General features: G+C 39.3%; 6 protein-coding genes and 2 pseudogenes across 6 annotated transcripts; 5 read left to right on the top strand and 3 right to left on the bottom strand.

Annotated features, from left to right (window-relative positions):
- Nucleotides 1-37,983: 37,983 nt before the first annotated feature.
- On the bottom strand, nucleotides 37,984-38,577 carry LOC140925947 (uncharacterized). The gene has a single exon (XM_073375769.1). The coding sequence runs from the start codon at nucleotides 38,575-38,577 to the stop codon at nucleotides 37,984-37,986; it is 594 nt and encodes a 197-aa protein (XP_073231870.1).
- Nucleotides 38,578-48,491: 9,914 nt separating this feature from the next.
- Nucleotides 48,492-49,229, top strand: LOC140925946 (uncharacterized; annotated as a pseudogene).
- A 3,031-nt stretch (nucleotides 49,230-52,260) lies between these two features.
- Nucleotides 52,261-65,974, top strand: LOC140925945 (interferon-gamma-inducible GTPase 10-like). Its single transcript, XM_073375768.1, has 2 exons — nucleotides 52,261-52,469; nucleotides 64,990-65,974. The coding sequence occupies exons 1-2, from the start codon at nucleotides 52,261-52,263 to the stop codon at nucleotides 65,972-65,974; spliced, it is 1,194 nt and encodes a 397-aa protein (XP_073231869.1).
- On the top strand, nucleotides 57,389-57,974 carry LOC140928067 (uncharacterized; annotated as a pseudogene).
- Nucleotides 65,975-72,383: 6,409 nt separating the features above from the next.
- LOC140926794 (M-phase phosphoprotein 6-like) lies at nucleotides 72,384-79,606 on the bottom strand. Its single transcript, XM_073376485.1, has 5 exons — nucleotides 79,461-79,606; nucleotides 79,262-79,371; nucleotides 75,495-75,588; nucleotides 74,840-74,934; nucleotides 72,384-72,693 (listed from the first exon to the last, which is right to left on the bottom strand). Exons 1-5 carry the CDS (start codon nucleotides 79,578-79,580, stop codon nucleotides 72,543-72,545), a joined length of 570 nt encoding a protein of 189 aa, XP_073232586.1. The 5' UTR covers nucleotides 79,581-79,606; the 3' UTR covers nucleotides 72,384-72,542.
- Nucleotides 79,607-80,501: 895 nt separating this feature from the next.
- On the top strand, nucleotides 80,502-83,312 carry LOC140926793 (cilia- and flagella-associated protein 90-like). The gene is made up of 4 exons (XM_073376484.1): nucleotides 80,502-80,704; nucleotides 81,139-81,276; nucleotides 81,641-81,751; nucleotides 83,136-83,312. The coding sequence occupies exons 1-4, from the start codon at nucleotides 80,594-80,596 to the stop codon at nucleotides 83,280-83,282; spliced, it is 507 nt and encodes a 168-aa protein (XP_073232585.1). The 5' UTR covers nucleotides 80,502-80,593; the 3' UTR covers nucleotides 83,283-83,312.
- Nucleotides 83,313-91,111: 7,799 nt separating this feature from the next.
- LOC140928187 (beta-1,3-galactosyltransferase 5-like) lies at nucleotides 91,112-92,987 on the top strand. The gene has a single exon (XM_073377900.1). It carries the CDS (start codon nucleotides 91,577-91,579, stop codon nucleotides 92,693-92,695), a length of 1,119 nt encoding a protein of 372 aa, XP_073234001.1. The 5' UTR covers nucleotides 91,112-91,576; the 3' UTR covers nucleotides 92,696-92,987.
- Nucleotides 92,988-103,248: 10,261 nt separating this feature from the next.
- On the bottom strand, nucleotides 103,249-110,460 carry LOC140928186 (schlafen family member 13-like). The gene is made up of 4 exons (XM_073377899.1): nucleotides 109,569-110,460; nucleotides 108,390-108,494; nucleotides 106,932-107,682; nucleotides 103,249-106,000 (listed from the first exon to the last, which is right to left on the bottom strand). The coding sequence occupies exons 1-4, from the start codon at nucleotides 110,407-110,409 to the stop codon at nucleotides 104,983-104,985; spliced, it is 2,715 nt and encodes a 904-aa protein (XP_073234000.1). The 5' UTR covers nucleotides 110,410-110,460; the 3' UTR covers nucleotides 103,249-104,982.
- Nucleotides 110,461-144,179: the final 33,719 nt, after the last annotated feature.

The following is a 144,179-nucleotide window of genomic DNA, read 5'->3' as shown; positions in this document are numbered from 1 at the left end:
CTCGGAAATTCTTTGCGTTTGACAGGTTTACTTTACAAATTCTTGCCAACAAATCTGCGGGTGTGTAAACCAACCTTTTACACTCTTTATACATCACATCTGAGGTGAAACAGTACTATTTATCATACAGACCTCGGACAGAATGCCGTATTTCACAATTTTCCAAGACAAATTGCGCTTAGTCAATATTCAGGACAATCAATCGTGGGCTTTTAGCGAAACCGTTCAAAAAATTTACAAAATTACCCATACTCTGACATAGATTGGACTTGTTCCTGAAATATGCTTTAGTACTTTGGCATTAAGCTCTTGGCCTTCCTGTAGTTTTATGGGTAAAATATTTGAACCAATGCTCTTCACAAACTCAAAGCTAAATATAACAGAAATTCAAGGTTACAATCCACTTACATGTAAAAATAAACATATTCACAACAAACACCCTTGTTTACCAGTGGTATTTGTTAGAGAAATTAATGGCGATAGGATGGGTGTGGTGTTAAATTCAAAATAAAATATATGTTTGCCAATACTCTGCAGTCTGGTACTAGTACATCTAACTGGGCATTTTAAAACAACAATGAATATTACCTCATGAATATTACCTATTATTTCAACAAACATTTTATTGTACACACAGACTTTCTGATTGTGGTATTTGATATTTCCATTGCAACATCACTAGAATACCTCAGTTTTTTAAAAAAAGCACTCCCTTTGCAGCAAAATATTTCTTCACCATTTATTTTAAATCTTTATTATTATGATTATTATTCTTATTGTTATTATTATTATAAAAATACACACATTTTATTATTATTATTATTATTATTATTATTATTATTACATGTATTATTATTAAAGTCTTAATGCTCACCTCACATTATTACCACTTGAGTTTTTTAGAACACATTCAAAAAGATTCTCTATCTCCTGCCTCAAAGTTGCCGCACTCCAATCTTTAACCACTGGCCACGCATCTATGTAGAGGTTTTTCCGGATCAAATCTGCCTTTACTTCCCCACGCGGAACCTTCTCCCATTCAGGACAATCGAGAAGACAGACGTCTTTGTAAAACACACTTGGTTCAGCCGCATCCCGTGTTAATCTTTGGTTTCTCTGAGGGCGGTATGGCTGAAATCGCCCATTGTGGGACCGTGATCTCCCTCCTCGTCTTCCTGAATCTCTTACGGTCCTTCCGTAATTTGAAGTCGCTGAAAAGTTATTCGCAGCAGCCCTGATAGATGCCACTGTCGACGGCAAAATCGCTTGCACGGTGGCGCTTGTGGATGCGCGTGGTATTCGGAAGGCCCGGTTCAGTTCAGAAGTCACTGATACCTCGTTTCTGGTGTCAGCATTTGATGCTGCGGTTTGAACTGCATTTTCTTGTCGCGGCAAGTTGCTCAAGTTGTTGATGACCGCGTTGACGATTTCTTGTACAGAACTAGCAGGCTGCATGTTGCCAGCCATTGTTTGCAGCTTGTGGAAATTCTCACCTAGAAGTTCCCGCGCGGTGAAATTCTCTAAGAATTCTAAGAATAGCACTTTCTGTGATGCCATATAAGGATATGCCCTATTACATCCGGTTGAAGCGCTAATCAGTTTCCGCTTCCTCTCGACTAGTTTTTTTTTTTTCGATGTTAATTTTTCCGCTTCACTGCACTTTTGTATTGGCCATATTTTTCCAGCAATTTTTAAACCTAAAACCACAATTTTTTTATTATCGTGGACCATTATTGTTTTTTGGAGCAAAATTTCATTTGCTCGACCACACACTTTTAATCTCACCGTTTATTTCTCCAAGTCAGTCATCTTTTTTTTTAGGTTTATTTTTTTAGGTTTATTCTTTTATTTTTAAATCTAAAACCACATTTTTTTATTATCCTGGACCATTATTTTTTGTTTTAAAGCAGCATTTTGCTTATTCGAGCACATGTTTTTAATATCACTATTTATTTCTCCAGGTAAGTCACTTCTTTTTTTTTAGGTTTATTTTTGTCCGCAACGAAACGCCATAGTTATCGATGAGCCAAAAATGAGCGAAATCAGTGAAAGATTCCGGCAATTCTACTTTTTTACAAAAAGATGAACTCTGCTAGTTAAAAACAGCAGAAAAGCAGAGTTTCTGCATTCATTTTCCGTGGAACAAAATGCAAAATTGTTACCTTTTTTGTCTATATTTGTGGTTTAGGTTAAAAGGTATGAAAAGGTACCTTTTTTGAAAAAGAAGTCAGGTATTTTCAGCTTTCGAGTGAATGATATTTTAACGTCAATATTGTCCACTCTTCATCCATTTCTCACTTTACCAAACGATGATTTAAAGCGCGAAAGAGGTACCTTTTTGTCGCTTTCAAGTGATCTCACAAAAGGCACAAAAAGGTACCTTTTTTGCAGTTGGAAAGATTCCGGCAATTTTACTTTTTTACAAAAAGGTCAACTCTGCTAGTTAAAAACACCACAAAAACTAAGTTTCTGCATATTTCACTTTCCATAGAACAAAATGCAAAATTGTTACCTTTTTGTCTAATGCTTGTCGTTTAGGTTAAAAGTTAAGAAAAGGTACCTTTTTGGAAAAAGAAGTCAGGTATTTTCAGCTTTCGAGTGAATTTTTTTTTTGCGTCAATATTGTCCGCTCTTCATCCATTTCCCACTTTACCAAACGATGTTTTAAAGCGCGAAAGAGGTACCTTTTTTTCGGTTCAAGGCGATCTCATGAAAGGCACAAAAAGGTACCTTTTTTGCAGTTGGAAGCGATGTTCTCAAAAGCGCGAAAAAGGTACCTTTTTGGCAGTTGGAAGTGATGATCTCAAAAGCGAGAGAAAAAGGTACCTTTAATAGTGTTTTCAAGACATGGAAAGCCATTTAGAATCCTACTGATTGACAGATGTCAACTGTTTGGTGTCATTTTTATGAATTTTTAGTCTGAATTTACTAATCCACTAGTCAAGAGATAAATATTCCCTGTTTATTTGCCAAGTTTGAAACCAATTGCTGAGCTTGACACTGTAACACGTACAGTGTCAGGTCGCAGTTTTAAAATCTATCCCCCTTGCTTGATTTTGGCATGGGTGTGAGCCATCTTGCTCAGTGTTGGAGTGAAGATGGAAGCATTGTCGCTGGTTCAGTGGTTATCAATGAATGACAGGTGTCATTTATAAGTAACCTGAAGAGAAGCCGGGCCAGTGTCTTGTGCATCTAAAATGCTTTTTTGTTTTCTCGCTAAAATGCTTTACCTTAATGCTCCATTTTTTCGCTCCAAAAGCACCTGAAGTTAAATTAATTATATAATTTATATCATAGCAAACAAACTGAAGTCTCTAATTTAATAACCCTGGAGTGAAAAACATCACCCAGGAAACAAGACAGTTATATTAAAATGACCCGCTCGGAACCCGCTTAGTTTAGACTTAAAGGAAAATGAACACCTTTGCTTTACATGTAGGACTTCTTTCAGGTTAAAGTATTTGCTCCATGCTTAAAATTGCGCTTGCTGAGCTTCTAAAGTACCAGAAGTTGTTACTAACATTTTCAGGAGCCATTTTGTCCATTTTGCTGGTGACTAGTATTTTCGGATTTCTTCTATTTTGTCGCTTTTGATCTTGGCTTAAAGAAGCGAGCTAAATTTTCTTGCTCCGCTGATTCCCCTTGTAGATCATTTCATTTTTAACAGGATCACCTAGAATCCCGTAAAAAAAGTCTGTGCATCGTTCATTGAAGCTCACTGAGGTGCCAACGGATGACATATGTCAATCAGTAGGATTTCGAATGGCTTTCCAAAAGCTTGAAAACAGTATTTTATATTTTTAAAAAAGGTACCTTTTTTAAACTTTTAACAACATCACTTCCAATTGCAAAAAAGGTACTTCTTTCGCACTTTTGAGAGCATCGCTTCCAACTGCAAAAAAGCTACCTTTTTGTGCCTTTCAGGAGATCGCTTGAAAGCGACAAAAAGGTACCTTTTTCGCGCTTTAAATCATCGTTTGGTAAAGTGAGAAATGGATGAAAAGTGGGCAATATTGTCGTAAAAATATTTTCACTCGAAAGCTTAAAATACCCGCCTTTTTTTTCTAAAAACGTACCTTTTTTAACTTTTCACCTAATCGACTAGCATTAACAAAAAAGGTAACAATTTTGCATTTTTTTCTACGAAAAATGAATGCATAAAGTTAATTTTTCTGCTCTTTTCAAGTTGCAGATTTGATCTTTTTGTAAAAAAGTAGAATTGCCGGAACCTTTCACTGATTGTCTTCCGCGCTTTAAGTGTCATTGTCTGAGAAAGTGTTCCAGGGGCCAAAAGTTGTGGTCAACCGATTTGGCTGAAACTTGGCACAGAAGTTGGGTGTGATATTTCAAAAGTCACTTTGGCTCACTTCTCTGACTTTTAGTTTTGGAGTTACAGGGGGGTCTCATTTTTTGCCCTTTGAGCACCAAAAATCCAGCATTTTGAAAGTGTGATAAGACCCCACTGGTACATTGTGCTGGCAAATGAATTTGACCATGAACTCTACTATATATAATGGAGCTTTCAGTTCAGGCATGTAACTTTGTCCTCAAGGTATTGGACAAAGAGGAGCCTGGGGCTCTGAGAGTTTGGTCAAAATTGATGTTAAAATTACAATCCAAAATAGCCATTTTTCAAAATTTCACTATATTCACCTGCCTTCTTGCATAACGTCCATACCTATACCACTGTTTACTTTAGTCACCCAATTATCAAAATCAGTTGAGAAAAATTTGCTTATTATGGTTTATTGAATTTTTGGAACAAACACTTCATGCCCCTCTAAGGTGATGCAAAACGGGAATTTGAGCATAATTCAGGCCATAAACGAACCAAATTGTTGACAAGAAGCCCTAATTGTGTATTTGGTAAATGAAAATGAATTGTCAAAGCTAAATCAGTTCGTTGTTTAGAAATACACCGATTCTTACCTTTAAATTGATATAAAACGAGCCTCTGATTAGCACAAAAAACACATAATTTAGCAAAACAAAGGTGATTTTATTCTTTGAAAACCTAGCAACCACCATGGGAACACAAATGATGATGTTCTGGCGTAGATATAACGACCTTTCTACAAGATGCTTAAATTTTTCTTTGATTTATATTCAGTTTCGCGTCATATTTCTAAGCATTACTCCAAGCATGTGAAGTCTCCATATTTTGTCAGGCCCATCTTTTTTTATATTTTTACCAGATAAATTTAGCTTATCAAAAGGTTCGTTAAGATATAATCTTCGTCTGACCTTGTAATAGCCTGAATAGTTGTTGTAAATACCCATCAGCAAAGGAGCATGACCATACTTACATAGATTATACAAACATATACGAGAATCAGTGAGCGGTATAGAGGTGAACTGTGATTTTCCGAGTCCTTTAGAGCTGAAAAAAAGAAACCATCGATCCACAGTTAGGAGAGCTGGATAACAAAAAGCTTTTGTTGCTTTTTTAAGGAAAATAACCCAAACAAAGCCTTGCACTGAGATGATGCAATTGTTATTATATCAAATTCACTACCCGCCATTTTGGACTTGGAGAGTGTGAGGATTGGACCGAGTTCCAGTCCCATCCTTCCCCTGTTTCGCGGGAATATTTTTGTGTGTTACATCAGGTGTGTTCAAGTTCTAGAAGGTGATCTGTTTCAGGATGATTTTACGATGGCATTTTATTCCTTTGGTGGGTTGAATGACCAAAGCGGTGTCAAGTCGTGGGCTGTGCAAGAAACAGGAATGCTTCCTTTGTTGTCTTGCGATAGCGGCATGACTGCATGGTTCAAGCACAGGTAGAAGGGTTCAAGTGTATCCGGAGAAGAAGAGGAAGACCTGGTGATGCCAAAGCTACAGGTGATTCAAAAGATCAGTTAGGGATCAAACACGCGCACAAATGGCTCTTATCGCGGTTTACGGGACTCCTTTACTTGAAGAGAGACGATGATATATGAGTTACGATATTGTTGTCTCAAATTGTTTGTTTATGGTTGATTGATTCCCTTGTTAATTTCCTGTGTCCTTACGAAGAGCACTAAACATTCAACAAACTCATCGCAGCAATATCTTTATCAAAAGAAACAACAACAATAATAGGAATAACTTGAAGGCTGTTTTTTGTCTGCTCGAGCTGTTTTTTTACATTCAGCTTGTCACGTGGACACGCTTATAAAATTTGTTGAATGTTTCGTGCTCTTCCCAAGGGACTTGTCAGAAATTAGCAGGCAGGGGGGGAGGGGAGGTGGGAATTTTACATTTGGGTTCGGAAATGAGGTGACCCATCCCTGCAATGGGAATGAAATTTGCTAACCCTCCCCTTGAGCTTGACCTAAAATATCATGACCCTTCCCCTCTTGTATAAATGATAAAATCTAATTCTTGCAATACACTAGAGTGAGTTAGTATTATGAAAACTCAAAATATATTTCGAATGTGTTCTTTGTAATGCTATATACATACATTTTAGATGACAGCAATAAGAGTCCGACTCTGATTATGACAGCTGATCACTCGACTCTCCTATTTCTCCCAAGTTTCTTTTTTACTAAATAAAGAACTTCCTTTTTCTTCAGTGGGTGAACCTCTATATGATCACGGGCATACATTTGCATGACCCTCCCCCTTTTAACGGCCCATTTTTCATGACCCCTCCCTTTTCTGAGTCTCAAAAAGTTGTGACCCTCCCTCTGTTTCCATCCCCCATCCCCTCCTGCTAATTTCTGACAAGTTCCTAAGGACCCAGAAAATTAACATGGGAATCAATCAACCATAAACAAACAATCTGATACGACAATATCGTAAATTATATATCATCGTCTTTCTTCAAGCAAAAGAGTTCCGTAAACCGTGATAAGAGCCATTTGTGCACGTGTATGATCCCTAACTGATCTTTTGAATCACCTGTAGCTTTGGCATCACCAGGTCTTCCTCTTCTTCTCCGGATACACTTGAACCCTTCTACTTTTGCTTTAACCATGCAGTCATGCCGCTATCGCAAGACAACAAAGGAAGCATTCCTGTTTCTTGCACAGCCCACGACGTGACACTGTACTGGTCATTTACCCCTCCAAAGTGCCATCGAAAAATTATACTGAAACCGATCGCTTTCTAGAATTTCGTACACACCAGGACCCAGTCATTCAAAGGCCAATTAGCGCTTAAACTGGGGTTAAATTTAACCCATGTTTGTTTTTCTTTTGTTTAAAAGCATTTTCTCTGCTATTTTTAGAGCTTCCAATCATCAACTTGTAGACAAAAAGAATTAAAACTGAAATGCTTTTGAAGCTTTCAAATCTGAATTCAAATCTCGCACTAACCCTGGGTTATCTTAACCCTGCTTTGAACAACTTGGCCCTGATGAAAAACACAACAAATTCCCGCGAAAAGGAGAAGGATTTAATGGGAACTCCGTCCAGTCCCCACACTCCAAAATTGCAGGCCAGCTAACTTGATGTAATAACAATTGCATCATCTCAATGCAAGGATTTGTTTGGGTTGTTTTCTTTATAAAAGCAAAACAAGCTTTTTTTTGTCCAGCTCTCCTAACTGTGGATGGATGCTTTCATTTTTTCATCTCTAAAGGACTCGGAAAATGACAGTTCACCTCGATACCGCTCACTGAAGCTCGTATATGTTTGTATAATCTACGTATGTATGGTCATACTCCTTTGCTGATGGGTATTTACAACAACTATTCAGGCTACTACAAGGTCAGACGAAGAATATATGTTAGCGAACCTTTTGATAAGCTAAATTTATCTGGTAAGAATATTAAAAAAATGGGCCTGGCAAAGTATGGAGACTTGGAGTAATGCTTAGAAATATGACGTGAAACCACAGGTGGCCCAAGCGTAATATGGGCTACCTGTGGCGTAATATGAGAGCTTGTATGGGAAAAATAGAGTTTGAAACTTAGATGAAATAAACGTCAGGTCAGGTGATGTAAAAGTACTCAAATCGAGCTGAAACTTCGTAACAATGACTCCAGGTAACAATATATATTTACACTTATTCATAACTTTTATCGCTTTTACTTCATTTACTTCATCTAAGTTTGAAAGTCTATTTTTCACATACAAACTCTCATATTATGCCACAGGTGGCCCATATTACGCTTGGGTCACCTGTGGTGAAACTGAATATAAAAAAAAATTTAGGCATCTTGTAAAAAGATCGTTATATCAACGTCAGAACATCATCATTTGCGTTCCCATGGTGGTTGCTAGGTTTTCAAAGAATAAAATCACCTTTGTTTTGCTAAATCGTGTGTTTTTTGTGATAATCAGAGGCCCGTTTTACACCAATTTAAAGATAAGAAACAGTGTATTTCTAAACAACGAAACTGATTTGGCTTTGACAATTCATTCTCACTTACCAAATACCAAATACCAAATTGTTAACAAGGGTTTCTTGTTAACAATTTGGTTTGTTTATGACCTGAATTATGGTCAAAATTCCATTTTGCATCGCCTTAGAGGGGCATGAAGTGTTTGTTCCAAAAATTCAATAAACCATAATAGGCCAAATTTTTCTCAACTGATTTTGATAATTGGATGACTAAAGTAAACAGTGGTATAGGTATGGAAGTTATGCAAGAAGGCAGGTGAATATAGTGAAATTTTGAAAAATGGCTATTTTGGGTTGTAATTTTAACATCAATTTTGACCAAACTCTCAGAGCCCCAGGCTCCTCTCTGTGCAATACCTTGAGGACAAAGTTACATGCATGAACTGAAAGCTCTATTATAGTAGAGTTCATGGTCAAATTCATTTGGCAGCACAATGTACCAGTGGGGTCTCATCACACTTTCAAAATACCCCTTGGAAGGCTGGATTTTTGGTGCTCAAAGGGCAAAAAGTAAGACCCCCCCTGTAACTCCAAAACTAAAAGTCAGAGAAGTGAGCCAAAGTGGCTTTTGAAATATCTCATCACACCCAACTTCTGTGCCAAGTTTCAGCCAAATCGGTTGACCACAACTTTTGGACCCTGAAACACTTTCTCAGGTAATAGAGACCTTTAGCATCAGGTAAACCGCAAACCGCAAACCGCAAACCGCAGTTACGCGTTTGCAGTTTCGCGTTGCCGAGATTTCAAACTTTAGCAAGGCGTTCAGTTCAGTTCAGTTCACTTCATTTTTATTTAGCCAAAATACAATACAATACAAGAATACATATAGGAATTTTAAGGTTGCAAGGGAGCCCATAAGAAACCAGAAGGCTTTATGAAGCCTGGGCTCCCCAGTCTAAAAGAGATAAGCAAAATAAAATGATACTCGCGGAGTGATACGCTAAAAATAGGAACCAAACAGAGACTGAGTTAAGTTATGAATTCAGAAACAAGATAGAAAAAAAAATTTAACTCTGGATTGGAACAGAATACTTTCCTTTGTTAGTACGGCAATTCAAGAGAGACTTCTAGCCTAGGTGTCGTCCTAAACGATAGTGGATCAACTCATAGACGCTGCTATTGTCCATTAAATATACAAAACAGAAGTCATAAAGTGCTGTCAGCCTTTTGAATACGCCTCAATGTGGCAGATACAAGCTATTGGGGCAGTTTACAACATACTGAGTAACATCAGGAGCGTTCAAATATCCTGAAACGGCATCAGATGTAAAACACTTTGTGTCCATGATTTGAACTACGTGTTCATTGTTTAGGGTCGCCATGTTGTTTTCATCAAGTCGAAGTGCATCACTTTAATCGCCCAAAACTCAGCAATAATTCATTGATTCGAGATCAAAAATCCAACAAACACATCGCAAACGGATACAAAAAGCTAGTTCATACCTTTAAACGCGAGGCTGTACAATTTTTTGTGGCAAAAAACCTTGCCGTAAATCACTTACCGCTGGAAGCCCTTCCTGCGGTTCAGACGTGAACTGCAAACACAGGCGGCCCAAACTCACGTTGCGAGGGAAGGGTGTAATGTAATTTACATAACATATGTGACGTGCCGGTGTCGCGTTACAGGCGACCGTTGAAAATATAAGAGACTTTGTATGGGAAATATATTACTGAGATCTGCGAACGCCAAATAACGCTAAACCTTACTTTTTCTTAAATGAAATGAATAAAAAAGTCTTACCTGCAATCTATTCCGCTGCGGTTTGGTGTCTGTTTGTCGTTTTACTGTTTTTTTGGCTTTATTGCGTAACCACTGTTACTCCTTTCATAGAACGAAGTGCACTTCGTTCTATGAAAGGAGTACATTACACCCTTCCCTCGCAACGTGAGTTTGGGCCGCCTGTGCTGCAAACTGCAAACGTGACCGCAAGGCCGTGGTCACGTGACATTTTGCGGTTTGCCGTTTGCCGTTTCCCACGAAAAACCTGATGCTAAGGGCGCTTTCCATTTAGGAAAAAAAACCCGGACATTTCGGTGGTAGCAAAAGTGGAATTTCCGATTGATAAAAAGTTCTTCCATTTGGTCGTAAACCCCGGTACGTGGCGGTGCCCGACCGTGGACCTGGAACTGGTACAAAGTACGAGAAACGTAAATGGAACACGACATTCCGTTCGGAAATTCCAACCGGGAAAACGGGACCACCTTTTTAGATTTTCCACTTTTTCTGGGAATTTTCCAGTGGGACGAACCGACGAAACGTGTTCCATTTACCGCCGAACCGGAAATTCCGGAAACTTTGACTAAATGGAAAGCACCCTAAAGGTCCCTATTGACACTTAAAACATCGTTTGGTCAAGTGAGAAAGGGATGAAGAGAGGACAATATTGACGTCAAAATGTCATTCACTCGAAAGCTGAAAATAACTGACTTCTTTTTGAAAAAGGCACCTTTTCTTAACTGTTAACCTAAATAAAGCGACAAGCATAGACAAAAAAGAGGGTCGGAAAGGGGTGGGGGGGGGGGGGGGTCGTGCACGGTTCACGGGAATTAAAATCTACAGTTCACGGTTAACGGGAATTAAAACAGGCCTTTCACGGATCACGCGTTTGATTTTATTTGTCGCCCATATAGTATTGCAAAACTGAGGTGTCGACTATTTAGAATTATGCATACACAAGAAATAATTGTTTTTCACGCCCTAAAATACTAAATTTACAATAATTCACAACTGCATGCTTACTCTACACAAGCAGAACTGGCCTATACTTCATTATTTGTAATTAAGCCTTTAGTGTAGAGCGTATGTGCAAGAACAATATATTTATTGCATAGGCCTTGATACCATCTAATACTTTTTCTAAACGGCATAATTTTATATCAATGCTTGGATCCGAGGCCTCGTTTTTCAGCTTCCTCCCTGAGGCCCGCGTGTTCTAACACGTGCATTACAAATGCCTGCAAAGAGCAGTGCTTTCCCGATAAAGGAATACGATACGTACACGCACTTTGCTGCCAACAAACGCAATCATTTTTAATTTTTCTGCTTTTTTTAACTAGCAGCGTTGACCTTTTGTAAAAAAGTAGAATTGCCGAAATCTTTCGCTGATTCACGAGCCTTAAGATTACGTTGTTTAAATGGAAGATTTAATCACACCCCCACCTAGGAAAAATTAACGTTTCATGGAATTAACGGAAATTTCAAAATCTCGTGTTAATTTTGGTCGCGTTAATGAATTTATGTTAACGTTCCCGGTCTTAATTAATTTCCGCGACCTTAATTTCTATTATTATTCATTCAAAAATATTTCCCCTATTCTGATTGGCTAAAAGCACACGTTTAATTCACCATAACCAGTTTCTGATGACCAAATTTGGAAGAATTTTGTGTTTAGCGAGGAAATGACGTCAAAAATGCAGCGTTCTTGCAGGTTAATGCACCGTTAACCGAGAAGACCTGGGGCCGAGGTTGAGTTGTCTTGGTTGTGAACTTGAAAAATGGTGGACATTTCACTCGTTTGAAGAGTAAGAACTAGGCGAAAAAATAGCTAAAAACATGGCAAGAACAGCAAGAAGACAACTCGAAGGGCGACATCTTCTATTTAAAGAATATTTGCGGAGCTGAACAACCCTAAATGTGCACTATCGAAGATGAACTTAAACATTGATGGAGGCAAGCATGTTTTAGCCATGTTTTTAAACTACGAATTATTTTGAATAAATAATAAAACAATTATTGAATCCGGCTTTCGTATCATATGAAGAATTATGGAGATCTCGGAAGGTGTTATCCCTCTTCGATCTCCATAATTCTTCATAAGATACTCAGCCTCATTCATTAATTGTTAATTGATTTGACCCCAAATTCTCAATACACATCTGACGTTCGTGATAATGTTCCCTCTGGATTGATTCTTCTCATGGCTTCACGTAGTCTGGTTTGTTGAAGATCAATCCCTCTTCATAAAGTAAGAACTATTGTAGCTTACATATGATTTTTACAACCATTGAAAAAGAAAGAGTATAATAGAAATATAAACAGAAATCGCTTAGAGTTAAATGAAAACTAAATACAAACTCTATTTTCAACTTGAAATCTTTTGTTAGAAAGTGAAAGTACTGAAACAAAGACTTAGCCAGGTCAGCAAAACAGCTCTTATGGTTTCAACGGAACGAAGCGCAGACTAATTGCAAGTTTTCACCTTGAACAAAAACCCGTTCTATTCCAAAAATTGTAAGAGAGTAAAACTTTTCATATCCAAAATTCGACTGTTCCCTGTATTTAGCAATTTAATGAAATATATTCTTCGCAAATAGATATAGCTATTAAATGCCAATTAAAACGAGGTGCACCTGTGCGAAAGGCGTTACTATGAACAGGTGTCGTCCGGTTGTAAAATCAGGAAAAATAAACTAAAGTTAAATAACCATTATTCAGAAACTAATTATTCCTTTAAAAGTCAACGTTGTAGTAAAATTTGTACAGTTGAAAAGAGTAACGGCGAATTAGTTTTGTTTGTTTGTTTGTTAAGGAACAATAGGGAACTTAAGAACCACGACGACGACTTTGTCGACGACGACCGGAAGTGAGATACCGTGCACTGCGCAAGCGCAGTTAACAAATTTCGTCGTCGTGGTGTCGTCGACGACGCCAAACACAGTAGAATCACGTCGTCCTGCAATCCACAAGCTTCGGCAGGTATAACTCCCTGTTTTTAAGCAATTTTTCAAGGGCTTTGTATTTTTTTACCTCGCAAATCCAGGTATCCTTTCATTTTTCTCCTAACAAGCGATGTTGATTGAAAATTTGACTGATGAATTGTGTTTACTTCGAAGACAACACTGAGCTGTGCAGGCCGAGCGAGCGAACTCGTAAGTGACAAATTTATTTGTACGTATTTAGGTCAGGCAGATCATATGTCTTTAATATAGAGGAAATGAACTTCATATGGAAAACAGCTATCGCATCGGAATGTCTCTTTTTCCAAATCTAAACTTTGACAGACACTCGGACTCGGTCATGTCATTCAGGTTGAAAGTTGAATAACCTTCGTACGGAAAGCAGAGATTTTTCCATTCGAAAAGGTCAGACAACACTAAAAATTCTTCATCGTCAATGAAAGTAGACGTACAGCTTATAAAATAAGATCTTGCATCGTCTTAAAAGACGCCTTTGCGAAAAAACTTTGTTGCGAACGAACATCACAGTCTACATGTTTGTTTACATTCAGTGTTGTCGTCGTCGACCTACCGATCGACTGCATCTTAAGAGCGGATGTCAGTAAATATCGACCAGAGGTCTACAAAAGTGAAAAATCGAAAATTCTCAAAAAAATTCACAAGTAGCACTAGGTAAGCTATTAACATAAGTGTAATTTTTACTTCGATCCGATAATTATTTTCCACGTACGGGGGGTTATTGGTTTCGCGGCTCTGGGACCGGGTTTTCCAGGCCCGAGACCATGTGTCGCAAAAAAATCGTTTTAAAAGTCAAATCCATTCGGACAACAAATAACTTATACAGAAGAGTACTTAATTGCACACATTCTAAGTGGTGATTTACTCAGTTTGAACGAAAGTGTAATATTTTGGAGATTTTTCATTATTTTCAATATTTTGAACGTTTTCGTTCAAGGAAAAAATGGCAAATTTCAAAGCCCAAAATCGTCGACTGGTACCTCGATTTCAGTAACGAGTCTTATACCACGTTAAAGAGCGTTATCTCTTCTATCAAAATCTGTTTTCAAAACTACGGGCAACTTAAAAGAAAATGTTTGAGGCCAAAAAATACTAGTAGTACTTTTCTGAAATTTGAGCTTTCCAGACTCAGCGGGTCGATGCTAAAAACTCAGAAAAATGCAATAAGAAATCAGTTTGAGCAACAGTGATTTAACGTTATCAGCTATCAGAAACTAACACGCGTTTATCGAGCGATCTGATAAAATTTAAAGCCGTTTTCCAACAAGAAAAGCAGAGTTTAGCCATCTTCTGTTACCAAACGTACGAGTGACGTAAGGTTGTCAAAGGGCAAAGCACAATAATAAACTTCAAAAAGCACAACGTTTCTGCGTCCAGGAATTAGACTTTAGCGGACAGAACATTACCTACGAGTGTATGTTTCATACCTTAGCATGGGTTTCCTAGATACTGGAAATAAAAAACATCAAGGACAGCATCGGCAAGAGCATCTTCGGCTGCTCTCAAACGACGGAGATTGCGTTACTTTTCACAGATTGACCGCTTACCACCTGTTTTTGGGCTCGCATTTCGACGGAACGCTTGCCTCGAGAGGCGCGCGGCACGGATCTGAACTCTTCTTCACGAGACATTGAGCTGAATTTATCGGAAATATGCCACCACCACCAGCAACATGAGCTTTTTTCGGGTATTTGTCGTTTTTTATGCGAAAAGTTCGGGTAAGCAGATTCTCGCAAAAACCATTTGGCTTAAAAAATGTGTTTAAAAGCCCACCCTGGATTTGAAGCAAAAAGTATTTCCTCGAAATAAGCTAAAAATACCCAATTCACTCGGTGAAAAAATGGATGATTATGGAAGGATTATCGAATTCTTGCCTAACCTGAGGGATTTCCAGTGATGTAGGATTAGGGCTAGGATAAAAGCCCATAACCTGCTCCTGTCGTTGTGAATTTCCTCAAGATCAAAAATTTCAGTAAGAACCGAAAACAACAGCTTAAAGGAGGTGCACACACCTTGAACTAGCCAGGAAAAAGGGGCTTCTGATTGAGCTAAACTGTCATTGATGCACGGTGCAATTAGGTAGACCTGTTACTATCCCCCGCGCAACCACATGGGGAGTACTTTGAAGCGGTCCTGTCGGGGACTTTCGGGGGTAGGGGGCGGGGCACATCGAAAATAACTTCTCTTTGTTTTTGTGAAGTACATCATTTCTCGCACGGTCGACAAGGTGACGGCGGACTCCGTACCTTTGGAAAGGCCCTTTTGAAACATGTCCTGGCAACATACAGGGCATCACGAAATTAACGTCAACACCTTGAATCAACTCCATGAACAGGGAGAGGCGATAAGTCCCATCCAGGAGCCCATAACCCGGAGCGTGCAACTGCCATAAATTCGTGTAACGGCGTTTTTACAAGTGAGTTTATTTTTAGATAAGCTTTTCCCGCGAAAAATGCTGTTGTCGCTTGGACCTTTTCACAGTCGGCTGTTTCGGAGATGATTTCGATTTCCCTTTGCGTGAATTATGCGTTGTCGCCGATGAAGTAGACGTCCCGGTCTTTACGTTTTGCAGATCTTCCTCTGGACTGCTAGTTTCCGTGTAAATACTGAAATTGTCGCTTGAAGTACTGTCAGAAGAATCCTCTGAAGATTCCTCAAGTGCGTCCGCCATGCTTTTTTTTTCAATGTGAAGGAGTTGTCCTGGTTACGTATTAAACGTTTATTATTGATGACGCACTTGCTTGTGATTGGCTTTTCGAAAGCAATTCGCGGGAAAGGCTTATCTAAAAATAAACCTAAAAAAAAACGCCGTTGCATAAGCGCAGTATGGAAGTTAGACGCCCCGGGTTATGGGCTCCTGTCCCATCTTAAAAGATGCTTGATGTCTAGACGTGAATAGTCTGTCCACAGTCATTTTTCATTTTGTATTTCGGGACCATTTGACAGCGTACCAGTGAACCGGAATGCAGTAACGAGCCCTAACCCCACCCCATTGCCCTTGCGGTCAATAAATCATCGCGTGTTTCATTTTTTTTATGTGCGTTCGAGAACCTCCAAAGGGAATATTGAGGGTCTTTGTACAGTTTCAGTTTATTTTACCGACAAAAAAGAACAAAACAAAGCAAAAGACAAGTATACAGAAACACGCAGAAGAAAAAAAAGAACAAAACAAAGCAAAAGACAAGTATACAGAAACACGCAGAAGCAATGTGGTGAGGAAGCCCAAAAAGAAACCATAAGGCTTAGGTCATCCCCTTTTCGTTCGTTTAGCGTCGAATAGGTTTCCTGCTTTTGGGCGGGTCGGTCGGTGGGGTGAAAAAAAAAATCACAAGAAATCTGAGAACGGGAGGCCTGAAACACCAGCATCATTGTAGTGGAGACTGAAAACAACAAGACATGGTCACCAAATCGACACAAACTCAATATGGCGGAAAATTTGATGGTCAATTTCATAAAAAAAGGCCCAAAAAGGGTAAAAAGCAAAGAGGATACACCACCGAACGTTTTATGCCGCGAAATGATGTTATAATGCTAATTTTTTAGATTAAAAGAATTAATCTAAGTCCAAAAAAAATAAACCTTGTCGTTTCTTTTTCTTGCTTTTTTAAAGAATGCCACAAAACTGGGTCTTTTGGACGACACTAAACGAAGAAAAAATTAATATAGGTATTAAGCTCCCTTAAAGTATAAAAGTATAAGTTTGCAAGGACAGGATCGAACGTATACTGAGAAACTAAATGATAAAAATTTGATCAAAATTAAATGAAAGGCTAAGAGCCTAAACGCTGTCTGATAACGAAACGGTAAACAAGAAGTGCTGCCTCTCATTTAAAAGAGACGTGAAATACTGGGTGGACCACATCCTGAACTCCCGCGAAAACCACAAGTGAGGAACGCTCAGGGCTAAGGAGACTAAACAGGGGCGTAGCTACTTGTACGCACGGTTTTTCACGTTGAGGAAAAAAATAGAATGAAATAAACATAACTAAAAAAAAAAATCGGTTTCCAGAGAAGCGACGACATTAATTGGAGAACCGAATCTTGGATGATTTATTTATATAGCAAGCTTGATGATGTAAAGCGTGAACGCGTTGTTTTCTCCACGACCTGTCTTCAGAGTAGACGAAGTAGGGCACAATTACGTCAATGTGTGGTGCTTTTGTCGGTCAAAAATTATGTGACAAAAAGGGGTAAAAAGAGTCATTTGTAAACTAAAGTCGGAGGTACTACAAGCTTGATTTTTAATAGCTGAATTAATGATAAACGGTTGACGTCAATGAACATAACAAGCCGACAGAATTGAAGAATTTTAGAGGTTGTGTCATTTCATAAACAGCAAAAATGCTTTTGCTTACAACCGTTAACCCCACCTTTAATAAAGGCACCTTAAAAAAATGTTGAGATTTGGGGTGGGGGGGGGGGGAGGGGGGAAGAAGATGTAGAAAAAGTTGGGCGTACCTCCGGAAAAATCCTGACTACGCACCTGCTAAAGCCTGAAACTGAACATCAGGAGCCTTGGCGAAACGTCCTCAGTTATCACCTGTCCGGGGTCGTACTTTCAAGGAAACGCTGATCAAGAATCACTCATGACGGAGTGAAAACTCCTCGTAGGAGTGACAACAGTGGTAAGCGGTCGTGCTGTGAAATGTAACGCAATCTTTGCCGTTTACGATCTTTCGGCGCTTGGATTTGAAACGTTGTTGTTCAGGGGCGGATGTAGGGGGAGGGTACAGGGGGGTGCGCACCCCCCCCCCCCCCCCACCGAGATGATCTGTGGTTTTCTAATACAACTGGTATTCTGCAAAAAAAAAAACTATGTCGTTTATTGGTGTTGAAGTAGAGCAAGAGACGAGTGCACCCCCTCCTAAAAAAAATCCTGGATCCGCCCCTGTTGTTTGGTATGTTCTTCCGTGTGGATACTTGACATTTCCAATATATGGAAACACCATGCTAAGGTACGAACAACAGACATCCATAACATTGTTTTGTACGCTAAAATCTGATTTCATGGACGTAAAACGTTTTGAATTTTAAGACTTTTTAATATTAGTGCGTTGCCCTCCATTTGACAACTTCACGTGACTGGTGCACTTGGCAGGAGTTGACAGCTTAAATCTGCCTTTCTTGATAGCAAACGGCATTAATTTATATCAGATCTCTGTATAAACACGTCTTGGTTTCTGAAAGCTGATAACATGAAACCACTATTGCTCAAACTGATTTCTTACTGTATTTTTCCACGTTTTTAGCATCGGCCCCGCCGCGTCTGGAAAGCTCAAATTTCAGAAAAGTACTACTAGTATTTTTTGGCCTCAAACATTTTCTTTTAAGTTGCCCGTAGTTTTGAAAACAGATTTTGAAAGAAGAGACAACGCTCTTTAACGTGGTATAAGACTCGTTACTGAAATCGGGGTACCAGTCGACGATTTTGGGCTTTGAAATTTGTCATTTTTTCATTGAACGAAAACGTTCAAAATATTGAAAATAATGAAAATTTCCAAAATATTACTGTTTCGTTCAAACTGAGTAAATCACCACTTAGAATGTGTGCAATTAAGTACTCTTCTGAATAAGTTATTTGTTGTCCACATTACAATGGATTTGAATTTTAAAACGATTTTTTTTGTGACACATGGTCTCGGGCCTGGAAAACCCGGTCCGAGAGCCGCGAAACCAATACCCCCCCGTACGTGGAAAATAATTATCGGATCGAAGTAAAAATTACATTTATGTTAATAGCTTACCTAGTGCTACTTTGTGAATTTTTTTGAGAATTTTCGATTTTTCACTTTTGTAGACCTCTGGTCGATATTTACTGACATCCGCTCTTAAGTTTCCTTTTTCGCGCCGAAACTGACGTTCTCGTTCCAGTCGTTTCCCAGTCAACAGACGTTGTCGTCGTGAACTTCGTTGTCGTTCTTAAGTTCCCTCATGTTGGCTTTTCTACGATTATTACTTAGCGAACACAAAGCAATTGAATCTAAAAAATCTCAATGCAAATTCAGTGTGAATTACTAAAACAACGTCAAAGCGAATATTTGAAAGCTAGATATGAAGTTCGAGACAAACAAAGAATACATGGAAAATCTCTCCTTACACATTATGCTGATCCATACTTGAAAATTCCTTTTCAAACCCATTCCTTTTTCAGACTTGATGACGACGACGATGAGGCAGCCCCAGTTGACGCACAATGTTGTTGCTTCAAGTATCCAGAGTCGGCGAAGTATGTCCATCGAAGCTATCCTAGAATAGAATTTTGTATAATACACCCATGTCTCTATCACTTCGTTGCAAGTTATCCTAGGGAGGCAGAGTTGAAGATGAAGTGCTGTGACGCGGTTTTCTTGTTCTTCCGGAACATTCATTACTCTGAGCATGCTGCTTTGGAACTGGCCAGGAAAACCAGATCGCTTGAAAAGAAAGTCTTCTTCGTTCAGACAAAGATCGATGAGGTTGTCTTTGCTGAAAAACGAAAACGATCATTTGATCATGATGAATCTGCCCTCCTTGAACGCATCCGCACTGACACTGTCAGATTCCTCGAGTCGGGAAATCTAGAGGGCTTGTTAAGCAACCCGAAAGATCTATTTCTGATCAGCAGCTATTCTCCTGATAAGTGGGATTTCCCTCGACTGGAAGAAGCTATTGTAGAATTGCATGAGCAGCTGGATATCCGTCGACTCGGAGACTCTTTTCTAGGCTTTCATAAAGCAAATTCCATTTCAGGTACACGCACTAACGTTATTTTGATCCGGGTTACTTAGGGAAGGTACGTTTTTTCTTGGGGGGGGGGGGGGGGGGGTGGGGAGGGCTGGGGAATTTTGGTATTTTTTCCAAAAGAAAGTGTTGGCCCTCCCTCACGTTTTGATTAAAAAACTCCTGACACCCACTTTTAGGTGACTGACAAAAGTGTGACCCTGTCCTCACTACCACATGGTATGCTCCATGCCATAGAAACCTCAGAGCATTTTGCTTGTAAACGCAAACTGTTTGAATATGAATAAATCTCGATATTGAATATGTGCGCGCTGAAACAAGAAAATGCGAACGATCAGTGTGGGATCCCGGCTTTACTTTTTTTATATCGATGAAGTTTGAATATGGAAGTATAAATTTCGAGGAATTAAAAAGTTTTGAACGTAGAAGGGAAAATACACGCGTTTATTTCTCCGACAAGCCAGCATTACCGATTGTTATTAAATTTAAACAGGTTTGTTTGTTTGTTTAGCCTGCAGTGGTTCGTAAAAATATTTTCTGCTGTAGGAAAATAAATTTTCTGCCATATAATTGAAGCATCATTGTTAACTTACCTATAAAGTCAAACATCATCTCTCTTGTCGGCCGTTCCATCTTCTGCTTCAGAACCCTGGATTGTCAGTTATTACACCAGCGCTAAAATATTAAATTATTAAACCAGCGCATAGCTCAATTTCCGCTATATGAAGTATTACACAAATCCTCTTGTCGTACGATCATTGCACGTTTTCGACTGCGGTCAGTATTATGGGTATAGATTCGCAAGGAATCAATCGGGGAAAGTGTTCATGTGGTGAATGCGTGGAGTTTGTGAGAGGCAGTGGAGTACTTTGTGGCTATTGTGAGTGCGTCCCAGTGCGTCACGAGAAAGTGACAGATCCAAATTCCAGCACTACAACAGGGTCGTAACCAGGTATATGGGATCAGGGATCACAGTCCCGGGATCGGGATCATAGACCCGGGATCCCGGGACACAAGTCATGGGATCAGGATCAGCCATTTTTTGTGTGTGTCTTTGAGGGATCAGGTATCGAGCTTTTCAGATACTTCATTATTAATGAGAAACTAGAATACTTCGATCAGCAAGGAAAAAGACCTCTTTTCAGGTCTATTGAAAAAGCTTAAACCTCGCTTTATAATATTTTTGCGCTTCCGTCATGCAATCAGCAGTTTTAAAGCTTACCTTACTCGTATTTCATGGTTGACGTCCAGTGGTTTTACTGAAAACAAGGGTTTGGCTGGGGTGCTCAGTCTCGCAGGCTCATAAAACCTGGTCACATATTGCATTTACTCGCACATTTGCGGTTTCCGCTGTGTCGGACTCTCGAAGAAGAGCAAGATAGGCAAGTCAAGGAAAAGAAGTCGAGAACTACTTATATACGGTATGAAAATCTAACCAACTATTTTGCAATTTTTACCACACTCTTGCCATATTTTTCTGTTCAGATCATGGTTGTAAAATGCTGTGCGCAAATTGAAGGCCACTGTTGTTTATATTTCCAGATCACGTTCCTATTCCTGGTCACCAGCGAGAGAACAGAGAGAACGGTCACAAGCGATCAGCGAGCCGAACGCGATCTTCAAGCCGGTCAGTTAAGTGTTCTACTAATTCCTCTATTCAGCTTGATAAATTATTCGACATTAGATTCTCATAGAAACACTGTAATTTCTCACGCGGTTATGGCTTCAAAAACCGTGACAAGGTTTTCACTATTGCAATGCGCAACTGTCAGAAGGAGTAAATAGAGTAATAGAGAACAATGCATCAGATACATTGTCCTTGACAGATCTTAAAGGACATTTTTATTAACGAAGATCTCGGAAATCTCAGTCGAAAAGATCTCGTTCGCCGAATCGTCATCACAGACATGAAATGATACAACGACCAAGGTAAAGCTTATTCGTTATTTGTAAATCTGATACCCTGTGTTATATGATGAGGTGATCGGTGCATGTAAATGTCACGCGGGCGAGTACATTACCACATTGTCACTAAGTGTCAGCAAGTATATCACTGAGTACTATCGCAGATATCAAGCAAGCGAATAAGCGAAAATATTGTGGGCAGTGGGAGAAATGAAACGCTAAATGCACATCCTCGACCTTTAGATCAGTGTTTAGATACTGTTCATCCTAGTAACCAAAGTATTTTAAACGTGCTTTACTTCTGTCCAGTTTTTTCGAAGCCCTTGACCATCACTTTCATGCTAACAATCTATACCATGCTGCAGGAAGGTCACATTGACGATATGACAGCCAAATGGCTATCCCTAACGCCTAATCCTCCGCGTATCCCTATTTTCTACACACTTACAAAGATTCACAAACCGACGCCTGTCAGTAGACCTATAATATCAGGGTGCGATGGCCCCACGGAGCGAATATCTGCATTTGTAGATCGACTCATTCAGCCAATAGCACAGAAACAACACTCGTATCTAAAAGATACGACAGACTTAATGAATTTTATTGAGAGCACAAAATTGCCTAAAAATACAGCCCTAGTGTCTATGGACGTTACTAGTCTCTACACCAACATACCACACGAAGAGGGCGTAACCACCGTATGTCACGCATACGAAGATTTTTATGGGGACAAAGCCCCTATACCCACCAAGTACCTTAGAGAAATGCTCTACCTTATATTAACAGAAAACTTGTTCCAATTCTGCGGTAGCAACTACCTACAGACCCATGGAACAGCTATGGGAACAAAGATGGCCGCTGCTTTTGCAAACATCTTCATGGCCAGAATAGAAAGACAAATACTGAGTCAGAGTTGCATCAAACCGCTTTTTTGGAAAAGGTATATTGACGATGTGTTTTCGCTATGGAACACAAGACTAGACAAAATAGAGAGTTTTGTGAAAAAGGCAAATAACTTTCACTCTACGATAAAATTCACGGCTAAGATGTCAGAAACAGAGATCACGTTCTTGGACACAAGAGTGTACAAAGGAGTAAGATTTGACAAGGAATCAATCCTAGACGTGCAAACACATTACAAACCAACAGAAACATTCCAGTACACGAACTTCTACTCGTGTCACCCACCAGGCGTGAAAAAAGGCTTCATCAAAGGGGAAGCGCTCAGGCTTCTAAGGACTAATTTCTCGCAGATCACATTTGAGAGGAATAGCAGAAATTTTCACAACCGCCTGTTAGAAAGAGGCTACCCTGCCGCTATTTTAAGAAAGTACCTCTCTGAGGTAAAATTTGCCGACAGGAAAACAGCCCTACAACAGAGAAACAAATCCGCACACAAAAAAACTTCTACCTTTTCTTACACAATATCACCCGGCTTTACCTAGCCTGAAGAAAATACTTATGGGGAAGTGGCACCTTATACAAAACCAGTAACGACTAAGAGAAATCTTTAAAGAGCCTCCCCTCATATCTTATCGCAAGGGAAAATCTCTTAAGGACCTACTAGTTAGAGGGAAGCTCTGAAGGTCATACTATACTTCCAATGCGATTTAGTGCAGGAGTCGTGTGATGCCCGTCGCTTATTTTTAACCTTCTTCATAACTGAAAATTCGATGGTATAAGTGTCGTGCCTTATATAGATTCTTTTGCCATATATTTAGATTCAGTCCTTTTATTCATTTCTTACGTGACGTTAACTTGAAGCCGTCCAAACGTGGAGATTTAGTTTTTTATTTAATTGTCGTCTATATCTCGTCTACTTTTATCGCATTGTTTTATAGAGACATGTTTTCTATTGCTCATAGCATCATACGAGTTTTACATTTCTCAACGAAGAAAATTTTGAAAAAGTCAGCTAATCCGGTAATGTGTAATGGACCGAGCATTTTTCAGAAGCAAGCAGAGAATTCAAATAATTCCTTAATACATCATGGAAGACAAGATGAGAACGTGATTCAGAATGAACAAATAAACATCTACTTAAGGTAAATACACCTAGTTCTTATTAATGAATGATAATCGACGTCGGGGAAACATAACTTGACCACATCTCTCTATGGGATCATAAAATTTACGTGGGATCAGGGATCAAATTTTGCTACATTTTGGGATCAGGGATCAAAATTTGGAGCTAAACATTGGGATCAGCGATGAAAAAATATACCTGGTTACGACCCTGCTACAAGCACTACACAAGATGGGCAAACTACCCAACCAAGAAACAACCTCTGGAATGATGTCTCACTTGGATGGATCCCAGATCCAAAAGGCGATTATACTCGCTTTTTCAATTCCCTTTTGGGCGACATGTCCATTCAAAGAAAACTTCCGTCTGGAATTTATCAAGGAAAGAAAGCGCCAGTGGAGTATTAAACGAGTATTATTACACGAGTACTCCGAGAAAATTATGTGCCATGGAATAATATACATGTAGAAACCCAGTAACCTTGTAAAACTAGTACCTGCACCGAAATAAAAGAAACAAGTTGAAAAGAAAAAACTTAGTCTGTTAAAGAAAAATGGAAAATAACATCACAAATATTCCCATTAAAAATTCTGGAAAAGGTGTGTGACCCTCCCCTTGAATAGCTGAAAAAGAGGGTATGGCCCTCCCCCTTTAGTGCTCACTTTCACTGATGACCCTCCCCTCTAAGGCCCCAGCCCTCCCCCCCCCCCCCCCAAGAAAAAACGTACCTTCCCTTACTGTATTTCATAAAGGCATTATGACTTAAGGAGGGGATGCGGCACCCAGCGGGGGAATGGGGTTAGAGGTATTGTTTTTCTCCCCATCATAGATTGTATATAGGGCTGGCTAAATAAAGCCTGTTGTGTAGGCTAACAGAAAATTTTTCTGAAATTCGGTTTTGATCTTTGGATCATTTATCTTTTGAGAATTGCCGTTAAGGTGTGAAATAGGGTATAGAATACCCTTCCCTTATGAAACAGGGCAAGTAAATAGGGAATATTGCATGGCCGCTTGGAGACAAGAAATTTCTCTTCGAAAAGAAATTTCGTATCTCCAAGCGGCCATGTAATGTCATTTTTTATATAATCACCAATGAAATGCCATTAATGATTAATAATTTCTTTGCTGTAAAAGGCGCGATTTATTATGTAGCCATAACAACGGAGATCTTTTCATGTTATTTTCACGCGTGAAGATGTATCGTGTTTTCGCGCGAAAGCTCACCTGGTATTTCATTCGTGTTTATATTATAAAATAAGGTATACAGTTTGAATCGAAATTTTGAAAGCATTTCAAGAAGCTTGCCTGCGTTGCGGCCGGCCCACGCACTCGTCTAAACCATTTGTACAGCAGGTTTAGAGCGTCTGCGACGCAAGCAACAAGAAGCATGCCCCACTCAATATATATTCCAGAAGTACCTCCCACTGAGTGGAACATCCAGGCGTATTTATAAAGTAAAATCAAGAGAGAATGAGCAAGTTAAACATTTGTGTTCAAGCGTGAAGCTGAAAATCATAAGATTTTAATATGAGAAATATTGAATTCCTTTTTCGATAATTTAACAGACAGTACTTGCCTCCTTTTCCTCATTGAATTCAGCTCTTGTATATGACATGAAAAATTATGCAGATCTCGGAGGCTGTAATCTATCTCGGCCGTTAACACTCTCCTCGATCTGCATTCCTGATACGATACGAACGCCGAATTCAATAATTGTTTAAAATCTTACCCTCTTTACTGTCGGTGGCTTGTTCCGTTAAATTCCGAAAATAAGTCTACCTGGATTTATGAAAACAGGGTTAGCAAACATTTTGTAATTTCTCTCAACTTCCCCTGTCTTAGCTTTTGTTTACTGTGTTGGTTGCGTACGTCGTTTTGGTTGTTTTGTGGTTACGGATTTGTGTAAAAGAAGCTGTAGACGGAATTTCGCGACTTTCTATCTACCCCCCCCCCCCCCCCCCCACACACACACACACACACACACACACACACACTCCTCTCTCCCTCTATCCCTGTTTTTTTTTACGCCCCTACTCACAATTCTTTGTCTAACACAGGCGACAGGTATCTGAAATCAGTGCGCGCGTGGTTCGCTGCCGGTGTAAAGCTCTGAGGTGGGACAAAGTTAATACGATTCGCAGAGTCTGCATCGTCCAATATCGTGTTGTATTCTCGTTTCATTTGGCTTAACGGATCAATCACCCTTATCCGGGCTGAGAAAGATAAGATATTGTTCGCTTTTCTAAGATGACCACTAAGTCTTTGGCCTCAGGAATAGGCTTTTAGGAGTCAAATGAATTAAGCGAGAGCAAATTTCAGGTGAACTTTGACCCGGGCCTGCTTCTCATCAGGGTCTGTGCTGGTCCGCCGACCGTGTGACTGTACATCCGGGAACTTGAATAAGACGAGTGCTGAGAAAAGTCAAGGGGTGTTTATCTGCCAATAGGCTGAGTTTTTCCGAGTTATTTGATGATATTTCCCTTGTGTTAAACGTGAGAAGGTTATGCGCGGATAATCGTATCAGTGCCGCGAAAGTGTATGATTGTGTGATTTCCGCACGGTGTTGACAGGCGGAACTCAGGTGTGTGATCGCGTGGTTGAGCTGTTGCACCAAAATATTCTGTGTGAGCCATAAAAACTTTCTCTTCGGTGTTTAGCACAGCTGATTGTGCGTTGGAAAACCAATTGTCGACTCAGGAAAATTGGATCTAGGTCTAGTTTCAGCGGGCTCTTGGCTTTGACCCATTTACGCCAGTTTTTGCAGATTAGAAGGTGATAATTTGTGTACTGTGTTTCAATCACTTTGTTGTCTATTCCATGCGAAATCCTGTCGTTGTAGTGTTTGCTGACTATTTAAGTTGATATGTAAGCCTTAACCAGGCACTTTTTGGCTGCAGTTCACTCAACTTAAAAATTTCTAGACTGAAATGACACTGGTTTGAAACTTTACGGAGTCAGATTAATGAATAAATGTTTTAAAATTTGCGTCATTTCAAATTTTGACTCGTTGAAATGCTTCCAGGGATCTCTAACTTACTACCCGGCGTCAGATAAACACTTTTAATCGGCCTTTGAATGATTGCCAAGTAGTAGAATGAGTTGACTTTTCTGCTAACCCGGTTTTCAAAAATCCATGTATAAGTAGTCTCACTCGCCGCCGCTCCCCCGCCCCTTCCACCCCAACCATGTTATACTGTATGGGACATGCCGAAATGGTAAATGACTTTTGGGAGTGAAGCACGAGTCGAACTGTGAAGTCGATGAGGCGAACTAAGTGACAACTAGACGAATAGGAGCAATTCATGACGAGACGATGTCAGGTCGACGAGACGAACCAAGAGATCGTCCTATCATGATTCCTTGGACGAATTCAGTATACAACTAGAAAAACCTGCAAAAAAAGCGACGATTTGAACGACCACATTAGTTTCGGATCTGACTTCATAGTAAAGGTTTCCAGCCCAGTTACGGAGATCCGAATCGCAGAAGGCAAAATCGTCGGTAACGGGCTAGCGAATGTCACATTGACAGATACATGCACACTAACTTTACGAAGGTAGTATAACCAGGGGTTTGAGCTCAGCAGTGAAGGCAAGCTGAACCGGTTGCCCAAGAAACAGGCTGCCCTAACAAAGGACTATGATTCGCACTGTGAATCCTATCAAGTTATGTGGTTGAAAGAAAATAAATCCAAGGTAAAGACTTCGAATCATCGGGGCTTTGCTATAACCGGACGTAGCTGGAGAGTGGGCGGTGGTTTTTATCTGAACAACCTAAATTGCATGTCGTAATCTTCTTGTTTGCAGAAGCCGCAGCCCCACGGGAAGAATTTCTCTCGATGTTTCAGACGATGCTGAGCGACAAAAAAAGGAGGGAGATCGATCTTAAAGAACAGTTACGGGTGAGTGAAAACGAAAGAAGACATGTCAAAGACAAAGGAAAAGGATAAAAACATTACAGTGATCGGAGACATAAGATGGCTCTGATAAAAAAAGTTCTAATGCTAAAGGAATTCATCGATCACTCTTTCAGAACCTGGGTACCGGCTTTCGGAAGAAATTCAGTAAGTGATGAAAATTTGGGGGTGAGGGAATTGGGACGCATTACAGAACCGACCCTCACTCTTCAGGAGCGCACTAAATGTTTTGAATTGTTTGCAACTGTGGGGAAAAACAAGTTTTTCTTAAAAACCAGTCAGCGGTGAATGTTTACCTCTGGTGGTGTATGTGACTTGTACAAAGACATGCTGCTAACCAATTGTGTAAAAGGACAGCAAATATAAGTTATGACCATGCAATAATTAGTTTCAGGCTGTATTGCTACAGTCGAATCTTTATGTGCGACCAGCTCTCGTACGCGTTTACAGTTGGAACTCTCGTAAACGACTAACTCCTGTTTAAGCGACCGCGACCACTGTTTGAATAATGGAGTATACAAAAAGGAAGACTACACTGTATTAACAAAACATTTTCGTTCGTGGAGAGCTTCCAAATGCACGATACAGAGTCAGACTAAGTGTTTTGTTCTGTTTGAATAAAAACCTTTATGAATTAAAATATACAAGACAGTCCATGTCAGCAACACCTTGCCTTGAGGCGCGTAATAATAAAACGTCCATTGAAAACCACCTTCCAGAGAACCTCAACGGCTGGAATGCTAAAACCCAAGACTTTCAACACTTCTTTCTAAACCTCCAACTGATTTGGAAACACATAACTTGAAATCATGATGTCGCGAGAATAGTGAAAATCATTTATTACTTTTACCGCTGATTTTTATCTTAAAATGATCGGTGGGCATATGTAAGATCAGAAACGTTCACCTTTGTTCACCTTTTTTTTAGCTTTAACGCAATTCATTTGAAATTTTGCAACAATGTAGAACTCACCATTCCATTTGGGTGGAGGTGGGGGTGGATGACGTCACAAAGTTCCCGCCAAATTTTGTTTTTAGTATTATAGGATATCTAATAATGGTTTCTAAAGGAAATAACCACAAGGATGTCAGAAGTGAAAATTATTTTGAAATATGCCTATCCACTCAAAAGATGTAGCGCTTTGAAATTTGAATTTCCCTTCATTTTGTGCTATTAAAATGATGCAGCCCATTGCGTGGCAATGAATGGGCAAATATTCGTTATGTCCGTGATGCCATAAATTTCTGCTTTTATTTTCGTTCGGCCCCATGACCCTCAACCTTGAAGTTTCCGCAAAGAACAGTAAAAAATTTGATTTCACGGACTTCCCAATGACACTTGCTTTAGGATCTCTCTGCAAACCATATCGCTCAAGGGGGCTTGTCTGGGAATTCAAACAGCGGCTTACAAAGACGTTTGACTTCGATGCAGTGATGCCTGTGCACGAGTTCTGTAACAAGCGTTCCCTTTATGTTTTCCCAGATCCTTGCGGTGCTAATTATAATGAACTTTTACTTTACGTGCTGGTCTTTCCACTCTTTGCGTTCCTTCTTTTAAGCTATCACACGGAGTAACTCGGAGTGGCGCAGTCTGGACAGAACAAGGGTTATGTGATGTTATCCACAATAGCTTCTAATTAGCAAATACGTTGAAATGATCTCAGCAGACAAACGCAAGAAGCTGTTCACTTTTTGAAGAAATCTTTTAGAAGTCATTTGGAAATTGAATGTCACTTTCAATTTTTGTAGAAAATGGAAGAACGCGATGAAAATTCCCAAAGGCAGTTAAGGGAAATGGAACGACGCGAAGAAAACTCTAAAGGGCAGTTAAGGGAGCTGCAGCAACGAGAAGAAAACCTTCAAAGGCAGTTGATGGAGATGCAGCAACGTGAAGAAAACTCACAAAGGCAGTTGAGGGAGATGCAGCAACGCGAAGAAAACTCACAAAGGCAGTTGGTGGAGATGCAGCAACGCGAAGAAACATCTCAAAGGCAGCTAAGACAAAATAGACAGCTGTTGGAGAATTGCCAAGGACAAGTTATAGCGCTACGGTCGAGTCTTTTAACAGCTCAGCGGACAATAAACGAACTGCGTCACCAGGAACCATGTGAATGGGTAATTCCGCGGAATGAAATTCAAATTACAGACAAATGCCTTGGGAGGGGAGGCTGGGGGAGTGTTTATGAAGGAACGTATTGCGGCTGCACTGTAGCAGTTAAGCAAATACATGATCTGATTGTCTCCCCTCATAACATACGTCTTTTTGAGAGAGAAATGAATATTGCATCCAAATGTCACTACCCTCACTTGCTTCAGTTTATCGGCGCTACTAATGATGAGGGAAACCCTCTGTTTGTGACCGAGCTCATGGAAAAGAGTCTGCGAGATTTGTTGAAGCAGCGGCAACTCTCCGAAAGAGAAATAGCGGTCATTTCTCTGGATGTAGCTTGTGGACTTAACTACCTTCATCAGAAGAAACCAGCACCCATCATTCACCGGGATGTGAGCAGTGCAAATGTGTTGCTATGGCGACAGGGTGACCAGTGGAGAGGGAAAGTGTCAGATTATGGCACTGCTAATTTCATGCAGCAGACCATGACAAAGGGTCCTGGAGCTGCGATTTACAGCGCTCCTGAGGCATTTACACCAAACCAAACGGTCAAGGTGAGTCTTGAACAATGATGTCGGTAGAAATTATTTAAGGTTCGGAAGTGGAGTTCATTTCAGTGGTGTGTTACCACCCCAACCCAATTTTAATAGATATTATTAAACTTAGGGAGCTCTGGATTACATCCATCCAGTATATGATGACATTCCGATAGAGGATGATTTTTCACAAGGTTGTCACGTGAATTCCTCTTCGTGAAACAGCTTTTCCCGCGGCGCGGTATGCTCGTGAAAAGATGAACTTGCCCGTTTTGTAATCCTTGTGTAAGAGAATCCGAGTTAAGGTGGCTCGGATCCATTTAGGTATCTGGGAAACTACCCACCTACCCCTCCCCTAACTCAACATTTTGCCCTAAGTGAGAAAAAAAGTGTTAATGTTGACTTAGGAGAGGGGTGGGTGGGCAGTTTCAGAGAAACCTAAATTGATCCTTGGCTTGACCCCGTATTTTTGTAGGCTTCCTCTATCTTTGAACTTCTTTTTGCCTAAACAGCTTGATATTTATTGTAAATAAATTAAAACACAAAAATTTGAGAACTGTAATATAATATTACTATTGAATATTACGTTATGATGACATCACAAGTCAGTTTTAGCTCTAAATCGAATTTGAGCCCTCATCCCCATTTTCTCTGGAGAGGCTCCATACTAGGTGTACCTTCTTCTGTACAAATCACACTCCCTTCAAAACTATTTTCTCTGACTTTCCCTACAACAATCAAACAAACGTTAGAACGACACAAGATATATACGCCATCAGAACACTGACCTATGAACTTGAAAAAAAATAGCCCAGCAAAAAATAGTCTAATAACAAAAAAATTCCAAAAGTAATTGTAATATAAAACATTTCAAAAATGTCACTATTATGTTTCTGTTATGTATATGTTGCTGTTAATAGGTCGACATCTACAGCTTTGGTGTTCTTCTTTGTGAGATGTACATCCGGGAACAACCAAATCCTGAATGCCGTGAAGAACAAGTCGTGCTTGTACCAAACGAATTGCTCAGTGACCTGGTTCGGCGATGCCTAGAGGCAGATCCTGACACGAGACCAACCATGCAAGAGATTATCGATGAACTGAAAGACTTCAATGACACACTTATCCGCAACATTTAAATGGGTTTGATTAATGTGTAGAGTATGTGTCTTCTCAGATTCTGTCAAATTGCTTTCATATTATTTGGATTGAAGAAGACATGACAATTACTTTACTCCTGAGTCATTTTTTCTGAAACCTTTAGGAACAGTAAGTTACTATTTGTACGAATTGTGACCTTATCAGAATTGAAGCTTTTGTTGTGAGAAAAAAAAATTCAACTCTGTACTAAAACCACCGAAATGTACAATTTTAGCTTATTTTAAAAATCCATGACGACAGCCAAATAAAATGACGTCACTTCCCCAGCAATTCATATCCAGAATATCCAAATCATTTCGTAGACTTCATCAAAGGCTGTCCAGCAAAAGTTTAATCTTTGCCAATAGAGAGGAGACGTCCTTACGTCACGTTGCCATGGTAGCTAAATTTTTGGATGACAACAAACCTACAAAGTCACTTGAAAGTCTATTCGCACTATTTCAAACTTCACCGATCTTATTCAATTTCATTTAATTGCGCAAATCTTGGCGCAATCTTCGTTGGGACCGTATCTATTGTTATCTAAGTTTAGAAAAAGAAAGCGACAATTTTTGTGTTGTGTTCACCTACTCCATAAAGCGGGCTCGTGAAATTAAGAAGTTTCATGTCGTAGTGGTGTAACGATGGCAAAGAAATGTGCAAAATAGCATGATTCACGTGCAAAGTTGTTATTTGTTAATATAAATATACTATTTTTTGCCGTTCTCCTTGCCGTAGCCGTCGTCGTTGGTTTGTTGTCGTCCAGAAATAGTGACGTGACGTCACACTTCTCCTCTCTATCATAACAACATAGCAAAAGCCCTGGTGAGGGGAGGTAGGATTAACTGTCCCCCTCTGGACCAAGGGGGTGATACTGACTGCCGCGTGCGTCGGAAGATTAACTGGTTCCTTTAAATTATTTATAACGAGTAAACGTTAACCAGCTTTAGAGGAATCGATTGACTTCATAATATGAAATAACATTAAGCACCAAAAAACGGCTGCTCTGTTTGCAGATCTAGAGATCACAAACATGGCTGGAGGATTTCAAACACTTAGCGAGTCCAAATAATGTTGATTTTATACTTTTAAAACGTTTTAAATTTTGAAATGCTTTAACGTAATAACATTTTATGTCTTTTTGGATTTCACAATAAAAGGATAAAAAGGTAAAAATGTTCGCCCCCCTCTAGCTCGCATCTACCGCTTTCAATGGCGGAGAAGCCGAGCAATTTCTCGCTAAACTAGCAGTGACGCTGTCCCAGAAGAAGTAGATGGACTATGGCAGTGTAATTAAATTGGCTGAGAGCAAGACATCTTTAAACTCAGTGTCATGTGTAAGAGGCCAGTACACATATGACCAAAAAAGAGTGATTCAAATCGCAAATGTGATTGGAAAAATAATAGAGTAGACACATTTTATTTTTTTAAGCATTGTATAGAACATTTTTAACCCAAGCCTAGGGCTTTTTATATATACACTTTTAATATAGATTCTTAACAACTAATTTGTAGTAACTTTGATCAATTCTTGTATACCGTATTCTGTACTTTGTAAAGAATACGCTGTGTCTGTTTTCAAATAATTATTTTACTAAGTCTTCGGCCGGCTCCCCAAAAATTCACCATCAAGTTTGCTCCGCACCGAATACTCACTGAGTTAAAAAACTTGTTAACACCGAGTGTACTCAATATTGCGTCGTCTGGAGTCGAGGATCTAAGTCGTAGAATGATGCAGATTCAAAGAGAAAATAGTAACATTGTTTGCTGTAGAGGCTATTTTTTATTTAGTTTGATGGCTCTGTATAGGATTGCAAATGCTATGTCTGCCATGCTTTTCAAAATATTGTCGAGGACTGCATATGTGGTAACACCTGACAGTGGACAGTCAATGGGGCCATTTATACGAGGAAAAATAAGAAGCGTCTTACATAAGACGCGGCTTAAATAAGACGCGAACTTTCGGTATAAGCGGAACATTTCGTCTAAAATAAGAGGCGTCTTATTTTTCCTCGTATAAATGGCCCTATTATCCACTCACTAGGAGATGAATATTGTTGACTGATAGTCCGAGATGGCGAACCAATCAGATTGCCATTAAGCTGAGTTTTGTGAAACGGCACTAAGTCCGCTAAGATTTACCATCATGAATTTGTACACATAGAAGTTTTTGTTCGTGGGCTACTATAATGACTGTTTCTCGGCGAAAGGTTTCGTTATATTCATTTTTTTGTTCAATGTTTTCAGGGCCAGATTCTCGAGCGAAAAAATTAACTCGTTTCCCTGGGAAAAAAATCGGAACCAGACGTTATGGGCCAGTTATTTAAACAGAGTTTAGCTTGTGTTTAACAAAACCGCGTTCTACGCCATTTTTAGTTTGCCCAACGCTTTTACCCACTTAACACTATTTATCTTGATAAGTTTCATGAAAGCATAAGGCGTAGACTGGAACAGCACTTATTTTCTTAAAATTATCCACTAAGGAAGAGATCTGGAGGTCGAAAGATTTGCCACACCGCGGCCTAAGTTAGACTTCGTTTAAATAACCGACCCTATGTGTTCATATTATAGCTTAATTGAAATCTTGTCTAGCCCTTAGCACACTGTGTTTAATCAAATTTCTATTCTATAACGATACTAGAAAATGTACTCGTTTGGATATATTAATATTAGTATAATTTATATGTGTTGTAGTTAATTTTTTATCTCACGTAATTTTTATTTTTCCTTTGTTTCACACTTTGTTAGCATACATTATCATACCCAAAAACAAAAGAAAAACAAAAATAACCTTACATAAAAAATTAACTACAACATATGCAATATAATAAAGTACTAATGTAGTGCATAGCACCATTCTTAGTAAATTGTTCGCACCTCTATTATGTAGTTTAAGGCCTGGGACTAAGGGGTTTACCTGTGGAAAATGAATTATTGACTATAACTTCGGCATAAATCATAGCGCTGAATTAAAATTTGGCACACATAAAGAACTCATCGTCCTTAACATATTAAAATATAAATATTGTGTTGAAAGTCACGTGATATGTCACGTGACCATTTTGCTAAAAATCGTAAATTATTGACCAATTGGTGGCCGGTTTAAGAAAAGAAATCGAGCAATAATTTTTTCTAATTCATGTTATATGTTTCTAACACTTCACGTTTAGAATGGCTGTCCATTGCACTTCAATAAAAAATTATGAGGGAAAACGTCATTTTTAATGCCCAAATGTAATCTTAAATTATTTAAACCTGCAATATTAAACTTCGCGCACAATCACTCCAAACGTAGCAAGTTAGGTACGTTTATCCTCTTTCAGAAATGCCAATTTGTTTATCCCAACAAAGTAAATTCGTCACCAATTCGCCAATTTCCTTTATTTTTAATTTTTGGTCACGTGACCATAATTGAACGTTAAGGCACAAGAAAACCTCAAGATTTACTTTTGGGAAAAAGTTTATTTTGTTCTAGGTCTCCTAACAAGAGATATTGCAAATCATTCATAAGCTCAGAACACACCTTTGACCCAGGCCTTAAACCACTTGAGTAAGCAAGGGCTGTGGAGCCTTGAGATTCTGTGATCAAAATAGACATAGGTAAACACTACATAATTATTTTCTTTAAGGATGTATGCTGTGTTTTTTATTGCATGTATTTCAAAATGTTCTGGATAAAGTATTTTTTAGTCATTTTATAGCTAAAAACACATGCGGCAAAATGTATTAAGACTAGCAGAAGTATAACTACAATAACTAGCTAGCTTGCAGTAAAAACAGTGTGTATCTAGTTACAGTCATGCAAATATGGCCTTTATTACCTAGTATTTACTTTGTTACGTAATTTTAACACTGGAACGCAAAGATATGCATTGTTAACTTTTTAATTGTTTTATATAATATCTTTACTAATTTACTGATGTAATCAAGTTGCTTTTTTGTTTAAAAATAAAGGACTTTAATAAAACTCAAGTGCCCAGTTGTTCGAAGGCCGGTTAGCGCTAACAACATCAAATATAGTAGACAAAAAGAACAAAACTGAAAACACTTTTTAGGTTTTTCATATTTGACCTGAAATTTCGCACTAACCCATGGGTTATCTTAACCCAGCTTTGAAAAACCCGGCCAAGGCTCACAAAGTCGTTTTCTTTCTGAGGTGTTCTGTACTTTCGAAACCTCCAATTTTTTCCCAATTTGTATAGATACTCCAAGTCCTCATCGATATTTAGAGCAGCGGGTGTTAATCAAGATCTCACATCGCGACAAAGTGTCAACCTCAGAGAAACAAATTGGGTTACAACTGCTTCTTGAATGTATCATTCGCTGAACAAGTTGCCTCACCCTTTCCCGGAGTCCCACTACAAGGGCTTTTTCAGCCAGCACAAGAGATCATGAGGACAGAGCGGAAGTCTAGGGGCGTTGGCCGGGATATCTTGAATGAAAAAAAGTTATTTTTTGAAACTATGAGGACCATAGTTTCCGGTGAAATTGACTTCTGGAACACACTTTAGAATCTCGTTGAATAGTGCCTTTAAAAGACACAGAATAGGAGGAAGTACAGGTATCGAAAAGAGGAAGAAGAATAGATTGTGAATACCTCTGAAATCACTTTTGGATATAAGCATATAGTAAGCAAATTTGAGCGTCGATTTTTTTTTACCAAATATTATCATATATTAATGACTTGGGGACACCTTTCATGAGTTAATGAATGAGACATGTTTTGCTCCTACATGAGCTGCCTTCAAGAGTTGAACTACAGGCTACAGTCGCAACAGCATGGTTAGTTAATATAAGTTCAGACCACTGATTTGGAAAAGGAGTTGGCAAGTTTTAATTGTAAAAACATTAAAAAAAAAAACAAAAAGCAAGGTTGCAAGTAGAGTGTAAAGGCACGCAATTCCTTCTATTCTGAAAACAATAGAGTACACTACCTCTACAGAAAATACTTATTTTACATAGGAGAATGAAGGGTGGGGGGAGGGGCGCTAATTCGAACATTTACGGGTACAATGATGTTAGCGTAATTCATTATAAAAAAAAGAATAAATATTAAAGGAAGATGAAGAATTTAGTTTTCAATTCTATAGTTCCTTTTTGATTTAATAAGTGGTTCTCAATAAACCAATCAGAACTGTTTGAATTGTTGTTAGCCTGAAGTACATTATCGCTGCTTAGTTTACTGAACTTTAATCCAGTAGTTGTCGCTAGTCGTTAGGTTCAGACGACAAAATTTTTATGAGCCGAACCTAATTCGAATTAATTAAGGCCGACGCCTGAATTGATTCAGACGCCGATCTTAATACCAGGCGAACTAAATCAAAAGGAGAAAAATGCTCATTTCGGTCAAACTACTTGTAAAAATACGTTATTATAATTTATGCATTAGGTTCGGTACATGAAAAGATCGGCGTCTGAACCCGGCCCAACTTGCGAAAAAGATTTTTAGCCCAAGAATTAACGATATGTTAATAAGCAATAAATTAGAAAACGCATCATATTTGAGAAAAACATGCACAGAGGCTGGGTAAAATAAGTGGCAATTTTCAATTATAAAATTTTCTGTTAAGCTTAATATTTGCCTGTTGGATTCTCCCTCTCTTCTAACCTCTCCGCACGCGAGTACTCTCCGAGCAAGCCCTTCTGAGAGTCGTTCACACTCTTCACACCGGTCAGAGTGTCATTCACATCTAGTTTTACAAGCTTCTTGTACTACATGTTTCTAAAATTATGATTATATCAAATAATCGATTAGAAATAATATTTAGAGTTGTGACTTAAATAATAAAAGCCGTATATGAGATAATTTAAGTCCACAGCAATAAAATGTTAAATGATTTTTTTTTCAGAAAAGCGGCGTCTGCTAAAATTCTTACAGTCTTCTAGTGATCAATATAACTGCCCTTCTTGACCAGTGAGGAGAGGACAATCGGCAAGACTTTTAAACATAGATATTTACTGTTTACAAGTAGCCTTATGACTCCTGGAGGAAGATCATAAGGTTATATAAACCCTATATTAAGATCTCCCCTTACAGATAACCCATCCAGCCCAGGAAAGGTTGGCCACACCACCGGGGTTACATCACCTTCCCTTTTCGAACAGTGGTTAAATAAATAAATAAATTTGCTAGAACTTGATGTGTCAATGGTGCCAGTTCTTAAACACTGACAACATTAAATATCTCTTCTTTGTTAATCCAAGTTAGTGTGGGTTCTTTTACGTACGATTAAGAGCCATTATGCCTCTGGGTACGATAAAACCAGATAGGTGAAAGTGCTGCGAGACGGTACCTAACTTTTTTCGTCGTTATGTCTTTTTATTTATTACAATTTGATGGCAAATAAATCTAAAGGTACACACAAACAAAGCCATAAGGATAATCTGTAAAAGAGTGGAACACTCTATGCGAGACAGATCACCATGTAGCTAATCTAAATAAATAAATATGTAATAACAATCAGAAAAATATTAAATCAAATATAAAAACGTTAAAAACTGTCTTCATTCCTGACTTAAAAACTGCAAGACTAGGAGATAATCTAATATCTAAGGGTATCGAATTCCACATTTCAACAATTCTATTAAAATAAGTGTATTTAAAGTTAAGTCGTTCTAGCAAAATTCGTCTTCAAGGAATAGTCATCAACATGTCTAAACCTGTACGGACCATCCTGAGAATAGAAGTTCACAAACGGAGATACATCCACGTTCAAGTATCCTTTTAAAGCCGTATACAAAAATGTGACATCAAAAAGATAGCGTCTCTTTTCAAGCGAAAGCAAATCAAGACATTTTAGGCGCTCGTCATGGGTAAAATTCCTTTTTCCGAGAATAAATTTTGTTCCCCTCCTCTGTATGTGCTCAAGCTTGTCAATGTTTCTTGCGGTGTATGGTGACCACACAACTGATCCATATTCCACTTGCGATCTCACTAACGTGCAGTACAGCACCTTCAGGGTTTCGGTGTCCTTGCAACCTCTGCAAGTTCTTCTAAGCAGGCCTAAGATTCTACTAGCTTTATTTGTAATGGCATCAACTTGAGAGTTCCAAGAAAGATGATGGTTAGTAAGCAAACCAAGGTCGCGGAACTTATAAACTTCCTCTAAGACCGATCCGTTTAGGTTGAAGCTAGTTCTGAATGGTTGTTTCTTCTGGGTAATGCGCATCAACTCGCATTTCTTAACATTGAAGGTCATCCTGTTCTGTTGACTCCAAGTGCACAAACTATCTACAATCGGCGACAAAATTGTTTAGACATTGTACTTAAATAGGGTAACTTCGGAGAACAAAAGAATCCGCACCCCTCCCCTGTCCCCTCCATTCAAAGTTGGGGTCTTTGTTGTTTTCTATAGGTAGCTAGAACAAGGGCACAACATATATTTCCTCCTTTTGAAGTTAATAAAACGTAAAAAAGCCCAGTTTTGGGCGAAGTGTCTCAACTCATTTTGTCGCCGATCGGCGACAAAATTGTTGAGACATTGTACTTAAATAGGGTAACTTCGGAGAACAAAAGAATCCGCACCCCTCCCCTGTCCCCTCCATTCAAAGTTGGGGTTTTTGTTGTTTTCTATAGGTAGCTAGAACAAGGGCACAACATTGCACGGAGGGGGTGGGGGGAAAGCTATATTTCCTCCTTTTGAAGTTAACAAAACGTAAAAAAGCCCAGTTTTGGGCGAAGTGTCTCAACTCATTTTGTCGCCGATTGTAGATCATCTTGAAAAATCATTAGATCATTTGGACAGTTTACCACCCTAAACGCCTTGCAGCCATCTGCATATAGTGCCACAGAACTTTCTTGACTGACCACCTCAGGTACCCTGGGTTTCCAGAGGATATTTTTTTCCTTTCGATACTGATGCGCGAACCGCCGTGGAGAAAAAAATAACTCGGCAGTTTTGTCGAACCGTACTACGGTTTATTTCATCTCAGGTATTTTGAGAACGGACCTCTGGAGCCAGGTAACCTCAGGCAGATCACTGATGAAAATAACAAAAAACAGGGGACCCAAAATGGATCCCTGCGGCACGCCAGATGTGATATTCAGCCAGCTAGAACATTTGCCATCAACCACAACTCTTTGCTTACGATTCGATGAATAGTCACCACACCAGGCTAGCAGCGACCCTAATATTCCAATATTATGTCAATACAAAGGCAGGACTTTATTCTCAGTTATCTTAGTTACTACCCTGCATGTAGGTACGGCCGGGGCTCGAACCCGCGACCTCCCGCTCGGCAGATCGGCGCTCTCCCACTCAGTCTGGAAATTATTTTCTTTAGGCTTGAGTTTATCACAGATCATTGGCGATTAACCAGAAGCCTGAAGGCTCTAGTTAGGTCCATGGAACGTGCCAGTCATTTCTATTTCCTCGAAAAGAAAAAAAGGAATGGTATTTAGTAATCCCTGAGGTACGCCCCATCTTGAATTTCAACCAACCCTTTACTTCAGCTAGCTGATCAAATATTCCCATTGCAATTTTCTACGACGGTTCATCATGGCTGCGAAATTGACCAAAATGGAACCATGGGTACCAAAGAAGCATTACGATGATGCACATTCATATTCAGGAGAAACTTGAGAATTCTGCGGGAGAAGTCAAGGTAAAGACTGCAATTGTTGGCAGTTCTGGATCCGGAAAATCTACTTTTATCAACAGAATACGAAGATGAGAACAAATGGAAGCATTTCTATATATTTTTTTTTCACGGGAAGGTTTTTTTGAAAAGGTACTCTTAGTCTTGGCAGACGTAATTGATTGTCAACTTTTTCCAAATGAAATTAATGGCGATTGTGTCTCTTGTTGAAACGCTACTGCTCGTAAATAAGTCCAATAAAGGCATTGAATGTGACAATGTTTGAGTACAGCAGTTTTCTGCAGCCTCATCAAAATCTGCCAGACTATCTCTATTTTAATGTAAAGGCGATTTCCCATTTTTACATTGTCAGTGAAAGTTCCACTTTATTCGCAGAGGAACTCCTTTGTTTCTCCTTCACCAGGAAGTTTGAAGGAAAAACGAAAGGGGAAGGAGCATCGCAAATTATATAAATTATTTGTTATTTGTATAGTATTTATTAGCGAGTTGTCAAAACCAACACAATTTTGACATCAAACCGTGAAAAAAATTAGCATTTTTGAGTCAATAAGCTCGAATACAAAATGTGATTGTACACTAACAGCACTGTTGTCTCAACCAATTTCGGATTTCCGGGAAAACAGACGTATGAAAACTCGGGCAACTGAGGTCTTAAGAAAACAAAGGGATCTTTTTTATTTATGTTCTTCTGATGAGTTGATGAGTACGTTCCATTTCTCTTGCAATTGGTGTTCGGGGAAGTATTTAGTAATTCTTCCAAAGAAAGTTGAAGTTGCAATTGGATCGGAAGTAACCGCAGTTTTACAAATGAGTGAAACACACACTTCCGCGACTACTAGGGTTGCTTCGAGGAAATAACCCTCACCTGCTTTACTTCTACAAAGACATTTCATTGGGCGCAGTCCATTTGAAATAAATCACGGTCTACTTAAAATCACATAGAATGGAACATATATTTCTGATATCACATAATTCATTAGTAACAAGAACGTACTTACAGTGGCAGTCAGTCTCGCTTGCTTGGAGATTAAATCGAGAAATGAGGAGGCGATTAATTCTACACAAAACATGATTTACTCGCTAAAGGTTCTTTACTTCCTACTTTATCGACGTCCATACTTTTTACTTGTTTCTGAATTAATTTAGTACGCGTGTTAGCGACGACCGGAAATACGTCTGCGGTCGAAAATATACGAAAATTCAAGGGCCTCGATTTCAGAGAAATTACATCATTGCCAGAGATCGAAAACGTGATTTACATGCCACGTCATTTCAATCCTCGCCGAAACTAAACCGCATGCTCATCACAAGACTCATTTGCATACAATGAAAGTTTCCTACACCCGACCATCGTAGTTTTGCTAATTAAGATTCTTATATTTTTTTTTTTCGACTACTCAGTAGTGTTCACTTGTTCCAAATTGATCAACACTTTCAAGCTACATAATTCGTGGACCGACTCGCTTCGGAAAAGCTCGAAATTTAATCTTTCCTAAACATGCGTGGCTTCGATCACGCAACGATTCTTAGTCCCAGTTTCCATGGTCTCCTCAAGGAACGCCTGGCACAATGACCCCCGATTTGTACATAAGATTCGACGAAAAACCTCGGGGGGTACTTCCAGAAAAATTGGTTGGGGTGTGGGGCACGCTTCCTGAAACTCCTACCCTATTTCAAACCTGATCAAAAATTTGATACCCTATTTCAGACCTGAAGCCTTGGAGCCCGGCACGTGACAAGCTGTTACAGTATTACAGTACGTACACGGTTGGCGTAAACATAGACTTTCAAAAACCCTCCGCTCGCCAAAAGGTCGACTTGTAGAAAGTCTAGCGTAAACATTAAGAGGCCGTGCGCCTAAGAAACGACCGATGATTTCCAGCTAAAAAATAAAATCGGCCGATTTTTTTCTCCCAAGTAGAGGTTACCGAATACTATTCAAAAATGAATTTCTTTTGTTTCAGTTTCGTTTTAAACCAAAAATATGGAGCCCCAAACTTTTTCCGTCTGATAGCAGCAAAATCAGGCCGAAAATAAGCCCTCGCAAAAAACGGTTCAGAAATCACTACCGCAAATATTGCATACTAAATTAGAAAGAGCGTTGAAGCTGATTTTAAAATATTCATTTAAGTCCAACGCTGTTGAAAGCAATCAAAGTGATTAATCAGACATTGGAGGGATATACATTACGATTCTGTTAAAACATTTTTCGGCCAAAGTATAATGACATTGTACAAAGCGTTCAAAGTTACCGTGTTTACCGTTACCTTGCTACTTGGGTGAAACACTTCTCTGTTGCCAATACGGCCGTGGATAGCGTGGTAAACGCCACTTTTATCCTTGCTAGGCGTTCAGAGACCATCTTAAGCAGAAGGACGTAGAATTAAAAGAGAAAGGAAGATGAAAAATAGGCAGAAGAAGAAAATAACTCGAAATTACCATCTGCTGACGAAACTTGAATCTGGAAAATGTCGTCGCGTGACAGCGGCCATTGACGTCATTTGTCTAAACTGCGGCGGAATCTAAACGAATGCGCAAAACAGGAAAACACTTTTTCTCAGCCAGAAAGCGTTTAGTGGAACACTGTAATGTTATTTTTTCACAAGCGATGGTGACTTAAAAAGAAAAAATTCCCGAACCGCCACACTGTTTTGGCCTCAGCGTGATCTGAGCGTTGTGGGGTCACGAGTCGACGCTTCTGGCCAGCGGTCTGTTGAAAGAAATCTGACTCAATTGTTTTTTCGGGCGAGAATCATTCATGTCAATGTCCGATGTCTGCCTCCAAGGAAAGAGAAAAAGAGAGATGTTAGAGTACTGTCGCTCCCGAGAAGGAGGAACACCTTGCTCGCGAAAACTGAGTTCGTTACGCCCAAGAATTACGTCCTGGTTTTTTTTTTTTTTTTTTTTTCTCAAAGGACTAGTACAAGGCGCTATGAAATGTAGCTAACAGATTCAATTCTTAGCACACTGATTAGCCCCGCGTTTAGTATTTTCTTGGACATCAAAATATCGGGGTTGACGCTATTCGGTTGAATGGCGGACTGACGGAATGATGGAACGGAATGGCGGAATACACGGAATATATGGAATACTCTAAAACGCAGAATAAGAGACAAATCGTTTAAAAAGGATATACATGTATGCAGTCGACTCCAATAACTCGAACACTCACTACTGACTCGAACCCTCGAGCTAACTCGTAATTAGTAATACTAATTTTAGTTTCTCTTCAGATCATTTCCATATAATTTTACCCTCAATAGCTCGAACCATGTTTTAAGCGCGGGACAAGTGAAAAAATTGACTTACCGTAATGATTCGATTTTAGTAGCGCCCTGTGGTACTTATTTACTTTTGGTGCCTCAAGGGAGGACGCTTATTCGGCACAGGGCGCTTATTTCTTTTTTGAGAAACAACCAAATGTTCAAAAAAAAAACTTTAATATTTTCGAGGGTGGAAGCGGAATCATGAATCATGAATCATAGTTACAAAACTTGTAGGAATCATGACTCTTTGTTTTTGAAACTGGAGAATCATGAATCTTTGTCCTTCGGCTCGGGAATCATGAATAACGAGTCTCTGAGAAAAGCGCAACAAAATAGACGTATGAATCAATTGCGTTCGATCCAGGGAATGCAGGATATGGTGTTTCCGAGAGTCCAATTTTCAATTCGTGCATTCGGGGCTGATACACTGTAGTCGGCTTGTTTCTCCAGTGACACTGGTGCTTAATGTTCAGTAACAAAAAACTCCATACCTGGGCAAAACGAATGATGATACAGAGAATCTATATAATTCTGGACGAAAACAGAAGTTTGAACACCAAAAAAAATACGCAAAACAAGACCCTCTGAGAATTCATTTAATGAATAGGTCATCAAAAGCTCGGGGGGGAGGACTCCGCATATGAAAGGGGTGGGGATGCTCGTCATCTCGCTTAGGGGTGTAAATTTCGGATTTTGGTCTCACTTAGGGTATTCTGGGCAAAACGCCATCATATTTAGCCATGAAGGTCTCGCTTAGGGTTGCACGCGAAAAATATATAAAAAATATATATTGTCTTTGTTTTAACAGATCAGTCTCCCTTAGGGGTTTAATTCAAAATTTCCGACGAGCATCCCCACCCCTTTCATATGCGGAGTTCCCCCCCCCCCCCCCCCCAGGATCAAAAGTCTTCGTGAGTCATGAATCTGGAAGAAAATTCTTGTAGGAATCATAAATCATTGAGGTAAAAACGATAGAAATCATGAATATCAAGATTCAAATGATTCCGCTTCTACCCCCGAATATTTCCTAAAAAAAGAATAATATTTGAAACTGTAACGGTAACAAATACTTACGGTGAATGCTCAGTTAACGTGAGAGACTTACCTTGAAACTTGTTGGGCATTTGCCGATGGAACTTTCCTTCCTTATATTCGGCTTTCTTAAAAAAGCTCACAGTGAGAACACCTCTTCAACAGCATGGAGGGGGAAATGGGGCTTACGGTATTGCGGTATTAAGCTTTTTTTCCAGCGGTATTTCGGTAATTTGGATTTTAAAGTGCGGTATTGCGGTATCATTTAGCCCTGCGGTATGCGGTTTTTCATCCTTTTAGTTAACGGTGTTCGGTAAAAGAAGATCTTCACAGTATTGCGGTACTGTTAATTGCGCTCTATTGTTTAATGCACGTCAGTATTTTTAAGACTTTAGATTAAGACCCTGTTTACATGGAGTGGGGGACCCCGGTCTAGTGAGGTCGGTTTTTTTTGTTTTGTCTCCCCCAGAACGTGAAAACAAAAGAAACCAACCCCATTAGACCGGGGTCCCCCACTCCATGTAAACAGGTCCTAATGGTAAATGATTACCATTACACAATTTCTGACAGATAATCTATAATGAAATTGGTAGGGCACCCTTTTCGATCATTGCACCGATCAATTCGAGGTCGTCTCACGTTTCCTCGCAATTGCAGAGGTTGATTGCTGGTGCCTAAATGCTTGAGATAAACAAACACGCGAGATGGATACAAGTTTATGTAAGCGCGACCGAAAATAAATGCGGTATCAGTATTTCGTCGATTTTTGACACGGTATTTCGGTATTTACCGATTTTTCTTACGGTATTGCGGTATTGGGTACCCCCCAATGTCCCCCTAGCATGGCGTTGCTCTCCAACTTCGTCACCTTCTTTAGGTCCGCTGACCCCTACACGCGCTGACCCGTAACGTCCGTTGGAATGTATGTAACGAAATACATGCAGCCCACATTCAAAGCACTTGGAGTGAGGCTGAATTCATCGTCATTAACGGGAACAACATAAACCTGTTTCACTTCAAGATTTCTGGTGATAGAAAGATTGTTTTTTTTTTAACTTATATTTCATGCATTTGTTTGGATTCCAAAACGGCTAAAAAACCATACCCTTTGGCGCCGCGCTTACCTTTATAGCCTGTATAAGGGAGTACCCCCCAGGACGAAAAACACGTTGCAGATTACGAGTCTCGCTGCTTACGCAAGCGAGACTCAAGCGAGACTAATTATAGCTTTGAAACTCACGCGAAAATTTTTGAAATTGCTATCTCGGACGAGTTTGCGCAGTCATTTCGGCAACAGACCAATTTTAAAATTAAACAAGACGTTGTGGAGCGTACACTTCGGCGTCGTGGTTGTGGAATTAATTGTAATTGCGTAGGAATAGTAAGAAATGATATATGATAAGGTATCAATTTGTGAAATAATGGGAATTGTCAGGATATTCTGAAAAGAGCAATAACCAAGAGGCCTACTTGCCAAAAACTAGCATTTCGGGGCAAAATTTAAGAGAGTGTCTCTGTAAGAGCGGTCCGGTCGATTTTGCTTGAGGCACAGATTTAGCTCATTTCTTGTGGGTTGTAAGACATTCATGTACCTATCCTAAAGCCACAATCCGTTTGATCGGATCTCTTTATTTTTCAGAGTTTTACTGAAATTAAATTTCACTCGAGCGAAGGCCTGTCGTGACACTTTTCAAGACTTTAATTTGAGACAACTTTGGAGGACAATTTACAAAAAAGTACGGGACTCAGCAAAAATCAAATACCACAGACATGTATAACAACTCTATCTTATCCATCGAGGCGACTTTCGTGAACAACACGTTTCAATCAAGCAAACAGGAAGACTTGAACGACACCTTATCGGTTCGCTTAAGTTACACACGCGAAAACCGATCAAATTCAAGGTACATTTTTGAAAAATTGAGGCGTTCTTAACTGATCCAATTAATATAGCTAGGAAGTAGGTGCCATAGAAAAGGTAACTACAGAAAAAAACTTTGCGGCCCGACCTTTACTAAAACTTTATAACTCCGTGAACTTACCCAATTTTCGGCAATCTCCAAGTTTTGCCGCCATTTTGAGGGACTTGTCAACATGAAGCGCAGCAGATATAAATCGAGCAGGTAGATCTAAAACCGTCAGAAATACATACGAAAGCATTCAAATGAACTTCACTTTCAATTCAAGGGGCAAAATTTGAAATTGTTCGTTAAACCTACCATTCCTACATCCCCATGCGACCATTTCTTCCAACAATTCAAACACTACAACTAGTGTTCCAATTTCCCTCGTCCATTCTACCGTCAGAAATAACCTGTGCCACCCAAGCTTCGACTTGAAGGTGAAGTACGAATCAAACAAAATAACTGTTTCATCTTCGAGGCCAAATCACGCTGGTATTTTGATTTTCTGATCGACAAGAATGGTGATCAGGAAGTGATCGCCATGTTTACCTCATAAACGTGACCGCTGTCCAGCCGCTGGGTGAAAACAGTACGGCGCGGGATGGTATGGGTGGCGGACTTATCGTCATAAGATATTCGAATACATGCTAAAAAAGCTTTAGGACTCTCAGTCTAAACAGTGAAGGTATGCTTCGTGGTACAGACAACTTTTATTTCATTCTCATAACTTTTCCCTTTAAATTAGAACTGGTATTAATTAATAGAGTTATTTAAATATTTTTAACCGAGGTACCCATATGACCTTTTTGCTTGTACTCAGTGGTATAAAATAAGGTTTCTTTTCTTCCAGAATCTTTTATTTATGCGTTATTGCACTGAATGAACACTATACTTAGAAGGTTTGTTCTAAATCATTTTTGCTGTTCCCAAGAATGTATGCAAAATCATTGCTTTATACAAAGCTGACTCTAAAATATGATTTTCCGTAACAGTAGCCAATGTCACTTACGTAAGGCGTTAATAAAACTAGCAATGTACAATTTTTAGCGTTTTCCACTTATAACCCTGACATACAATTGTCAAGTGAACTATGTTAGTTTCAGCTCATTCCTTGATTCGATGTGACCTTTTATCACTAAACCCTATTCTTTTCTTTTGCAATTTTCCGGTACTTTTTTTTTCATACGACAACGACAAAGAGTTTTATAAGTAAACCAATTTTTTGGTGTACCAAAAGGCCGGCTAAATAAGCTCCTCCCCCTGCTCCTAATTTTTTGGGTTGCCTTCGCCCATGCCTCTGCACGACTCCCTGTCGGCTAAAAAGGAAATTTGAAAGACTGTTATGCAGGACACATTTTCTTTTTCATTTCCATTTACCCTCTACAATTTTTTATAAGTATGTAAAGATATAAAAAAACACAAAGGTTTTTACAAGTAATAGATATACTTTGTTCTGGCAAAATGGTGGCTAAGAACGGCTGAATATATACTTACTTGGAAATAAAATGATGCTGTTTGGTTTCCCGTTAAAACATTACGTAAGAGTGACGCGTGTCTGTTCAAATTGTGACAAAACCACGCCACAAAGTCAAAGCAAAAGAGAAAAAAGTGTAATTTTCATAACCAACTTACAATCTCTCCATTATAGACAGCTACAAGGGCCATTGGGTCACTGCTTGATGGTGTAATTATCCTTCCACTGAGCACTGGCATTCATGGGTCATTTCCTTTATTTTTGACATTAGAACAGCTTTGAAATCTCTACTCCGGTGAATTAAGGAATGGGTCCTCGTTACATGCGGGGTTTTATGACTTGATCTTGTTTTTTTCCAGTATCTTCCTTTATTTTAATCTTAGACCGCTTTGTTTAAGACCAGAACCACTTTGGACCTTAAACACTCCTTTTTTTTTAGATCACGTGACCAGCCACGTCCATAATTATGCAAGTTTTGGACTTTGCAGATTACACCAGTTTAATGAATGTGACCACAATCGTTTTTCCTTCCATAATATTTCATTTACAGTCAAATAAGCTAAATTAATCGGGGATTTGTGAAATGATCCATTCCTTCGTAATTATTAGATATTTTTCTCTAGTCCCAGTCTCCCTCTTAACAAGAAACGTTATAGTTTACAAAACGTAGATAATTTAAGAAAACCCCGATTAATTCCATAAACTTTGTGTCAATAGTCATTCACAAAAAGTGAATTAAATTACAAGTCTTATTTATAAGGTGGTGTAAATTTGGATTGAAATAAAATGTCAAAAATGGGTGTGACAAGTCACGTGACATAGGTAAAACATTAGTAACAATGAAAAATGAATGCTTATGGGGAGTAGATATTGAATTTAAAATATTAATGCGAAAGGTAAAATACCCACTAAAACAGACCACCCCCCTCCAAATTTGCAGTGCACAATTCACCGGAGTAGATTTAAGCTGGGTTTAAAAATTCTCATCCCTTACCCTTTCAGAAGACAACAGTACCAATGTTATCGAGAGACAGGGTAGCGAACCTTTCCAGTCAAATTTAAGTGAAGGATGGGCACTTCATAAGCCAAAAGGTGGCGCTGTTCGCTTCTCAGAGAAAGTAAGGCAGTATCTCACCTCCAAGTTTGAAATTGGTGAGCAATCTGGAAGGCAAGAGGATCTGCGACAAGTCTCGCAAGATATGAGGAAAGCGAAGGGGGAAAACGGGAAGCGCCTGTTTTCCCGGGAAGAGTGGCTAACCAAAGCCGAAATACAAGGATTTTTCTTTCGTTTGTCCTCCTCGAGATGGAGACGGGCAGGTTCGTCTCCGAGTACCGCGGTTGACGATAAATCTGACGAGGAATTAATTGACGAGGAAGAAGTGAATCAAATGACCACCGTCGAATCAGTTGTAACAGAAATTGGCTTAACGCATCCGATTGTCAATGACATTTATGACTTGTGTGACTAATTGAACTATTTTACTGTTTTCATGCTTAAGGAAATCTGCACTTTCTTCGAGCCCCCATTTAAATGGGTGTCGTGCAGAGGCATAGGCGAAGGCAACGCAAAAAATTAGGAGCAGTGGGAGGAGCTTATTTAGCCGGCCTTTTGCATGTATTTGTATATACAATGTGATAAGCGTGGTACACCAAAAAAATCGGTTTACTTATAAAACTCTTTGTCGTTGTCGTATGAAAAAAAACTACAGGAAAATTGCAAATGAAAAGAATAGGGTTTATCGATAAAAGGTCACATCGAATCGAGGAATGAGCTGAAACTAACATAGTTCACTTGACAATTGTATGTCAGGCTTATAAGTGGAAAACGCTAAAAATTGTACATTGCTAGTTTTATTAACACCTTACGTAAGTGACATTGGCTACTGTTACGGAAAATCATATTTTAGAGTCAGCTTTGTATAAAGCAATGATTTTGCATACATTCTTGGGAACAGCAAAAATGATTTAGAACAAACCTTCTAAGTATAGTGTTCATTCAGTGCAATAACGCATAAATAAAAGATTCTGGAAGAAAAGAAACCTTATTTTATACCACTGAGGACAAGCAAAAAGGTCATATGCGTACCTCGGTTAAAAATATTTAAATAACTCTATTAATTAATACCAGTTCTAATTTAAAGGAAAAAGTTATAAGAATAAAATAAAAGTTGTCTGTACCATGAAGCATGCCTTCACTGTTTAGACTGAGAGTCCTAAAGCTTTTTTAGCATGTATTCGAATATCCTATGACGATAAGTCCGCCACCCACACCACCCCGCGCCGTACTGTTTTCACCCAGCGACTGGTCAGCGGTCACGTTTATGAGGTAAACATGGCGATCACTTCCTGATCACCATTCTTGTCGATCAGAAAATCAAAATACCAGCGTGATATGACCTCGAAGATGAAACAGTTACGTTGTTTGATTCGTACTTCACATACGAGTCGAAGCTTGGGTGGCACAGGTTATTTCTGACGGTAGAATGGACGAGGGAAATTCGAACACTAGTTGTAGTGTTTGAATTGTTGGAAGAAATTTGAGCCTAAGTCAGCGGATTTGCATCATTCAGTTACTGAAATCATAAAATATGTTGAAAGGCTACTACTATTCGCCTGTTTACTATTTTCTATAACCTTATGTGAAACGTTCCAATCGAGATAAACCTTGTACATGCCCTAATTAATTATTCATAAAAATCCAAAAACGTAGAGGTCACGCAACACATGACAGCAATTTTACTACGTAACACTCAACAAAGACAAAACGTCTTCGTGCAGCATTTTGTGACTTTAAATTCATCATAAGACATTTCGAAAGGAGCGATCACTCGTGAAATGTTTTTTAACACTTTCGTGTCTCTGCGACGCCATGTAATATCCTCCACTTATTCCTCGAGTAAATAAAAGACTAAACTCAGTGATCTCAAGATATCTCGAAGTAATTCCGGTGTCATTTCGTGAAATGGCCGAAACCAGCCGGAAAGTCACGAACTAGGGCGCCCAATCTTGTCTCGATACTAGTGCATAATTTCATAGTTATTTTTCATGGCAAACAAGAACGCACTTACAGAGACATACACATCTCGCCTGCTTGGAGATTAGAGCGACAAATGAAGAGGCGATTAATTCTACAAGAAACATGATTTACTCGCTAAAGGTTTTTTACTTCCTACTTTATGGACGTCGATACTTTTTATTTGTTTCTGAATTGATTTAGTACGCGAGTTAGCGACGACCAAAAATACCTCTCCGGAAGCAGGCAAGACGCGTGTATAAATAGACGAAAATTCTGGCCTCGATTCCAGAGAAATTACATCATTATCAGATTTCGAAAGCGTGATTTACATGGCACGTCATTTCAATCATAGCCGAAAATAAATCACATGCTCATCACAAGACTCATTTGCATACAGTGAAAGTTTACAACTGACCCGACCATCGCAATTTTGCTAATTAAGATTCTTATTTTTTCGACCACTCAGTAGTGTTCACTTGCTCCAAAGTAATCAACGCTTTCAAGCGATAGAATTCGTGGACCGACACGTTTCGGAAAAGCTCTTAATTTAATCTTTCCTAAGCTTTCATCGCAAAACATGCCTGGCTTCCATCACGCAACGATTCTTAGTCCCAGTTTCCACGGTCTCCGCAAAGAACGCCTGGCACAATGGCCTGCCTTCCGCGTCGTAAATTCAACAAAAAACTCCGGGGGGTACTTCCAGAAAAATTGGGAGGGGGTGTGCAGCATGCTTCCTGAAACCCTTACCCTGTTTCAGACCAAAATCTGTGATTTCCCTACCCTATTTCAGACCTGATCAAAAATTGGATACCCTATTTCAGACCAGAAGCCCTGGAGCCCGGCGCGTGACCGGAGCGTGTGACAAGCTGTTACGGCATGTAGACGGTAGTTCGGCGTAAACGTTAAAAGGGAAATGGTCTTATCGCCAAATGATGAAGAAGTAGCTAATTCTTCTTAAAAACATACCCAATTAAAGACTAGAGTGCACAAACCATACCCTATTTCAGACCAAAACAGCTAAAAACAACATACTCTTTGGCGCGGCACATACCTACATAGTCTATATAAGGGGCTAACCCCCGGAGCGAAAAACGCGTTGCAGATTATGAGTCTCGCTGATTACTCAAGCGAGACTAATTACCTTGGGTCGCAGTGGCGCAATCGGCTACTCCCTCAACTTAGAGTCTCCTCTGATCTGAAGGGTCGCACAGGTGAGTCGGTTCAAGCCCCGGGCGAGCCAAAATAATAAATCTTTTTTCCTCGAATAAATTAAAGAATAAATCAAAGAAATCGAAGTGATCTCGAGATATCTCGGACTAATTCGGCTTTCATTTCGTCAAATACCCGAACAAAACTGAAAACCTACAGACTTTGCGTGCCCAATCTTGCCCAAAAAAAGTCAACTTTGATACATTCCTGAGCGTCGCGAATCCTTTACCTGGCGCTCCGCCGAAGTAATTAAAATTCCTATATGGCTGCGAGGCTTGGGGGAATAAAACAAAAGAAATCATCTTGATGCTCAGCAATGAATAATGCATTTCTGTCTTCAGCTAGCTCATCAAATATTCCCATAGCAATTTTTTAATTTCATCATGGCTGCGGAATTGACCAAAATGGAACCATGGGTGCCGCAGAAGCATTACCATGATGCATGCTCATATGTCATGAAAAACGGTGTTTCGAAAATCAAGAACTTCTTTGAGGAGAAACTGAAGAATTATGCGGGAGAAGTCAAGGTCAAGACTGCAATCGTTGGCAGTTCTGGATCCGGAAAATCTACTTTTATCAACAGAATACGAAGGTGAGAACAAATGGAAGCATTTCTATATATTTTTTCACGGGAGGGTTTTCGTAAAAAGGTGCTCTTAGTCTTAGCAGACTTAAATTGATTTCCAGCTTTTTCCAAACGAAATTAATGGCGATTGTGTCTCTTGTTGAAACGCTACTGCTCGTAAATAAGTCCAATAAAGGCATTGAATGTGACAATGTTTAAGTAAAGCAGTTTTCTGCAGCCCCATTAAAATCTGCCAGACTATCTCTATTTTAATGTGAAGGCGATTTCCCATTTTTACATTGTCAGTGAAAGTTCCACTTTATTCGCAGAGGAACTCCTTTGTTTCTCCTTCACCAGGAAGTTTGAAGGAAAAACGAAAGGGGAAGGAGCATCGCAAATTATATAAATTATTTGTTATTTGTATAGTATTTATTAGCGAGTTGTCAAAACCAAGACAAGTTTGACATCAAACCGTGAAAAAAATAACCATTTCTGAGTCAATAACCTCGAATACAAAATGTGATTGTACACTAACAGCACTGTTGTCTCAACCAATTTCGGATTTCCGAGAAAACAGACGTATGAAAACTCGGGCAGATGAGGTCTTAACAAAACAAAGGGATCTTGCTTATTATGTTCTTCTGATGATTACGTTCCATTTGCAATTGGTGTTCGGGGAAGCATTTATTAATTTTTTCCAAAGAAAGTTGAAGTTGCAAGTGGAAAAAGCTTCAAATTTAAGATCACAAAAAATGGAACAGATATTTCTTATATCGCATAATTTATTAATAAATAAAAACTCGCTTAAAAATTTTTGAAATTGCTATCTCGCGCGAGTTTGCTCCTATCGGTTTTATTCAGTCATGAATTTTTGATTCAATCTCGAGTCAATCGGTCGCAGTAATTTTGGTAATAGAACAAGTTTAAAATGAAATTAAAATTCCTATTTGGCTGCGAGGCTTGGGGGAATAAATTAAAAGAAATCATCTTGATGCTCAGCAATGAATAATGCATTTCTTTTGTTTTATTCCCCCATGGGGCCAAGTATGAATTTTAATCAGATGACGAAATTGGTCTATTTAATGTCCATCTTTGTCAATCATCAAGCCATAACCTAATATAATGCTTCTTCGTTAGTACCTTATTGTATCTTTTCACAAACTTAATCCTCGGACGTACACGCAAAGTCACACCCAAACTGTGGTACAAAGGGGGGGAACCCCTCCCCTGAATTGTTGACATGTTGCAGTATTTCAAAACGATTTTGCCTTCAGTAGCTTTCACTGGAAAGCCTTTGATTTTCAACAAGACGAGGTATGTTTCATGGGTGGTGGTACTGCTGTCACCATCTTGGCCGAAATTTTCCATTTTATCAAGAATTAGAAATCAGGTAACAACGGTAAAAATTTATAATTTTTTTTGTGCTTGACATGTAAATAACACACAAGTAAACTTATGACTTCATATCTCGTAACCATGGAAACTTGCCATCACTAAACATGCGACGAGTGCCAAGCGAGCATTGTTGTATTTGTTATTAAGATTAGGGTTACGTAATGTGTCAACGTGAATATCTAATAAGCAAGATATTTAAGTTACTTCTTGTCTTATTAAAGAGAGCTTATGTCCCTCTTATTGCTGTCTCTCACAAGTGTTTCATGGTGTCAGGAATATTGTAGCGAACCTACGTGTTTTACTTTTTACTTGCGATACCGGGAGACGAAGGGGCAGGTGCATCGCCGAATTCGTCTGCACATACGTCGAATGTTAGGGGTGTTTTATTTGCTTTACCGCTGCCACCACCGCTTGATATTCAAGTTTCGAACGCAGCAAAAAAGTGGAAGGAGTTTGAGCAAGCTTGGAAGAATTACTCGATTGCCATGGAGTTGCACCAGGAACCCGAAGCCGCACAAGTTGCTACATTACTTACCGTAGTTGGAGCTGAAGCACGGAAAGTTTTCGCTACGTTTACGGAATGGGCGAGCGACACCGACCAAAACAAGATTCAGCCTGTGTTACAAAAGTTTGCAGCGTACTGTCAGCCACTTAAAAATGTGCCTTTTGAAAGATATAAGTTTTATTCTAGATTGCAAGAATCGGGAAAGTCTTACGATCACTATCGGACAGCTCTTCGAAAGTTAGCGTAAAGGTGCGAGTTCGAATCGATTACCCCCAATCAGATTTTACGTGACAAGCTTGTATTTGGAATTCGCGATTCAAGGTTCGTAAGAGGCTTCTTCGTGAGAAGAATTTGTCATTGGAGAAAACTGATGAGATTTTTCGTTCTCACGAGACCATGGTACAGCAGATGAGGGTTGTCAGAGATGCAGGTTTAAGCGTTGCAGATCCCGGAAGCGTGAATGCTGTGTCTACAAAGCCTAAAAGAGGGAAACATAGGCGCGGTCGTGGTTCGAGAAATGCTAACACGCGGGGAAATAGTTGTGAATTTTGCGGACGTGAGCATGACTTAGCGAAGCGTGAGAACTGTCCAGCTTTTGGAAGGAGCTGCAATAAGTGTGGCAAGAAAAATCATTTCGCGAACCTATGTTTTGGACACGCGCCCAAACCCACGACTCGCACGCATCCTGTGTATTGTTTCGAAGATGAGCTTTCGGACGAAGTTTTTAGAGTGGAAGAAATTTCGGCTGTAACGTTGGATGATTCTCAACTGGTAACGCTGAGGTTGGAATCTGGAAATTATCTTCGTTTTCAGCCCCATACCGGAGCTCAGTGCAATGTTGTCCCTTTGCATCTATTCAAGAAAGCCACTAACGATGTTGGTTTGTGTAATGTGACCCCTGTCCATACGTCGATCATTTCGTATGGTGTACTTCAATTCCTATCCTCGTGAAAGTTCGTTTGCGTGTATGGTGTGACGATTTCAGATGCCTGCTTGACTGCAATTTGGTTGTGAAGTTTATACACATGATGTTCCGGCCAGTTCCTCGGTCTCCGCTGACCAGCTGATTAAGAGCTTTCCTCGTGTCTTCGCTGATGGCGTGGGTGCACTTGCGGGCGAATATCACATGTTGCTGGATGAGTCGGCTAGACCAGTTCAACATCCTCTTCGCAGAGTTCCAGTTGCGATCCGGGAAAGTCTTAGAGAGACCCTGGAAGATTTAGAGAAGCGTGAAATTATTGCTCGAGTGACAACGCCCACCCCTTGGATCAGCTCGATGGTTGTCGTACCAAAGAAGAATGGCAAATTACGCATATGTTGGATCCGAAGGATCTTAATCGTGCTTTGCAGCGGGAAAACTATCCTATGCCTACAATTGAAGAAGTAGCTTCCCGTCTTCACGGAGCTAGAGTTTTCCCGTTGCTTGATATCTCCAACGGGTTCTGGCACATTGTTCTTGATGAGGAGTCTTCGTTTTGTATTACCGTTTGGGAGATACCGCTGGAAAAGGATGCCGTTCGGGATCAGATCTGCACCTGAAGTGTTTCAGCGTAAAATGCATGAGTTGATTGAAGGGTTAAGGGGTGTTGAGGTCATCGCGGATGATTTTGTTTTTGTCGGTTATGGTGAATCGTGACAGACTACAAATAAGGACCATGACAGGAATCTTCTATCGTTTCTTTAGAGATGTGATGAGCGCGGAGTTCATTGGAACAGCGACAAGTTGCAGCTTACAATGAAAGAAGTCCCTTTTATTGGTCATGTGGCTACCGGTGAAGGTCTTCGCGCAGATCCATCTAAAGTTCGGGCAATTCCCCGCCGGAAAATGTAGCTGGCGTACAGCGAATCCTTGGTACGTCTCAGTACCTTAGTAAGTTTCTGCCGCGTTTGTCCGATGTTACAAAGCCACTGAGGGATCTTACCCTCCAAGATGCTAAGTGGATCTGGGACGAGCTGCAACAGAGTGCTTTGAGCGCCTCAAGCAAGCAGTTTCTGCTACGCCTGTGCTTCGTTATTACAATCTGAAAGATGTTACCATTCAATGCGACGCAACTCAGCGTGGTCTTGGTGCGGCGTTACTACAAGGTGGGCAGCCTGTGGCATATGCGTCGCGCGCGTTGACTGACACGGGAGTAAATTACGCCCAGGCATAGAAGGAGTTTTTGGCGATTGTCTTCGCGTGTGAGAAGTTTGATGCGTAAATTTATGGCCGTCATTGTGTTCGAGTGCAGACAGATCACAAGCCCCTCGAGTCCATTTTCCGGAAAGAACTTTGTACAGTCCCTAAGCGTCTACAGAGGAAGCTGCTCAGGCTGCAAAAGTACAGTCTGGATATTACTTACCTGAAAGGAGAGAAGATGTTGATTGCAGACACTTTAAGCCGTGCCTATTTGCCTGACGTCAATTCCTGTATTTTGTTCGGGAGCTTGAAGAGGTTGATCACAGAGCTAACTTACCTGTAAGTGACGAGCGTTGGCAACAGTTAACCCATGTTTCGGCCGATGATCCCGTTCTGAAGCAGTTGCGCACTGTCATTCAATGTGGCTGGCTTGAGAGGAAGTCCGACGTTCCCATGTGTCTTCGACCCTATTTTGATCTGCGTGATGAGCTGGTTGTTCTAGATAGCTTAATTTTCAAGGGCCCGCGTTTGGTTGTTCTAGCTTGTATGCGCAAGGAATTAATGTCCGTGGCTTATGCGACCCATATTGGTATCGAACGTTGTTTGCGGCGGGTTCCAAAATGCCTCTTTTGGCTATGATGGCGTCCGATGTCAAAGATTATGTTTCCAAGTGTGACGTCTGTTTGGCTCATCGTACGTCCCAAACTAAGGAACCGTTCCTTCAACACGAAGTATTTGCGAGACCATGGGCCAAGTTAGCCGCTAACCTGTGTGAACTGCATGGGCGTACCCTTTTGGTTGTTTCTGATTACTTTAGCAACTACATCGAAGTGGCGCGTCTTTGCTCTACCACAACGCAAGCTGTTGTTCGCCATTTGAAGACTATGTTTGCGCGTTTTGGGATTCCTGAGATCCTGGTGACAGCTAATGGGCCGCAGTTCTCTTCTAAGGAGTTTCAAGTGTTCGCAAAGAGTTGGTCTTTCAATCATGTTACTACATCGCCTCGCTACGCTCAGTCAAATGGCAAGGCTGAGAACGCTGTGCGGACAGTGAAACGTCTGTTTGAGAAATGCAGAGAAACCGGTGTGTCAGAATTTTAAGCTCTACCTGACTGGCGAAATACACCTTCTGAAGGAATGGATACCAGTCCTGCGCAACCCTGATGGGTCGTCGATGTCGTACACTTTTGCCAATGTCGGAGTCTCTGTTAAGACCAAGTTATCCACTACGTGGTGATGTGCGTGCGTTGACCGGAAGGAAATGGCGCCAAAAGAATTATTACGATCGGCATGTGAAGCCTTTAACGCCCATCAACCTTGGTGAGACTGTGCGTGTGAGGCTTCCTGGTGAGAAAGTTTGGTCACCTGCTGAGTGCGTGGGTTTTGCTGGTCCGCGCAGTTACCTTGTAGAGACTGGTGATGCTGTTTACCGTCGTAACCGCCGTGACCTGCTGAGCACAGGAGAACCTCCTGTTACTGACTGTTACTGTGCCCTCTTCTGTGCCGCCAACTAATCTTCGACGATCGCAGAGAGAAAGAAGGCCCCCGAAAAGATTTCAAGACTTTGCTGTAAACTAACGCCGAGTTTTTTAGTGTTTTGGTATACAAGTTAGGGATAAATCGAGCTGTTTGTTTATGTATTCTATTCGCGTTGTTCTCTTTTGTAAGAGGGAAGGTGTGACGAGTGCAAAGCGTGCATTGTTGGATTTGTTATTAAGATTAGGGTTACGCAATGTGTCAACGTGAATATTTAATAAGCAAGATATTTAGGTTACTTCTTGTCTTATTAAAGAGAGCTTATTTCCCTCGTATTGCTGTCTCTCACAAGTGTTTCAAAAGCTGTCTCAAAACTCAATTTTTGAAGCAAGGACCAGCTTACAAAAAGGAAGGACCGGATCCTAATAAAGGATCTAATCAGCAATAAGTGAAAATATAAAACAAAAGAAGCAAGACTGATTTTACAGTCCGGAATATATATATATATTCTTACCAATATTTGTGAAGGTACGGCCTTCCTTCTTTAGGGTCTTACATACAATAGGGAATTTAAGAACCACGACGACGACCGGAAGTGAGTTACAGTGTACTGCGCAAGCGTTGTGTCGTTGACGACGCCAAACAAAGTAGAATCACGTCGTCCTGCAATCCACAACCTTCGGCAGGTATAAATCGACTGTTTTAAGCGATTTTTGAAGTCCTTTGCATTTTCTTATCCTCGTAAATCCAAGTATCGTTCCTTTTTTTCTCCTAACAAGTGATGTTGATTGAAAATTCGACTAATGAATTGTTTTTACTTCGAAGAATGACAACAGCTGTGAAGGCCGAGCGAGCGAACTCGTAGGTGATATATTTATTTGTACGTATTTTAGGCAAGGCAAATCATGATATATCTTTAATATAGAGGAAATAAACTTTATATGGAAAACAGTTATCTTATCAGAATGTCTCTTTTTCCAAATCTAAACTCTGACAGACACTCGGACCCGGTCATCTCATTCAGGTTAAATAATCTTCGTACGGAAAGCAGGTGTTTTTCCCCTCGTAAAGGTCAGACAATACAAAAAATTCTTCACCGTCAAGGAAATTAAACGTACGGTTTAAAAAATAAGATCTTGCATTGTTTTAAAAGACGCCATTGCGAAAAACTTTGTTGCGACCGAACATCAGAGTTTTACATTTGTGTTTACATTCAGTGTCGTCATCGTCGACCTACCGTCCGACTGCATCTCAAGTTTCCTTTTTTCCCGCCGAAACCTACGTTCTCGTTCCAGTCTTTTCCCAGTCAACAGACGTCGACGTCGTGAACTTCGTCGTGGTTCTTAAGTTCCCTAATGATGAGATCAAGCCAGGACGTTACAATTTGAAATAAAGAGTAGCGTGCAATATGATACTATAATAACACGTGAAAATTTAATGAGAAAAATGTGAACATTAAAAGTTTTTTTGAAAACAAAAACCGTTGAAGTAGTGAAATGAAAGAAGTTTCAAATGTAAAAATAGTATAAATAAATGATTACAAACAAAGGAAATAAAGAATGTATCACATTTCATCTTTCTTATTCATACCTACTGGTTCAAGAGTTTTTCCTCTCTCGATGTGGTATGCTTCTCTAGCTTTTCGTACACTGTCTTTATTAAATTTAATGAGCTCTAGTGGAATAAGTGCGATGTCGTTAGCAGAGTGATCATTAGTAAGAAAGTGTTCTGAAGCTGTGGTGGGTTTAGAGATATTAGATGGGTAGCCTGCGAGCAAGCTCTCCTATTTAGAACGCGCCAGCGAGGGGCCGAGGAAAGGAGAGCTTGCAACGATCACTCATAAATTTTCATTTCCACCCCGGAAACCCCGGGACTCCGCAAAGCGTGAAAACGGTCATCGCAAACGGCCCGCCGATTAGAAAAGTGACAAACGCCTGTCTAGTTTAGACAGCCGAGGGCGCGTAGAAATATTTATTTATAAATCGCTTTCGCAACAGCATCAAAGCGATATTTTTAATCACTGATATTCTTTTTTTTTCCACGGGGACATCGAACTTCAACGTGTCCGCTCGGATGAGAACTCAATACTTTGATTCTCGTTTCGTTTTCTTTTGAAAAGTCGTCCATACTGCTGTGTAAAAGACTACTCCCCGTGGAAAAACATTATATTTCTCCGTTCCGGAACTGGAGAATAGCGTTTTCCCGGACTTGGTTCCGTTAAGTTGTACTCCAGTTGCTACCAACTCTTTCTCCTGTCCTCCTTTACGGTCAAGCTACACAGCTACACTGTCAAGTACATGTTTCTGAATTTTTCAACCCAGTGGAATTCTATCGGACGAAGAAACCGACGTTGGAAGGCAGCACTTGAACTGGGCGCTTGAATCTCTCTTCACTTTCACTCTTCTAGTTTTCAGAACTAAAAAGGCCAAGCTGGCGCCCCCTTCGTCTGTGTGACAAGTTTGGTTATCAGGGGGATCAGATTGGTACCGAGAACTTGTTTCAGCCCTCAAAGCAAACGAGAGGGCTCGTTTGATTTAGTTCTCTTAAAGAGAATATTGCGAGCCGAGGATAAGTCGGACCGAGTTTATAGTAACCTGCGTAGACGGCTCCGCCGTTAAATCTCACTCGACTATAATACAACGGCTCCGCCGCCAAATCTCACTCGACTACTACACAATACCGCCAGCTACGCAGGCTACTACTAGAAAATCACTGAGGTTACTACTACGTCTATAAGCTACAATGGGTGCAGCTTTAAAGACGTTATAGCAATGGGGGGATGAAATAAGGATGTGAAAGTGTTTACGAATAATGGATGAGATGGAACGAAGGGCTGGGTTGTAGGTGATAACGAAGGGAGCACGTTCTGGTTTGTCCATAGCCTATTCCAAGCTCTGAGATAGTCGGGTCCTCTGAATTGAGAAAGCGCAAACACGAAAATAAAATGGGAGGAAACTGGGGAGAGAAGGGGCGGCGGAGCCTGTAATCATTTCTTGAAACAACCCATTCCGGTATACCAGATCCTGGTATACCCTCTGATTGGTCAGAGTTGACAGATTATATCAACACTCTCAAAGCGGGTAGTTATTGTCACTCAGAGAAATGTCGTGCAGTGTCCACGCTCGTGAAATACAATGTTGAGGAATCCACCATAACTTCTGTGTTGAATGAATGTTTACAAAATTTCCTGCACATAGGGGCGCCGAAGAAGAAACAGAAAACCTGCCTTGTGAACTTGGCGCGTGGAAAATAACAAGGTAACAAGGTAACAAGGTGGTAAATAAATAACAGAACAGTCGCAAGAAGGAGTTATCTACGCGCTCGAGTCCAGACTCACATTATCTTTAGATCTCTTTAGAAGAACAAGCTGGAGTAAAAATCATTGCATAAGAACAGTCTTGACTGACTCACAACGTAGTTCTTCATATTTTAAGTAGCTTCAGCTTAAGCTGCAATCCATTGTTCGAAATTTGGATCTGTGAATCACTATCCGTGAGAACTTAACTTCTTACAAAAACACTAAAGCGTGACAAAACATTGTAGTAAACCATCACGTTCACAGACAAAAGAAAATCGCTTTCAGTTATTCAGAACAAGGAGGATTTAAAAGAAAATTAAACGGAGCGATTCTAGAAATACCCGGCCATTTTTTTCATGGCATAAATCTGTACAACCTAAAACCCTCATCTAACCGCATATAAGAACTGTATGTTTAAAAAAAAACTCAAAGAAAATGCTCTTGCACAAGAGAGCAAATCATCAATCATACCGACCAGAAACAATATCAATGTACATCTCACGACCTCTCTGCATGAAACAAGCAGCAAAAATCACATAGTTTGCTCAGTCAAAATGATATGTGGACCCCTCCAGAGCATAATCTGCCCGTAGGAGAAAATATTCATTGCAATAAGCAGCATTTTGGCACGAGGTGAAAGTCGTTTGTTGCCTACCGACTCGCTTTTTACACTCCAGACTGCACACGCTCGCATGAGGGATTAGCGCCATGTGAAATAATCTCGCGAGAAATTTGAGAAAGATTCCAACTCATTCACATTTCAACAGTTTGACAGCTGAAATCTAATCATCTCAAACGTGCCAAAAGTGGGCGGAAGAGGGTCGTAAAAGAAATGATTACAGGCTCTCTCTCCCTTCCTTTTTCCTTTTTCTTTTGCGTCTTCCCCACTATCTGAGAGTCTGGAACAGGCTAGTTTGTCCAGTGTGGAAGTGTCATGGGACGTAAGTGCTTTTGTCCGTGTGATATTTTTAAATCGCTGTGTTTCCCGTTGAAGGAAATAGCGGTTTTAGCAACGTTAGTAAAGATAGTCAATAAACTCATTGGTGCGGAGTGTAAAGGTCTCGTTGGCTAAACAAATGCGACGGAGTCTGAGAGCTCGACATCATTGTGTGTAAGACCCTGAAGAAGGAAGGCCGTGCCTTCCGAAATATTGGTAAAAAAATATATACATATATATATTTGTCTGGATTTGATAAAAGGTATCTCCCGAAATTTCAAGTGCGTTTTAACAATTTGACCCTTGAGGCAAAAAAAAAAAGCAGTTGAAAGTCGCTAGTTAGGGATTAAAACGGACGAATTAATCGCTGGCAACACACGAAACGTTGCTGTTGGCAAAAGCGACAGATTTGTAACGAAATTAACAACAATTAAAAGTACAGAAATAATGACCTTTCCGTGTCTTAAACTGTGAGGCTCATAGCGAGATGCCCGCCTAAAACAGACCTAGAAACCACCTTTCTTGACCCCACAATCGGTCGTCTTAGACAAAATCACTTCAACTAAACACTTACAAAGCGTTTTCCTGCTTGAACACAATATTCTAATAACACGAGCCCCAGGACATACCTGAAATCTGTCTTTCAACAACTTCAGGAAATCACACAATTAACCACGTTCGCGGCACTGATAAAACTATCCACAACCAACCAGACACAATGTTTCCACACTTAATACGGGCGAAATATCATCACATTACTCTCTCTCAATAACTCTCGCTTTCTCCACATAAATCATCACATGTAAACTATGCTGACACAGTCGATTTGTTCAAGATCCCGGATGTACACGAGCCGTTTTGAAAGGGACACATGGACGCCGGCCATCAAAACAAATTTTTACGAAGTCCCTGGCCTGGTCAGAAATCAGAATTAATTTTGCTCTCGCCGAATAGTTTTGACTCCTAAAAGCTACTTTTTGAGGCCAGAGACTCGTCACCGTCCACATCGAAGCTCGCAATATGATGGCTTTCCGTCTCAAGCCCGAGATCAGTGTTTCACCCGTTTAGCCAAAATGAGACGAAATACTGTAACATACTGAACGACGGCAGACTTTGCCAATCGTGGGACTTGTTCCTTCATAAGGCTTAATGATGCCTTCCGGAAAACTTTGCTGCAGGCGGCCAGAAAGAAACCTAGAAATTAACCGACCACGGAAAACAACTTCTACCGCGCGCGCTGATTTCAAATAGTGTAGAGACTTATGGGAAATGATAGGTAGGGGAGAGCTGCGGGAGGGGGGCGGGTGGGGAAGATGTAAACAGCATATTAAACACATGTTTTTGATCTACTGCAGCTTTTAAGGGGATTTTCGTAGTGAAAAAATCATTAAAAAAAACAACAACAACAAGAATGGGCGAGTACTGAACAAGCCTCAAATGAGACTGTGGCTAAAAATTTCTGGAGGTCCCTTTTATCAAATCCAGACGGCGGAACGACACCGAGCTGAGCAAATATTTGTGGAAACTAAAGGAAAAGAAGGAAGGCTATTCAATTTCGTGGAAGATTATCGCAAAGGCCAAGGCATACTCTAATACCACTAAACGCGGTAACTTATGTATCACTGAGAAGTTTTTCATATTATCTAATCCACAGATGGCCACTCTGAACAAACGAAAAGAACTCATATCAAATTGTAGACATCGAAGAAACTATATTCTCAATTATTCCTGAAATTTTTTTTATTGTATCATAGGCGCGCGCAGGTTTTTTGTACTTATAAACTAGTATTTTTTGAATAACGCCTCTGTCATGACAACCGCAAAAATATGTCACGCGATCATGTTGCTGTGTTAACCGTTGTGATGCTTCAGTGTGTATGGAGTTTAACTGATGAGTGGATCAACTTTTTGTTGGTCTACGAAACAGACCTGTATTAAAATCCATATGTGCTCATATTGAGTAGTCTATTTACTGTTATATATATAAATTTTTTTTCAAAGCTTGTTTTTTCCCTACTGTATATAGCCTATTTATCTCCCCAAACATAGAGCCTGTTCACAGGCTAGACTGTATAGATCAGCCTTGCTTCTCTTGTTTAATACTGTCTTATAGCGCGAGGAATAAACGAAAAGCTACTGAAAACTTCAGGTGCCAATGTTTAATCGTCTAGGGATAAAACTCCGAAAAACCTAAGAGGGGGTGGCAACAACTCCTCCCTACCCTCCTTGTACGTCCCAGGGTTAAATTACATTTTTCTTTTCTTAAAGAACTGTCCACTTCAAAATGATGTTCATTAACTAAGCTAGTTTTTATCTCTATATTTGCTCTGCTACTGTATGGTAATTGAAACTAAATTCAGCAAGGCGGAAGCGTTTCGTTTCCCAAGTTTCGTTACCCTCTTTCTCTGTTTGTGGGGGAAAATAGGAGACAAGAAAGAGTCATAGCTAGACGAGGAAACTAGAAAGTGTGATGATCTTCACATAATTTACGTGCTGATTGCATATCTAACCCTATCTACACATTTACAAAGATATGGATACAGTCATCTCAGTTTAGTCTTGAAGTATACAAAGTATTAGTTTAGGCTTCCTTTAGTCCTTGAATAGGACTGCGGTAAACTCCATGCAAGAATCTTTGTTTTCGCTGCAAATCTATTTGCAAGTTATTATTTTGAACACACCCCCTTCCCCAAACAAGACAATGAAGCTCATTCCAGGGGTCCTGTAAGTGGCCAGCTCTTGTCATGAACAGTTTTTCGTCTGCATGGCTTTCTGTTGATGTCTTCCTTTTTACGGAAGTAATTATTTCCTTTATCAGGCTTGAAGACTATGACAAAGAAGCTGCCAAGGTTGATGTAACTGAGTGTACCCAAGATTTGCAACGGTATGAAGACCCAGATAATGCCAACATTGAATATTGGGATTTACCAGGAATTGGGACCCCAAACTTCCCTGCAAAGACATACTTTGAAGATGTGAAGTTGAATGAATACGACACATTTGTAATCTTCATAGATACCCGCCTTAGGGAGAACGACCTCGAATTGGCCCGTAAAATCACATCACTCGGTAAGAAGTATTTCTTTGTTCGCTCAAAAATTGATCAAGACGTTCAAAATGCGGAACGGTCGAGTCGCCCCGAATCATTTAATGAGGCTGCTGTGTTAGGGAAAATTCGAAGTGAGTGTTTGAAAAAACTGGGTGACCTGCAGAGCAAGAAGGAAAATATATTCCTGATAAGCTGCCATGTTCGTGAAAAGTGGGAGTTCAGTCTTCTCAGACAAGCTAATTTATACGCATTGGAACAAAATCAACGAGATGCTATGATCCGTTTGCTGGAAAAGGCGTCGAAGGAGGCTCTAGAGGAAAAAGTTAAGGTTATTGGAGGGGATATATGGAAGACTAGTGCATGGTCTGGTGCTGCCGCATTGGTTCCTGTAGCATCCATGGTTGTTGATGACTGGCTGATTAAGGAAGAATTCAAGCGTTACAAAACCGAGCTTGGTATTCCTGAAGAAGAATCGGATGAATTTAAGAAGCTAGACCCCACCTCCAAAGCTAAAGTTAGCGTAGCATTAAACCTTCTGACCAAAATTCTTCCCAACAGCCTCGGTACCAGCCTAACAGCCGCGCTTTCCTCGGAAGTAGGAATTAAACAGGCGTTTTCTTTTCTTCCAACCGCACTGCTCATTCTCGGTCCACTGTCAGGTGGATACACATATAAAATTCTCGACAACATTTTGAAAAACATGGCGGATACAGCATTTGCAATCCTAGACGGAGTAGTCACCGAAAAAAAATAGCCTCCACAGCAAACGTTTTTACTACTTCAGTGTCTTTAAATCCACAACATTCGTAATCAAACATTTTAACCAGAATATCTTTTAAAAAATAAAAACCTTGGCTTTAAAATTGAACCCAAGCCCTTACCCTGTTTAGGACAAAAATAATCCTCCTCAATTAAGCAACTTTATATACCCATTCTCTCGGCGAATTCTCGAACGATTCGGTGTAATGATACAAATCTCAAATGATGATTTACCGGGATTTCCCGTCCCTAGTCAAATTAAATGAAAATTATTTGAAATCACTGCGCGGGGTAAAAGCTGGTTTAAATTATGTTAATGCTAATAATAATAGTAGCATTTTAGACTTCGATTTGGCCTCCTGGAGGAAAATGTTTTTCAAGTCTCGTGATGGAAGGAAGCCATGATTAGCAAAGCCTGCCTCGTCCAACATCTTACCAAGTTTCGTTTCACTTGGCTACACTGGTAAACAGTGGTCCCCGACTCCAGAGGAATCAATATTGAGTGTACTCGGCGTTGAAATGTCTTCGGACTCGCCGACTCAGTCACTGTTTCTAGGACTTGGAAAGTTTCAGTGCACGAAAATGAGGATTAGTCTTGTAACAGAATGTCCAGTGCCGGGAATAAAAACGCTTCCTCTGTGTTAAGGTGACTGTTCCAAGTTAGAAAACCAATTCGTAGCTCAGGAAAGGTAAAAGTTAGGTTTTCAGACAGCAGGAATTTAGCTGTGAACCTTAAGGTTTGACACGAGATCAGTAGCAACACAATTGAAATGTTTAGACTGATAAGACTGACATTGTTTTGAAGCTTCATGTAGTCAGATAATAAGAACGTAAGCTTATTTCAAAAATGCAACGCACAATTGACTTGGATTCAAGGGTTGACATTAGGTAGCAGAGGGACATTGATTGCCAGCGCCATCTTGAAAATATAGCATAAAAACTAAGCCAGAAGGGGTGGGTAACCTCTACCCTTTGCATCATTTTTAGACTCGCCCCTACTCTCTGTCAGTTGGCAGGGAAGCGTTGGCCCTCAAATAGTATCATCGTTCGCACTGCAATTTACGCCTGCTTTGCTTGGTAGGCTAGATACTAGGGACCTATTAATAACTTTTACTGTTCCAGACGTTAGTTCAAACTGTCGGTTCGGCTTTTGGTTGATTTTTCCAATGAATAATTTACATTACCCTCCCTACCATTAGAACCTTTCATTTGGCGTACTCGGTATAGCTTGTGTACAGAGCCCCCTCCCCTTCCTTCTTCTATTTTTCCTGAGGAGAGGGGGGTCTGTACCCAGGCTAACTCGGTAAAGAAAACTGAGACAAAAGGAGGCGACTCCGCTCGAAGGATGTATTATTACCAAGTAGTGGCTTAGAGGAGTTCATTGGCCGGTTTAAAAAAAAAAAAAGGGCATACGACACACGTGTTTGATCAAATTTTGGTTCTAGCAATACAAGAAAATGTTCTCTTTTGCACATACTAACTGTACTAATAATACGCAATATAGTAATAATGTAGTTGCAGAGTATCATAGTAAAATGTACGCACATTTTTGTTGTTAAGCAAGGACCACTGTGGAGTCTTGAGATTCTATGATTAAAAGAGTACTCAGTTATTATGTATACTTACGTAAACACTACATACATTCTTTAAGTAATTATAATGTGGTTTTTATTACATGACGTTTTTTTTGTGGGGTTCAGCTTTCCTCTGCTAACAAATTACCGTGTTGGTACGAAAATCTTAACCTGTCCCCATGACAATATTACAATATATTTCTTTACGTAGCTACCACCCAGTTTTAAAGGTTCAATCTTAAGACTTAGTATTTCAAAATGTTACGATAAGGTATTTTAGTCAATTTATAGGTAAGAACACGTCGGGAAAAATGTACTTACTAAAGACTACAAGAAGTACGTCAATCTAATTTGGACTGGCAGTGAGAACAGTGTTATTTAGTTAGAATCATACGATTATCGCCTTTATTATCTATTTACTTAAATTGCTACCATCAGTAAAAGAGTTAATGTTGTTACTTAAAGAAGCTGTGTCTTGGTATTCCCTCGGTTAAAAATGTTTTAAGGAGAGAAATTAACAAAAAAAACTTACGGAAAACAAAGATCACCCAAAATTACTGGTGTGTGCATTTTGTTTATTCGTGCAACTTAAACAAAATTGGAGCTCAGCTATTTGTGCTTGTTGTCCCTGAAGGGGAGTCGCTTGATATCCGGTGGATGTTTTTCCTTTAAGTTTGACTTTCTAGAAGAAATGACTACGGAATTGACGGAATAATGTGACCCTCACCATGACATAGCCCCTTATATACTAGCAGGATTGGAAAGGTGGATGGTATTCCACTGTTCATTACTCGTATGAAGTTCGCCCCATGTAAGGGAATCTGGATTCCGGAAATACAGGAAATTTATGCGTGTGGAATCCAGAATCCTGGGCTTTGGAATCCGGAATACAGCTGTAGGAATCTGGAATCCCACTGACAATTGGAATCCAGAATCCAAGTTCCACTGGAAAAGATCTGGAATCCAGTAACTGGAATCCGGAATCCACTACGCGGAATCCAGAATCCAAGACTGTCTTGGATTCCTTTATACATGGGGCGAATGGATTCGCTCAGGAGTAATTTCAAACGTGGAACGCAGAGAAATTCACTGACTTTGTTAACTTTTTAAATGTTTACATGAACTCTTAACCAATTTGTGTAATCAAGTTACTTTGTTGTTTTAAATAAAGAGCTTAAGAAAATCGACTTATTACACGTTTCAGGTAGTTTGTGAGCTTTCGCATTTGTCTCTGCAAATACCATGCAGAATTTATCAGGATTCTATCAGGATCCCAGTTGAAGGCCAATTAGCCCTATATAATTCGGGTTCAAAAGCATTTTGTCAGATACTTTTTTCCGAAACAGTAGACAAAAAGAATTAAACAGAATTTGCTTTTAGACTTTCATATATGTATTAAAATTTCGTACTAATCCATGGGTTATCTTAACGCCCAGGTTTGCACAACCTGGCCCAGGCTGACAATTGAAGTCTTTTTCTTTAAAAAAGGGCTTTATTAGCCAGCACAAGAGATCATAATTGGACAGAGAGGCAGTCAAGGGCGTTGGCTGGGATATCAGAAACTATATGGATCATTCAGAAAAATTTCCGGTGAACTGACTGACTTCCGGGACACACATTCAAATTTCGGTGAATAGAGGAGTTCACGCTCATAGATGCATCAAGGGTAATCAGGGCAAGATGGCGGAAAATTAGAAGATTTGATTTGTATTAGAATTCAAAGCCAGCTAATTCTTCCTGAATTCATATCTTTTCATATGTTTTCTGTAATTCGACAGTATCAAAATTACAGAAAATGTACGGAAAATTGAGTTTTTCCAAAAACTGATCACGGACGTCTTTGCACTCCAGATTTAGTGTATTGTTTCTTTGAACACGTAAGTTACCCTTTTCAAAAAGAACCCGGCAAATTTATGAATTCAGGAAGAATTAGCTGGCTTTGAATTCCAATACAAATCTTCGAATTTCCCGCCATCTTGCCCTGAACTATGAGCGTGAACCCCTCTATAGTGGCTTAAGAAATATTTACCTCTCGTCGCGAATATTCAGCCATTATTCAGCTCGATTTCAAAGAATAATAAAAAATTGTTAATCGTCCACTGTGAGGTGCGGACCAAAATATCAGTTCAGCAGGTAAAGGAGTGTTCCAAAAGATTGCAAAGTCCTGGTCATCAACAGAAAATACATCCACATGGTCGCTTTGACGGTCACCTTTGAATAAAAGACCCACTTTGTTTTGCTTCGTGTTCATCGTTTATGCAGGCCGCAAGGTTACTTTTCCAACAGAAAAAAGACGGTCACATGGTTGCTTTACTGTATTTTCACGGTTGCTTTTAAAAGACCAGTCACTGTAGAAGTCTAAACCCAGACGCTGTTGTGTGTTCGTCGTTGAAAAATTTAACAACCTCTACCTCGTGTGGAAATCACTCCACCAAAGCCGTCATTTTTTTCATTTGTTGACTCGGCCTCGCTTCAGCGAATCAAATCATGAAGGCGCGTCCTCCGAAAGCCAATCAGTTTATCGGAAACTGTTTCCGCATGGTCCGAATCGTTTCTAAAAGTTGCTTTTTGGAAATTAAGGAGGGTTGTTCAATCCTGTCATGTCCAATACTGCCGCACTGTTACGGACCCTTACGAGCAGTTGACGGATCGTACGCTCCGTGCAAAACGTCAGCATTGCTCACGGTCCGTATCCTGAGTACATAGGAAGCGTGCATCTCATTATTACATCAGGGCGCAGTGTGCTACGGTTCGTACGATCCGTACGATCCGTGCGAATGATAACGGTCCGTATGCTTGAGTCATACGGATGGTAATTTTCCTCGTTCCAAGCCTTCTATAAGCCATAAACCAACACAAGCACACTCCAAATGCAATATTCCTCGTTCTGCACAGTTTTAGAATATGAACAGACATATAGAGATTTTTTTTGGCGTATTCTTGTATTTGTTCCTTTCGTTTTTAGTCAGTAATTCGGCTATTTTTTCTTCGGATAGCCGTGAATATTTCGTCAATTTCTTGAGTTCTGCACTCAACAAAAAGCAGCTAGTCTGCTGCCTGCAAACGAGGTTGTGATCTGATAAAAGCCAATCAGAAACAGCGAAATAAATAATAAAAAATAGTGTAATTATTTAGTTATTTAGGTGTTATACAAGAGGAAACATTCAATCCATAGCAGACTTTTAGAACAACTTGCATGCTATGGGGCTGAAAGTATTCAGTCAGTGCAAGGCAGGATATAATTCATGTTCTACATTTACCCTAATAATCATGAATATAATCTATTTTTGACCTTCTAATCCTATCTATAACTTTGCTTCAATGAAGGAACACAAAATGAAAAACATTACCGGCACTTTTTTTTGTGGTTACCATAGGTAATTGTGGACCCGCAAACACTGTTAGAATTGTAACAATAAGAACAATAAGAAATATTTACCCATTGATATAATCACTTTTATGTTACTGTTTAACAATAAAATACTAAATCGTTTGATTTTTAATACCTGTGTGCTCGTATCGTCTTTTAACAAGACACGCTCCCTTAGGTCTCACACTTTGTACCGCCACAAATCGCCTCACTCTAGCGTGGACTAGGGAGAGGGGGTTGAAGATCGAATCCTTAACATAAAAAATTTCCTAAAAAAAAAACGGTTACACTTTTATAATCTAACTCAAACATTCAAAGGATGGTTTATTGGATATTGATTCGTCTCAAAATAATTTAAAAGTCAGGGCATCGGACGTTTATAGTATTTCTGTGGTCGCTGCTAATTGCTATAAGGTGTTGTTTCCACCAAAGCGGGGTGATGGAAGGGAGAAATCAAGGAAGCAAGAGTTGCAGGAAGGAGTTTATTCTACAAACAACTGCTATCAAATATAAATCTGAATTAAACAAGGTTTCTTTTCATACCATATTATCATACAGGCCTCAAAGGCATCTTTGTTAAAGAAACACATATTTTGTCCCTGTATGAGCGTTTTCAACAGAGTGATAACAAAGTCGTTTTAACAGCAGTCACACAACAATGAAAGTTGTTCTAGAGTCGCAACAGAAGGTTCAGACCTGGCTAGTTCAGCTCCTAATATTTCAGATAATTGATTTAATTTGCAACTAAAGTTGAAAGTCAGTTGAAATGTAAAAAATAAAAAATATATCATAAATTCTAAAAAAGGAAAAAATTAATGTTCTTGTAACTCTAGGAAGCAAACCTACATCGCCTTTTTCCTTAAAAAGCACATAATATATAATCGAATGTTTTATGGATTCAAATTTTTTAGTAAACAACAACAATTCTTTTCAGACTTAACATTTAGTTGAGTTTAAAAGAGTGGCTCCTTGTAGATGCTTTCCTTATCAGCGAGGGTTTTTATAATTTTCTTTGTAAATGGTAAAATAATCGAGGAAGATGAAAATATAATATTCAATGTGCATGAGGGAAAACATATTAAGACGCAATCCACCAGGAAATTGAGTAATTTTAATTTTGAGTGGACAAAAAACTTGTCGCAGAATAATTTAAAGCACGTTGCATTCTTTTTTAATTTTTCAAGGACTAAATATGTAAAAAGTCATTTTAATAACACCAAAAAAAATTTCTTAAGGGAGGGCAAGAAATTGAATGTCACATTTCACAGAATTAAATCTTACACATGAGATTTTCAGAATTTTACCTATGTTTTCTCAATTCTTGTTAAATTTGACATTCATTTTCTCAGACTCCCACGAGAAATTTTCTTTGGTGTTATTACAGATGACTAATTACATCTTCAGCCCTTGCAAAATGCAAAAAAGACTGCAATATTCTTTACATTATTCTGGCACAAGGTTTTTGTCCACTCAAAATTAAAATTACTCAATTTCCTTGTGGATTCCGTCTTAAAATACCGCTTAACTACAGTGAAACCTCTCCACAATGGCTACCTGTAGTGGGATCTCTTCAATTCAATCTTAAATAATAATTTTTATCTTTTAAATTTCGCTCTGTATTATTCCCTTGGCTTCATAAAGTCTCTTTTCGTTTTCTTTGATGGTTGATGAGAGGCAGGACTTTCTGCTTCAAAATTAACAGCACCTGCTGATGAACGTTTTCTTTTTGTTGAAAATTTCTTGGCTACAGTACCCACCAGACTTTCATATCTGATATAATAAAGAGAATTAAAATTTTATTTTAAAGTGAACAAATTAACAGAGTTTCTTTAATGTTCTTTTTAGAAGGTACCAAGCAGCTCATAGTAGTATTGCTTACAAGCTGAAGCTTTCTATTGGCCAGGCTCTTCCCTCAGAGTCAAAAAAGCTTGCTCACAGGCTAATAACAATATTGAATGGAGTAGAGTAGGAGGAGTACATTGTGCTTCTCATTAAAAGTAATTGTTGTTGTATAGATGCATACATGTATGACGATCGGCCTTAACGTGTGTCTTTGAGCCAGTAATTATCATCACATTATCCCATTTCAACTAAATAATTATGCATCTGTAGGTAAACTGAGGTTAACATAATAAACTATGATAACTACAACCCTTAAGACAAAGCTGTTTGGTTGGAGGTTTCAGACGAGGTTTAGTTAATTGTTTCAGTGACATCCATCCACGGTTTTCTCACAAATGCATTGGAAACACTTTTCTAGTCTATCCAGAGTACTTTTAGACCTTCACAAATGCAATATACACCTTTAAGCGGTCCTATTAACAAATCGACCACAATCTTCCATGGTCTACACTCTTAGACCACACACATAGAAATGATGTCATGAAATGTTCAAAACTCAAGTGGAACCACGAGCCGCAGGCGAGTGGTTTCACTGCAAGTGTCAAATTTTGTACACTGCAGGTCAAAACCATCCTCAAGTGATCCACAGTGACCTTGGCTGGACAATTTTACATGGAACATCAGAAAGGAAGACTTGACTTCGTTTACTGAGGGAACGTGCACCAACTGTAACTTATGTAACACTTAACCACATTTGCACTGGAATTTTATCACTTCTTAACTAAAACGTTATAATTTGTGAATATTCTAATTATCAGTTTTACTTGGAACTAAGCGATATTAAATTTTGTGAATAGTGCAGTTTTTTCTAGATTTTTATTATGAACCTTCCCTGTCTTAAAAAATGATTTTAAATGTTTAAAATAGCTTTTAAACACTTGCAGAATTGTTTTTTTAATTTTTACTTTTTTTTATTTTGAATTTTCTTTTAGTGTCCACAATTTGCTACTATGTAGCTAAATGCTCTGACACTTAAATGTAATTCATTCGTTCATTTATTCATTCATTCAGGTACAGACCATACTTGGAAACAATGCCAGCGAATAATGAGGATGCTTACTTGGTAAACACAAAAACTTATAAAAATATTGAGACATTGGAAGTGCCATTTCATTGCATTCCTTAATTTCAATGTCCTTGACACTTGGAGGTGATATAAATTGATTAAGGATTAACCTCAGAACTGTCAAGTTTTTTTAAAAAAATATCAAGCAGTTTCTTAATTACTTACATGGATTTTCACAAATTTTTATCTTCATACAATAAAGCTGATAATTTAAATTATCTTTGTAATGCTGGCGTAGTAAATGTTAAAACTTGGGAGGTATACCCAGTAAAACATCAAGTCACGCTACCTCAAGTGTTCTGCCTCCTATTACACAAGTTTCACTACCTTGGCTTTTTGCTTTAGTCATATATTTGATCAGCAAAGAGCTCCAGTCATACATGTACATGAATCTATTGAATTCTCAGCAAGGGAAAGCCCCTCTGTCTGATGCTCTCAAGCTCTTTTATCATTACATTATGTATTGGAAAAACTGACTCTGTAGGGGTAACAAATTTACTGGTAAACCAGCAGTTTTCATTTTGACTCACAAGGTCATGAATCCCAACTGGCCTGAGCTAAACCAGTTGACTCTTTACAAGCATGAACTACATGTTGGGCGGAACATGACCTCGTGGCCAAGCGCTCTAATGTGATCCACCCAAACTTTCCAACCTACATGTGCATGTATCCAACCATATATCTATCTAGAGGATTTTATTTCTTGAGAATGCATGTATGCTCTCAAGATAATCAATCATAACATAGGTATGTCACATGTACAGTGCAGGTTGTCATATTGATATAGAGATGACTTTTTCAGATTACATGTCAAAATAAGAGGCCCTACAATACATTGTAAATGTACATGTATAGTGAGGTCAGTAAGGCTAACAAAATGTACTAGGCATTAAACCATAAAAATTAAATTTTCAAGTTTTTACAAAAAGTTAACAAAGTAGTTGTTACCTTCTCGCCATCTCTTCGTCAGAGACAGTTGCTTCCCGCTCTTGTTCCTCTGATCTTGCCATATCTTCCTCAGCTTGCATCTCTTTAAACAATTTCTGTTGACATTTATTTGAAGACTGAGCATTGAGAACATGACTGGAATACAATCTCCTTAGGCTTCTCATGCAAGCAAAGAGTTGAATTTAACTGCATATTTAAGAACATGCCAATGTATATATTGTGGTTCAATTTTATCCTTGGCTTAATTTTCATTTTCCTTTGTCTTGGGGTTTGGAAATGTATGATTATGAGATTAAAAGAAAGAAAAATAAAACAGAGGACAAAACTGAACCACAACATACACATTGTATAAATCTCTGAGTACTATCATATAATTTTTAGACCACTTAAAAGCTACATACATGTACATCAGGATATATACTTCTACATTTTTGTATTTTTTTTAGATTTCAAGATACATGTATTGTAGTACAATGAATGTCAAAAAAATGGTCTACTGAGTACAGTATAGAGTTTAAAGTAAATGTGAATACAAGTTACAGTGTAAATGCCCATTGTGATGGTCTTATGGTAAAAAGGGGGCTGTATATAGTTTAAGACAAGAAAAGCACTTGGAATGTAGGATTATTATTATATTACCCAGAATCAAACTTACTTCAACAGTTGGATTAAAGTTCCTGAATGACATCCTTCCACAGGGATAGAGATCCTCACATTTTGCATAACTAGGTTCAAACTCAATGCGGCTTCTTCAAATAAATTGAGAAACAAAACTACCTTAATATTAGTAAAGTACAGTATTTAAAATAGACAGAGATTTGTAAACAAATGTGCATGTATTAACACCTACATTAAAGACTATTGAGACAATAATAACGAGCTTTAGCAATGACAATAGCAATGGCACAAAGAACATCAAAGAAGCAATCACTTTGTTAAGCAAAACAACAACTGCGAATGTGCATCACGCTTTTTTGTGCATTTCCTTGCCATTACTACATGGCTATATGATGTCAAATGCCTAAAATCAAGTTTTATGGAGAACATAAACTAGCGTCTAAGGCTCTAAAATGTTTTTAATTTCTCAAACAGTAGTTAATTACAAAATCGACTGGAGGTCAATGATTTCCTGTAAGTTAGGTTTTTGTAAAAGACTTAATATCTTTTTAAAGAAGCCTATGATTTTTAACTTTTATTTCTCAGTCTCTTATATGCAAACGAATCATCACAGTATTGACAAGTATTGCTGGATCAGAATCCACTTCAACTTGACAGGAAGGGAATAAAAAAGGGGAAGATGGCGAGAGGGGTGGCAGTAGTGGGGGGGGGAGAGTCAATGATTACTCAAAGGAGGCAACTATTTCAAATATTTCCATTTAAAGGGGGTGATTATTTAAAGGCAGCAATTAATCGAAAAATGACTATTATTTGAGGAAATACAGTAGTAAATGTTTTTGTTCAAACAACATTTGTTTAATCAAGCATTCTATACACGTATACATAAATAAGAAATACTGCCTTTAAAACAAAGAAAATGTATCAGTTATAATAAGCGGTAAATGGTCAATAACTTTTAAATGTTGTGACTTTAGGCCACAAAAGGAAAATAGGAAATTCCAGGGGTTGGGAAGTACTATATGCACAAGTCCTGGGCTTGTTTAGGGGCTCTGACCTAAACATGCAGTTGGCAATAAGAGGAAAAAAAGTGAACCGTAGACAGCCCCTTAAAGAGCCATTAGATCATACAGTAGTCCATGGTCTATGACTAGAAATTACTATCTTGAATACCTTGTACCTGAATCAAAACGTAACTACCTGAAATACTCCCTGAAGATAGCTTTATGTACCCCACGATAGCCTGTTCCAAGCGTTCAGATAGTGGAGAGCGGTGTGCAGTAAAGAAAGCGATGAAAAGTAGAGGGGGACTGGGGAGAGAGGTGCGGGAACGCTTGTAAGAATTTTTAACAAAAGTGCGTTCCAGTATACCAGATCCTGGTATACCCTCTGATTGGTTGATTTTGACAGTTTTTGTCAACAGTGGAGCGTCTTCGATCACAGCGAGAAATGCGATATGGCCGTTATGACAGACTCTATGAATTCAAACTCGCAACAAACACAGCGCTGAGTGACTTTCCAAACGTGGAGGCTAAAAGCGAAGAGCAAAGAAACTGTTTAAAACACGTAGTCGGTAGGATAGATGTCTTAGCAATTTCTCACCGACTGGCTTTGGAAAAATTCATATTTTCCAGCTTTTTCCTCGAATAAAGTGTGCGTTGGAATGAAGGCAGGATAGAATGCCATTTACGATTGTTGTGGTAACTCCGTTGATTACCATCATGGAAGACCAAGTGGAATATTTGAACAAAATCGGAGTAGCGGCGGCAATGATGGGAGGAGATATGGATGAAGCCGTTAAAAGTGGAAGCTGTGAAATTGTTTACTGAAGTGCCAAATCGTGGTTGTCTAATGAATGGACAAAAGGACTTCAAAAAGGAAAGCTTGGAAAGCAAGTTGCAGCTATCGCTATTGACGAGGTCCACTCAATCACCGAATAGTAAATTTCCCCTTAAATTGTTGTGCATTTTCATTGCTTGAGTTAACGATCTGTATTGAAACGGCTTTCTATCGAAATGAGCGCGAGCGATATTTGTTTGTCACTTGATTCATAATTTTTTGTCACGTACACGCTGAAATCATGTTTTAAAGCCGTAAATAAATTCATTATACATGACTACTTCTCCTGCCTTCTATTGTCTGAAAGTCTTACATTGGGTTTTTAGTAAGATTATGTATACATAATATTAATTTTATTCGCAAGAAAAATAATAAATGCATCAGGCTGTAACACCAGTCTTGATTGACAAGTGAAGACCACCTACAGCTGATGCGGTCTGAGTGGGCGGATGAGTCTATTTAAAACAAATCTAACAGGCGTTCCCTCTCTCACCTCTCCTCCTCCCTCGCTTTTATTTTTTCGCGCTCCTTTTTACTTCGCACCGCTCCCCACTATCTGAACGCCTGGAACAGGCTACCCCCACGATAATCGTGAAGTTTCAAGTTTCAAACTTAAATATTTTGCTCGTAATTCGAAAAGACATGACTATGCTCAATGGTTCTTGGTCCGCCAGTGCGATCCTTGGTCCGTGACTCATGTACACAGGATGAAAAGAAGATGAGAATTCCATAGTTTACATATGAAAACGAAATTTTCACAACATTTCACGTCTTTTCTTTAATTCTTGATACAATTATGCTATAAGCTACGGTGGCCCAGAAGGGTCATACATGCAAATTAAAAATGTTGCTGCAAATTAAAAATAGTACATGCACATTAAAAATTGTACATGCAAACTAAATATATTACCTGCAAATAAAATATAGTACATGCAAACCAAAACTTGTGCTGCAAATTGAAAATAGAAAACATATCGATGCAAATTAAAAATGAAAAGTCCTACGCGCACAGTATGAGTGATGAGAACCTGGTCCAGGCCGTGCAACCTGGCCTTACAGCCGTCGGCCCATTCATGTTTCATGTTTGTAATATTTTTAGTTTGGATGTACAATTTTTAATTTGCATGTCCAATTTTTAATTTGCAGCAACATTTTTAATTTGCAGGTAAAATTTTTAGTTTGCAGCAACAATTTTAATTTGCATGTGTGACCCTTCTGGGTCACCGTAATAAGCCAATACTCAGCGCAGTCAAAAATAATTACTAGAAACTCTGTATGCATTAAAAATATTTTAAAAAAGAGAACTTGTAAAGATGTACATGTATAAGGAAGATTTTGAAAACATTCTTCGAAAACAAAGGCCCTCTCCAAAAGGTTTCATTTATTTTGTGAAATGTGATTCCACGAGTCCTGGACCAAGGACCACTACGCGAAATTTGGTAATATTTTTCAAGAGTCGATCGATAAAAAAAAATTCCAAGTCTGCAGCACATGTGCTTCCAACAGCAGAAATAGGTTTCTATGAAAACCTGTTCTGCAGAAAGGCACGTCTTCCTGTTGCGTTTTATTTATTCACAAGGCAAGTAAACATGACCATGTAATTTACAGTGGCGTAATTCAGTGCCACAAAAGTACAAACCTCAAAATTGACATACCTGACAAACTTGAATTTAGCGCCTTCACCAACAGCAGGAAAGCCGAAACTTCGTCACACGAAAGAAGACTAATCAATAAATCATTCGACACATTTCTTTTTCAGTATTTTATTTCTCCACGAAATATTTCATCACATTCGAACAAAGTCGCAGACCAAGGACAACATAAGCTTACTGTACACGCGCGTGCTAAGTATTAGCTTATGCTAAGTCGAAATCTTCAAAGGATTCAAGTCGATCAGGAGAACAAAATACCTACAAAAATGAAAATTCATAGAAACCTTGCGCACTTCTACTTCTTCCAGTGCCTTACCTGTCCTCATTTTCTTGTCCTTCCACTACCCAGTGTGATTCCTCGATGGCACGTTGCCGCTCTTCTTCAAGCTGCCGCCGGTAATCAGACTCTGCTTTTCTTTTCATGAACTAAAGTAATCCAATACAAAGGAAATTAATTGAGTAGAGGATTAAAATTTAGCTCTTTAAGGTATCAAGGTAAGTAAAATTACGCTTACCTTCATTGCCATGAGATTTTTTGACAAGGTTTTCTTCGCAGGCTGAGGTACTGCTTCGGCCGCCATATTGGATTCTAGTCTGGGTTTTAGTCCCCCACGTTTGTAATTGACCACAGGCATCCCAAATTCTACCTGCTATCTATATCTGCCGGAATTTCTTGCAAATTACTGGAAGAGCTTTTCCCTGGCTTTTGCCTTTCATCATTTGGGATCCAAAATTTAGAGAAAGAAAGACTTCAAAACAAACACATGCTTTTGCAGGAAAAAGGGAGTTCTCGGATTTTTCAATTGAATAAAAAATAAGTTAAAAATAAATATATATCTAAAAGCTTTACTCTGAAATAAGACAGACACGACGAATAGAAAAATTTAAAAGAAGTTAAAAATCTATCAAAAATTTAAAGAAAAAGCCCTTAAAAGTTGGCTAATTAACTACTGGGTTTGGGGAAAAATATGAACATAACGAAGACCAATCAGGGTAGCTAGGATTATTTTGGGCGGCAATACAGAGGCCTACAAACTGAAATTATTTATTGTTTAATATTTATCTCCTTACCATTGATTTGACTAGGATTCTTAGTTAATTAGTTGCTTTTAATAATTTTCTTTAATTTTAGTCCGTAACACTTTTTCCCTTTCCCTCTTGGTCAGGATTTGCTTCGTAAGTCAAACTGTAGGCATCCAGGGAAATGGTGTGATCAGAAATTTCATAAGAAACTATAATGCAAGTGTTTTTCTTTCCCGATTCCTAAATATTTTCAAAAATCACACCCAAGAGCTTTCTTTTAAGTTCGCAAATCAATTTTCTTCCGCATAATGCTGTTGATCGGCTCAATGTTGATTTAACGACACGAACATATCAAAACTGACTTAAACTGACTCTTCCAAAGTAATTTCTAATGGTTTGGCAACAGTTTTTTTAAGCATGGTTTATTGGGCGCCCGCCCTCTTGAGATAATAATCTCATTGGTGCCCTGTATGGATGAGCTAGTGCGCCAGATATTTTCCAAAGGTACAGAACAGTAGAAAGTCTGGTGTCGCTGCGCGCGCGACCTTCGTCGTCACCTTACATACGTCACAAACGCTGAGAACGTAAACCGAAACTAACCTTGTACGTTTAGCATTAGGACACTATGGAAGAAACAGCACAAGAAAGACAAATGAGAGGACGGCTTATGTCAAACTATGGTCTTAAAACCTATACGCCAGAACAAATTAAGGAACAATGGAGAGAGAGTATGAAGGTACTGGTGAATTTCTCTTTCTGAACTAAACCGTTTAAACTGTTTGACGTGATCTCTTTTGTTATAGTTAAGTAAATATCAACGCTTAATTGCAAGAACTAAAAGATACCGCAAAATGGATGGTTCCTTTCTGGTTCAAGCAAGCAGGAAAGTTTAGAGATTTTTTAAACTCATCGCAGCTTGAAACAGTTATAAAACCGATAAGCTAATGTGTGGCTTACTTTGTTTCCCACGTTCCTTTAGCAAATCGAACTGGGTTTAACTTTCATTCCTGATTCATTGCAAACTTTTCGTCTCTAAGATTTGCTGTAAGTTTTTACCCGCTACACTTAATGATCTTTGTACCCTTGATGTGATGTATGTTTAGTTTTGCCACTGACCTAAACAACACAGTTGCGGTCCTTTCAACTTTCAACTGCTTCAATTTGTTTCAGAGAGAAAGCCGCCTAAGAGATGCTCACCTCATTACGTCGAGCTGCAGTGAAGAATTGACTAAAGCTTGGAAAACTAATTTTTCAAGGCATTTTTCTTCCGACGTAGCGGTGCAAAACTACTTTAACACGAACAAACAGGTATTATATCTAGATGATGTGGTAGTTGTTGCCGGACGCTTTGAAGCTAATGCAAGACAGTTATCAAGGATTAACGGAGCCATTGTACTGATTGTAGCCACTCAAAGTTTAGTTATTGATAAACAATCAAACGAACCTGTGAATCAAAATTCGAAGAGAATTTATGAAACTCTCAGCAAACTCGTGGGAACTCTTTCAAGCAAGTCATAGTCACTACAGAGAAAGTGGCACTGAATCGGTGGTGAGTATTAAGCCCTTGAATAGTTAGAAACTGCAAAGCATAATAAAAGTAATCACTTAGGCTTTTTTACTTTTAGTACGTCATTGAAAACTGATCCAATGTTTTGTTTCTTTTAACTTTAAGCACGAAAGAGTATCAAACTATGACCGAACATTCCATATCAAATCTGGTTACTGCAGTAAACTTCATCGTGACGACAGAGAACATACTCGTGGACTAAATGTTAATGCTGAGGTGGGTGTTTTTGTTTGCTTTCATTTTGAACTGTTCTACCGCTTTTATTGACAAACACCGCTAACGGATTAGAATATACTCTACACAAAAATATATCGGCCATTCGTTTCGTAACAATACCTTTGAGAGGGAGACGATCAGGCCACTTTTTCAAATCTCTTTTCATGCATAGTGTGCTTGGGCTCCCTATGGTGAGATTATGGTACGAACTAAGGAAGTAAGCTGTCTTAGAGGATTATAACCCATTTGTGGTATCCTGATTTACCTAAGTTCACTTTAGTGAATTCACCATTTTCACATAGACCATAGATCCTAGTTTACCCCTCCCCCAAAATTTTGCATAACCATTGTCTTCGATTTCTCTTGGGACGACTGTAATACCCAGAAAAAAAAAAATTGGAAAAAATAACGGTTATGCAAAATTTTGGGGGTAAACAAGGTGCATCATGGTCTATGTTAAATAGTGAACGTATGTTTATGAAGTCCCTTATCGACCCTTGATAGCAAAATGCGTAATTGTGAGTGCAAGCTCTCCGATTTAGTTCTAAAGAATGTTGGTGTGGAGACTAACTCACAAGAGACGAACAGAAGAGCTAGCTGCTTGTGAGTTCAACTGTTCTAAGGTTGCAACTAGCTCGAAATTCCCAAAAGTCATACTGGTATCCAATTTATTCATTTATCACTTGTTTGATACCAGCCTGGTTCAAGGAACAGACTAACACAGAATGGGAATGGGCACAAAGAGAATTATAGGCCCCGAGCGAGGTGCCCTCCCTACCCAAACCCTCAGCCCATGAAAGATATACACTAGGGGTGGCCCTTGCCTTAGAGGGTTACATCTCATCAAGAGAGAATAATTGGACAGAGAGGGAGACTCCTAGTCTAGCCGTTGGGATATGTGAATGTCACCAAAGTTATTTTTAGACCAGTTGAGCGATTGAAATTGAGGTTCGCAAACGTTTTTCAGTGTTGCTAGGAGAGAATTCAACAGTCGCCATCACAATATCCTCCATATTGTTTTTGTTTTAGGCAGGTGCGCGTGGACTTTATGACGTTTCAATCAATCGATTAAAATGTGCGGACGCCTCAGGAATTAGGCTTCTATTTAATCACAACCTCTTAAAAAAACTTTAGTGAAAGTCTGACATCCCAGATAACGCCCTAAGATTCGCTCTCTGTCCTACTATTCCCTCTTGGTCACAAATGGTTCTAGTCTATGTACAGACGCCCCCTTCCCTCAAAACAATTGGGGAGGGGGCATCTGCACGCAGGCTAATGGTTCTTGTACGTCCAACGAGAGTTGATGTTTAAGCCCTGGTTCAGAAGTGTCATGAGGCACATAGGGAGCAATATACTTATGACCCATTTAAATCTCTGCTTGTAGGAACAAATCAAGGCGGTTCCAGTTTTAAGTTCTTCTCTTTATGGTCATCGACCTCCGTTGGAAAATCCTTCCCGACGACATGTGCGGGTGGCAACTGTGAAGCGAGATTTCTACAGGCACAGTGGAACGAACATACCTTTATTTTAAATGAATCAGTGAACATCTTCAGTCTTTTTTAATAAATTTTTTAGAAAGCACAGTTTGCCTCAATTCATTTCATGCTTGTCCCTTTGAAATATATATATTTTTTCTCAGAAATAACGGATTATTTTTTCCACATCCGAATGTCGGTTTTGCGGAGATTCATTGCTGGACAGAATCTTGAGTGAGATATAGTATAAAGCGTCAAAGCGCGCGTTTGGAATATTCCTTCTGGAAAAACAGGACTACCTTTTCAGACGTTCCGCTGGAACGAACCAAAAAGCCATGTTCCATTAATACTTTCCTACCGGATTTTCCGGAAGATTTTTGTAAATGGTGATTATAGCGATTTTCGTATGAGCTTGAAAAATGTTTTCGGTAAGTGTTCGTTATTACCTTTATCAGCCAATGGATGAGAAGATCAAAACATGGCCTCTTCGTTTTTCCGCCAAGAAAACTCTAGTATCGAGAAGGCATTGTTCGATTGGCCAATCGTGTTGCAGTATGACGTCAAAGCGAAGTATCTATGCTTTCTTGAGAGTTCTCGGGCATGAAATTTTTTCACCCGAGCGTCGCTTAACCAATCAAAAGCCACGCGCGTTTAATATCTATCCGTTCGATAAAACAATCAAATCGTTCTACTTCTGTTCGTTTGTTGTTTCTGTATTGTTCGCGCGTTTTCATTTCAAGGTCATACGAAAATTGCTTTAACTTGCAGTGAACCTGGATAACCTCACATGAGGAGACAAGTTCGTGTAGAGTACACGGCGTCCGAATCAGTTAGACTGGCAGCTGACTGAAATTGTATCGGCTCAGCCGGGGAGAAACAGCGGTTGACTCGGGTGGTATTGGAAATGTTCTTTCAGAGACCGAACTTTACATGACTTGAACCAAATGCATAAAGTTATATAGAGTGATTTTACTTGAACCGTGAAACAGATACTAACAAATAGTGCCAAATAGCAAGAGGTAAACTATGAATACAATCATTACGGAATTAGTGCATACTAGTGCGTAGTATTCTACTACCTATTTCACGGGTCAAGTAAAATCACTCTAAAGTATGTTTAAAGTTTCCGTAATTCAAAACTACTTTGTGTTGTTTATAAGATTTCCGTATATGAAAAATACTTCGACAACAGATATAAAGAAAACACTCTCTTGTAGTTACTGGTGAGAAGGGACTAGAAGAATTAACTCTACAAATGATATATCACCTTTACACAGTTCAGTTCTGGTTTGCTTAAACCTATTTCAATGACTCAGCGATCTACCTGTCTAATCATAAGCAATTTTTTATATCGGTTCCCTACAAGCGTGGGAAATGACTAATTCTTGTTCATACTTGAAATACTAAATAGAACTCCCATTTTAAGCAACAATTTTTTAAATATAGACAACGTTGCAAGGGCGGAGGAGCCCCATACTCTAAGATTGCACGGTCGTGAAAAGTCCTGTGTGGTAAATTGTACAAAACACTTAGTAAATTAAATTACGCAGCTATTACTTGTCTGAAAACAATATTAGGTGTGTGTGTTTTCACACTTTGAATTGCCGAATTAAGGTTATTTTTCGCCCTATACAAATAAAAACAAAGCTTAAAGTCCAATATCAAAATTACACTCGCATTGAATAAAAAAGGAGGCATGATTGACGAATAATTTGGGCATATTCATTGAAAAAGTTCTTTCAATATATTTTATTCTACATTTCAACGAGTTTTTATGGCCTAACTCCAGATGTCTGAGACTCCTCAAACTTTCGAAGGTATCGAAAAATAGATAGCCAATAAGCAAATATCAGTGAACCCGGAACTGAATAATATTTCCAGAAATATTTCAATAACCTCGCACTTTTACAGTTAATTGAGGTTATAACTGAGAAGTCATTCAATTTCTGAAACTTTTTTTTATTTTTATCTACAAACAAATATGAATGGTGCGCTTTTGACTATGGTCATAGCACACAGAAAGTTCTAGTCATGTGCCAGTTTTGAAATCTAAATATTTAGAACGGTCGTGTATAGTTTATGCGCGGCGTACTGAGTATCAACTCTCAGTCTCCGTCCACATGTATCCGTTTTTGTTTGAAAACGGAGATTTTTTTCCTCTGGTTTGGCCTAACCGTCCACACGTATTCGGTGAAAGCGGTCAGCTAAAACGCACCTTTTCAAAGACGGTCTCCGGTCAGAGTGGAGATTTTGAAAACGCTGGCCACTCGTTTACGGGTGGACGGACCGTAGAACGGATGTTTTCGAACACGATGATGCAATACATCATTTACTACTAGCATAACTCATGCTCTCGGAGATGCTATCGTCTTTCCATTGTTTAGTGTTTTTGTATGGACGGGCGAAAACGATTCGAATACAGTACGTGTGGACGCGTCTTTGCTTTGAAAACGGAGGGGAAAATTTCCGTTTTAAAAAAATATCCGGATACGTGTGGACGGCGCCTCATATGGGCGATAGTGATTCCTTTAAGGCGAAAAAATAACTGGTAAGGTAAATTACAGAGGTAAAATACTGCAAAATAGTGATAACTGTGAGGGACTCAAGGGAAAAGATGGTAAATACCATATTTGCATTTTAGATTAAATGAGGTTGTAAATTCGGGGACAAATGAGGTATTTACCACCTTTGCCCCTGATTTCCTTGTAGTTTGCAGCTTTTTGCACCATCATTTGCCTCGAACAAATATGACGTATATCTAATTTTTTCTTAACAAGTAAGACATAACTCTGCTGTCAAGTTCAAGGCACTTGAAATTTTCAAATGGTGCGTTTGTTAAAGAAGGAATTTCCAAAACATTGCTACTGATTGAAAATGAACTATATCTTTGTTCAAATTGTCAGGAAAAAATTACTGCTCATTAAGAATTTAATACTAATCGCACCGGAAAGGGAGAATAAAGCAATAGATTTAATATATTTAATGTTTTTAGTTGGAAAGAAAAACACAACAAATACTTTATTTGTTTACTTTTCCATAAAAACCGTAACCATGGATATATCCGATATATATCCAAATATTTGCGGAAACATTCGTTATTACTCAGGATTTTAACTGAACCTCCATGGTATCAAGCTGACACATCAAAGCCTTTGACCGTTAAAGCGCGAGCAGACAGGTCCAAAATCAGTTGGTGAAGCAGCGCCGATTTCAAGCAAACAAAAACCGCCACATTTTCGGGCCAGAAGAATTTATTCCAACCACCTTCCACGCTCGTACCCAAGCCTCACCCTATATTTCCGTGCGTAGCGAACTGTTAGAACATGCAGTAAAGTCAACAAAGCCTGTTTCACGTTCTTATAGACACTACAAAACCCAGAAAGATAACGGACTAACGAGTCATACCTCTCTCTCTCTCTCTCTCTTCCCAGTCCATGCAGAGACTCTATTTAATTTTACAATAAAGTGAATACAATCGCAGAAAGCCAATACTGCGTTTAAGGAAAAGAATATGTGGGAGAAATTCGATGAAGAAAAGGCTTTTGAAACAACATCATTAAAACAGAGCGATAAAGGCGTTTTATTTCCCATCATGATAGTGGAGTTCTTAATGTTGCAGCGAATAAAACGATCTTGACCGCTCTCTTCGTTAGCCATTCATACTAAGAACTCTCAAAACTTTGATTGCCCTTGGGCTTGAGGTAACACAGGTAACAAAGTAAACAAGATCAATATTGAACGCAACCTCTTAGAGAAATATTGAACTAAAATACTTTTAGTGTAACACATCTCTCTTTAGGGCTAGACAAAGTTCTTAAAATAAAGGGTATTTTTCATTACAGTTTTATACAGTCGTCAAAAAAAAAAAACATTTTTAAGTGCAGTTTAAACAAACCCACTCGCAGAAACCAGTATCTTTGTATTACAGTACAAATCGATCGCGTGATACTTCCAAACGTTCTTGAAAACAAATTAGCATTACGGCAAAACATTCAAATATGAGCTCGGAACCGAAAAAAGCACAAAACTCGGTAACAGTAAGTGCAGTAAAAACACATTCTAATTTTTTTCCTTTTTAACGAGGATTTCGATACATTAAACTTATGTGTTGCGTTCCACATAAGGAATGGCTAAGCCGAGAAGGTAAAATGTCGCCTTCAATTTTATTTGGAAAAGCAATATTGCTTCATGCAGTCGACGGTCAACCAGTAGCAATTGCTATGTAGATGCCACTTGAAACATTACGGTGTAACTTTAAATGCAATCTATATGGTTATCTTTCGTCTACACATTCCATTTAGCATCCGGCTGCAACCCCTTATGTGACTAAGGATTTTAATGGCTGCAAGATCCCGATCAAAATAATTTCTTAAAATACATGTATTTGTGCGCATTCCTGTTCCTAGACAGAACGCCGCTTAGTTCAATGATACGGAAGTTGTCATTTACATCGCCAGTCCTACATTAAGCAATTGAAGTCATGTAATAAGCGAGTTGCATGTACTGGGTTGCTCCGAAAAAAAGAATAGAAATGACGCTAGTTTTAGTCCGCTATTAACCGACTGATGAAAGTAACAAAGTCACGATATTTTAATTTGAAACGACTAAGAGCTTTATATTAGAACTGGTAACATATAAATGCCACTTTCACAAAAAGGTCACCATGTCACCAATACACATGCTAGTTCCGAAGTATTTCAACTCAAACTCTAAAAAGGGTTGAAACAAATGTTCCACCTTTTCTTTGTAATCGAAAAAGCATTGTTTGAATTAATTGAAAAACATGACGAAACCCCTGTAAAGAATGTAACAAAACGACTTTTTATGAATAGGTTCAATACACCGGAACAAATTAAATTGGTAAGAGAGGCTTGAATGATGAACTGCCACTCGACGTAAAGGAGAAACTAACCCTGAACTAAGACCACGTGAGATTCCTTTTGTTAGTTCAATCTATCTAGAAACCGCCAGCCATTTGATGAGAAATTGAGTGAGACTGTTTCTTTATTAATAGACTGCAATGAATCATTAATAATCACAGCGTCATCCAGGTTATATTAAACTGGATATTGAATTCGTATCTTATAATTCGTCACACTCACCGTCACCGCTCCGTTTTTTCTCCTTTTTTTTCTTCAATTCTTCCGTGATGAAGGCCCTAAATGCGTCAAAAAGAATGCTATTAACATTCTCAAGCAAGACGACGAGCATCCGTTTTCGTTTCATACGAAGAATCAAAGTTTCAGTAAGCCAGCATCTCCAGTGGAGACAAAATGCTAGTAGGAAAAACATTTATACATTATTTTTAGAAGAAACTGATATTACCACGAGGCCTAATGTAAAAACGCACGAAAAGCCATGCATTCTGTCAGGCTAAAATTGACAAGCGCCAGCCAATTACCAAACGCCATCTGTTTCGATCTGGATGGCGTTCAGTTTAAATTATTTGGCATGCCAGCAGCGTAACATTCATGGTAGGGGCCGGAAGATACCAGTGATCATAGTTACTTCAGGTTACCTAGCTCGAAGATCAAAAAATAGAATTAGCAGTATCATTCATAGTCCCATGACAAATGAGTTTGTTTGAAAAGCTGTATAGCTCGACCGTTAAAAATATGTAACTAGGTGAAGTCAACTTTTAATGGTCCGTCGAGATTGGGTGAGCTTCAATTCTGCTGCGGAAATTCCTGTTACAAGAAAAAAAAAATAGCAGCCTTGTACTAACAAAGCGTGTTACTTTCGAGACTTTTTGTTTGCCTAATCAAAATCTCAACAGCCAAGCTAACTTTGTTTTTTATAGAGCGAAGAAGAGGCAAGAAGACGGTCTCCTGATCCCTTTCACGGAGCTACTCCGGATTTTTGGTCATCGATGCCTCTCACTCTCATAGAAATTTTATCCCAAAATATATCATGGTAATTGTCATTGCAAATATGGATTTCTCATGGTCCACAATGAGAGATCGAGAAAGATACTTCATTCAAGGATCACAAAAGTATTACCAATTGGTATTACAAATAACTTCTCATTTAATTCGTAATTTTCTTTACAAGTGGCACTTGCAAGCCTTAAATCTTTTATAGCATTTAGGAACTGACCTAATGACCGATGTTGATACATGCTGTAGTATGCCGTATTCCCTCGAATAATCGCCCCCCTTTCACGGAAAATATGTAAAATATTCAACTCCTTCGAATAGTCGCCCCCCACCACTATAGCTAACCCGGTATCGAGCACCCATAGCGGTAAATCTGAAGAATGAGGCTGAAAAGGAGTTCTGATCAGGCAAAACTGATTAGTGATGATGCCAAGGATATTGACAAATTAAAATTAATCAGGGAAAAAAATTTGGAACACTTGAAAAGCCCATGTTCAGTTTCTTTGATGTGATTAGTTTTTGATTTTATGGGAAAATAGAACAAAATATTAAGGGCACGACTTCCAACAACTCAATATATGAAACAATCGCCTCCCTCGAATAATCGCCCCAGGCTATTTTTCGAGGAATACGGTATACAGGCTTTTACACCTCCAAGACAACTAAATATTATCGGCCAAATTAACGGCCAAGTTTTACTCCTTAAGCGTTAGACGCTAAAATAACTTCAATCGTTTTTTTTCCTAGCCATGTAACTTTGAGAGTGCAAGATCTCTTGTTGTTTTCATTTTTTAACAGTAGACTTTTATTGTTTTATCACCGTAGTAGCTCTTTGACCTTTAAAAAACCGTAAATGCATTTGATTAATCAATGGAAATTGATCAGTTAAGTCAGGAGCCCACTGGCTACTGGTTAAGTGTAAGGTTACAGGTATTTTTAAATTGTTAAATATATTTCCAGCCAGTAAAAAGAGATTAAAGTGGACAAAAAACTGATTCGAAAATCAGCCATTTTCCTCTTCAAGTCTTAGTCCTTTCCCATGCCTCAAAGGAATGTATATTCTTGTCGAAGCGTCATAAATATGGCAGCACGTGAGATATTTTAAAGCAAAACAGGCGATATTCAGGCTATTTTCACAATATACCAGATAGCTATCCGGTATAGTATGAACCGATGACTTATTCGATATGTGACTCTCCGCTTCGCTCCGTTACAGAAATCGCGCCAAAATTTTCCGTTGTTATGTGTGAATAGAATCCGTTATGATTTTCGTGCCGGCGCGAAAGCTCTCCGGTATGGTGCGAACAAAGCCGCCTCAGTCAGTATTCAATTTCTGATTTTTTCCAGTTGATTCTTGGGAGCGGGGGCTCTCTGATCGATCAGAATCTCTTATTTACTGATCACATATTATCGAGCATATGGCTGAATTATATATCTAATGAATCGACGATTCTATTGGTCAGTATAACACTGGCTGTGAAAGGATCGGAACATTAAACGTTGGAGGCGACGAAGCTGAAGGCCGAAGACCTATCGAAGAAAAATTAAATCTCACAAGCTTTATGTTTATTATTCTACTTAATTTACTATGTCCTGTTACAAGATGGATAAAAGAGGCTTTTTTACTTTTATCCCGGGGGTAATTTTTTTTTTTTTGCGAAGTATAGCCTTCACATTTCCGCATCTTCCCTTTGAAATTTTTATTTTTTTGAGCTCAAAAAAAATCAAGAAAATTCCAGCGAGCATGAAATGCGACGGCTTTATTAGTATGCTGGAAATAAATTCAACCTACTACTCTGCCTCAAATATTTGCGGGTACGTTGTTTTCCTTCGTAAACCTGCCCCCACAACGAGGACCAGAACTTTCGCAATTTATTTAGTCAATCCAGGAATTTTGCTCCTTGCGTAGCCATAGTATCGGTCGGCCAGTATAGAATTGCTTGGCAACATGCTTAAAAGCGTTGAGAGATTTGGCAAACATCTCAAGTGTGCCAAGACTTCACTCCCCACCAAAAAATTACTTGCAATCTAACTGAAGTCACTTGAATTGATTAAGTAATTGTTTGGTTAAAAGCTAAAATTCAAATACCGGAAAAACGTGGGAATTTTGCTGGAAAGGTTTTCCGCATATGCAATTTGCGTGCGTAACCACGAAGTGTCCATCTTTGACATAACAAAACACTCAGATATTAGCTGAGAACACTCAGTGATCGGTGCGATATTGCAAACTTTCGACTTTGTTGCCAAAAGATATTTGATCCAAGATGCGGAACACTGAATGTTATTTCTGCTGAAAACACCGTCCAAAAACATGCTAATCAGTTGACAGAGCCGGGGATAAGCGATCCAATTTTGATCTTAGACGGGCAAGTCGTCTAAGTCAACATTCCTGTTGGCGCGCGCCATTACTATAAGACACCTCTTAGGAAGACGGCAAGTTTCAATTGAGGGACGAACAGCTGGGCACTTCTGCAATGCCTTCGCCTGTGCTGTACCTCAGTCGCGCCAATAAACGCTTTGTCAAGAAAGTGGTGAGCTTGATGTACGCGACTGTGACAATTGCGATGATCACCCTGTTTGTTCGAGACTGGACGCAGTTGTCATGGCAAATTGAAACCTCTGGCTCTCAGGGCCGCTCTAGACAGCTAAGATCTGTGGAAATTTATACTGAAATTGAATTAGTACCGGGAACGACAGAAAGCAAGGGCCATCGGCTCGAAAGACCAACTCCAGCGACCGAGCCAACGAAAGCAACTGCAGAAAATTGGGAGACTACAAGTGCTACCGCTGCTGCAACTACAGGAAGTGTAGACCCTTCTTTACCACATAAGACTACATTGACAACAAGGACAACTTGCAATCGGCACTACTTTCTCCTTATTGTAGTGTCCTCTTCACCAGCACATTTTAATCAGCGGGTATTGATCCGTCAAACTTGGGCATCTGATAGCTTCTTAAATAGCCGATGGAAGACGGTATTTTTGCTGGGACAGAGTGAAAACTATACAGAGGAACTACAGCGCGAAGAGGAGTTCTACGGTGATTTAATTCGAGCGGATTACTACGAAAACTACTGGAATCAAACCTTCAAGATAGAAATGGGATTCGAGTGGGCTGATCGATATTGCAGTTTCTCATTTCTGCTAAAAGCAGACGACGATGTATTTATCAATATGCCCGCCGTCCTCAACCTGTTGAACAAGTCATCCACACCCAAGGAAAAGCTTTATATGGGGTTTGTATACAAGAATCCTGTTGTTCAAAGGAAGGGTAAATGGCTGGTTACAAGAGAGGAATACAATGAGACCCATTTTCCAAACTTCTGCGCTGGGCCTGGCTTCATCCTATCGAGAGATGTAGTGCGTTTGTTTGTGGATATTTTTGACACTATACCCAAGTTTAAGATTGATGATGTTTATGTCGGAATGCTAGCGAAAAAAGCCGGGGTGACCGGTATGCATAATTCAGGTTTTCAGACGCCACCATATTTATCAAAAACATGCGTATTACTCCATAACACTCTGGTGCGACATGGCGCTATGGGAGAATGCCTACTTAAACTCTACCGAAAGTCCATGCCAATCTTTAGCTAGCATATCTAGAGCCGGCATCTAGAAAAGGTCATTTGCCACACGGTAAATCTGTCATCAAATGAATTCGGTGTCTCACCATAGGACAAAGTTAAAACAATTTAACAAGAGGCCTTATCATGATACGACTATAATATAAGACCCATAGTTATTGGATAAGCGGATCTTGAATAATGTGATTACTAGAAAGGTCCTCGTAAAGCCAAACAAATCTCTGCTTGACATTCTTTTCAATTCTTTGGCCTAATAAGACCGAGAGAAAATACACAGGACTAATCAAGTCCTGAGGCTATTTCTTGGCCCCGGGGGGGGGGGGGGGGGTGACTCCCATATGAAACAGACGGGGATGCTCGTCGGAAATTTTGAATTTAACCCCTAAAGGAGACCAATCTGGGCGTTACTTAAGCAAATTTTGACCCCTAAAAGAGACCGCTTAAAAACACACAAATACGACATGCAATGAGTTTTAATGATATAAAGACATAATCATCGAATGCTTTTATCTAAAAGTAGTTTTTAAAAGCATTGTCATAAATCTCAAGTTCTTCGCGGAACCCTAAACTAGACCTTGGCGGCTTAAAATATTGGTGCTTTGCCCGGAAGACCCTAAGCGAGACCAGAATCCAAAATTTACACCCCTAAGCGAGACGACGAGCATCCCCGTCTGTTTCATATGGGAGTCCCCCCCCCGGTTCTTGGCTTGGCCTCGTTTATTTATGACAAAATACCTCATAAGAAATGCATGGCTTTTCAATATGTTTGCAACTGGGTAAAATCATACAGATGGCATAAAATGAGAGCAAATTACTAAAAACTAAATATTAAAGAAGAAACACTCAATAAACAGCCCATCGTCAGTTATTAAGAACGTGTAAGAGGGCCGCAAATTTGATAAGTTAATTTTAAAGGTAACTCTAATCCTCACTACTCAATCAACTTCTTACATTGTGTAATTGACGGAGATTTTTTAAATATTGCTTTCGACATAATTGCCCAGTGACATATTCATTGTTTAAATATTTAATTGTCGCTGGCAAATGAAAATTATAAAGAACGGCTGTCGATCTAAAACAGACTAAGCTTATCCTGTTTATCCGGAGGTCAATGTACGTATATTCAACTTGAAAACAATGCGCAAGAAATTAAAATTCAAGTCTCAAAATAAAATGTTTCATCAGTGACCTCTTATTTATATTGTGTGGAACCACAATTAAAGACTACAGTTGCATCAAAGAGTTTTCTTCATAACACTTGTTGAGTTTCTTACGCCGTCCGGTCGCTCCTCTTCTCTACAGAGGTTTCTTTGTGTCATGGTAAATCAAAGCGGGAGTCTTTTCGCGGAACCAAGTAGACGAGGAGGTTTTATTTACGGGCTGGTCGTATTAAATTCGCGTTATGCGAGGATCTATTGTATTAATACCGGTATTTTACATCACTGATTTACTAGACAGAGCCGATTCTAGGCTTAATTTCAGGTTTTGCGGCCAGCAAAAGGGTGAAACTAACCCTTGAATAGCAACAGAGCCTTTTTTGCAGAGCAAATGTCACTTTAGAGATTGAGACAAGAATACTAGGCGACAGTTGATACTCTTTGGATGACTTCATAGCCGGCTTTTAGGTCTTGAGGTCAAGCCGGTAATTGGTGAACCAAAGTGGTACCGTTATAACGTCGATGTGTTTATCTAACGCTTTTAAAACAATGGAATTAGTTGATACCACTAAACATAACAGAGATGGCTCACGATCGTAAAGCATTAAATGTGTTCTATTATTTTAGCATTATATACAATAATCCGAGCTAGACATGTTGATTTTGTGTAATTACGACAAGGTGGAATGGTCATCGGTTTGAAGTTTCATCGTGCAAGTTAAATTGTTTGGACGTTTAAAATTAGTTAGAAACCACTAATCTCAAGTAACCTTCGAGCTGCAAAAGTGGTTTATCAAGCAATTTGTGATCAACTTCGAAGGCACGCGACTCTATTGTCCAGATTGTCCCCAATCGTCCGTCATGTTTTCCCATATCTCCATCAATTTTTAGTCACAATGGAACTGTAAAAAGCGGACGCCCACGAAATCATCCCAACCCGTTTTTGAACCGTGACAACCTTGGTAGCAACTACAATAGATGTCTTCGCCGACAACTGCTCCATTAAAAACCTCAATGATATGTAAATAAGCGGCTCCCTTTTTAATTTTTGTTTGACATTTTAGTGTCAGATATACTGGCAAAATTCTGGCACCATGCTTCGAGTGAGAACGGGCTTGTCAATTTTTACTTTGTTTTATGATAATTATTATCATTATTATAACTTTTTTACAAAGACAGACTCCGAGGCACACCACGTGGTCTCCTCGTGTTTAATGGCGGGAGAAGTGTGCCAAGTGGCGAACAGCAGCGACAAGAGCAGACAAGCACTGTCTGTTTGCATAATTATTCGTAAAATTGCGTGATCTCTTTTAGGATTTGTAAGTGGCTTTTGTAGCTCCCAGCAGGGACTCTCCAGTAGCTTTTCCTCACCAATTTCCGTTTCTAAATTTTTAAAAGATACTTTAAACCATTTTCAAAGATTTGTTTACACCTTGGTGACCTTTGCCGATTGACACTGCAGACTGACTCTCCCAGAGGCTGTTCACACTTAGAGTCCGAGGACCAGTGCCTGGGTACTGGTACATTAAGATTATGCTGTGTTCACACTTTAGGTAACCGTGTGAACTGTGCACATATTTCCTCCAGTTCGCCTGTCAGATCCCACTGTTAAGACTTGAGCGTAGCAGTTAGTTGCGAGCATGCAAAGTAGTGGTTTGCCCCTGAAGATTAAACAAAAAAACGTGTGTCCGTCACAGGGACCCATTTCACTTTAGTGCTTGTACTCGTGTACTGGCACCGTACATTTTTTAGGTTGTTGCAGAGGCAGCATTGATTGCTTTTTGTAGCTAATAAAATAAAGATCTATCCAGTCCTTTGCAAATTGTAGAGCGGAAAAGTTGTTAACGGCGGCCAACTCCTAACCGTATGTTCCACTTTGGATTCCCTTCAGCTGAATGAGAACTTTGACTAGGAAGTGAACTGACTAACAGTCGTTAACTTGTTAAAGATCAGAGATGGTTCGCAGCATGGGTTTTAACCGACGATCGGAGTAAAATATTGAGAAGGAGTCAAGCGGACTTCTAAAATTAAAGTCAGGAGCATATATATTGAGCATTCTTTCGTCCAATCTTATTTCTCTCACTCGTCTCTGTAGTTCCAGTAGTTCCTGTAAGGTCGGTGCCTGACCAATAAAGCCTCTGCCTGTTCATTAATTAAGAGAAATCAAGAAAGGCCTAGGTTTACACTTCCCTGTGAGACCCTGTAACTTAACAAGTCTAAACAATGAAACGCTTACCTTCGCATTGCCGGCAAAGCCATACAGTCAGTTCAGTAAGCCAAAAACTTCTTATCTGCCTCAATCTCTCATCTCTTTGCCGAGATGAGATGGACCGCGGGAACAGTTTGCCTGTTTCCAGATTATTTTTAATGGGCATAAAACTTATCGGCTTTTTTTGCAATCCTTTTTTTATCTTTCAGTCTAAGGGTTGTGGTATAGATTGAACAAAACTTTTATCTTAGAGCTAAGTATAATAAAAGCCAAGGCTAGGAACATGTTCACAAATCTTCACAATCATCTAGACTATTAAAACGCTGAGGTATAATTTTTGCGTGAATTCATTTGGGAAAAAAACCAATTTACTGGTTGTTGTTATTTTTTTTTTCTTGATTAAAAACTGCGATTCTATAAAATATTACGTCCTTCAGGAAATAACATTGCTTATTATATGGCTGATTCCGCAAGCGAGCAAGATTAATCCAACCCTGTGCTGTGATTGGCTATCGCTACACTAGCGGGCAAAAGGAGCTTATCTTTCTCGCTCGGACTTTGGCTCCGACGTTCTCTTGGTCATATTCTCTATGTTAAATATTTATTGAACCAAGACTGTTAGGTCAAGATGTCTGTACATTCGATTCGTCTTTATTATTATCATTATTATTATTATCGATCTTCAATTAGTCTCGGTTGATAAAAACGCAAAAGAGAATTTGGCCATTATACCACACGGCTTGATCAATAACGCATGGTATCATTACGCATTTGCATTCTATGTAGTCCTCCGGCTGTAATGTCGGAAATTTCTCGTCTAGACTACGAGTAGTCCCCATTTTTCCTCAGGGATAGCAGAGCGAGCGAAAAGCGAACGCGCATGAAAATCACCCCGCGCGAGAAAGGCGGGGCGCTGCGTTCGCTTTTCGCTCGCTCTACTATTACTGAGGAAAAACGGGGACTACTCGTAGTCTACTTCTCTCCCGGCTCAGCAGTCATCTTCAAATCACTTCAATAGATCGACGTTCTCCTATCATGTAAATGTGCAAAACTAATCTACTAAAAAAAAAATAATTTTCTGGTATAAGTTTATGTAATGAATAATGAAGTGAGAAAATTGATGTTTAGGTTGATTCCACACTGATTTTTACAGAAAATATAACCTTGTCTTTCAGTGAGAAAAGGCGCATGCTTTAAATTAACAGCGGATGTCTGTGGCTTACAAAAAATTAAAACAATCTTCACGCTATTCTGTCCTCAGACAACGAATGTTATCTATTAAAGGGGTACGGAAATTCCGTAGTAATATTGTGGTTTTGTAATCCTTCATCCTGCGGAAATAATCTACTTAAATCGAACTTAAAAAACTTTTGTGGGAGTATCCTTAAAATTTGTTGTTTTCTTAATCACTTAAGTTCTGAACAATGAGCTTTTCAGGTTCTTTCGTCAACCCGAGGATGTATAGAAATAAAGTACTTCACATTAGTTTTACTTATCTCTTCTCTTCTCCGTGGTAATTCTTGCTTTCTCAGCCGCGTCGCTGTCTAAATGGTTCAGTCGGTGATTCTCCTCCACAGAGATCTTTGTGGTTTTGTATGATAAACAGAATTGTTCGGAATTTACAATTGATAATTTGTAAGAGTTACGTTTTTGGCCCGACCAACCCTGAATAACATTCACCTCTTGGCAAAGGCGCCTGTAAGGATTTTCCCAGAGATACCCACAAAAATTGTCATCTAAAGCAAGATCAGGAAAACGGTGCAACTTCTAAGATTTGCGTTAAGTTCTTTAGCAATTTTACATGAAAAGGTTCCCATTCAGATTTTCACCGTAAATGAAAAACTTGACAAAAGAGCAATGAATTGAACGCCACAATATTGATGGAATTACATCGATCCGTCTGCATCCTTTAAAATAACAGGCAAAGACTGAGGGCAAGCTGAAAATTCGAATTATCCCCGTAATGATACGCTTTAAATATTCTCACACGGCAAATTCCCAAAAATGTTGCGGTATTGCACACGGTAGCCCTTGGAATAATATATAATGTATGTAGGAATCCATTCGCACCTAACCTGACCGGTTATGCTGCTAAATTTTAAACTGTCGTGGTATTGTACGTTTCAGAGGCCTTTCAGGACATCAAGCTGATAAATAAGGAAACTATTTCTTGGTTTTCTATGTAGCGTGAAAGTGAGTTTGTGCAACACCCACTAAAAGATACTCTAGAGCATCCAAAGTCGCTACGACAAGTAACCCTGTCGTTTGTACGTGACGGTTTTATAAGAAAATTGTCTTCCAGGGTAAGATCGCACATAAAGTATTCTGAATATTTGTTTTTACTATGTAGAGGGAGAGGAGAGCACGGGAAAATAGGAGAACGGAACACGGGAATAAAGCGGACTGGAGGGGCACGGGAGGCGGGAAGAGGAAAGAGCGGGAGTAAGAAGCTCTAAACGAGTAGGAAGCGAAAAAAGGAGGGGGAAATTGGGTTAATATTTCGCAAACGAAAAGGGGCTGAAGGGAGCAAGCCATGACCGACAGAGCGAGTTTTTGGCATTTACGGAGGTTTGTCGACAAGTTACCCGGTGGTATATTATGTAATAAGACATTGTCCCTGGGAAAAAATCGCACATACAGTATTTGTATTCACCAGGAGTCACTATTTAGTGGGGAAGGACAGGGGGTGGGTGGGAGCCCGGGAGAATAGCGGGCGGTAGGGGTACTGAAGATGGGAGAGGTACGTTAGGCAGAAGCAAGAGCCATAAGGCTCTTGGCAGAAAGAAATCTGAAAGGGTGGAAAGTGGGAGAAATGAGAGGGGAAATGCTTAGTATTTCGCAATCCGGAAGGGGCTGAAGGGGAGAAGCCAAGAACAATGGATTGCCACCCAGGAATTAAGGCCAAGTACGGGAAGCAGGAGTTTTGGAACCCCTGTTCCCTTATATATCCTGAAAGATATAATAGCGTGACCAGCTTGAGAATAAATTTCCATTCTCAGGCAGCCACAGCAGGACATTTCTTCAATTCTTAAGAAAACCAAACAGACCTATTTATCTGCATGTGATCCTGTCAAAAATGTGGAATTAAGTTTATCACTGTTAAATCGCCAATTAATCGTTTGGTCATTATAAAAAAGGAATGAGAATTGACAACTGATGATTTCTCAATTTCATCTCTCTTAAAAAGAGGGACAAGAACTCGCAAGGACGTCCATGGATCTCGCAGTGAGTGACCTTGGAGGACTTTTTTGTTCAAAAAATGTACTGATATTCTTCAGTATCATACAAAATTTTGAAAATTTTTACTTGTTTGTTAATCTACATCATTCCAAAACATTATTCAAGGGCTTCACTACAATGTCTTAATTGAGCAGCGGATTCCACGTCAGATTTGACCCCCGCAAAGTATAATGTTAATGTGTCGAATTTTCCAAAGTTTTCACGTACGAAAACCGAACAAAATTTAAGTACAAACAAAATTCTAAAAAATTTTGCAGATTTAAAATTGAGGACACTGTACTTTCTAGCGTAGAGCGTATAATCCAGAAACAAAGGCTTTCTTTTCAACCACGCCCACCAAATGTTTAAAATTTCATTCAGAAAAATTATTTAATACCTCCCAGATTTAAGGTGACTCTCTTCTCTTATTTTAACTCAGCATCACTGCTGAACCGCACAGACACGTTTAAAAAAGTTCTTACTAACTTTTAACTTAGTGCTTCGTGGGTAAAGAAGTATTAAACGTAAACTGATTTACTGTAAAAGGGTTCAATCGGTAACTTCAGCAAGAAGCTTCATGCTTTACGAAATCTCACAGGTGTTCTTTGCTAAAGAGAATTGCAGGCAATTTACAATAAAATTGCTAACTTGTGACGGATTTACGTTTTTAGGCCATTATTAATCCAATAAAATTAACCACTCGGGTTTAAGTCTTTCAGCAATAAGTCATGATTATTTCCAACTCACATTTCTATAGTTAACGGAAAACATGGCTGGCAAAAAGAGGTAGATTGAAGGACACAATATTGACGGAATCACATCGATCGGTCAGCATCCTTTAAAATAACAGGCAAAGTCTGCAGGCAAGTTAAAAATTGAAATTATCCCCATAATGATCACGCTTTAACTATATATTCCCACACGGCAAATTCCCAAAAATGTTGTGGTATTTACACTCGGAATCCTGGCGGGGTAGGAGTTCCCTAAAGCCGGACTACCGTGGAAGTCTGTTTCACCGTAGTTAAAGTAGGCAAAATTTGTATATGACCTGACCCATTATTTACCCTGCGAGCAGAGGCCTTTGTATCCAGTTCCTAGATGAGGAAAGGACCTCTCTTCCTCTTCAATCGAAGGGCCTCTGCTCGCCGGATACCAGTTATGTTTCTAAATTCTAAACTGTCGTGCACGCAGTAACTTTCACAAGGCTTTGGAACATGGAGCCCAAAAATTGAGGCAACTACGGCTAGACTGTTTGGTTTTTAGATCAAGACACAATAAAAGTGAATTTGTGAAACTCCTACTAAACGATATTCTGCCACTGATTTAGGGAGGGTTTTCGACACGGTAGCCGTGAACACATCCCCCCCCCCCCCTTATTTATATTCACTGTGTATCCTAAAAGATATAGGAGCGTGATCAGCCTGAGGATAAATTTCAATTTTGAGTAAGTCGCAACGGGACATTACTTGAATACCATACAGACCCAATAATCTTTTTGTGATCCTGTAAAAAATGTGGAATTTTGTTTATCATCAATTTTACAGCTTACTGAAATTGAAATATAGTCCTTCTATTTAAAGCACTAAAGACTAAAATAAATATACAGAAATCACACTAACAGGATATTCTACAAAACACCTTCAGATCGAGCGATCGTTTTTTGATTGTTTTTTTTAATCCTGCGATCTTAAAAATTTTTCCCCAAAACATTTCTTACCGAAATAAAATTTGGTAAATGCCCAATGAAAGAGGAAAAATGGGGCAAAGCAAAATTTTGCCCTCTGCGCATGACCGGAGACAAGAAGCCGCCTTTCGCTAGCAGAAGGCAGCGTAGTGCATGACTTAGCAGATTTCCGGTTCTTTTTGGGGTAAGAGTAACCAGAAAACGGCTCGAATAGCTTTAAAAGGCGTTTTCAGCACATTTCTAGGAGCGAATGGATTAAAATAGGGACAGGATTTGGACCTTTGGGCGGGGCATTCCGGTCCAACACGCTGCTTAGTTAACAATTATCCACCACCACTTTCACCGACACAGAGGTGAATGATTGTTTTAGTATATACCAGGCTGGCCAAATGCTCGAAAATTTTAAAATTTCGCTCGCCGCGCAATGCATAATAAGCTCAGAAAGTCAAGTGGTAACTCAGGTGATCAAATGAAGTCAAACGACGTGAATGACTTCAAACATTCGACGTTCTTCAAAAATAAAACCAATGCTTTTAGATTCGGTTCTGTAATCAACGAAAAAAGGGCAGTTCAAAAAGTTTTTTTTTGTTTCTCCTCGCTTGATTGGAGGTAAAAGGCACGTCGCTACCCACCAACCAATCCGCTGCGCGCGAAGAGCACTAATCAGTAACGTCTTACGTCTTCGCCTCTTAAGAAGACAGTGATATCATACATAGGAATTGTTTCGTATGGTCAGTATGTAGGGTCTATAAATTTTATGGTTACATTTTGCGTAAAACGTCGTTGAATTTTGCGTTGTTACATTTCGCTCAACAAGAGTTGTTAACGCAAAGAAAAAAAAAAGAATATGACTGAGCTTAAAGTCAGACCTTCATTATTTGCATCAATAGAATGAATGCACCTTTATTGATGCGTAACTACACGGTTAGCATAGGCGAGATCTGGAACCAACAGATTTGATCGAAGCGAGGAATAGTAGTCTACTACGCAGCCGTTTTTTTGTGTCGTCACACGTGTTGTGGGAATAGCGCGTTGTGTGACGACACAAAGAACGGCTGCGTAGGAGATTAGGGAAATAATCCCTTATCACCAAGAGACTATAAAGGGGACAGAGAGGCCATCCCCCATATACACCCTATTCCATAGGTAATTCGTCTCGAGTTATTTTTAGAATCGGGATAAAGTTACCTCGCGCGAGGCGTGGATGTTTCGTGGAGGTTTCGCATGACCAAACGCCGTGTAAAACATGTCGGGCGAGAGGCAATGAAAGCGTAAAAAGATCGAGAGCATTCCTGAATATTGAGCGAAATGAGTCGGCGCTCACCTGGGAAAAAGGAATCGCTGGACTCTTTGAAAACCGTGATATCAGTTTAACTCGAAGTTGTCGTAACCTCAGTGCTTTAATAAAATGAGAAATTTCGCAGGTCTATTGAAACCGGTCGTTTGTACAATTTAGGGAGTTTAAGATCCAACGACGCGGACGACAACTAGAACATAAAAAAAACAATAGGTTTAATTAGCAAAAAAAACAACTTCGCACCTGCAACACACTTTTTTGTTCATTTCTTTCCCGTTTTTGCACGCCTACGACGTGAAAATGCCTAATTTCGCGTTTTACGGAGGACGTAAATAAGCAACGACGAAATTTTATTTCTCTTTCTGAGCTTGAATATGGTCCCTTGAAATTCAGCTTTAGGAGGGTTCGCCTACAGTTGACAAAGTAGGTGGGTAGGAATAATCGCTATAAAGACTGAAAAAAAATAAACATCAAACCAGAAATTGCTCTCTTCAAACTGTAAATTATAAATGATCCTGAGAGAATATTCAGTGTGTTAAGGATTTCCCTGCTCTACTGTTAGCTCTATACAAGAGAGGAAGGGCGATTCTTTTTTAATTTCGGTTTCGCTGACACAGCTTTCGCAGAAATCTCGCTGTAGTCGTTTTCGTCGACAAAAGTAATAGCAAAATCGCTCTCCGCGTCTTCCCCCATTTTGTTCTGCGTCATTTCGTGAAGGACGCGTGGCTCTCAGCGTGGGTCATCCACGCGGAACACATTCGCGCTATGTGATTGGCTGTTGTTTAATCCCCCTCGAGATCTGTGGTGTTAAAAATAACTCGAGACGAATTACCTATGGAATAGGGTGTATATGGGGGATGGCCTCTCTGTCCCCTTTATAGTCTCTTGCTTATCACAGCCTCCGACGTCACACTAGCGGTGAAAAGTCCGTCTCAAGTGGTGATTACCTTATTTTATTTTACGTTAAAATGGACTAATTGTAACGAATGACAGAATATAATGAGAAGCAACGTGGATTTTATTAAACTCTCAAAACCTACAAATAACGTTTTCTTACTTTAACATCAACGGAAGAGACAAAACATTACTAAATACATTAAATTCTATAACTAACAAAACAATTCTAACAAACTCTCTGAAAGTATATCTAGTATTAGAGGAACTCATTATATATTCTACCAAAAACAGCGGGAAAACTGACAATTTCCTACTTCTCCATCAAAGGAAGCGATAAAACATTACCAAATACATTAAATTCTAAAACTTACAAAACAATTCTGACAAACTCTCTTCCTTTTCGGTGAAAGTATATCTAGCATTAGAGGAACTCATTATATATTCTACCAAAAACAGGCGGAAAACTGACAATTTTCTACTTCTCCATCAGTGGAAGCGATAAAACATCACTAAATACATTAAATTATATATATAACTTAATTATAAAGCAACTCTAACGAACTCCCTTCCTTGGTTGGAAGTACATCTAGCATTAATATATACACAAAAAACCAGATAATTTCCTACGGTATATAGTGATCTATAATAGGAAACTTACGATCCGACAACCGCGACGTTCATGAAAACGTCGCGGAAAAATAGACTCAGCATTCTTTCACTTTTTTTCCCATCATCCCAAGTCGTCCAGTTACATAAAAGAAGGGAATTTAGGTCGGAGCTGAAGAGAAGGGACCGCGCCCGATTTCAGACAGAGATGGTAGAATTTATCGCCTTGCCGTTCATAAGTAAACCTAAAATTTGGTCATTTCAAGTCGTAGTTGTGCAGAGACGGCAAATAAATTTACAGAAAAGCGTGATTCACGTGCAGAGTTGTTGTTTTGCTGATTAAACCTATTGCCTTTTGACGTTTTCGTTGCCGTCGCTATCGTAGTTTGACAGAAAAAAAACTCCTGCAAAACTAACATAACCCACCTGATTTTTGCTCACATAGGGCTGTATAAAAGCAATATTTGAATCTTCGATCGAAGGACCCATTAATTATAGAATTACAAGTGAAAAATAGCGTAATATCGGGATCGGTTTAAATGAAACATGGAAAAAAACAATGAAAAGCGAATTTAAAAAAGCACGAGTGACATAACTAACCCACAAAGCATCTACAATCATTAAAGGCGTTGTAAAAAAAAAACCTGTACTAACAAATTGAATAATCAAAACAACCTAGAACCTTAAAAAGAAACAACATAGTAAACTACCAAAAAATAACGCTCCCTGAACCCCTTCAAAAATGTAACGTTTGTCGATATTAAACTGGCCCGGGATAAGCTACAAAACTGTTTTATCTACCAATAACAAATTTGGTGCTCTACTAATCACCCGTGACAATCTAATCCCATATTATCTGTGCAAGTGCGCGAATCACCTGGCTTCAAAAAAGTTTTTAGCCTGCGAAAACAGCCGTTTCTCCTCGCTCCTCGCCGCTTGGGACGTTCAGCGCAAAGATACGTCTGCGCCTAAGCGACAGAAATTTCATACTGATTACGTAGAATCTGTCCGGACTGGTCAGGAGCTCTGAGTGGTCAACGTAGTAGTCGTATTGTTTTAGCTAATGTTTACGAATGACAAAAAAGACAAAAGGCCACAGAGGTCAAATGTAAACGCGATGAATCTATAACAAAGCAGTCAATAATCGTGCAAACGGCTGTCTTCGCAGCCTAAAAGATTCCTAAGTTTAAATCTAAGTCATCAGTGAAATATGAAAGGCAAATTCATGTCACTTATAACGCTGGTGTTTCCTTTTCTGTCCCTTTCTTTCCTCTAGGGAAACTACTTTGACCATTGCGCGAGTTATCGCACAGTAGATCGACGCGTTTGGTGCGCTTCGATAAGGCAGCGATGCTGCAATGTTCACCAAAATAACAAGTGGTCGTTCTAACCCACTGTACTTGCGGAACGTACTAACAAGGACGCATTCAGAATCGTTCCCATAAGCATCAACAACTTCAGGAAGATTCAACTGGCTGCAGAGATATTTTCTTTCAGGAATGCAGTCTTCTTTGCCATATAAGATGGCTATGTCCCTTTCACTATATCCTTCTGTTAAGAGTGATAGAAGAACTTCCTTTAAGGCAGCCATTTGTTCACCTCTTGTGTACCTCTTGATAATGGGTTCTTCTCCATCAAAATCGTGCCCCATTTCAATCTGACGAGCAGAATTTTCACTTAAAAAACGTTTGGCCCAGTTGGAAATTCGTTTCGAATTTCTAATCACTTTTGTCAAATAGAAAGTTGGCTGTTGGTAAATATCATCTGGGATGCCTGTGGGGTAGTTATGATTCACTTGGTCTCTATCGATAAAAATCCACAACGAGCCTCGACCTGAATTGGCACAGTCGGTGTCACGAGGCTTTGAGACACGGCTTTCGGAGAGATCTGTGTCAGAGTCAGAGTCGCTGTCAGAGGTGGTATTACGTGCGGATTCCTCGTGTTGGCCAGTCTTGACCTGGAAAGATGATTCTGCAGTCGGAGAACTGCGAGAAGTGGGGTGGAAATCCATTTCAGAATCGGAATCAGATGAACTGTAGTCCAGTTTTGAATCGTAATCTGAGACGACGCCGGAGTCGTGCCTAGGATTTGGGCAGTGCTGGAGAACAAGTGTTCTGGCCTTCTCTAACCAGTCCCCATCTTCGCTTCGATAGTTCTGGACCTCATCCAGGATGACATGATGTACGTTAGGAAAGGACATCATCATGAAGGATCGACGGCATACGCACTGACAAATGCCGAGTTTACTGAAGATAACAACAAGAAAAAGAGAAATATTTAAATTTGGTCACTTACGGGTGAGGAATTTGACACACATGTCCTCGTCCACATGTATCCGGATATTATTGAACACGGGGATCTTTTTTCCTCGGTTTTCTAAAAATACACGTGACATGTCGCGTATTCGAATAATTTCGAAAACGCTAAAACGATGGAAAGACGATAGGATCCCTTACAGGGCATGCGCCGTATAATGTATGACATTATCATCGTATTGGAAAACTTTCGTTTTCGCCCGTCCACCCAAAACTGATAGGCTGTTGTTTGCACTCATCTCCACTCTGGAAAGCGATTTCGATGAAAGTTTTCACCGGGTACGTGTGGAAGGTTAAACTAGGGAGGAAATATCTGTTTTTAGTGAAACAAAAACAGATACTTGTGGACAGGGCCTAATACAAACACCTCAATACACGTGCAATTCCCCTAATCTATCACCTATGAAAAACTCTTTACAACGGACTGAACATTGAGCCGTTTGTTGGTGCTACTAGGGACCCTACGATCCCGCGACAATTTGCGACGCCGTCGCTGAATAATAGCCTTTGAATCCTTTTGAATTTTTTCGCGTTTATTTCATGTCGCCAAGCAACTCAAAGGAAGGGAAATTTAGGTTGGAGCCAAAGAGAGGGTATCGCATCCGAGTTAGACAGAGATTCGCCTTGCCTTTCTATTCTAACTAAACATAAAATTTGTCCATTTCACATCGTAGTTGTACAGGAATGGTGAAGAAATTTACAAAAAGCACATTAAACCAAGGCTTGTTTGACGTTCCCTTTGCCGCCGCCGCCGCAGTTTCCTTAATCATACAAAGCGGCCTGACTCACTAGTTGGTAACACTGGAACAGCAAATACTAAAAAGTGAAAAATACTTTTTATACACAAGGTTAGTGAAATCACCTTATCTTCTGTCTCAATCCCAGGTTCTCGCATACATATACTATATCCCAATATGTGAGCGTTGGATCGCGGCGTCTGAGCTCTTTAATAAACTCCACTGCTACAAGGGTCTTGCCAGTACCAGCTGCACCCTTTATCCAAAGTTCCTTGTGCCTTTCAATCTCATGGTGGAGGAGCTGGAATTGTTCCACGGTCAAAAGATTAAAGAAGCTGATACCCTGTTTATTGGAAAGGACAGAGGGGACCTTTGCCAATACGATGACAAGCGATTTCAGAACTTCCTTGACTTTTCCTCGTGGAGTTTCTAGCTGATAATCCACAGGGTATCGATCATCTGGAGATGGTAATCCATCAAGCGGCACAGCCGACTTTGCAGTGCAAGATACCAAGTGGTAGCTGATGTAGAACTTTTCATAACAGCCACCATTAACCACAAGAGCTCTCTTTATAACTTTAGCTGTCGTTTGGGCGTAGGATAACGACTCTGTTTCTGTTCCACTGGTGCAAAGGGTAAAGAGATGGAGTCCTCCGAGCTCTTGATCAAACAGCAACAGGTCACAGATAATGCCATCAGCCTCTTCACTGTAAATCTCGGCTTTTGTAATACAGGAAAGCCATGAGCGGGAGCCTACCAGCAACGAACGATTGCGGCCTCGTGAATAATGCTGTTGGATTTCTCTTATAACCTGTTTTACAGGCTCTGGTTGATTTTCTTCGAAGCCCTCGGGTGACACTGGACACCCTGGCTTGGCTTTGAATGGAATGAAAAAGTATAAGGAATACCAATTCAGTACCAAGACGAAATTGCAGCTAAACGAATACGTTGGAAACAACTGAGCGAAGGTCGCAATGTTTTGAATGAACGAAACTGTATGAAAAGTTGACGACATTTTGTCAGAGCAACAGAATGAATTTGGTCATTGAGTGTCGGACGTTGGCGGTAGCCTCAATTTGCTCATATGCACGTGGTTTTTTTTTTAATGGTAAATTCCGGTAAAATTTTTTGAACAATTTTTTTAAAAACGTGCGTGAAAGCTCATGGAGATGGCTCTAGCCGATTGCTAGAAAGACGCATTTGATTAGCATTTATCTTGTTAGCGGTTTTGTAAACATTTTGCTCTACTTTTACAAATTAGCGAGTAATTTTGAAGCCGCCAGATAGATTTTTTTCAAAATTGGACTTGACCGAGATCAAACCGTCGTTTAATATGACCTTTGAGTCTCAAGATTATTGATATATTGTAAGGCAGTAAAATAAGGGCTACAATTTGCTAATTTTTTGACGGAAATTTCGTCTTTACAAATGAAAGCCTCATTATTCAGGAGTCTTGTCTCCAAGTTTCATTTTCACGTGAACAGCAGTAGCAAACAATGCATTTGAAATATGCAGAAATGTTAGCTATTGTTTTCCAGGAAAATTAATGTTAAAGTTGAGACAACACCAGTCATTAGAAATACCTGCAAGGAAAGCTTTCCTGATTCTTTCAGCAGAATTTTTCAAAGTAAGCAAAGGTCCCTTTAAAATGCTCAAAGTGCTAAACTTGGCCCTCACTTTTTTTGTGCCTATTCAAAACAAAAAGGTTTGGAAAGAAACGTTGTGAACAGATTTTTTCTTACAACTTAATGAGGTGTCTGATCATCCCCTGCTAGTCGCTAAAGACAAAAAGGACGAGGTAATAGTACCTGAGCCAGAAAGTGAACCCCCCCCTCCCCCCTTTTTGGGGGGATTTTACTGACATATCGTTTCAAACCTTTCCCCAAGGGTATTTCATAAATATTTCATAAATACCTGCTTGCAATTGACTTATTGGTGCAGGTGGCGATATACAGTGTAGTTCCATTCTTTATTTTCACCAAATTCCATAGGAAACCCACTTCTGAAGTTAGATCAATAGTTTTGACAACTGGTGTAAGTTGTTTCCCCTGTCTATGGGTCTGTCGATTCCAAGCATTCTTATCTCCCCTAAGGCATTTGTCATTTTTTTCTTTAGACAGTTGCAAATGCCCCTCCATGGGGTTGCAATTTCATACAAATCCCTCTTTGGGCTAAAAAATGTGTCCAAATGCCCCACCGTAGAAATGAGGTCTGTAATATACAATGGCTATGCAATTTGTTGATACAGCATTTACTTAAAAACAGGGTTTATTCTAGAAATTGGCCAATGAGGGTTAAATGGGCCCCCTTCTGTAATTTTAAGGGCGCTTTTACAAGAAAGGGGGTCCCCGAAAAGGTATTAGAACTTATTGGTACAGACCATTCCGTGAGAAAAAGTAAGTTTATAGAGCGACCGTCAAATCGGTGTTGCTGGTGATGTTTTCGAACACTTTGTTTTAAAAAAAATAGTACTTGTCCTTGGGTCTATTTTTTTGCGCCCTATTAGATACGGCAACGTAAATTTTATGCGGCATTTTTTTCCAATGAGGAAATCCCTTAGGGCCGCGCTCTAGAATAAACCTTGTAAAAATAACCAGTGAAAGCAAAAATTAAAAACAACGTGTTAAACAAAAATTCGCTACAATGTAGCAATGACAAATGCAATGATAAAAGTTAGAGGACTTTGCTGGAACAACATGGTCGATTGGAACTACATGTACATGTACAGTCATTGATAGACTGCAGATAGCTGATGTACTAACCTTTACTTTCACCTACACACGTGCCATGTAGTATTCTCTTCTTCCATTGATTCAAGTCAAGGGGGATAATGTAATCCTCTCCGTCAGACCCAACAAGTTCAAAGCTTACCGGGCATCTTCTAAAAATTCCTCCCAAGTTCTGCATACCAGCGATAAGAATCACTACGATAGACCTTGATTCTGCACCAGCAACTGGAAAGAACTTGATGTCCCAATGAACTCCCTGTCTTGGAATAAAGCTCCATGTGTCACTCATTTTCTCAATCATAGCTTCAAACCTATTCTTCAACTCTGCTTCACTATCCCCTTTCATACTTTGACCTTGGACTTCTCCGTTGTCTGTCACACCCATGATGAACATTCCTCCATTGCCGTTTCCAAAAGCGGATATCTGTCTCTCAATTTTTCTATTTTCCTCGTGGTTACTGCTGTGCAATATGGGATGCTTGGATCTGAAGCATTTAAACTGAACCTGTTTGGATTCGTGGAAGTTTAGTACATCCTCGTATGTGAATGTCTCAGGTAAAATACCCACAGGGAGGTCTGTTACTGGAACTCGAGGAACATCCATACGAAGGGATCTCTTAGACAATAAGTCAACAACTTTGTTGTAAGTGGGAAGCAACACTCCCGCATCACCTGGCAGATGCAAATTGTAATCGACTGTACAAAAATGGTTTACTGCCTTGATGAACAGAAAAATGGTGTCTCCCACACGTTTTTGGTCAAATACATCAGTGTATGCTGACGGCTGGACCATTTGATCCAATTTAGGCTGTAACTTTGACCAAAATGTATCCACATCTTTAAGATCTTTAGGTTTAAAGCCATCAATTTTCATCGGAACGATGCCACCCCCTGAATTTAGAACTGCATTGATTGGCTTTAGAACAGCTTCTCGATTGGTTCCCTTTCCAAGCACTATTTTGCAGTGCTGCACATTCTCAGCAAATTCCCTATTAGAAAGCAAATTACTATACTATTAGGTAATTATAAACATTTTTATGCCTGCTTTTCTAATTTCATAGAAGTTTCTGATCTGTTAATTAGAAGAGAAAAAATCATTCCATGTTAACTTGCTGGAATGAATAAAAAATGAATTGTGTTTGTCTTTTAAAGTTAACATGGAATTTAAGTCAGAGAGGTGGGAGGAGTACATGTGTATGGAATCAGTCTGTGACTAATGGGTCACACATAAGTCACTCATTGCTCTTGGGTCCTTGAAAAAAAACTATGATCACATTCATTGCAAGAGGTACCGCAACATTTTTACCGCAACAATGAGCTGCATGATTAGCCAGATTCACTCAGACAGCATATTTTAGACAACGTTCTGTTTGGCAAGCAAGTAAATTGACTGGCCTGGTAATGGCAGGTCAATCTCAGTTTACTAAAATCTGGACAGCACATATTATTATGAAAGTAGCACATTTCTCCTTCCCATTCTGTTTATGCGGTGCAGGTGGTTTTTCAAAGTACACTTGTGCAATTCTTTTACATGCACATGACCCTCCTAAGTGGAAGGCCCTTCATACAAGACTGTTTCATAATTGCATGCATGGCATCTTGTACATTGTAAAATAAAGAAGGTTGTCTACATTTGCCCCCTGATGCCTCTTTGATAAATTACAGCTGTAAGGCCTCCCACTGTGAGGTGAGAGGGCTTCGATGGGTCATCAGCTGACATAGCAGGCCTGCCAAATTTGTGACAACCAAGTTTTGCATCCTGGCAAAAAAGAAGCCCTCACTAAGATCAAAAAGTGAACAATACTAGTGTGCTTTACAGTGATCCCGCACCGAAAATGATTCTCAGACTGCAAATGATCTCTCAAATGGAACGCAAATGATGTTCGACTGCAAATGATCCCATGAAAAGTGGAGGAGTGGAATGGACTTGAGGCATGGTTGTGTGAATGGCCCTGAGATCTTGAACAACACATTGTTAAAGTAATTGAATTGAGAATGGGAATGGAATGAGAAACAGAGTAACAAGTAGGCATAACTTTTTGTAACCATATCAGAATTCTTCTAAATAGTGGGAGTCACACTAGAACAAATTTTTATTTTAGGTCAGTTTCAGAGACTTGTGTGGTTACAAATTTAAAAAAATAATCATTTTCTCAAGTTCATATTGAGTATCCGATCGGGTGGATTGAGAAATTCCTTCTTAAAAATATTACAAATGTATATCTAATTTAGCTACAGGTACATTTTGAAGTTTTGTCCAGTTTCACATACATATGAAAATTTACAATGATTACAGTAAATAAAGAGAGAAACTGCACTGTTTTTTAAGCGCTATTTTCTTGTTTCAAGGATACATGTATTTTTAAACTTTACAGAATTTCAGATTTTCTTATTTGCATGTCTTTTTGCTTAACTTGAACAAAGTTTTTAATGTAATTTTACACTGTTTCTTTTTTGTCATTACTTTTGAAGCAAAATTTATTCAGTTTAAAGATTTTTTGTTGAGATAATAATCTAGACGCAATGATCCAGTAACTTACACACTGTAAGTCCAAGCCATTTTCTCCTTTTCCTCTCAGGATCATTTGTTGTCAACGATGGGGATCATTGGCGGTTTGGGAATCATTTGCAATCAGGATCAATTTTGGTACTGTACAATGCTGAGCCAACAAGAAATATCATGAATACCGTAAATCCTCTATTAACCCCCCTCTCTATTAAGCCTCCTCCCCAACTCAAAAGAGCTTGAAAAGCCCCCCGGGGGGCTTAATGGAGGATTTACATGTTTAAGATAACTGAGACAGATATTTGCTTGTGTCATGTCTGCATGGTCCTCTCTTAAAAGTTTACAAGGTGGGGAGGGTTTAATGACTTTAATCGGAAATTAATGGACACACACTTGAAACCATTTTTTTTTTTAGACCAAAAGACTTCACTTTACAAACAACCATACTCAGATTCTAAAGTGGGATTTTTCTATTTTAATGGTAGCCAGGACTCAGGTACTAGCACCTCTTGTCCTGAGCACAGTAGTTTGTCAAGTCTTCACAGTATTTTTATCAAGTCTTTACATCTATAACCTGTATTAAGGTGACTCGACCCAGTTTTTTTGGGGGGGTACCATCCTACTTTGAAGCTCTCTGGTATCCCCACCTTTACTTTTATCGTAAGTCTAACACATAGAATCGATAACATATAGATCAATCTACAATATAACATAAAAATTTTGGCGATCAGAGTAAATGTCACGTGGTTATAATGCCACGCCCCTTTGAGGTCTGAGTCGAAAATCTGCTGTTGCCGGCATTTTTTCGTGAAAATCTCTCGGCTACACATAGTGCGCATTAGTGCCTTGCGCTGAACAGAGTTTCACCAAAATCGCAAAGACCCAATTCAAGAAATTCAGCAGTTTCCAAATTTAGGTCATAATTTATGCGAAAATGATAACCAAACTTTACACGGATTGTATCTAATAAACTATGAGATTCATCTCTTTATTTTGGGCATCGTTATAACAGATGGGTCCTTGCAAGTCAGCAAAATGCTTTAGGGCCTTGTAAATGCGCGCGATTTCGAGCAAAGCAAACATATAGAAATTATAGTTTTCGCTATTTGTTGACGTTTGTCTGCGTTTAAGAGTCCTTCTCACGAAAAAAGCATTTTCTTAAAAATTCGTAGTTTTTTTTCCTTCAAATTTTTTCAGGGCCACAATTGATTAACTAACTACCCGGACTCTGAATTTCATGGTCATTGAAAAACTGTGACATTATCTTCTGTAAGCCCAAACTTGAGTAAACATTGAAGATTTTTAGCGTTTTGGCCGAGTTTGTGCTTTGGGAGTTGTCTATTGTTTCTAGTCTGTCATGATACAGCATTCTTGTTCAACACGCGTGCAATGACCACGACTTCTTCATGTACGTGTTCTCTTTTGGTAAAAACAAATAATAATGATAACAGAAAGACAGACCAAAAGACTTAACTGGCGTAAATTGAACATTTCTGGTAAGCCCTCTACATTACTGCCTAAAGTTCTGCCTTAAGTTCTTGAGTGGGATAAAACCATCTACATTACTGCCTTAATCCTATAAATGTATGCTTCAATCAAAACATGCTTTCACCTGTTGCTGATATTGCAAACACCTGCAGGAACTTCTTTTGTACTCTTAGGGAAAGTGTCATCAACATCCATTGATACATCTGTACCTTCCCTTTTCAAAGAGACCCAATTTGGGATTTGGAATAACTCTGGAAACAAAAGTTTGAAAAATTGAGTGTTTTGTAGTAGGAGGCAGTCATAAAACCATCAGTCAAAGGCTAATTGTAACAACCAGAACATACACTGTTCTGTAATAACAATAACTCATCTTCCCCGTGGCTAAAACTTTTACCCGTGATCCTTTTTAACCATACAGTACATGCATGACCTGTTTTTTTTTGGCTTACAGTAGAAAGCTTAACCCTTTGGTGACTGCCAGCAAGACACCAAAATTAATGGTACATGTGTATTTTACATAACATAATTTACGTTTAGTAGCAGTTTTATAGATTTTGAGCCAACAGAATAGCCAGCTGCCAAGAGAAAATACTTTTACATTAGGACTCAAAGTTACTCCACAAGTAACAGTGATATGGTATACAGGTCAAAGACAGACAACTTCAAATTTATATTGTTTTAAGCTAATTAACATACTAGGTATTGCTAGAGCTCTGTCTTGCTGCTGGTCTAAAAGGTAAACACATTCATCACATGTCATGACCATTGATTTTAAATACTGTCAGTAGTGTCAGCATTGGTAAAATGCCAAAAAAATAAAATATTGTAAAGATGATAATAATATTATATAAATGTGACTCAACTACACCTAAGGTAGCTTGCACAGTTTGATCACAAATTACATTATTCTAATTTTCTGAAGGTACACTGTACTTCTGTTTCTGTGGGAGAACATGAACTTGCTGTTCATATCCTTTGTTCAGGATTGATAGCGTGGGGGTGGGACCAGAATAGACGGTCCACAAGGATAAAATAAAAATAGCAATCTTGGGGTGTGCCTGGAGGTAGGAGGATAGTAAAGAGTGAATTAAACTATGCATAAGGGCCTCACACAGCAATAACATTAGCAACATATATAGCAGTAACATTAGCAATAAAACATCTTTGCACAAGAGTTAACATTAAAAGTTCTTTCAATAAAGCTTCATAGTCATGATCATGCTTTCAAAATGGCCCTGGGGTTTTCCTCTGGAGGGGTCTGGGGGCGTACACCCCTAGAAATTTTTGAAATTTCAATGCCCTAAAATGCGATTTCCAGCATTCTGGGCACTAAATTGAGTACAAATGATAATGTACAGATATGCGATTTCCAGCATTCTGGGCACTAAATATTTTAAATCTTAAGTAAAAGGTCTGTCTAGGTCCAGCAAATTGAATTTTAATTTAAGTTTTGGTAGAGTCTTTCTTTAATTTAATTTTTATTTTGGGGGGGAAAGTAGCTGACTTCTCTGAACAAAGTTGACAGTCGTCGGTGCTTATTGAAACCCTTGATAACCTTTGTTAGTTTGTGTCTTCTCTAGACACATTCAATCATATCATGACCAATGTAATCTTCTTAAAGTGTCTGGCTGTACGTCACAACTCCAACACTAGAAATCTGACCTAAAAAAACTACTCCTGGTACACACATATGAACATCAAAAAAGATGATCCCATTACTACTGACATAATTAAGGTTTTGCATGTTCTGTACCTGGCCTGGTCAATTGAACAAAATAAATGAACTTTTAATCAAAATCAAACCATGGAAGGATTGACTTTGATTAACACTGACAATTGAGCTAAAATTGAAATCACAAAAATAATTTGCTCAACCTACATGTAACACAATTAAACATTCAAATTCCAAATTTTTTAAATTGGAATGGACTGATAAGAAAAATGAAGCATCCGTTTTTCTTTTCGAGACAAAAACTTGTTTGACTACTTTTGAGACGATTTACTCTAAAAAGTGCCAACCCCTACAACGTTAATCAGGGTGCAAAGAAAGCCATTTTTCCAGCTTGCCATTCGGACAAGCTGAAGCTAACATAATTATACTAGCCCAAATGTCATTTCAGCTAGCCCCAAAAACTTTTTGATGAGCATAATTGATTTCACAGTTCTTCTGTAAGTTGGATTCCTCAAGACACTTCACTTGCCCATTGGGCAAGTTAAGAACAGAATTCACAAGCCCGATAGCAAAATCCATTAGCCCCAGGCTATTGGACACTACTTTCTTTGCACGCTGTTAATTATCAAAAATAAAAGAGCGGGACCAAATCACAGTGGAATCTCAGGAAATTTATCCTCCTGATGAGTGACGAGTAAACTGTTGTCTGTACATGTAGTTTTATTACTTCACGGATGTCACTACGGCTGTAACTAAGATTTCAAGTCACCAGGTAAATATAACAAGCAGGTGGGGAAACAAACAGCCAGGGATTTCTTTAGATTCTATTTTTCTTCTATTTTCCTATGAAAGTAGCTGGGGGCCATGTTCATAATAGCCAGTGGAAATCCCTGGCCCCTGGGTCTTAATGACAGCCATGTTACTTACAGTGATTTTGTTATAAATAGTTATGGTGAGTCCTGGGACTCATCTTGTGAAAAATCATGAGTCCAAGTCCAGAACCAATGAGTCCCAGTAAAAAAAAATAAGTTTGGAAATTGAAAATGCTTGGGTAGCCAGATAGTTAGCCTGAATACAGATGCCAAAACTCTGTATTACAGTATACTGAAATTGAAATACACTCCTTCTGTTTTAAAGCACAACAAAGGCTAAACAAAGGCTAAAAGTCGTTACACAAAAGCTATAAAAACTACCACAGAAACTACACTAACGGGTCAGATATTTCTACAAATACACTTGTTCAGATTGATCAATCTCTTTACGTGCTACTGTACAGTATGCTTACTATGAATATTATTATTATTATTTTGTGTCTGGGAGGCAGGGCGCGGAGGCAACAAAATCACTACTACTTACATTTAGTGTTTACTCTTTCCATCATGACAGTAATTCCTTCCAAGATAGCTCAGTCTCTCTTGTTTCTTCTCAGATGTTGAGTATGACCTTTTACACCATTTGCTTTCTATCAACTGCTATTACGAAAATTAAAAATAATAATAATGATAATAATGTTAATTAATTCATATTTATTACAGTGTGATCGGGAAAACCATGAAGATTTCAAATATCTTAGGAATGTCTATTGTCTTATGACCAATCACAGCAAAACTTGATCAGGACCTGTGAACTAGTACCCTGGTCCCAGAGGTTTTTCTTGCAATTTTCCTTCAGGAAAGAGCAAGAGAGACGCAAGGCAGTGAGGAGAGAGAGAAAACCTCAAAAACCTCTGGGACCAGGGTAGCGAACTAGCCACAAAACTACAAACTAATTAACATTCTTGCTTGCGGTTTAGTTTTCTCACAACTAATAAGCTTCTTTCTTGCAAGACAATAACACTCCAATAACACTCCAGAATTTTCTGGTGTTCACAGTTTTCGCGGTTTGACTGTAAACTTCATTGAAACTTAGAAAATTATTCAGTTGTTAATACATGCTGCTGTCGCCTGTGTCACAGTCACAGTAGTTTGAACAATAATTTAAAAGAAATACCACAAGTGATTGTGTATGCAGCTACAAATGTAGAAGGCAGACCTGAAACAGACGACAGCTGCTGTAATGCAAACCAGTAGACCATATTGTTTTTTTGTTCTCATCCTCTTGTCCTCAAACACAGCAGAAATCAATCAAGCTTACTTCATACAGTAGAACCCGGTCTTAATGCGGCTAACAGTCACATTTTAAAATCCCAAAAAGTAGAATCTCTTATAATTTCACCCAGTTAATGCGGCCACTCGTTCGAAATTTAAAAAATCAAAATGCCTATCTAAGCTTATTGAGCCTAGCCCGTTTAAACGGCCAATTCTTTTTGGCCCATTAGAGACCGTATTAACGGGGTTCCACTGTACTCGTTTGATTGAGTTGGATTCGATTGGTTCGATAATCAAACTGAGTTGTTCGATTTTCTTCTTTTCCAATGGACTACATGACATTGTAAGTTTGATTATTTCGATCAAGTTCTATCGATTCGATAATCGAACCAGTGTGGAACTCACAGTACCCAGCGTACCATGGCGCATTTGTTTGCGCGCCCGACCAAAACCGCCATGCTACGCAGGCTGAACTCACAAAAAATGTGCTGTTCGATTCGAATTCCCGAACTCAGTCCATCGACATTTTAGTTCGATTACGATGTCCACTGACGAAATTACAACAGAAAGGGTAATCGCCCTATAAGCTATTGAAACAAGGAAATTACAATGATCTCACCTCAAAAAAACCCAACGATGCACGGTTGTACAACGGCAAAGAACCCAATGTGGCCTCTCTTGACTTCAAACCTCAAAAAGCCCGCGTTGCATGGTAAAAAATGACTGCGCATGTGTTTTGGAATGCGACAAAAACGCAGGCTCAGGCGGATCCTTGTATGAGCGCCTACATCCAGTAGTTACCCGGCCAAAAATGACACCCGTTCCAAGGTCCTCTTTTTTCCCCCAATATCGATGTACGGTGGAACCTCTATACAAAGAATTAAGCCCTAGATATAGTGAACTATTTCCTTTACCCCAATAATAGGTGTAAAGGGTACAATTCTTTATCTACACCACAGGCAACCCAGGCTCACTATTTGTGTCACGTACGGGTTTCATATAACTTGAGTAGTATGGAGAACATATGGACCATATGGGGCGAAGTTTTTCACCCACACTTGACACAATTTTGAACCCTAAAAGAAACCATTTTAAACTTTGATTACAAAAATCGAGTAAATAAAGAGAATGATTTTTTTAAATATATTTCTTCGCATGTAACCTCAAGGCGTTTTCCCAGTCCCTCTCGGTCAATTCACTTTGGTGACGTATCCGAGGCGAACAATGCTTGGACCACGTGTCCCGAAACGCTTTGGCCGCACGGAATAATGAGGCCTAGGCACTAGGCAAAAGTGAGGCCAAAATCCGAAATTTACACCCTTAAGTGAGGCGACAAGCATCCCCGCCCCTTTGATATGGGAGTCTCCCCCCGGGGTCTAGCATAATTTTTGGCATAATTCGTCATTACGAGCATAATTTTCATCTATAGTCTTTTTTTCATTACCAACAAGGGCATAGTCTGCTACACAGCCGTTTTTATTGTCGTCACGCAACGCTCCTTCCCACAGCATTGCGTGACGACTCTAAAAACCGACTAACAAGGGCACTGCTAGCATTATTTTCACTTTTAGCTAGTTTTGCAGCACAAAATTGAGAGATCAGATCTGCTTATTGTCACATTCATGGGACTTCAGGGATCCCATGGGAAGTGACCCAGGACACTTTCTACAAGCATGAATGCATGCAGAGCAATAGATCGATTACACCCAAGATGGCGTCCGTGTGCTGGCTGATGATTGTTTGAGTTTTTATAGATTTCAGATGATGAATTATATACTCTTAAAGTTTCTAGATGTAAATCGGGTAAATGCGTTTGCCATTTACTTTTTTTTGAAGTGTTTTTACCAAATTTAAAGTAAAAAGTAGAAGCATAATTTCTGCATTTTTAGCACTGCTACTAGCATATTTTTATGCTACTTTGCGAGCACAATCAATCAAAGCTTAAACTTCTAGCCTCCCACATAGACGCTCTTGGTGCTCCAGGGGTCACACAAAACGAAAAAACAAAGAAACAAACAAAACAAAACAAAAGAGAAAGAGAGCGACTTTCGTATGACCTTGAAAAATGACTTCCGTAAATGTTTGTCATTTGTTTTATAAACCAAGGGATGAAAAGTTCAAAACATGGACTCTTCGTTTTTCGGCCAAAGAAAACCGTTATATGGATTGAAGAAGGCATTGTTCGATTGACCAATCGTGTTGCAGTATAACGTCCAAGCCGACGCGAACGTTCGCTTAACCAACCAAAGGCCACGTGCGTTTGTATCCGTTCGATAAACCAAGCAAATCGCTCTATGTCCGTTCGTTTGTTGTTTCTGTTTTGTTTGCGCGTTTTCATTTCAAGGTCATACGAAAATCGCTCCAAAGGATTAAAATAGCGGCCGTTCGAAAGGGGTAGGCGAGTAAAGAAGAAAGGAAGAGGGATTGGAGAGAGAGGGAAAGGGCTTTATCTCCCTTTAACGTTTTCTCCCATCCTCTTCCCCCGTTTTTCCTGCACCTGCTGTGCAGGTCAAACCACAAACAGTATCATTGAGAGAGAATAAGGTCATTCTCTCCTGGTACTGTAACAGTGTTACCCACAGAATCAAAAGTTGAGTCCAATAATTTACAGAGAAGAGAGCCGACGGAGAAATTGTGTTCTCTGGTTTAAATGTTGGAGTCATGGTGGCCGATTGCACTCGTCAACTTCGCAAACAGTAGGCTCGGGTTCAAGTCTTGCCGACACGTTGTCTCCTTAGACAAGACTAACTACAAACCACTTTATTGGTCTCTTTTCAATCAGGATTTGATAAATAGGTACTTGCTACTTACTGCTGGGCGGAACCCTGTGATGGACTAGCCCCGTCCCCATTGTATCCCAGAGGGGGATACTTAATAAAGTTTTACAACAAGAGGCTTCGCCAGGAGGTCCGACCCCTTATCCTTTTTAATTATATACCCTTTTTTGACAGAAAAATTACCACTATTGACATATGGTCCCTCTCAAATACGTTGGGAACTTTGCATCCCAAAAAACGTTTTAAAATGTGAATAAATCACAAAACCAGAACGTTTCCACGACTTTTTGAAAGCCATGAAATGAGTCCTTTGGCTCTTTTGGACCTTTTTAGAGGACCAAAGGAAACCGAGTATATTAAAGATGAAACAACAACAACATGATATTAATTTGAGGAGGACTCGGAAAAAAAATCCGAGTCCCAGATGGGATTTGAACCCACGACCCTCCGTGATCTAGTCGGATGCTCTAACCACTTGAGCTACTGGAGACTCTATGGTGAGCAAGGGCCAATTTGTGGGTCTCGACTGGAACCGCATCACGCGGCTACACAGCCAAGTAATGATAGGCACACAAGAAGTGAAGAACTCACTAACAGCATCGCGCTGTCACCTTAAAGCATATCAAAGATGCGGCCAACCAACCTCCAAAGTGAGTATATTAAAGATGAAACAACAACAACATGATATTAATTTGAGGAGGACTCGGAAAAAAAATCCGAGTCCCAGATGGGATTTGAACCCACGACCCTCCGTGATCTAGTCGGATGCTCTAACCACTTGAGCTACTGGAGACTCTATGGTGAGCAAGGGCCAATTTGTGGGTCTCGACTGGAACCGCATCACGCGGCTACACAGCCAAGTAATGATAGGCACACAAGAAGTGAAGAACAAAGGAAACCGGCCGTTTGTATACGAACTTTGCGCATGAACAAGAAAATCTTTTTGGGCGAATATTCATCCGGCGTTCTTTAAGCCAAGTACGTGAAACTATTTACAACTCGATTGAATAAACTTGTACCGAAACGACTTTTGTATAGAAACGACCATAAACAGACCCAAATCACATATTTCTCTACCCTTTTATACACTTCAACAAGTGAAATCCCTAATCTTCATATACCTGAAGCGTGAAAAAGGTACCTCTTTCGTACGGAGCCTCCTTTGATAGGCCATTAAAGGAAGCATCCCCCAGGGCCATATCCAGGGCCAATACTCTTGGGTGCTTCATGCTACAGAAGCTCTGCTTTCCGCGGGTTCTTTTGCACCTAAAAATAAAAAGCTGTGAAAGAACTTGTTTGATATAAATGGAACAGCCTGACGGAAAACAAACTAACCAAAATTGCAGTATCATTTCAAGGATCACCGACCAACTGAAGGGCTCGAGAAAATTGATTTCAAGCATGTCCTCTGTGAAAGTAACTTTAACATTTTGCTTTCCGAGGACCACTTCTTGCTTGTCTTAGGTAATTTCACTTGGAGGATGACCTCCTTGGACCCAAGGGAGCTTTAAAAGTTCAGTTTTAAAACTTTTCCCAGCAAAATAATCCACGCGTCCCGGACCACAAGGAGGGGCGTCTAACCCAGCAACTTTTTAAAACTTAAGTTGTTTGTTAAACGCCAGTCCGCGCTTTCAGCAACAGTAGACTGCCACACCAGCTGGTGTTATACAAGAAGAAGGTATTTTGTGTTCTTACCTGACAGTCAGACTTGATATGTATGAGGAAGAGAGAGAGGATTTTTGTGAGGAAAGACAAAAGCAAGCCTGAGTTAACATCAATAAGATCTTCATCAGCCTGCGTAGCATGGCGGTTTTGTCGAGCCGGGCGCACGAGCGACAAAGCCGCGGGCCGCGAAATTTGCGCGCAAAGCGCGCGAGAAGGAGCGGCGATGCCGCGAGAAAAATAAAAACCGCCTGCCCGGATTCGTGGCCTTTTCAACTGCCGCCCCCTTCAACTCATTTTGACATCCTGTTGACAACTTGTTTGGTTTCAGTTTTCCCAGCCAAGCAGAAATAAAGTGATGACAGCCTGAACGCGACACAACATTTCCGATATCTGGTCGTCCGTAGCACTTTTTAGAGGGGAAATTGTGATCATACAGGTTGCCCATTTCTTGTTTCGGCTTCAATACAATTGCCCTGTTTTCCCGTCAAATATTCAAGATCGACGACGCTCCGGTCAACGCTTCCTTGATATTTTGATTCTGTTTTGCGGAGATGATTTGTTCAGGGCCTCGAAACTCTCCAATGGAAGATTACCAAAATATTTGATTGACGGGCCAACATTCTGAACCAATCGGAACGATCCGTACGCTGGCGTACGGACCGACTCAAAAAAGCCCCCCGTCCGTGCAGGTGGCTTTTCAAGTTTCTCCCGCCCCAATCTCCTCGCGGTTTTTCTGCCTCGCTCGCCTTTATTACTTACTTAGCGCACACAACCAAAACCGCCATGCTACGCAGGCTAGATCTTCATGTGAAGAGAGTACATACTGGAGTTGTCCACAAAGTCTTGTCTATCCTTTATAATTTAACTAAGAAGAAAAATAAGACTACGTCAGTTGTGATAGGAAGCATTAAATAACGTCAACAATGATAACAGTAATGATGATGACGATGATTACGGCAACGACGATGATCATGGAGATGATGATGCCATCGACGGTGATGATGGTAATACATTGGAATCCAGCTCTACAGACACCCGCATATAAAGGACAGTTTCGTTTGTCCCGACGAAAAGCTCGTATGTTTTCTTTAATACGGACAACGGATACTTTCCTGCGTCCCGTGTCACAAACTCTGACGTACATATCATCAACGTACCCGGTTTACAACGGACTCTGGTTACCTGCGCACTTTCTATTTTCTTGTCAGCCACAATCTTTGCCTGATGTATGTATTGTACCCCATTCAATTAATGACAGATTTAAGAGAGTGTCTCTGTAAGAACGGTCCGGTCGATTTTGCTTGAGACACAGATTTAGCTCATTTCTTGTGTGTTGTAAGACATTCATGTACCCATACTAAAACCACAATCCGTTTGATCGCATCTCTTTATTTTTCAGAGTTTTACGGAAATTAAATTTCACTCGAGCGAAGGCCTGTCGTGACAGTTTTCAAGACTTTAATTTGAGACAACTTTGGAGGACAATTTACAAAAAAGTACGGGACTCAGCAAAAAACAAATACCACAGACATGTATATTAACTCTATCTTATCCATCGAGGCGACTTTCGTGAACATCACGTTTCAATCAAGCAAACAGGAAGACTTGAACGACACCTTATCGGTTGGCTTAAGTCACACACGCGCAAACCGATCAAATTCAAGGTACATTTTTGAAAAAGTGAGGCGTTCTTAACTGATCCAACTAATATAGCTAGGAAGTAGGTGCCATAGAAAAGGTAACTACAGAAAAAAACTTTGCGGCCCGACCTTTACTAAAACTTTATAACTCCGTGAACTTACCTAATTTTCGGCAATCTCCAAGTTTTGCCGCCATTTTGAGGGACTTGTCAACATGAAGCGTAGCAGATATATATCGAGCAGGTAGATCTAAAACCGTAAGAAATACATACGAAAGCATTCAAATGAACTTCACTTTCAATTCAAGGGACAAAATTTGAAATTGTTCGTTAAACCTACCATTCCTACATCCTTATACGACCATTTCTTCCAACAATTCAAACACTATCTACAACTAGTGTTCGAATTTCCCTCGTCGATTCCACCGTAAGAAATAACCTGTGCCACCCAAGCTTCGACTCGAATGTGAAGTACGAATCAAACAACATAGCTGCTTCATCTTCGTGGCCATATCACGCTGGTATTTTGATTTTCTGATCGACGAGAACGGTGATCAGGAAGTGATCGCCATGTTTACCTCATAAACGTGACCGCTGACCAGCCGCTGAGTGAAAACAGTACGGCGCGGGGTGGTGTGGGTGGCGGACTTATCGTCATAAGATATTCGAATACATCCTAAACAGTGAAGGCATGCTTCGTGGTACAGACAACTTTTATTTTATTCTCATAACTTTTTCCTTTAAATTAGAAATGGTATTAATTAATAGAGTTATTTAAATATTTTTAACCGAGGTACCCATATGACCTTTTTGCTTGTCCTCAGTGGTATAAAATAAGGTTTCTTTTCTTCCAGAACCTTTTATTTATGCGTTATTGCACGGAATGAACACTGTACTTAGAAGGTTTGTTCTAGATCATTTTTGCTGTTCCCAAGAATGTATGCAAAATCATTGCTTTATACAAAGCTGACTCTAAAATATGATTTCTGTAACAGTAACCAATTTCATTTACATAAGGTGTTAATAAAACTAGCAATGTACAATTTTTAGCTTTTTCCACTTATAAGCCTGATATACAATTGTCAAGTGAACTATGTTAGTTTCAGCTCATTCCTTGATTCGATGTGACCTTTTATCACTAAACCCTATTCTTTTCATTTGCAATTTTCCTGTACTTTTTTTTCATACGACAACGACAAAGAGTTTTATAAGTAAACCGACTTTTTGGTGTACCACGCTTATTACATTGTATATACAAATACATGCAAAAGGCCGGCTAAAGCTCCTTCCCCTGCTTCTAATTTTTGGGTTGCCTTCGCCCCATGCCTCTGCACGACTCCCTGTCGGCTAAAAGGAAATTTGAAGACTGCTATGCAGGACACATTTTCTTTTTCATTTTCATTTACCCTCTACAATTTTTTATAAGTATGTAAAGATATAAAAAACACAAAGGTTTTTACAAGTAAACTGGTTTTTTTTGTAACACTCTTAAAATATACATATACTTTGTTCTGGAAAAATGGTGGCTAAGAACGGCTGAATATATACCTACTTGGAAATAAAATGATGCTGTTTGTTTTTCCGTTAAAACATTTCGTAAGAGTGACGCGTGTCTGTTCAAATTGTGACAAAACCACGTCACAAAGTCAAAGCAAAAGAGAAGAAAAGTGTAATTTTCATAACCAACTTACAATATCTCCATTATAGAAAGCTACAAGGGCCATTGGGTCACTGCTTGATGGTGTAATTATCTTTCCGCTGAACACTGGCATTTATGGGTCATTTCCTTTATTTTTGACATTAAAACAGCTTTGAGATCTCTAGATTTAAGGTAGGTTGAAAAATTCTCATCCCTTACCCTTTCAGAAGACGACAGTACCAATGTTATCGAGAGACAGGGTAGCCAACCTTTCCAGTCGAATTTAAGTGAAGGAGGGACACTTCATAAGCCAAAAGGTGGCGCTGTTCGCTCCTCAGAGAAAGTAAGGCAGTATCTCACCTCCTAGTTTGAAATTGGTGAGCAATCTGGAAGGAAAGAAGATCTGCGACAAGTCTCGAAAGATATAAGGAAAGCGAAGCCGGAAAACGGGGAGCGCCTGTTTTCCCGGGAAGAGTGGCTAACCAAAGCCCAAATACAAGGATTTTTCTTCCGTTTGTCCTCCTCGAGATGGACACGGGCAGGTTCGTCTCCGAGCACCGCGATTGACGATTAATTTGACTGATTGGCAGATTACATCACTTATTCGTCACCTGAGAAACACGTGAGTTTGCTTTCATCCCATCAGTCCTAAAAAGCGAGCAAAGACGGCGGGTATTGCAAATCAGTTAAGTTTATTGGAATGATATCGGTCCTGACTGATTTGTGGCGGTCAAACTGTTGCTTGCGGATGCTAGCTTTTTCTGCCGTTCCCATCACTCCTTTCGCCCCCGTTTTCCTTAATAGTTAGGAAACGTAAGCAAAGGCGCTTTTGAGAGAGGCACATCAACCGGAAGTGAGGACTTGCCTTTTAATATGACTTGACGATATAAAATTTGTATTGCTTAATTTCATTACACTTGTAGAGGCGATTGAACTCAAATATGGGGGCGAAACCACTGCTCAGGAATGTAAAAAGTCCACGTGCGTCGCTCAAAAACGCCTTTGGTTAAGTTCCCTAATTAACTCAAGTATCCCCTCAAAAAGCGATCGCAAGTGACTGGGGACGAGGCAGTCAATTAAATACAGGCTGATTGAGGTTAACGTTGATATTTAACAATTATTCCTCGAGCCCAAACGGGCTCTGAGTCAATAGCCCATGAGGCCGAAGGCCGAATGGGCTATTGACTCAGAGGCCATGAGGGCGAGAGGAATAATTGTTTTAGTAAATCCAACTAGTGGGTCAAAAATATCGAGAATAAAAAAAATTTAGCTAGTTAAAGCTAGACTTTAATTCTTTTTTGCCGCCAAAAAGCGCGCGCTTTTCGCTATTAGTAGGCTATAACATATAGCCTAGTAGTAGCTTAACCAATCAGAACGCAGCTTTGATAATAGACCACTAGTTGGATTTTACTAACTAGTGTTATTAGTCAAGGCTTAATTGTGATAAACCTGTTTCAAAAATTGCAATTCACTCCTTAGGGGTGCGCCATTAAATCTTGGAAGGGTGACAGAATATAGCATTCTCAGCGCATGATTTTTCATATTTTACAATTACAGTGCATGGTGTTACAGTAAGTCCCTCACAGCTAATCAGCACCTTCGCGTGATGGATATTTTTCGATCGACGGCAGCTAGAAAAAACCCATCTTGTTCCGAATGATCCCGCCCGTTCGGTTGTTGTTCGCTGACGGACGTCAAATCTCTGCCCAGTCTCCACGGTTTGGTAGATGACGTACCCAATCCCCCCCCCCCCTCCCCCCAACTGAATTAAGAGTGGCTTTCCGTAAATATCGACCCACGGTCGGCACAAGTAGAAAATTTGATTTCGCTCATATTTGGTTCATCGATAACCCTTAATGAGTAATGAAACACGCTGTAGTTAGTTTTCCCAAATAACGAATTCTTTTGTTAAAATTCGAGAAAACTCATTTTGCCCGTTCGGAGCTCAAAATCCACTTCCGGTAAAGCGAAATTTTACACAAATTCTATTGACTCGTACGTCAAACCACAACGATTTGGCAGCCTTTGAAGAACACGAATAGTTTTTATGATCCTTTCTTTATTATAAGGCGATAAATTTGTGAAAGCTGTAATAATTTTGGGGCCAAAAAGGTATTGTTAAAAATAGGCCCTATTGACAATTTCTGCCGTTCAAAATTATAGGGATAAAATAATGTAAATCTTTACAATGCGCTATAACTTAAAATTCCGCAAATTGACTTTCTACTGCTTAACTAGGCCCCAATATATCAGAAAATCGAAACAAATCTCTGGGCAAACGATTTTAAGTAGCCTGCAAGACGTTGAGTTCAACCCTAATTTTGCAAAAAAAAACGCGACATTGCCGTGGTTAAAAATAGCGTTACATGGCCCGTCACGCCAGTGTTACCGATAGATATGCTTTAAACAATTTACTTAAAGGCAGATTAAAAGCCATGTCGAAATTAAATCTTTCAGTAAACCTATTATTCTCATTTATTGCAGCATTTTCTTCAGATACAACATTTAGGGTCCCTGGGATAGCGTCACACACTTTCATGTTCAGTTTCAGACTGGCGATTTCCCTCAAAAAATGGTATATAAACAGAACAAAATCTAAAAGACCCTAAAAACTAAAACTGATTACTGAATGAATTTTTGCATTGAGAGATATTTGGGAATTAAATCATCGCCAATCAATGCCATTTGGTTTATAAAAACTAATTTCCTTGAAGCAATTTTAAAGCCTAAAAATATTTTAGACTAAGTATTGGTGGAATAGTTCTTTTCGAAGTTTTTACCCTTGCGGGCTCTCAAAACTGAAAAAACCTTAGTTTCGGGTTGCTTTCCACGTTTCAGTGGAAAATTCCCGAAACAAACGAACGTCTGAAAAGGCAATCGCCTATTTTCTAGCCTGAGATCATGCCCTCTCCCTATTATCCCTTTATGTCTCTCACGGGAAGAGGGCATGATACATTTCTTTGTCGGATCACATGTAAAAAAGCCAGAATCTGGACTTTTTTCTGATTGGATAGGAAACAATACGGATGGTTTGCGCTGTTCCAATTGGCCAAAATGCCGCCATCAGTTAGTTGTGGTTGATTTCAGTCTGCATTTTTGCTTGCGTAATGAGCAGTGAATTCACACGTGAGTTTGTTATAAAATTTCTGCCGGCTCAGTTTTCTTGAATTTGAAGAATGCCTAAATAGAAATTTCATATTTTCCATCTCATTGTATACTAAAAAGTTGCAGTCAAAAATTCACCGACCATTTGAATGCAATTTGATACCGGCTACAAGTTACAGAAACGACAAACGGGTTCACTTTTCAAATAATCAATTCATGAATCGAATCTTGACCTTGATTGACTGTAATTCCTCCTTCAGAAACCTGCGAATTATTCTGAGCAATCTTCGCTTTCACAACACCTTTCAGTTCGTAAAATATGGAGCCTAATTTTTTTTCACTGCTTTTGGCACAGAACGAAGTCAACGAGCTTTAACCTGTAAATTCTTCATTATTTGTAGCTGTTGAATAAAGGTACGGCAGCTCCAGCTAGCAGTATTTCATCACAAAAACAACACATTTAAAAATTTTTTTAGGAAGCACCATCTGAACATGGACGTACTTAAAAATTTTCTTTTCCCTAAAATTTATTTCAAAAGAGACATTAAAATATGATTCCCGTATGGTAAACACTTATTGGCTAATAACATGACAGGTAGAGCAGACGTTACATTATGTAAATTAGGGGGCGGTTAACAGCTTGTTAAATGAATGTATCAGGCGTTATTTTTTTTCCCTCTCGAGCCAAAAAAACAAAGAAGCAAAAAAAAGATAACGCCTGATCTCAGGTTACCTATTTTCTTGGTTGGAAACTTCCAGGCGGAAGTTCGGATTTCACGTCTTCAAACCTTTTTTGAATATTAGTTTCAGGCTTTCGCGGCCGTTTTTCATTAAACGAAACTGACTTAGGAAAATGGTAAACGCGATTAGCGAACGGAATCAAAATTGATCAGTCCTGAATTCTCCTCACCAACTGCCCAAACCGTGAAGCGACCGGTTTACCAATGTAAATAGTAGAAAAGCCTTGATGCCAAGAGCCTACGATAAAGCTTCCTTTCATCGCTATTTGCCGCCAGAGACATTTCGTCAAAGAGCAGTGAGAGGCGGGTGTATCGCAGACTATGCGTCATATATCTTAAGTACTTTGAGGGGCCTTGTTAAGTGCATGATAGATCGTAGCAAGGGCAGATCGTTGCAATATCTCTAATTACGTATTAAGAGACACCAACAGAAAACTCGCTATTCCTCTACCCCAGACAAATGTTAAGAAAAATAGTTTTTTTGGAGCAGTTCTTTGGAATAGCCTTCCTACATATTGACCAGCAGCAGGCGAAGTCTCTTGGGGTTTTGAGGGCCGGCTGCAAATAATTCTTCCGTCGGGTTTTCAGTCTTCTAGTATTCGGTTTGTGATAAAGACGAAGGTAAGGTTTTGGAGGCCTGCTTGGGCGTCTAAGTTTCATGGACTAATTAGGTTACGGAGGATGAGAAAAAAACCTCAAGTCTGTCTTTCCTTTTTAGGTGTTCCCATTCGTTCGTTACAAGGTTCTTCTTAGGTTTAGTATTATACTCTATTTTGTTTCCCTATTTTTATTTTTGTTGTTGTTGTTGTTGTTTTTTTTTTTGCGGAAAAGACGATGTTCTCTTTCCAAACGCTGTTGAAAGGAACTTTCAGTCTTTTAACCTGTCATGATCTGCAGTTCAGTATTACAGCTAGAGTTTCCATGACACTAAAAAGTCAATCAGTGCAAAGTCTTTCAGGCCACGAAGCAGCCCGTACTTTTTGCGTAAGCCAAGAAGGCGGAATAGTCGAGGTAATGGTCTGGAGCAAAACAAAACGGTCGTTCCTTCTTGTCTGGAGCAGAGGGAGCACGGCGGGGGAGGGGAGAGGTGAGTGAGACTGGGGAGAGAATCGAAAAATAAGTCTAAAAAATACAATAGAAAATGACAAAGAAAAAACAAAAGAAAGAAACAAGAAAAAAAAAAGTTTCGCAGTCTAAAAGCAGTTGAAAAGTTAGTACTACCAAATCCGTTCCTGCTGATCAATAACGAGCGCCAAAAGTGCTCGACGCTCAAGTTGAATACCGTATTTCTTCGAATAAGCGCCCAACCTCGAATTAGCGCCCACCTCGAATAAGCGCCCATCCTAAAGGCAGCAAAGTTAATAAGCGCCCACCCCCACCCCACTCCCTCCCACACAAACTCAAATAAGAGATAATAAGTAATAAAGAGACCCTCCCGAAGACGGAGTTTTCTTCAGAGCATTTAACAGAAACCTTGCTTTGTTACATCTCCGCTTTTTGTTATTACCATTTATTGTTTTGTTGCAAAACTAACATACTACACTTGCTGAGAATGGCGAAAATTTAATAAGCGCCCAGCCTCGAATAAGCACCCACCTCGAATAAGCGCCCACTCTCGATCAAGGTCCAAAAATTTAATAAGTGCCCAGGGTGGTTAATCGAATAAATACGGTATATAACATAAAAATTTGTAAATGAAGGACGTAGTTAACCTGTAACTGGCCTTAAGGTAGTTGGGAAAACGCAAAGAAAAGTGGGCTAGAAAAAATGGCGAAGGGGCGGGGTTAGGGAGAGAGGGCGAAAGGTCCTCCTACTCTCTCCCTCTTACTCTCTTCCACGTTTGTTTTCCTCCCTCCCCCATTTCGCGCCACTGTCATCCACTATCCACTATCCACTGTCCACTACGCCTGGAATAGGCTAGTTCATAGTGGGCCAGAGAGTTTTTTTTTCCAATGGTGATGCAAGGGATCTATAGATGTCCATTTAGGAGCATTTGCCATTTGTAAAAGCTCATGATCTCGCTGCAACTATTCCTGCTTTAGCATTAGTAAAACGACACGTTTTTTTTTTTTTTTTTTTTTTCTTTAATAACATTTATTCAATCGACAATCAACAATCAAAAATACTTACAAACACTACGATACTTACACTACTTACAATACAATATTTAGAATACAATAGACTAAGGTACTTACTCTGTTTACAATGTAAAGACTTACAATACTCAGTATTTACAACACTACCTACTCACTACTCGCACTACAATGCACTATTTACAAGCAGTTCTAATTAGTAATTGTACTTCAAAACCAACATTTACAAAACCAAACTTTCACGGTAAACGCACTTATATCTTAAGTGTCTTAAAGAGGCAGCGATTGTGAAGCAAAAGATACACCAGGTTAATGCTGGAGAAAATGAGCAGAGGATCGAGATATACAAATGTATACAAAATCAAAGGCTTACTGAAATAAGGAGCTCACATTTTCCCATTTTTTTGGTAAAATGGGACCTGCAGTGGTCTCTATGTGGTAGAATGATTTGAGGTATTGCAGGAAGCCTGCTATCTTTGGCGAGGTTTCCCTTCTTTTGCTAATCCAGATGTAATTTCTGGCTAGAAGGAAAAGGAAATTAATTTGCTGGCAGTTTTTTGAAGAATCCGGCTTTAGACCAAGTGCAACAAATATATCTAATGTGTAATGTTCCGGTGTAATGTGGAGCAAAGTCAGCTTAAGAGATAAACTATGCCAGAAAAAGGCCACTTTAGGACAAGACCAAAAAAGATGAAGAAGTTTCTCCGGTTCATTATTACAAAAAGAACAATTTGGGTTGTCTTTTACGCCAATTTTTGTTAAGAAGTCGTTCGCTGATATTCGTCTATGTAAAAATTTATATTGGAATTCAATAATTCTTGTACTTTTAGTATATTTAGCGGCCAACTGGTAGGCTTCCCGCCAATTAATCGCCTCCACATCATTTTCGTTGCAGTCTTTTAGCCATTTCTGTTGATTATGGGATGGTAACTTGCATTTTGTAGAAAGCAACTTGGTGTATACAAGTTTGCTCGCACTTTGGCATTCTGTTAATCTTACTACAAAGGTTTCATAATTGTTGCAGTTTTTGATACAGTTTGTTTTACATGTAGTCCAAAGAGATTTTAGAGCAGACACTAGTCCGAAATACTTTAAAGGACGAACTTTGAGGCTGTATTTTTGCTGCAGCTCAGCTAGTGATAAAAATTTGTTATGTTCATCTTTCAAATGTTTCACTTTCGTAACGCCTCGATCAAACCATTCACGATAGAAGACGGGGCAGTTATCGATTCTAATGAGTGAGTTGTACCATAAAGTTTGTTCAAGAAATTGTTTCTCGGACGTTATGTTTTCATCAAAATTGACTTCCGCCCAGATTGAAAGTATCTCTTTTATAAAGTTATTCTTAATCTTGAGATTCTCAGTGGTATCTTTCTTGTTTAAATTACTAGTGAGGACTATTGTGCCTCCAAATCGCTCTAACTCTATATCAAAAAAATATTTCCATTTTCCCTGGTTCTCTTCATCCAGATATTTTTTAATCCATGTAGCTTTCAGGGACTTGTTAAAAGACTGTATGTCTATCATTTTAAGTCCTCCATTAGCATAATCGTTTGTTATAATGTCTCGTTTGATTTTATCTCCTTTTCCATTCCAGAGGAATGAAAAAAATAACTTGTTTACTTCTTTGATAATTTTCACATTTGTATGTAAAGGTGAGAGCACATAAACGAGCTGAGAGGCAACCAGACTTTTTAGGACCGTTATCTTTCCAACTAGGGTAAGTCTACGGTATTTCCAGCGGCTCAAAACATTCCGGACCTTATCTAGTTTTTCATTATAATTTAAAGTTGCAGTTGCTTCCGGATCATTTGAAAACCAGACGCCTAAAGCTTTAACTTTACACTTCGGCCATTTAAAGTTTCTTCCGACAATTGATATTTCATCTTTGTTACAATTTGCCCCAATCCAAAAGGCTTCTGTTTTTTTGTCATTAAGTTTTAAGCCAGAGACTTCATAAAAATCGTCCAGTGTTTTGAGAGAGGCTATTAACGATTCCTTTGTTCCATCTAGTATAAGAATTGTATCGTCTGCATACTGACTTAGTTTTATTTCTTTACCGTTTACAAAGATCCCTTTAATACTTTTATTTTCACGAATTGCCTTAGCTAAAACTTCTACTGCCAGAACAAACAGATAAGGTGAGAGGGGACAGCCTTGCCTTACACCTTTTTGGATTTCAAAAAAATCACTCGCCCAACCATTATTCAAAACGCAGCTTTCTGGGCAGCAATAGAAAAGGTTTAGCCATTTTAAGATGCTACTACCAAAACCAAAATGTTGAAAGGTTTTCCTAATGAAAGGCCATTCTATCGTGTCAAAAGCTTTTTCAAAATCTAAAAACAAAAGTAATCCTGGTATATTGTTTTCTTTAGCGTAGCAAATTTAAGCAATAGAAAACGTTTTCCATGTTTGCATAGCCTGATATAAACACGAGAGGGGTTGGGAGAATTCGAAACAGTTATGCAAACCCGAGACGAAGTCGAGGGTTTGCATAACTGTCGAGAATTCTCCCAATGCCTCGAGTGTTTATATCAGGCTATGCAAACACAGGAAAAAAGTTTTCTATTGCTTTTATAAAATAACTTTCCCGAGAAAAAAACGCAAAACTCTTTGTACGGCACTGATTAAAAGAGAAATTCTTACCAGTCGCAAAATCTTGTCCACGAAGTCTTGCACGCGTAATCAGCTCTTGTTTTGGAAAAAGATGCTTTGCAAAATACGGATTTTTGTCGCTTAAAATGTCAGCTTAAGCGAAGAAAAATTGACTCACCTTCTTTGTAACGATTTTCCATGTTTCAGCAGACAAAGGAATGGGTAAATAAAGTAAACTTGTCGAGTTTTGAACTCGAAAACTTTTTCAAATTCGTGCTTGCGTGATTAGCGCGCGAAAAGATAAACAACTTGACGCCACAACCATGTTTACATACTCTCATGCAAACACTCCTCTCGGCCAATCAGAGCGCGCGTACTATCTTAGTTATTTTATAAAACGCTATCGATAAGGCAGATGTTTTCTCCGATAAAACGACCTCTTATAAAGCCAGTCTGGTCGTAATTAATGAGATCAGGGAGGAGAGGTTTCAAGCGATTAGCAATTGATTTTGCCGCTATTTTATAGTCGCTGTTCAGGAGGGTTAGGGGTCTCCAATTCTTAATAAAGAACGGTTCTGCGTCTTTCTTAGGGATAAGTTTGATAATTCCTCTTCTCTGGGTTATTGAGAGTTTTCCAGTTTCATAAGCGTAGTTCAGTGCGCTAATTAGGGTGCTGGATACATCTTTCCAAAACACTTTGTAAAATTCGGCTGGTAGCCCGTCGGTCCCAGGGGTCTTTTCTGATTCCATATCTCTTAAAGCCTCAAGGCACTCTTTTTCAGTTAAAACTCCTTCGCACGAAGTTAATTCATGTTCGTCAATGGCTCTTTCATCACCACCCTCAAAGAAAACAGTTGTACCATCTTGGTTGTATGTGTTACCTTTGGATGAGTAGAGATTTTTATAGAACGCCACACATTCAGTTAATATTTTTTTATCCGAGGTGACAAATTCGCTATCGTTTATTTTAATTTGACTTATTGTCCCTTGCTTGTAGTGTCGTTTTTCTAAATTAAGAAAATACTTGGTGTTTTTCTCTCCTTCATTATACCATTTAGACTTAGATCTCAAAATTGCGCCTTTGGTGCGGATTTCAATTATCTTTTCAAGCTCAAGCCTGCTTTCATTCAATTGTTCCTCCAGGTGTAAGGAGTGCATTTCATCGGAGTTTTTATTATCGAGATCCGCTTCTAATCTGGCAATTGTTTGTTCCAGAAATGTTTCGCGTTGTTTAGCTTGCTTTGTTTTGCTCTTGGAGTAGCGGAGCGATTTTTCGCGCACTTTTAGCTTTATCATTTCCCAAAGAAGTGAAGGATTTACCGATTCGTCATTTTTGTACTCATCGAGTGTTTCCTGAATCGTTGTTTTAATTTGGTTTACGTAATCCAATTCAGTTAAAAAAGATGTGTTTAGTTTCCAGAAACCTGGTCCACGTAGATTTGAATGTAGTGATAAGCATAACGTAGTCATTGAGTGGTCGGTTTTATAACCTGGGACGATATCTGCGAGGGTCGTGATGTTAACTGTGCTTTGGCTTACTAGAAAAAAATCGAGCCTACAGTGTACTTTTGGATGACGTTGTCTCCAGGTAAATCTACTAGTGTCTGGGTGTAGAATCCTCCAGACGTCTACCAGATCTAGTTTCTCAGAGAATTCTTGAACAGCTTTAACACTATTTTGGTGAGTTTTAGTAAGACCACCCATCTTGTCCTTCTCTAAATCCAGTACAAGGTTGTAGTCGCCTCCTATAATAATATCATCACATTTGAAATCTGCAAGGTGATCAAAGAAGTCAAGGAAGAAAGTTGGGTTGTCTTCATTAGGAGCATATATGTTCCCTAAAGTAAAACACTTTTCATTGGTTTTAATGTCGCAAATAATGAAGCGTCCTTGGGGGTCAGTGTAAGTTTTTTCTATTTGAAAATCGAAGTTGTTGTTGAAAAGGATGCATACCCCTGCTTTATTGCTCTTATAAGTACTAAAAATAGCTTGATAGCCCCATTCAGCAGACCATACGTGATTAGTATTTTCAGTGCAGTGGACTTCTTGTAGCATATATGCCGAGTAATTTTTTTTGCGAAGCCAATTAAACACCTCTCTACGCTTTGTATTGTCTCTTAATCCCCTGACGTTTAGTGATGCTATTGTCAAAGCCATAGATATTCTCTTGGGCAGCTTTGCAGAAGCCTTACATCACCTGGTGTCAAAGCTCCACAATCACTGCACGGTATGATAGGAATTTGTACTAGGCGTTTACTTCTAAAACAAATGATTAAGCTGTTAAAACATAGAAACCAAACAGAACATGCACAGATAAACACAACTAAATAAGAAACCTCTTCGTAAAGGGACATGGGGGGGAAGTTAGGACTTTTACCTAGAATCTTACAGACAGATAAGAAAAACCGAAGCGCCATCTGTTACGAACCTCTATTCCGATCGCCTAAATAATTATCTAGCAATTGATAATAACGGGTGGCAAATGTGGTCAAACGATACTAACGTGATCTTGGTTACCTAATGAGTAATGACATGATGAAGAAGCATTCTCACCTATCCTGGTATCTCGAGAGGTTTACCAACTGGCCAAATTTTACCTTTTATCAAGAGCTTATCCGGTTGTGCCCGACTAAAAGATGCAGGGATGTTATTTTTCCTAGCTTCTTTAAAAGTGTCCATTTGCTTTCTTCTTCTTGCTACTATTTCGTAGGGTAGATCTTGATACATTTTAAAACTGCTTCCTCGCAAACGGGAGCCCAAAGCTAGAATTTCTTCACAGTTCTTATAGCGGAGGAACCTTGCGATAATTTGCCTGGGCTTTTCTTCCTTCTTCTTTCCTAAGCGATGAACCCTCTGTATTTCAACGGTGCTTGCATCTTTGTATCCTAATTCCGTCTCGAGGAAGGTGCGAACAACTAATTCAGTGTCTTCTTTGTCTGTTTCTTGCACAATATTTTCAAAAATTATATTTTCCCGCCTCGAGTAGGCTTCCAAATAGAGATTCTTGTCTTGTACCTCTTTAAGCTTAGCTTCTAAAACAACATTTTTCTTCTGCAAATCAGTTAAAGCGAGATCTGTTTTCTCCTGGTAAAATTTTAGGCTCGCTGTCGAATTCTGCTGTTGCTTCTCAGCTTTATTTAAGCTTTCTTTCAAGTTCTCAATGTCGTGGCTGGCGGTTGTTTGCGAATATTCCAGCTTCTGTATTCTTCCTTCCAATTTTTGAAGGGACGTTTGGACTTCATTTACTGCTGTTTGGATAGCGTCTAGCTTTTCCAGCTTTCGATTTATCTCCTCCAAAGCTTTATGAAAACCTTCGGCCATGTTCAAAACCGTAAAGATTTCGTCTTCAACCTCGTGCTCCTCGACTTCTTCAGGAGAGTTTACTTCATCACTCCTCGCTTTTTTTGCTTCTGGTGAAGTGCTCGACTCCTCTGAAGAGGAACGCTCGCTTCTTTTCCTTTCCAAGATCTTTTTCAACAGTTCTTCCATTTACCACCCGGGAAAATTGAATATGTGGCGGACGGATCAAGGACACGTCTTACGCCATTGCTACCCAGGCCCCTTTTTTTTTCTATTTTCCGTTTTGCTGTGGAGGAAAGTTTTTGGTGATTTGTTTTTGATGATGGAGTTTCATCGTCGATCGAAACGAGTTAAAATGTTTTCTGAAACGTTCGTTACAATGTAACTTTATAAGCGTGAAAGTAATACATCGAAACGTACATTTATACTTATACATAATTACTTGAAAGAGAAAACTCGCAAGAAAAAAAAAAAAGTTCTAATTAGTTAATACTGGTTATCCCCGTCTTAAATTTAACGTATTTATGCCTTTTGACGCATGTTTAAATTAATAAACACACCACTGTACTTGTTTAAAGTTTGTTTTCGTTGGGCTCGGTCGTCGACGTCTTGCCGACGTCGCTCAAAAAAGCCGACTTTTGGGCAGTTCTACACTATATATTATATCCAAACAAAATGAATCTTCTAAATAAGATAAGTGTATTGAAAGATGTAATATAGATTGTATGCTGGAATTTGGCATGTGATCAACATTGAATAGAATGTTGAAAGTGAATCTGTCGTTAACACCGCTGGCGTGACGGGCCGTGTCACGCTATTTTTAACCACTGGAATGTCGCGATTTTTCGCAAATTAGGGTTGAACTCGGCGTCTTGCAGCTACTTAAATCGTTTGCCCAGAGATTTGTTTCGATTTTCTGATATATCGGGGCCTAGTTAAGCAGTAGAAAGTCAATTTGCGAAATTCTAAGTTATAGCGCATCGTAAAAAATTACATTATTTTAAGCCTATAATTTTGAACGTTAGAAATTGCCAATAGGGCCTATTTTTAAGAATACCTTTTTGGCCACAAACTTATTACAGCTTTTACAAATTTATCGTCTTATAAGAAAGAAGGGGTCATAAAAACTATTCGTCTTCTACAAAGGCTGCCAAATCGTTGTGGTTTGACGTTAGCCTGCGAAAACATCCGTTTCTCCTCGCTCTTTGCCGCTGGGGACGTTTCCCGCGGAGGAACGTCTGCGACTCAGCGGCAGAAATTCCATACTGATGACGCAAATCAATGTTTACATAATAAATCTGGTAGTCATGGGGTTCCAAATACAAATTTGTCCAATTCTAAGTGTGTTCTGGTCGATTTTGGTAAAGTGTTGTGTTCATCTGCCAACGAGCTCCAGCAAAACTCAAATGCTTTTTCTAGAGGAGAGTATATTCTACAAATATTGACTGTTTTGCTTGAGATTCTTCGCGTTTACATTTGACCTTTGTGGCCTTTTGTCTTTTGTCTGTCATTCTTAAACAATAGCTGAAACAATGTAACTACTCCGTCGACCAATCAGCGCTTCTGACCGGGTTCGGGACAGATTTTACATCATCAGTATGGAATTTCTGTCGCTGAATCGCAGACGTTCCTCCGCGCGAAACGTCCCCAGCGGCGAAGAGCGAGGAGAAACGGATGTTTTCGCAGGCTAGTTTGACGTACGAGTCAATGGAATTTGTGTAAAATTTTGCTTTACCGGAAGTGGATTTTGAGCTCCGAACGGGCAAAATGAGTTTTCTCGAATCTTAACAAAAGAATTCCTTATTTGGGAAAACTAACTACAGCATGTTTCATTACTCATTAAGGGTTATCGATGAGCCAAAAATGAGCGAAATTCGAATTTTGAACTTGTACCACAAAAAGTCGATTTTGGTCGATATTTACAGACAGTCGCTCTTAAGCTCTTTGATCCTGAAACCGATAAATGTTCTCTCTTGGCAAAAACATTTATTATGACATTTTCTTCTTAGTTACGCTACGCTGAATTTAATTTGCAGGTGCAGGGGAACTGTAAGTTGTCAAGCGTTAGGACTCAGGGATATTATAGGGAGACAGTAGGTGTTGGGAAGAAGGCTTCCTTTAAAATAACAGAAATGTGTGCGGCCGAAAAAATCTTCAAACAATCCGTTCATATCACGCTATTCTATCCTCCGACAACGAAATTTTCCATAGTAATATTGTTGTTTTTTTGTAATCCTTCATCCCGCGGAAAATCTACTTAAATCGAAAAAAAAAAAACGTTTGTGGGAGTATCCGCTTTAGTGTCGAATAATGAGCTTTTCAGGGTCTTTCGTCAAAATCGAGGATGTGTGGCAATTTAAGTACCAGTTTGATTCATTTAACTCTTCTCTTCCCGGTGCATGGTAATTCTTGTTTTCTCAGCAGCATCACTGTCCACGTCGAAAAACCTCCTACAGTGCCACAATATCGTTTTGTGGGTGTTGCACAAACTAATTTTTACGGTGTCTTGAACTAGAAACCAAAGAGTCAAGCCATACTTGCCTCATATGTCAGCTTGATGCCCTAAAAGTCTTGTGGAACGTACAGTTTAGAATTTAGGGCTTGTTTACATGAAGGTGGGGGACCCCAGGTAGGTGAGGTAACATGTAGCGGGTCACCCCACCTATCATGTAAACGTGATCAAATTAAATGGAAGATTATATGGACAGGAGGCTTACCCCACTTAAGCGGGTTACCTAACCTACCTAGGGTCCCCCACCTCCATATAAACAGGCCCTCAGTGACATAACCGGCGCCCTGCGAGCAGAGGCCCTTCCATCGAATAGGAAGGGAAGAAGAAGAGGAAGAGAAAGATAGGTCCATTTCTCTTCCCAAAATTAGCCGTATTTATATTAGAGGACGTCTAGGACGTCTAAGACGACTTAGACGTTTAGTATAAATACGGGAAATAAGGCAGACACATTAAAAGTCAAACGAATAAAATGTCTTAAATTAAGTGCGTCCGATCGACGCACTTAACAGATTAATTAGTCGTCTTAGAAAAACGGGACGCACTTAACGACGCACTTAACAGTCAGACGTTTAATGCGGCGGGACGTCTTAAACGTCTTCTAGTATAAATACGGCCATTATCTAGGAAGATCAAATAACTCTCTGCTCGCAGAATACATAACTAGTTGGGTAATGTACAAATTTAGGGGAGGACAGAACACGGAGCCCTACTCCATGTTCCAAGTAAGTTGACGTCTTAAAAGTTGTCTGAGTCCTGGATGTATCAACACACAAATAAAAAGGACTTTGAGGAAAAAGCAAAGGCTCTATCGCAAAGCACGTCGATCTGGTACAGACAAATCATGGGCTCGGTTTAAAAGACATCGTCGGTCTGTTGATAGGCATAAAAGGAGGAGACACCGCGAGTTTATTTCAAATGTATATGAGCGTTGCTGGAACAGACAACAAAGAACAATAGAACATTCTCAGCGCATGATTTTTCATATTTTACAACTACAGTGTATGGTGTTACAGTAACTCCCTCACAGCTAATCAGCACCTTCGCGTGATGGGTATTTTTCGATCAACGGCAGCTAGATAAAACCCAAATCTCTATTCATTAGACGCCTCCAGAACTTCATGATTACAATATATAAGAGTCTGTTATTTACGAATTATCCAGGTTATTTAAAAGATATGTTCACCGTACGGTCTTCATCCTACAATTTGCGCGGAAATCATATGCTGGCCCTTCCCAACCCAAAAACAACGACTTAGGACCGTTCATTTTTTATGGGGTAGGGGGGGCTGGTGGGATTTGGAGGAGTGTAATTTGAAAATTGTATGACCCCCCCCCAATTTCCGATTTTTTTCGCATGCCCCCCCCCCTCATCAGAGTAATTTTTTGGAAGACCCCCCCCCCCCCATGAATAAAAAAATACATAAGGTATTAAAAAAGTTACTGCATTAAAATTTCGTTTTGTTACATTTCACGTAATTTAGTGAAAGAAAGCTGAAAGCTAGAAGGCTGTTTTTAACAAATCCTCACTCAAAGGAATGAAAAGTCAATTTCAGCTCTTCTTGTTACTGCTCGTCCTGAGCGTGTTGTAGCTGGCCGCTCGTCTACATATTCCTCGTCTGAGGCGATAAAAGCAAGAACGACATCATTTGAGTCGTCTTCAGAGTCAGGGGCATCACTCTTGTAATCATCATCAGTTTCTTCTCCCTCACTGCTTTCACCACTGCTGTCTAGTTGACCTGATTCATTGCTGCCTCTCACTTCGGCTTGACCTGTTCATCACTCACCTACTGCAATCAAGCTACTTCAGCAACGCGGCACAAAGCAGGCTTATTACCAACCTTAAGCCAGAAGTAAGAAACAGCATGTATTGCTTCCTGCATCCTGAAGATTATAGCTCAAACGTCGGAGACACGAACAAAGAGGAAGAAGAAAACGACGAAGAAGAGGAAGAAGAGGAAGACAACGAAGAAGAACAGGAGGAAGAAGAAGAGGAACACAGCGACGACGAGATCGAAGAGAACGTCGAAAATGAGGAAGGGGACACCTCGTAGTAGTTTCATGCCCCTCCCATTAAATTTCTCAGAGAAAAGCTCTGGTAACGAGGTCAGATCCAATTCAGGACTCAAATTATTGGTTTTAAGTATATGAGCTTGACAACAACATTTTTATGAATGAAAAGAAAGTTGTTGTTATTCAAGACTGTTATTATGGTATGTTCACTGTCCTTATAAAATATAAAAGCTGTTGAGAAGTTTTCTTGTTACCCTGGAACTGTTTTAGCATATTTGTTATACATAAAAGAGCACAATTTTTCTTCGATTTGTAAACATCTCTTATCCTATTTTTAATCTAATTTTTTCGTCCGACCCCCCCCCCCACTTTCCTTCATTTTTTTTCGGCTGGCCCCCCCTTTCAAGCCAATTTTTTTTCGAGTGCCCCCCCCCCCCCCCAGCAGCCCCCCCTCTCTCATAAAAAATGAACGGTCCCTTACGGTCTGCACTCTTTTTCATACTTGCTAGCAAAATACGGAACTCTCTCCCAGACACTTACAAAACATTAAATTTTCTACAATTCAAGAAGGAGATCCTCAGATGTGAAGCTTTTCCACAGTAGATTTACAAGTTATATTTCCCTTTGCATGCATAATGTTGTATATCGTTTATAAATAATATTGGAATTGTAATATAGCATATTTTATTTTATTTTAGCTTATTTTCTCGAATACATTAGCTCTACAGCTACTCTGTAAATTTCGAGCATAAATAAAAGTATATGTACGTATGTATCCTGTTCCGAATGATCCCGCCCTTTCGGCTGTTGTTCTGTCACGGACGCCAAATCTCTACCCAGTCTCCACACTTTGGTAGATGACGTGCTACAACACAAAGCCCTTCTGAAATTATATTAAATCACTGAATCGGAATGCTTTTCGAATTTCAACTTTGAAACATCTTCTGGCAACACTGTTACATCCTTTAAGTCTAAAGAAGACACTCTAAACCGACAGAGCTGGCAGGCTCAAATTTTATAAAGGTATGTACATCTGAATAGTTTACCATGTTGATAAAGTGTTTTATTTGGCCAATACGTGATTTTCAGCTAGCCCACAGACTTTGCCTACTATTGCATTAAAGGATGCAGACAGATCGATGTTATTTCGTCAATACTGGCGTTCAACTCATCGCTTTTTGCCAGTTATGTTTTCCGTTGACTATGAAAATGTGAATTGGAATTGATCACGAGGAATTGCTAAAAGACCCAAAACAAAACTCCCGGACAAAACTACACTGTTTCCGTGTTTCTGAAGAACGAGTTCTCTTGAATATATGAACGTAGCCCGATAGATGAATGTTACTGGATAAACCCTTTAACTCCCAAGTTTCTGAGAAGGTGTTTTGAGTACCACAACTGACACGCACTTGAAGGGTAATAACTTCTTGATGATAAAAAAAAACACCCCATAGACTATATATCAAAATAATCAACATAAAATTTTCTTTTAATTCAATGACGGCAAGAAAACCAAACAGACCTATTTATTTGTAAACGCGATCCTGTTAAAAGAATTGTCTATCATTGATTTCGCCACGATTTAATTTTTTTGATTATTATTATAAATATACTGAAAATTGACAACAGAGGATTTTGACTTCATCTGTCTTCAACCGGGGGGTACTGAAGAAAATCCATGGTTCTCACATTGAGTGGTTTCCCATAAATGAGCACTAGATTTGAAAATTGCTGTTTGAAACAGAGACAATGAGAAATAATAATAATTTAATATCCTTAAATACACTTCAGTGTTAAACAGTATGACAAAGTGTTAATTTGTCTCCTTCTAAAAGATTTTTCACGGGATTTAAGAATGAATCGCAAAAATTTGACTCGCGCTGTCGAACTCCAGTACAAATTTGTCGAATTTTGCAAAACTTTTTTTTTTTTGGGTGTGAGACTGAACAACACTGACTTACTTCAAAGATAGTTAACATTCTAATTACTGTGGTTAACTTTTAAAACTGTAAAAACTGTTTTTCCGAGCAGATTTCAAAAGTAGGTAATTTTAGCATGGTATATACCGGGGGGGGGGGGGGGGGTAATTCCATAAATTTCGGATAGGTGTGTGCCGCCCAGGGCCTTAAACCCTGGCCCGATTTAAGGACCCATTTAAAATTTACACTCTATTTAAGGCCCAAACCTGAAAAATAAGAACTCATTCAAGGAAAAAGCACAAACCAAAAATTTAATGGCAGCGCAAAATCTTCCTTAGATCGCTTCCCTAATACTTCAATGTAAAGTTCAGTTTTAAAAGATGATGTGTTTCTTAGCCTGTGTACAGGGGGGGGGGGTCTGTACACAGGCTATGTGTTTTTCGAAAACCTGCCCATTTACTTACTTGAATTTTAGCTGACGCAATAACGGTATCCTATCTAAGGATCACAACGGCAACACAGCGCCAACAAGGGTAAAAATAATACCCTATTTAAGGGTGGAGACACCCGAAAACCATACCCTACCCGGCGGCCCATACCTATCGAGCGTAAATATGAGAGTAAACCCCTCCCCCCAGGGGTATATAGTACACAACAGTTGACTAAGAGCACATCAATCGCAGACAGAAGGCCCGGCCCATTGGTCGATCTCAACCACATCCTCCATGAAATGTTAAATATGACTCTGACTTTTCAATGGAATACCGTTTGATCGTAAGTACGGTTACGTTGAGATTTCATGGTATAGGTCACAGCTAGTCTCCTAAGTAGGAAACTCCCTTATATAACGATTACTCTGACCGTGAGGAATCTGAGAACGAGAAAAGGAGAAAAGAC

Source organism: Porites lutea, chromosome 2 (genome assembly GCF_958299795.1).
Source record: "Porites lutea chromosome 2, jaPorLute2.1, whole genome shotgun sequence".
NCBI lineage: Eukaryota > Metazoa > Cnidaria > Anthozoa > Scleractinia > Poritidae > Porites > Porites lutea.
This window is presented reverse-complemented; position numbering and strand designations above follow the sequence as displayed.

Excerpts from the sequence above, each read along its gene's own strand:
- LOC140926794 (XM_073376485.1), bottom strand. The coding sequence starts at position 79,580 with ATGCCTGTGGTCAATTACAAACGTGGGGGACTAAAACCCAGACTAGAA. Across the intron at positions 79,372-79,460 it reads AAAATCTCATGGCAATGAAG|TTCATGAAAAGAAAAGCAGA; the intron begins GTAAGCGTAATT and ends GGATTACTTTAG. Across the intron at positions 75,589-79,261 it reads GGACAAGAAAATGAGGACAG|AAGCCGCATTGAGTTTGAAC; the intron begins GTAAGGCACTGG and ends ATTTATTTGAAG.
- LOC140925947 (XM_073375769.1), bottom strand. The coding sequence starts at position 38,577 with ATGACCTTCAATGTTAAGAAATGCGAGTTGATGCGCATTACCCAGAAG.
- LOC140928186 (XM_073377899.1), bottom strand. The coding sequence starts at position 110,409 with ATGAAAATTGATGGCTTTAAACCTAAAGATCTTAAAGATGTGGATACA. Across the intron at positions 108,495-109,568 it reads GTGTGTAGGTGAAAGTAAAG|GCACAAAAAAAGTGAGGGCC; the intron begins GTTAGTACATCA and ends TGTTTTGAATAG. Across the intron at positions 106,001-106,931 it reads GGATTGAGACAGAAGATAAG|TAAACTCGGCATTTGTCAGT; the intron begins GTGATTTCACTA and ends TGTTATCTTCAG.
- LOC140926793 (XM_073376484.1), top strand. The coding sequence starts at position 80,594 with ATGGAAGAAACAGCACAAGAAAGACAAATGAGAGGACGGCTTATGTCA. Across the intron at positions 81,277-81,640 it reads ACTTTAACACGAACAAACAG|CACGAAAGAGTATCAAACTA; the intron begins GTATTATATCTA and ends TTTAACTTTAAG. Across the intron at positions 81,752-83,135 it reads GACTAAATGTTAATGCTGAG|GAACAAATCAAGGCGGTTCC; the intron begins GTGGGTGTTTTT and ends CTCTGCTTGTAG.
- LOC140925945 (XM_073375768.1), top strand. The coding sequence starts at position 52,261 with ATGGCTGCGGAATTGACCAAAATGGAACCATGGGTGCCGCAGAAGCAT. Across the intron at positions 52,470-64,989 it reads TTTATCAACAGAATACGAAG|GCTTGAAGACTATGACAAAG; the intron begins GTGAGAACAAAT and ends TTCCTTTATCAG.
- LOC140928187 (XM_073377900.1), top strand. The coding sequence starts at position 91,577 with ATGCCTTCGCCTGTGCTGTACCTCAGTCGCGCCAATAAACGCTTTGTC.